Source organism: Paramormyrops kingsleyae, chromosome 20 (assembly GCF_048594095.1).
Source record: "Paramormyrops kingsleyae isolate MSU_618 chromosome 20, PKINGS_0.4, whole genome shotgun sequence".
Lineage (NCBI taxonomy): Eukaryota > Metazoa > Chordata > Actinopteri > Osteoglossiformes > Mormyridae > Paramormyrops > Paramormyrops kingsleyae.
This window is the reverse complement of record NC_132816.1, coordinates 19491020-19635198: the sequence shown is the minus strand read 5'-3', so window position 1 is coordinate 19635198 and position 144179 is coordinate 19491020. Positions and strand designations below refer to the sequence as shown.

General features: G+C 48.2%; 4 protein-coding genes across 7 annotated transcripts; 2 read left to right on the top strand and 2 right to left on the bottom strand.

Moving 5' to 3' along the window:
- Positions 1–6060: 6060 nt before the first annotated feature.
- Positions 6061–22178, bottom strand: LOC111848480 (golgin subfamily A member 7B). Of its 2 annotated transcripts, XM_023820526.2 has the most exons (6): positions 21910–22178; positions 14115–14240; positions 12384–12536; positions 9981–10082; positions 9324–9430; positions 6061–7757 (listed from the first exon to the last, which is right to left on the bottom strand). In XM_023820526.2, the coding sequence occupies exons 1-5, from the start codon at positions 21919–21921 to the stop codon at positions 9344–9346; spliced, it is 480 nt and encodes a 159-aa protein (XP_023676294.1). In that variant the 5' UTR covers positions 21922–22178; the 3' UTR covers positions 6061–7757; positions 9324–9343. The 2 variants fall into 2 exon arrangements, with proteins under 2 accessions (XP_023676294.1, XP_023676295.1); XM_023820527.2 differs by lacking the exons at positions 6061–7757; positions 14115–14240; positions 21910–22178 and adding an exon at positions 12642–12839 and having other exon boundaries at positions 9153–9430.
- A 23912-nt stretch (positions 22179–46090) lies between these two features.
- Positions 46091–59996, top strand: sfrp5 (secreted frizzled-related protein 5). Its single transcript, XM_023820265.2, has 3 exons — positions 46091–46927; positions 54591–54668; positions 58588–59996. The coding sequence occupies exons 1-3, from the start codon at positions 46366–46368 to the stop codon at positions 58914–58916; spliced, it is 969 nt and encodes a 322-aa protein (XP_023676033.1). The 5' UTR covers positions 46091–46365; the 3' UTR covers positions 58917–59996.
- A 7740-nt stretch (positions 59997–67736) lies between these two features.
- zfyve27 (zinc finger, FYVE domain containing 27) lies at positions 67737–85746 on the bottom strand. Of its 3 annotated transcripts, none has more exons than XM_072703467.1 (12): positions 85541–85743; positions 84303–84572; positions 83146–83216; positions 82021–82207; positions 80847–80942; positions 80184–80296; positions 78154–78275; positions 77015–77086; positions 75608–75752; positions 69945–69991; positions 69747–69828; positions 67737–69402 (listed from the first exon to the last, which is right to left on the bottom strand). In XM_072703467.1, exons 2-12 carry the CDS (start codon positions 84551–84553, stop codon positions 69335–69337), a joined length of 1254 nt encoding a protein of 417 aa, XP_072559568.1. In that variant the 5' UTR covers positions 84554–84572; positions 85541–85743; the 3' UTR covers positions 67737–69334. The 3 variants fall into 3 exon arrangements, with proteins under 3 accessions (XP_072559568.1, XP_072559569.1, XP_072559570.1); XM_072703468.1 differs by having other exon boundaries at positions 84303–84530; XM_072703469.1 differs by lacking the exons at positions 67737–69402; positions 69747–69828; positions 69945–69991 and adding an exon at positions 71584–73581 and having other exon boundaries at positions 85541–85746.
- Positions 85747–90080: 4334 nt separating this feature from the next.
- On the top strand, positions 90081–137606 carry LOC111848504 (zinc finger matrin-type protein 4). Its single transcript, XM_023820584.2, has 7 exons — positions 90081–90707; positions 103918–104022; positions 108129–108221; positions 114273–114432; positions 119229–119501; positions 127078–127174; positions 135758–137606. The coding sequence occupies exons 2-7, from the start codon at positions 103918–103920 to the stop codon at positions 135777–135779; spliced, it is 750 nt and encodes a 249-aa protein (XP_023676352.1). The 5' UTR covers positions 90081–90707; the 3' UTR covers positions 135780–137606.
- The last annotated feature ends 6573 nt before the right edge of the window (positions 137607–144179 follow it).

Here is a 144179-nt window from a genome sequence, read left to right as displayed (position 1 = left end):
AACGAGAAGGGCTGGGGGGGGCAGGTTGTAAATCACATCTCTTCTCTCTCTGGTGTTTTTATGGCCTCAGCTTAAAATCTGGTTATTTGTGATTTTTTTTTTTCTGTCTGAATGGGACGACCAGCTGTATGTCATCTGCAGAATGAACTGATGACTGAGATATACCTGTGTGAAATGAGAAAGTGAAATCTCGGGCTTTCGGTTTGGCTTATGAGCTGCCAAAGTAAAAAGAAAACTCTGACAGTTCTGCAAAACCTGCCAAGGAGTTGCAAAAAAATACTGCAAAAAAATGGAGAGGAAGTTAAGATATGCATGTGTGTGTATGTCTGTATATATTATAAACTGGAAAAACTTTAGCAAATATTGCGGAATGACAAAAACTCACCTACTGGGGTTGAATTATATTCTCACAAACAGTACATGTTGAAGGCAAGGGTGTTTTTTGAATAGTATGAAGACTGTCTTGAATATATGTATATTTTCTAAACATCCATTAATGATAAAAAGGATTTTGTGGTGAACGTCAATGGCATCTAGATCCACTTCCAATAAAATTCATGAGGATGAATAACACATATGCTCTGATATGAAAAAATAAGAAGACTGATGTGTAATGAGTGAATGTGATTGGACGTGCCACGCTGTGTGATGCTGGGAAATGACATTTTCTTTATGCCTTTAGTGATCCGCTCTGGCAAAATCCATCTGGCAAAGACGCCATCTTCCTGTTTCAGTGGGGCAGCCATTCAGCTGGATGCTAAATTAGCCTAGAATGCCTTGCTAAGATGCTATTCCTATATGTAAAAGTACTTATATTAAACAGTAAACAGAGTTCACTGTGACCCTTTGCTAAATCAGCAGTTGAGATGTGCCTGTGATCGGTAGGTTGTTAGTTCAAATCCGTAAGTCGGTGGAATGATGTCACCGTTGGGCCCCTGAGTGAGGCCCCTGACCCTCAGTCGCTCCAGGGACTGACTGACTCTACTTTCTCAATTGTATGTCGATTTGGCTCGTAGGGTCTGCTAAACAAGCTAATGTAAAGATGGGTGAATGATTAGCACTATAGGAAGATGAAATGGAGTGTGGTCCCTGCCCTGAGTTTCCTTATACTTCTGTGACAAAAATCCTGACTCTCGTGTAACACAGAGAAGCAGGAGCAGAAACTGGTGAGAGGCTGTGGTCTCAGGGTCCCATCTCTACGCGGCGTCCCTGACGGGTGTCACTCGGATCGACTAATGAGCGTATCTGTCATCACCTCGGCACCAGTGTCACGACGGGAGGACGGTCAGGCTGCGACGAGGTCTGGGAAACAGCGAGCGACATCGGCAGGTTCTTCTGTAACGTTTCTGCCCTCGTTAAAGATAAGCAGCTTTGATTTTTTTTTGCTCCACTGGGGAATCTGCTGAGGCGGAGATTAGATTCCCAGAAGAGACCACTGAGACAGCGGAGAAATGTCCTTACTTGTCCCTGGGAGTGACGTGTCCCTCTCACACGGCCCCCGCTGCCCGATCGCCGTCTTTGTTCACATTGGTGCAGATTCCCAGAGCTCAGCGGCACAGACAGTACCTGAAAGCGGGACGTAGAGGGAGCTCCAGAGTTACAGACCCCTAGACTGATATCATCTCCAACTGCAGGTGAGTTAAATAGGGCTGAAAAGCAGCATATGAGGAATTCTATGATGCATAGCGAGGTCCCATGTAATGAAAATAAAATCTGAGCAGAACTGCAAAGTCCTACCACTGCGAGGCACATTAGGAAATCCAGTCCAACCTTAAACATTTTTGGGGTTTTTTAGCATTTAATGGCTTTCGGAATTTTTGGAATTTTCATATTTTTACCAGCCTTTCATGCCAAGAGAGGAGAGACTTTTATTAGAATGGAGACTATGAGGCTGATCAATACTTTATTGAGTGGGGGGGCGGGGGGGGGGATGAAGAACCGATTCCTCGGCTTGAGTCCTTATTCACATTTGGGTTATGCTTTGAGCCACTAAGATATTTAGGATATTTTGGGAAATTTCAAATTTAATACCTTTGCGGTTCAGGACGGGATGATTATGACAGATAAGCCGCCATTGAAAACAAAATTATTTTTGGGTGCAAGTGTAGGAAAATTTAGCAACAGGACAAGCCTGAGTTCTGCAGGACTGGTAAACATCCATCCCTACAAAACAAGCCCATAAAAGTGCTAAAAAAAAAAACCCTCAAAACAAAAGTACACAACAGATTGGAATGAAAAATAGCATTGGACAGAGAGACCCAACGGCAAATGAAGCCCTTAGCTGTGAGTCACAGTTTGAGCATCGGACCAGAATGGCCACAGAGCCGCCTTCCGCGGAGACCTCCGGAACATCGTGGGTTGTGACACGCCAACAGCTGAGTGGTGCTTCCAACGCCTAGAAGCCAGGGGAAGAAAGTCAGGCGGCAGAAGGAAAGCAGAACTTCCAAAGGAACAGCAGAACTTACAGAGGCTGAAATAAACCAGTGAGCAGGCGAGTGAAGCGTGACTTCAAATGAGCTTCACTGCCTGGCTCTAGACTGAGGGGTGCAACAATATAAACTCCTGTGATGGATCTTCAGGAAGTTTCTCAACATTCTCTGGTAAAAAAAATAAACAAGCAAGCTTTGTTTTCCATAAGTACAGAGAGATTGGAATGCTTCTCTTCACTGACCCCATCTTACTCTCCATAGCTTGGGGGGGGGGGGGAGATCACATGCAGGGTCAGCCAACATGCCATACCCCTGCATCTCAAAGGCCCATAGACATATAATTGTTCGATCAAGGCTGGGGCTTGAACAGGCAACCTTCTGACCACATGCCTAGAGACTTAGCCCACAGAGCCACTCACCACCCATATATATGTACTGGTACAGAGACACAGGAGTGACCGTTCTGGGAAAGGATTTGCAGAAGCTATAACGACAGGGATTATGATGTCACAATCATGAAGAACTATGATGTCACAATCATGAAGAAGAACTAGAGCTGATAAATTTCATGTATTGGATTATCAGTTCTCAGTCTGATCTCACAACTCGGACTGTTAATGTCTCAGAATTGAAGATGCATGATGTTCTACCCTCCAAGGGAGGATATCTGATGGCCTGAAGATAAATACCATGGAAGATGAACTTCTGAACTTCTGCTAAACATTTATTTTAATTTAAAATCTCAAGGAACTAAGGCCTATGTAGCAGCTGTCACCTCTTGAAGGCAGCAGAGCATTCTTGTGGTCTCCAGACAACCTTCTGGAATCTTCTGTTGTCACCGGGGCAGCCTGTGTCCATTGGTATTGTGGCTTACCAGTGTTTACCCAGAAGCCTTGTTTACATTAAAGATCAGAGCTAAACAGCAACAGCAAAAAAATTGCATCAGCCACTCAGAGTCAAAACAGAAAAATGATGCTCGTCCAAAACTAATAAGCAAGGGATCTGAGAAATGATTTTAAAGGGGCTCCGAGACAAAGCAGAGCAAATAACTTCTGAGAGTTCGTGGTCTAAATGCGGCCAGACAAAGGGCAGAAGTGGGGAAGACGGCTTTTTGGTCATGAAATGTTTCAGTCTTTGGTGGTCTGGTGGCTGCAAGTCTTCTGAATTTTATGTGTGATAAAGAGCTGGAAAATGCTCAGAAATGCATCTGGAGTATTTTAACCGCTCACGATGTTCAAAGGTCTGTACCAGGAGCACACTGTTCTGTTGCTTTCCCCCCCCCCTAAATCCATACAAACTGCTTAGTGGAGATCATTGAATTTTTAAGAAGCATGAATGCTCAGCACGAGGGCCAATGGAAACCACATCTTGGTGGGTTTGTGTAATGGGTAATGAATGATGGGTGAGGAGGAACTTTGACATGCTGTTTAGAACTTCTTGTCCGGCTGTGGAGAGATGCGAGCTCATGGGAAAGTGGCTCGGTTACTCTAAATGGATGGTCTTCATGTCCACAGCGGCCCCCTTGACTTGAGGTTGCTGCGTTATTTTGATTGGTCCTCCAGGGATCCCCCCGCTCTTCCGGAGTGGTGGGAACGGCCTCGGGGTCCTGCCAAAAATTAGCGAAATATGCTGCATGTTTACGTGCCAGTCAATGGAAGCTCAAGCGAGCGTGAATCTTGTGCCGGGTGAGGTATAAACATAAAAAGAACTGAAACATAATTTAAAAATTAAAAAATATATAAAAGTTTATTTTACTTCTGCATTTCATTTTTTTAATGTTATATCCAGGACAAGATTATGCCCTTATATTTATTGTGCCGACGCTTCATGTCTCTCTTGGATTGTATGTGTGCGTTTGTGATTTATGCATTGATTAATGGTCATTATGCACATTCAGTTATACCCACAGTATAGGCACATAAAGACCCTTTGCTCTTTAATGCAATAATTATGATTTATTTACTTCTGTAAGGCAAATGGATATTTTGTGACCTTCTGTGTTGGCGAATGTGCTCCTCTGCTTTGATGTTTGTCTCCGGGAAGCCCAGCCAAGTCCCACAGGCTCATCAGCATGGAGATGTCCTCTCTGCTCTTTGGGGAGGAATAGCAGCTCATTCCCCTGGCACAGGGACTTTGGCGTGGGAGCGGTGCCACGGGGACGGTGCCACGGGCTCGGGGACGGCTCCGCTTTCTCTGAATTCCTCAGCGCCTTCCCAGTCGCTCTCTCCGATTGTGTCTGCGAGGTCTGGCTGTGAGCTGAATCCAATCCAGTCCCAAGGCGCCTCCTGCTGTGGTTACCATGGCGATGATCCCGCTGGTGGACTGCTGATGGCTGTGCTCCTCACGGATCCCCAGATCCATGAATCCACCTCACACCTCCCATCCTCTTCTGCTTCATTATATAGCCCAAGAACATGGTTCAGGGGGTTAGGACTCTATGCCTATGATTGGAAGGTCAACCGTTCTAATCCTAGGGTCGGCAGAGCGATTTCACCGCTGGGCCCTTGAGCAGGGACTGTAGCCCCTGATTGCCCCAAGGATCATCTGACCCTGCTTTCTCAGAAATGCACTTTGCTTCAGAATACAGCGTCTGCTGAATAAATCAATGTAATTTTTATCCTTTAGCTTTGATAGTGTATCCCTCAGGAACTGGTTCTTCTCCTGAAACCCTGAACTTGCCGCAGTCCTCCTCTGACCACTTGCCTGCCTTGTGACGCCGTTTTCGTTCCAGGTGCCCGACAGGCACAGTATTCATACTGGTTTTTGGAACTCGGTTTGCTCAGAGAGATGCTGAGTCTCCATCTGTCATGTGGCCTACTGGAATTTACCCAGAAGGTCAGTGGAAAACAAGGCAGCTCTGCCAATCAGAAAACAAACAATCTCGATGTGCAAATCAGCAGCTCAGTAGGAGACGCTGTTCTCTCACACATCCGGGGTTGTGGGGGCGAAGCCCTATCATGCTCCATGTGTGTGGAATGTGCGTATCCTGCCCGTGCTGTGTGGTTTTCTTCTCGCAGTCCAAAGACATGCCATCAGGCTAATTGGTGTCAATAAGTTACCGATAGTATATGATTATGTGTGTAAGTGTGAGTACTCTGCAAAACACTGGCACATCCAGAGTGCATGCCAGAACTGGGACTGTCTCCAGACCCACCCCATCACCCTGACCAGGACACATGGTTACAAGATGGATGGAAGATCTGCAAATAATGGCTTACATAGATTTTGTGGTTCTGCATACAAACCTTGGAAGCCTGAATAAAGTCTACTAAAGACCATTCTGGAAGACTTTTGTTACATTTTCAGTCAAGCACACAGTACTTTGTGCCTGAAGTAATTACAGCAGCTTTTGTAACTGGTTCACCCATCCATCCATTTTCTGCAACTGCTTGTATTATTTAGGGTTGTGGAGGGTCTAGAGCCTATGGGCACAAAGCAGGGAACAACAACCCATCACAGGGCACACTCACAGATGATTCGGTAGCTACAATTAGCTTCACACACATGGAACCCAAGCAGAGACTCAAACACAAGTCTCACCCGTTGGAAGCAACAGTGCTAACCGTTGCACCACCAAGCCACCCCAACTGGGTTAGGATAAATGGAAAAAACATACAGAAACTCAGATAGCTCATGTGAATGATAGCATTTATTGTTTCTTTTGGTGTCCATCATTTATCACAATCTTGCACTGGTAAGTATCCACCAGCAAATTTTGATTTATGAAAATCCACAGCATTAACTGCACTTGCGTAAACATGACCCAAAGCGTGTCATCCTGGACACGTCAATGTTGATGATGCTGGGCTTCTGCAGCAGGTGATGAACCACAAACTCTTTGGAGACCATAAAATCTCTGGTCGCTGTCAATAGGAAGACATTCCTGAAAACCCCTACAATTTCACGGGTCGCTACATCAACAAAAATAAACAATTGTATCAAAGGATACATATACAGGTATGTAAACTTGGTCCAAGTCAAAATAGTGTCCTTACTCCATCCACTCATTCAAGATCCAGTCCATAAATACCTCCCCCTTCTCATTGGCTCCTTGATACATAGTCCCTCCTCTCCCTGACTGCTTATTGGGCTCCTTACTCCATTCTTATTCATAGTCTAGTCCATAAATACCTCCCCCCTCTCATCGGCTCCTTGATACATAGTCCCGCCTCTCCCTGATTGCTCCTTACGCCATTCTCCTCGTTCATGGTCCAGGCCATAAATACCTCTCCCCTCTCATTGGCTCCTTGATACATAGTCCCACCTCTCTCCTATTGCTTATTGGTCCCTACCCTCCGCCCCCTTTCGAAGTCCACCTCCATTCCAAACACCACACTGAGTAGAAAACTGGTGACTAACCTCCCCAGCCATCTCATGCATAGACACCACAATGAAGATCACATTACTAAACCTCATGCTTGGTTACAAACTCTCCTGAAGATCTGCCTCATGTCTGCGTCAGGAATGGGTACATTCGCACGGCCAAAGTTCTGAGAAATCAAGATGTCCTACGTTTTACTGCCGGCCAAAATGGTCCTGTTGAAGAACAGTTTGAGGAACATTTGGCAAGTGGTTGATTGCTGTTGAAGCACGAGGCTCCATGACAACCAGATTCCATCGTCTTTGTGAGGACAGACCAAAGACAAGCTTCCTGGACTCATAATGATACACCAACCGCACTATGACTGCCACACAAACTATCCAGATAACCCCCCCCCCCCTTTCACACTGGTCACTAATAACTACCCCCCACCCCGACTGTCCTTTACTACCCAGGAGGTTCTATTGCTGTCCTGCAAATCCCCCCCAGATTCACCATCCACAAAATCCACCACCCCTTACACCCCAAAGTACCTGTATACTGTACATTAAATCACTAACAATCCCGCCCCCCACCCCACTCAACCATCCTCTGGGAGACAATTCACAGGTGTGGGGGGGTTATAATCCTGACAGATTAGGACTTTTTGTTTTTGTTCCCCCACGTCACACCCCCACGCAAACAGAAATGGCTCCATGCACTGTAAACTGTACATCAGGCTCGGCAGAGGTGAAGGGTCCATTTTTCAGCGCCAAGGTTGGGTATTTCCACAGGGGAGAAACATGAAGGCATCCGTTATGGCGGTGGGTGGGGCTAGGAAGGGTGTGGCACAGGAGCTACTTGAACGGTGTGCAGTGTGAGGCTAGGTGTGGGCGGGGCTGTGGGGGAGGAGCTAATGAACATGCCACTCCCACCGCGACCCCCGCCGTGAGCTACTTCTATAAATGTGCAAAGCTCAGAACAGTTGTTAAAAAATAGTTGTTGTTGTTGGGGTGCCGGGTGATGTGCTGAAAACGAAAAGGGGAGGAAAAATGAGAGGATAAATTAAAGGGGTAAATTATATAAACACAAATCATAATCATGTTACCCAGTGGGAAAACAAATCTGATTCACTAAAAGTGTTGCCACCTTCTCCGTCAGAAGCCAGCTGCCCTCCCGTCACACCCCCTCCAGCGTTATGTGCTATGCTGTGATATACCAAGGACCTCCAGTCAAAGAAAGATCTGGGAGGCAAAAAGCCAAGCGGGGGTTGGGTTGGGTGGGTGGGGGGGGGCAGGACAGGTACTGGAGAGAAGTTCGAACCCTCTGAGTCTCAAAATAAAGACTTAATGACGGTCGCGAGAGAACAAAACACAGAAGATCTGTGAATAATTCAAGAGATAAAAAACAATTGCATAATAATAATAATAATAATAATGACTGGTGATGATGAAAGCATATCGTAATGAGGAGAAATGGCCCTGGACTAAGAAAGCCAAGATGTGAGGATTATGGGATGATGAGCTGGAATAAGTGCCTGGAAGATAGAGGGATAGATGCTCAGTGTTGTACTTTTAAATTTCACCATGAGGTATTTGCACGGTGTCCCGCCTTCTGTACTGACAGGCAATCTGCAGGATCTCATTAAGAAAGACTGATGGATGTTAAGCCAGATCGTCATGTTTAAAGTGCAGCTGTAAGCACATTGCGTCTGAGATTGGAGCATCCAGCCTGGCATCATGAGATCTGCTCATTCCCATAGTGCACCGTGGCTCCCTCACTGCGGGCTCACATTTAAGATACCCAGGGTCTGGTACAGCAGACCATCAGCCTTATAAAGAGGTCCCAGGCTTGGGATGGGGCTGGGAATGGCAGGAACACCAGGCTGAGCTGATCGCTGCTGATCTTCTTGCATGATGCCTGTATCAGGTCACATACGTGGAGAAACGTGGGTCCTTCTCTGTTTTTTTACTATCTGACTTCTATCAATGGTCATATAAAGCTGTTTGACCAATACGATCTTTCACTCCCTGGAAATAATCATGTAAAGATGTGACCCTGCCCCCCCAGGTAGCGGTCAGGGTCAGGGCCAGGTAGTGGGGGTACCATGATAGTCCACTGACCACTGGTGTAGAATTACTGGGCCACCAAATGCCACGTATATTCTGTTTTGGACCATCTTAGGGCTACGCAACATATGTTAATTGCCAGAGGTGGAAAGTTCAGGTCCTGAAAGTACAAATCCAGACCGAGGTTTTGTTTCAACCAACCAGTTCAGTACTCTGTAAATGTGACTCATTATACTCAACTGGTTGGTTGAAACGAAACTTTGGTTTGATTTTGTACTTTCTGGACCTGAACTTTGCATCTCTGTAAATGGCGGATGAAAGACATGGCCGCAGAGACCGGGTTGGCGGGGATGGGGCGGGGGCGGGGGCGGGGGTGTGTGTGGTGTGTGTGTGCGTGCGTGTGAGCTCCTGGCTGCAGCGCGGTGCGGTGTGCTGCCCTCGGCGCTGGTCCCGGATCAGAATCGGGTGCTCTCATGTTTCAGCATGCGGATCTTGGGGAGCGCCTCCGCCCCCCGGTACCCGTACCCCTGGTGCTGCTCCGCCAGTCATCGGCCGCTGCTGCTGCTGCTGGTGGAGCTGCTGCCCGAGCTGGAGGCACTGGAGCCGCGGTCCTCGAAGACGGAGATCTCGATCTGGGCGCACAGAGGGGTCAAGGGTCAAACGCACCGGCAGAAGCGCAGAAGCGGGTAGTTCAGCATGTAAGACTAAAAATCCAGACCAGGATTTTGTTTCCACCAACCAGCTGAATACTCTGTGCCTGTGACTCTTTATACTCAACAGTTTGGTTGAAACAAAGTCTTGGTCTGGACTCTCTCTCTCTGGGCCTGAACTACCCACCTCAACATACCAGCAGACCAGTCTGGTTCAGCCTGTCCCTCCCCAAATTCCATACCCTGCAACCCCCACCTCCACAACGCAGATATCACCATCCCTACTGGCACGTCCACACCTCCCCAGACCCAAAAACGGCACTGGAAGAATCCGAATCCCTTCCTAAAGCCTTTACCTTTGCCGTTCAAGACACCTTATACCAAAAAACATATCAGCCAAAATACACCAGCAATACGTTCTAAAAAACATATATTAAAATATTTTATGATTAAACTGCAGTGTTCTGGTTCTCCTTCTCCTTTCGGAGAAGCCAGCAGAGGACACATCCCGGAAGTTTCTGGAAAAGGATACCACTCGCATGCCTCTCTCAATGGGGTCTGTGATCAGCAAGCCTCGGGGAGCGTAGATCTTCTCGTTCTGGTCCTGTATGTATTTGGAGATCTTCTTCAGCACCTGGAGGGGGGGGGGGGGGGTAGGGGGGCAGGTTGCAGAGATGGTTAGATGGACAGGAAGCAGAATACGGAACCCCCCTGACCAGTTGCTATCCTTTAGCCGAGGACCGTGGCTGAGGAGGAGTCTATCCTGCAAAGGCAGCACCAAAGAGGTCTTTGGCCTTTTCATGAACTAAAATCTACCTCCTCTCAGTCTCTAGCATAATTTCAAGTGAGAGCACGACAGAGCCACCATGTCACAGGACCACGCGCCGCTTTCGCCTCCGCGCTGTGCTGTGCAAGGCGACCTTTGACCTGACGATAATGACAAACAGCCCCTTCGTTGCCCTGCAGAGTGCCGTGTGATCCAGGGCTTCAGATCCGCTTCATTAGCTTTTGGCAGTGGTGTGCATACAGGCCATGGCTAATTAGAGGAGCGTTAACGATCTGGGAAACCGTGTTTTTGTTGTTTCTGTAAGGAAACCTCAGATCTGCTCAGCACAGGAGCAACGAGGAGTTGAGGGTCTGCACGACGAGACAACAGGCTGTGACATACTAAGTAAACGCCCCAGGGCTGAAATTAGCCTCATCTCGGACTTCATGCCATCTGCTGTCAGAATCAACAACCGTGATGTGACTGTGACCGTGATGTGACTGTGACCGTGATGTCACCTCGAGCAAAGGGTGGGAAGCGAGGCTAGGCGGGTGGTGCCATCGTGAAGGAACACGTCCCTGAGCTGGAGGAGGGAATCCCAGGAGGGGAACTGCTGTTAGACCACAGGGATGCAGCCAGCCAACGGACACATAAGCAGAACCCACAGAATACGTAGCTGCTTAAAGACAGTAAACAGTGAACGTGGTGTGTGTGCCGTGATGGGGATGAATAACAGAGAGGAAAGATGGATGAGGGGTGTGCGGGGGTAGCTGGAGCCTACAAGCTGGGACGGGGCACGTCTGATGGGGGCATAAAGGGCTTTAATATACGGAAATCTGACACATATACAGAGATTATTCTTCAAATCTTTTAAAATTCCTAGAAATTCCTAAAATTCTGGTGGTCGATAAGCTACATACCAGGTCGTTTTTGGTTCTGGTGCTAGTCATGGTATGAACATTTCCATGTTCAAAATTCCAGGAAATTAAAGGAACATCAACTAATGGATATATGATCCAGTATAACTTTATGTTACTTAATACTGTGGTAAATACCTCAACCCATAAATGATCAGGACCCTCACACTACTAAACCAAAGCCAGACCAATTCCAAAGACCAGTTCCAAAACTCAACAACAGAAGTACAGAGGAGGGTAAAAATCCCCAGCTGTTGGTCTTGCTCCACCCCAAATATCAATAATGCATCAGTTGCATCCTCACCAAACAAAACCAATCATATGATTCATTGCACCTCAAGTTCCTTCCTGGGAGGCAAGTTAGCAAGACTGGTCTTGCCAAGACCACAAGCATGACCTTTGCGTTCTTGGCGTTAAGAAACACTCAAGGGCTCTCGAGAAAGAGCGCAGGGCGTTGGGGGTGCTGTTCACATTCTCTGATGCTGTTTGGGGGTAATAAGCCTCAAACCCTAACATCAGCACTTTATATTTGGTCATCTATTTTTCCAGATGGATCCAGCTGGATATTATACTTAATATCAAATATTTATTACTTTAGAACTGAATAAAATATTTAATAATCCAAGCATCTCCAACAAGCGGTATGTATTATTAAACACATTCCATAATAACAGGAGAGAGGCTGCTTTGCAGAAGTACTGCAAGCTGGGTCAGCATACAGAGGTGGGTACTGTTCATTATGTGTGTCATCCCTCAGAAAACAGGCCAAGGACACACTGTTTCCCTGACCTCGTGATTCACTCATTTTCTGATTGGTTCTCTGAGCTGTCATTCCTTGTTCAACCAATTGACTCCTTGATCAAGAAATTCCTTGGTTCCCTGATCTGAGGATTTCTTGATTCCCCCAATGATTGCCTGATCTGGGGATCCCTTGGTCCCCTGAATGGCTCTCTAATTTAGGGATTCCTTAGTTGGCAGACTGGCTCACTGATTTAGCGATTTCTTGGTTGCCAGACAGGGTCTCTGATCTCAGAATACATTGGTTCCTTAATTGGCTCCCTGTGGATTTCTTGGTTTCCTGATTGGCTCCCTGTGGATTCCTTGGCTTCCTGATTGGCTTCCTGGGGATTCACATGTTCAAATTCAAGCGAGCTAACCCTCCTGCTTATTCCAATGGGGCCTGCTGTGGTACCACCGGCTGGGGAGGAGCTTGCGGGCCACGTTAGCATTAGCATTAGCTCACGCTGCTCACCTTCTCGTAGCGCGTCTCCATGCACAGGAAGATAACGTACGCCGTGGCGCAGGCCAGACAGCCCTCCAGGTACGACTGGCCGCCGATTTTCTCGGCCTCTGCGTAGTAATCGTTGAGCGTCTTCACCGTGATCTCAAAGAGGGCCCGCTCGATCTGCATGCATGCACAAGGACGACACGAGCACAATGTCCAGTTTCAGTAGGTCAGCCTATGTTTCTAGAACTTTCCCGGTGCACGTTTCCATACGACAGTACACACCTGACAGAGGGACATCTCACTAATGCCATCTCCTGTAACCCTGCACATCAGCGGTTCTCCTCCGGCTACCACAACTCCAGTCTTTTCATCATTTCCTGTCTTTTTTAGTCCCCGAGAAATAAAACGTGATTCTGAACAGATTCCGGACCCCCTCCCCCGTCATCTCTGCCGGGGTCTTACTTTATGCTGAAGCTGCCTGACGTCTGTTTCTCCTTCTGTTTCTCCCCCTCTCTTTCTCTCTTTTTGGCACTGTTATTCTCAGTTTTTTTTAATTAACAGGGGCGACTTTGCTTGCCAAACCCATCCTAAAAATATTCTTTTTTTCCCGCGACCCCCCCCCAACCCCACGGCACCCCTCTGTGGTTTATTAACACCTCGCCAGAGTTAATTAATGTGCACGACACTTTGAAATCGACTTTTTTCCCCTTTTCAGCTGAGTTGGCGTGTGGGGGGGGGTAGCTGCTTGTGGTGCCCACGGACTTGGAAAACGCGGGTTTTAACACACCCCCACCCATGGGGCCGCTTCCTAATGAGACTAATAAACAGCGGGGGCTGTAGCGGGGAGTACCGCCACCCCAGCGAGCCCTAAACGCCGTGGAAACGTGATACCCCCACAGGCATCTTCCTGCGAGGCTCTTAAACGGGTTACAGCTCAGCTGTAAATTTGTTAACCAAAAAGCCAAACCTCCCCCAGGATGGATATTAGTGCTCAGGCCTTTCCAGCCACTTTTAAACCAATTTCCATCTGTTTTATTCTGGTATATTTATATTTCTTAGCACCTTATAATAAATGTGAAGATCTCAGTTGAGTCTGTCTGTTGTGTTGATGCCCAGCAGGATTGTCTGTCTGTGTCTGTTTGTGTCTCTCTGTCTGTGGCTGTCTGTCTGTCTGTGGCTCTGAGGGTCTGACTGCATCTCTGTCTGTCTGTGTCTGTTTGTGTCTCTGTCTGTCCGTCTCTGGCTCTGAAGGTCTGACTGCATCTCTGTCTGTCTGTGTCTTTCTGTCTGTGGCTGTCTGTCCGTCTCTGGCTCTGAGGGTCTGACTGCATCTCTGTCTGTCTGTGTCTGTCTGTCTGTGTCTCTGTCTGTCCGTCTGTGGCTCTGAGGGTCTGACTGCATCTTTGTCTGTCTGTGTCTCTGTCTGTCCATCTGTGGCTCTCAGGGTCTGACTGCATCTCTGTCTGTCTGTGTCTCTGTCTGTCTGTGGCTCTGTCGGGCTGACTATGTCTCTGTCTGTCTGTCTGTCTGTCTGTATATATGTCTGTCTGTCTGTCGGACAGTCTGCATTTCTCTGTCTGTCCCACCTCCAATCCGAGACAAAGCAAAACTAGCTTGCTCTGTTGCACCCCCTCAGAAAATGTCGCCATAGGCTGCCGTCTATGTTGTCTAATGAGTTGACCGGCACTGGATGGATGTAGCGTGATGTTTGTGGGCGGGATTGTGGGCGGGGTTGGGGGGCAGGGGGATGCTCACCCGGCTATCCAGCTCTGCGGGAAACTTGGTCTGGAACTTGCAGATGGTCCCCTCTGAGTAATCCCTCTGAATGAAGACCTTGGTGGCCAGAGACGCACTGTGGTGCAGCTCCTGGAGGTTGTGGAACTTGGAGAGGCAGAGAAAAAATGGTCAGCATTCTTAAAAATGGACAAAAATCTCATTATTATTGTGTCTGTATGCTCAGTTCTTTTATTACAAATGACCTTTATAACATCGTGTTTTACTGAGGGCATTCAGGTTAAGTGCCAGGTTAAGCTGGACACCGTCTGGGGCTGACACTAAAACTCAGAGCGACGTCCTTAACCACAGCGCCACCTACTGCTCTACTTCATAATGAACTCAAAGTGCTCATGACAGTTTTCAAAGGACAAAAACAGGTGGCAATCTGAGGGAGTGCATTCCTGGCTTTATTAAACTGGGAATATGGACCAGACTCAGTGATTTGCAATCGTAGAATCTGCCAGAGCTGCAAGCTGTCACACGTAGCCTCGCATTTCAATCAGTCTGCACGTGTGTGCCTAATCTGAGGCATATTCAATGCCTGGAACTTGCGTCCATGACATCTGGGTGTTATAATTAATATATAATAATATAATTAATGCTAATTAGGGACTCGATTGAAAACGCGAAACTGCCCTTTTAGTATTGTTCAAATAAGAAACGGATGTCACAGATGCACAGGAGTTCACAGTCAGTCTCTGAATGACCTTCCCTGAAGTTTAGGAACACAGAGGAAGGTCTGCAAATACATTACTGATCAGAGAATGATCATAATCAGACTCTAATGCTGAAAACATTGTGTCCCCTATAAGTCCCCTGTACATCCACTGTAAGTCCCCTGTATGTCCACTGTAAGTCCCCTGTATATCCACTGTAAGTCCCCTGTATATCCACTGTAAGTCTCCTGTATGTCCACTGTAAGTCCCCTGTATGTCAACTGTAAGTCCCCTGTATGTCCACTGTAAGTCCCCTGTATATCCACTGTAAGTCCCCTGTAAGTTTACTGTATGTCCTCCCTGCGTCTTCAAGCTCTGATGTGTACAGGGGGTCTTTCCTTCCCAGAGACTAGCTGATTTCCATGAGCCGACGTCAAACGAATGACCTGCGAGCCCAAAGAGGAATGCAGGAATTGGGCCTGCTGATGCCACAATACTCTTACACAGTGCTTCCCTGTCCAGTACTTAGGACCCACAGACAGTCCATGTTTTTGCCGGGAGCTGGGAGGGTTCTGTGGGTTCCTGAGGACTGGATAGGGAAACATTGCCCTTAGGAGACCATAAACCCCTCGCAGCTCTCGCACTGACCTTTTACGCGCCATCTGTCCGCGGGGGTCTATGGCCCCTGAGTCGAGGGACACCCCACAGACATGAGGTCACCAACAGGTCTCCAAAACAAACATGTTTAAATTCAGCATCAATGCAGGATGCTATTTAAAAAAAAACTATTAGTTCCACTACATTTGACCCGGGCAAATTATACTGGGTGTTTTACTGAAAGGATCTGTCACTTTTTGCATGACTTTCTGCAAAGAGTTGACCATCCTCTATATAAATGGCCACATTAATTGTGTTTAATCATGTGTTCTAGAAAGGTCATGTGACCCCATGCACCCAGTCACCTGACCAGATTTATAAACATCAAAGGAAACATTTTCCAGCTGCATTCCTTACCTCTCCTCAAGCTGCTGTATTTGATTTCATCTGGCAGATCTGGACCAGAGAATTGGGTCTTGCCAGGCAGAGAGGGGTTGAGCTGTCAGACCCTACCGCGGACGGCATTTCCCGGCCAATTGCTGCTCTGCGCTTTCCAGGGAAGTGCTAGTTTCACCACCAAGACACGGTTTGGATAGAGTGCCGTTTGAGGGCACACCTGACATTCTCACGCCGGTGGCTTCTGGCGAACAACGGCCGCACTGTGCCGTGTGCGCGATTGTGTGCGTCTGCATGTGTGTGCGTCTGCTCGTTAGTAAAACCCTCCCTGGCCTGGTGCCCTTCCAGTTGTGCCCACTGGGCCTCACTGTGCCATTCTCACTTTCCCTGTGAGACTCGTGTTTCACACGCTCCATAGACTTTTGCGGCTCTTCGGTTAAAGAGTGGATTTCTAAAACTAACTAATGGTCCTTTTTTATCACCGTTTTAGGGCAAATGACCGATACAGCCGGCAGCTGCCAATGTTCTCGGGAACATGAATCTTTTGGAGTCCCCAATGCTTCCGCGATTGATTTAGCAGGTGTGCGTAAGTGTGAGCAGTCACGTTCCCTCATGTGTGAGACCGGGAGTGTGTGTTAGCTCACACTTTTCTTCAAACCGATGTCCAATTTCCCCCATTTATACCACTAGAGCGATTTGGAGCCCCTCATTAAATGTGTCTTTTACAGGGGGACTGGAACCAGCAACCTTCAGGATGAATCTGCATCTTTAAACACCAGATGAACACTCTGTGTTCATCAGTTTCACTCTCTGTTTTCCATTGTATTCAGGTTGAACTCTGCCCTGCCGAGATGTGACCTCTCTAGCGACTCCTTTGGGAGTGCCGGTGCTGTGGATAGACTTGCTGGGCAGAGTCCAGATGGCTGGGTTCATTTTGACTCCAGGGTCCCTCACGTTTAAACAGTTACTATCGTCGTCCTTCAAAAAAACTACCTCCAGCAGGCCCAAAAAAATTCCCCCCGAAATATTATCCCTGAAAATGACCATACTTCCACTCACCGGGAGTCACCTGACATCTTTCTATCTGCCGATTGGCCGCTTCTCAGCTACTTATGCAGTGTCGTTTGTTGTACTGCAGCGAAAAAACTGAGGTGGTGTCTGACAGCAAGTGCTGTGAAGTCACACTTTGTTAGATGCGATCACTAACAGACATGCGTTCATGGGACTGAAGCAAATCCCCGGCCATAAGTGACTAAAGGCTGCAAAGTGGTGCGTCATTTTTTCACCAACAGTCAAACTGCGAAAAGTTTTGCCATGTACCGCATCTAAAGAACCAAATAAAATCACCCCAGCGGATGATGTAAACTTGGTAGGTGTTCTCATTTATGCAAAGCTCTGTCAGAGGACTGATTGGCATTTCTCCTGTAGTAAATACCCTCTGACAAAAGAAGGGTGCTGTTTTCCTCAGACTGTAAGGCTTCACTTCCATTACAGCCCTGTTTTCCTCAGACTGTAAGGCTTCACTTCCATTACAGCCCTGTTTTCCTCAGACTGTAAGGCTTCACTTCCATTACAGCCCTGTTTTCCTCAGACTGTAAGGCTTCACTTCCATTACAGCCCTGTTTTCCTCAGACATTTCTTTGTTACTGATGCTTTGCTATCACAATGGCTGTAATTGTATTCTTTTATTAGTAAGGACGATTACGTGTGCAGGGGACACTGTCTTCCCCACAGAGACGTGTTCAGTGACTTTTTGTACTGTAAACAGAGGCGAGGGCACAAATTTAACGATGCGCACCAGCTTCTGACCATTAATCCTGCACTTTAATACCGGCGTCGACTGTTTGAGGTCCACGACAGCAGCACAAAGCATGACGTCATAATATGTCTCTCGGCTCATCAGTTGTTACCGAGCCAATGTCCAATCCTAAGGTTTTGGCCAGATGAGTCGCTGCATTCATGTTTTGATTCAAGGTGTGGAAAACGACCGCAATGTCTAATAACTAGTCACCCACAGGTTATCACAGTTTAACTAATCAACTGTAGATTATCAGTCAGTCACAGATGGTCGGAGTTTAATCAATCTGCAGTAAATGACAATAGATTACCCAATGAGACATTAATTATCCATTAAATTAGTCATTCATAGATAATCACAATTTCATTCAGGTTCATTGTCACCACTTAACTGGTCAGCTGTATATCGTTACAGTGTAACCAGCTGTCATGGGTTAAGGGGCCCGAAACTGCTGCTTTTCTGAGATCCAGTGGACAAAACTGGCAAAATTTGATGTGTGGGATTTTTATGTGTAATTCGAGAATCATAGTACATATGATAAACCCCATTAAAAATGGTGATAATCCCAAAGTCAAAGCTGACAAACAGGTTTCAGATCTTAAACAAAGTAGCTGTGAAACATGCCCAGTGCAAGCTGCCACCCAGTCCCCAGCCACGTCAGTCTCACCCCTGAAATGCCCTAGCCTCTTCCCTGAAGTGTCCCGGTCTCACCTCTGAAATGCCCTAGCCTCTTCCTTGAAATGCCCCCCAGTCTCACCCCTGAAATGCCCAAGCCTCTTCCCTGAAATGTCCCAGTCTCACCTCTGAAATGCCCTAGCCTCTTTCTTGAAATGCCCCAGTCTCACGCCTGAAATGCCCTAGCCTCTTCCCTGACGTGTCCCAGTCTCACCTCTGAAATGCCCTAGCCTCTTCCCTGAAATGTCCCAGTCTCACCTCTGAAATGCCCTAGCCTCTTCCCTGAAAGGTCCCAGTCTCACGCCTGAAATGCACTACAATCTTCCCTGAAATGTCCCAGTCTCACCTCTGAAATGCCCCAATCTTTCCCCTGAAATGCACCCATCTCTGGAGACCGTTACAACAACAAGCCTGTGAGACTTGGCACGCAACCAAGCTCCGCGGTGGGCATCGCGCCCTTCACAAGCTGTTCTACACGACGATGTTGAGCATTCGATACCCTCCCTCCCCCCCCCCCCGGGGAAATGCCGCCACTACCGTCAAAGCGCCCTACGTCCTCGAATTTCAGCGCTCCGTCCCAAGGACGCTGGCGCCGTCTGAGCCCAGTGTCCGCTAATGTCCCAGTGACCCCAAGGACGTGTTCTCATGCTGTGGAAAGACTCGGAGCAGGGCTCCTGAAGTGACTGATAGCTGCTTCTTCAGGAACAGCGTGTGAAATACCACTCGGAAGTGTTGACATCAAGCACATGATTAATAATCGATAGTGTTTGGATCCAGAATTCTTGGCACTCTGTGGGAGAGGGAAACCCCACATGGCTGGGTCTCCCAGCATCCCCTGCTTCATTCTGAGCTTGTTGTCAGAGCCCGTGGTGCTGGAAGCTTTGGGAATCTACACAGCGCGTCTCGATGGCCGGGCCTTACCTGTTACACAAGCATCACAGGAGAACAGTGGCACGCCCGTGAAAAATATAAGCCGAAATGGACACACTCAAATGTGTGGTACAACTGTTGCCGTGGAGCTGAATATAGAGGTTAGCTAATCTGACGGCTGATTGGTCGACGCTGAAAAGGGGCGGGCACCATGGGAAGCTGAGTAGCCTGATCATGAGCCACAAGTGACCTGGGTGTCTGTCTCCATTTTCAGGGACACTCTCGCCCCGCTACCATTACCCAGAAGGTTCGGGACGCCTGGGGCACAAATAAAAATCAGGCTAAGCTATTCGCCACATTAGCGCCTTCCAGAGGAATTTCTAGGTATTGAAAAGGTCGGGGGCTAAGTCAAGTTTACCTGGGGCTTTTCTGAAGGAAGGCTGGCATCAAGGCTAAAATACACAGGGCTATATGATCGGACCTAACGACGACCATGACGTCTTCTGGCAGGAATGCAGATCCTGGCAGCCATACAGATGGAAGGATACGGCCATCGGCTGTTTCACTTTAAGCTAACTTTCATCTTGCCGGAGGTCAGGTGGAAGAACTCTGAAGGGGATGCGAACTAGCCTCCACTTGGTGGAAAGCAGGGTCGATACCCCGGCCGTCTCAGTACAGGAAGTCAAAGTTTGGGTCCTGCCTCAGGCTGCCCTCAGCGTCACAGCTGCAAAATCACCTGATCATTGATGACATTTACACTGGAACTGAAGCTACATCACCGCTATCAGAAGATCAATAAATCAATCAGATTGCCATACACCTAAGCTATATGGTTCCTTCGTTTGACCGTAACAGTGACACGTGTGGGGATTGAAAGGACAAGCATAAGGAGACCTGGGTCTGTGATGAGGAGCGCATGCTTACAGACGCCCTCTCCCGCGTGCTATTTTTATAGCTATGCGGGGGACACGGTCCTACCAACGCTGAGCAAGCAGCGGGTCGGAACCACACGCGGTTGCTTTGGAGACGGAGCCTGACGCGCGGCGGATCTTCCGGTGGACGTGGACTGTGCCGTCATTCACAGCGATTCGGGACCTCTTACAGATCTTACAGATCTCTGCAGCAGAATGATCCTCAACACGGTGTTCTGTCCGTTTGTACCTGACATGCCGAAGTGAGCCAAAGGTCCCCTCTAGAATGGTAAAATCCCCCAGATCACTCACCTAATGACGAGAACAGTAATCCTCTGTGTGGGAAGATTTATAAAGTTTAGGATTCACATCTGTCTAAATTACTCCAAAACACAAAATAAAAATGTTTTACCTAGTAAAATCCTTGTGCATAGCCATCAGTGGTACTTTTGTAATGGTTTCTTTAATGCCCTTAACTTAGCGAAAGACCGGGCATATTTTGAATATTTTAATGCGGGAAGTGAGATTACATCATTTAAATATAGGCCTACTATACAGCTCCACATTTTAGCAAAATGAGGCAGTCATAAGTGAAGCATAACACGAGCTTGGAAAAAACTCGGAAGGTGGCGATCTGACTTAAAATAAAATGTTAAAAATGATGCGGCGAACAGCTCAAACAGCAGAGAGGACGTTAACACGGGCATCCGGCGATGCCCTTCCATCAATTCCCATTAAAGCGCTTCGGCTAACTGAAACCTCCAGTGCTTTCAGGCGAAGCCAAAGCACCCTCTAAATGGGAGATTTATTAAATTCAGATAGACAGGAATCCATTACCATCAATAAATGTTAAGAATATTAACACAAGACATTGCCGTTCACTCTATGGCGCTATTCACTTAAATAATGCATATACATAAGTTATGGATTTTACTTATTTGCTGTTTTTTTTTGTACAAATGCACAGGCTACTCTGTCCCAGCTGTGGACTAACAGTGTATATGCAAAAATGAAACGCTTGCATATGTATGAAGCAACTGTCCACGGTGCTGACGGACCGCACGCGTCACCCCCGGACCCAGTTCCAAAACCCGCACGCCGATAACCCCGCTAGATCCGGCAGACAGAGGTGTGACACCCCCAGCCAGGCAGCCACCCACCAAGATTACACTCCCGGAGTGGAGCCATATCCGGCTCAGCGCCCCAACAGGGTAAGCGCGCGCCACGCATCGCGCCCTGCATGCAACAGCAGCGCACGGTAAACAGGAAGCATGCAGCACGCTTTAAAGCCCCAAACGCAAAACGCCAGGACAAATGCCGCAGTCACAAAGCCTTATGAATACTTACACGGATTTAGTTTTCTAAATTCATAATACCTTGATCTTATGTAGTTTAAAACGTAAGCGAGGACAGCGTTTTGCTTCTTAATTAACTAATTTGCATGGCTCTCCCCATCCTTTTCGCGGACTGAATGATATAATTTAGGACCGATTTCGTTTCATGATCGTACCACAGTTTTTTTTTTTTTTTTTTTTTTTATAAATATTTTATGTGGTTCTGAATGTCCAGCGTGCACTTGTAGCGTTTGTAAGAACGACCTTCGTTCCCATTGTCAATCGACAAAAATAGCACCAGGGATCTCCTCTCTATCCGATTCCTTGAATAAAACCTGTGCTCTTTACCTTTACTTCTTGTGGTTAAATTTTCTATTCATCCGTACTCGAATGATCCGGCGTAATTTTCGACAAAGGAGAAGCGTGCCGGGCAAATCATGTCTATGAGCGATGCCTGTGCGGTGCGTTTCCTAAAATAAATAAAGGAGATAGCAGCCGAGGTATGCCGCTTCCATGAAGCGATCCGCTGATGCTTACCTCTGTCGCCATGTTGCCATCCGACAGTGCGGGATCTGTCCCGGTGCTGAAATCGCCTTTAGTGGGACAGCGCAGCAAAGCCTGGCGAGGGGGTGGGAGGGACGAGCTGCCGAGGGTGGAGGTGGAGGGTGGATGCAGCTGCCGTGGGCTTGGCCATCACGTCCGAGGGATATCACACCGGATCCGCCTGTCTGTGACGATGCATTGATGCTGAGCTCCCTGGCGAGGAATCAGCTTTCTGCCGACTTCCCGAGATACCGGGGGAAGTTAGCGAACTGTGTGCCAGAGGAATCTTAAAATAAACACTTATTTTAATTACTAATCCTCATTACAGTAATGATGATTCAACGTCATTTGTTAGGGACTTGTTGGAAAAACTAATTCGCGTGCACTTAAATATTCTATATTCACATGATTATTTTTAATTATTTTTTCTACTACATTAATGGAGCTCCGCTCGTGCGTTATAAATAGTATTGGATTTTATCAAAGTGGCTAAACATACAATAAATCATCGTGATAGGCCGTGGATTCAGTCCAATAGTTAAAAGACTATATATTCTATAATTTATTTATGCAATCAAGTCGTAGTAGGATGCGGCATCTGAGATCTGAGAGGTCTGTGCACACGAACGGCGCGTTAAACGCCCCGCCGCCGGAGACAGGATACGGCTTCCATCTCACGCCAGACCTGGGACCGTAACAGACCGAGGCGCCGGGATATACCGGCAGTATCCAACGGTGAAATTTGAGGGATTTATTCCAACACACATTGGGCTCGCGGTCGCCTCAGTCTCCCAGGATTTGGGGTTTGTATCTTGTCTCTGCTTTCTGTAATTTGCATGGTCTCCCTGTAATGAGCAAGCTTCCGACTGCATTAAACAGGGTAATTGTTGTCTCTTAATTACCCAAAGTGTATGTATGTGAGTGTGTGTTTGTGTGTGTGCCAGTACAGCTCAAAGCCCATCCTGATCAAGTGTCTCCAATGGCGCCCCCTGGCGGTGACGAAGTGAAACAGCCATGCTAAGTTTGCACCCCCTCACCTGTCGCCTAATGGGTTGACCGGTACTGGTGTGTGTCCCACTGTGGACAGCCATTGTGCCCTGGGTGTACCAGGCCGGATGGATTCCAGGCCACATCATGATGCTGTCCAGGACAGGTAGTTAGAAGTGGAATGGACCAGCCCAAGAGAAGGTCCAGCCAGTAAACCGAGCTTATGCTGTTTAAAAATGACCCTAAATGCTATAGGCTTATCCTGATTGTCCACAGATAAATAATATCACGTGCTACAAATGGACAAATTTCTTTAGAATTGGCTACGTGAATCTCTCCCTGACGGCCGTCTCACTGTGACTGTGAGCTGAATGGCCTCGAAGTGGCCATCAGCACGTGTGTTAGGTCACAAGGCGGGTTGGGGTTCGAGGCCAGGAGGCGAAGGGGTTTATCCGCAAGGCTGGCGAACAGCTGAGTGGATATTAATAGGAGGAGACGGGGGCAGCGAGGAGCCGGATGGAGTGCAAGATGGAGATGTAACCGTGTGTGTCTGCAAACTGTGAACAGGGCGAACAGCCGAGCACACAGACACACACACAGACACACACAGACACACACACACAGACACAGACAGACACACACACACACACACACACAGACACAGACAGACACAGACACACACATACACAGACAGACACACACAGACACACACAGACACAGACAGACACACACACACACACACACACACACATACACAGACACACAGACAGACACAGACACACAGACAGACACACACACACACATACACAGACACACAGACAGACACAGACACACAGACAGACACAGACACACACACAGACACACACACACACACACAGACACAGACAGACACACACAGACACACACACAGACACACACATACACAGACAGACACACATACACAGACAGACACAGACACACAGACAGACACACACACACACACACACACAGACACAGACAGACACACACACACACATACACAGACAGACACAGACACACAGACAGACACACAGACAGACACACACACAGACACACACATACACAGACAGACACACACACATACACAGACAGACACAGACACACAGACAGACACACACACACACACACACACAGACACAGACAGACACACACACACACATACACAGACAGACACAGACACACAGACAGACACACACACAGACACAGACAGACACAGACACACACAGACACAGACAGACACAGACACAGACACACACAGACACACACACAGACAGACAGACAGACACACATACACAGACACACACAGACACACACACAGACAGACAGACAGACGCACACACATACACACATACACACACACACACACACACACCGACAAGCACACAAAAACACTACTGTGGAGACTTTCTAATCATTGTTACATTAACACATTCACTGAATGATAACTATAAGCCAATAAATAAAAAAACAAATATAAAAACATGCATTTTGTAAGCAAAATCTCTTTCTATCTATTTTATACAACTGTTTCAAAGCATGTAGACAAACCTGTATGACCTCTTACACACAAACAAAGATCCCAGATGCGCTTGGATCAAAACAAGCGACAAGACTTTGACACACAGCTAAGTGTAGTTTTAATGACCAGCCCAGACTGACATTGTTCTGACAGTTGCGTGTGTCAGAAGGTCGCTGTGCAGCTCTGCTGGGCCGCTGTTCCCATCCTGTACTGGCCGCAGAACGTGTCTGGAGCGTGATTAACTGGATTATTGCGAGACGCAGTGGGACCTGCTTGTATGGGGTGCGCTTTGTGGAAAAAGGGCCCATCTTTCCAGCAAAGCATGGCGCAATATTTAATGCGAAACATAATGCAATCTGATGTCTGGTTTCAGCGCGAGGATTCGGTGTCGAAAATGTTTTAACACGGCCTCAGAAATGATGAAGACTGAAAGATGAAAAGTCATGTTTCTAACGGGGATTAATGTGAAGAATGTGGGTCCTAAAATTTGGTGATTTGCTGTGGACAACATCTTTGCGTCAAACTTCACTGACAGGAATGCAGGCGGTCAGTTATTGAAAACTCTATTCCAGTTATTTGCTCTGAAATCGACTGGAATTCATGCAAAGGGCTCCGACAGTTATGATAAAAATATAACTCACTGCGATGAATTGGATGAAGCCTTGATGAGTCCAAAGATGTAAATCAGGGTTTTCCTGAACACATATAATCTGGGATGATTTGGCAGCGGCGACTGAAGGTCTGGAGGCCGGATCCATAGATGCGACAGAAATTTGTCTGAATGCTGTGTCTGATGGACGCTGCTGATGGGGGTGGTTTGGCGTAACCGGGCTCCACCTCAAAGCTCTTTAAAAGTCCTCAGCTCAAATCAGGTTAAAGGCCGTCAGCTCTGGGCCTGATCAGTCAGAAACCAGAGTCTTTGCGGGAGACGGAACAGGGGATCAGACCCAGAAAGCGCTCCAAAGAACAATAGAGCGTCAGACGGCATCAATCATGCCTTATAAACGAAGGCACCGGAAGGCAATAAACAAAGATACTGAAAGGAATTTTTGTTTATATGAAAAGGTATTTTTCCCATAAACCTGAGCTGGATAAGCGATTAGAAAGAGAATGAAAGGATGTGTCTTAAGGCTGTGACCTCATAGGAACCCTTTCAGGTAGACGGTCTGTTAAGTAGCACATGCAATCTTTTGCCGGGAAGGGCTACGGAGCTACCAAGCAGGACAGAAACGTGGGGCGGGTCTGTGTGCACATGTTGGGGAGGGGGCCGCAGAGCGAAGCCTGTCCGGCCATCTGCTACCACAAACATCACCACAACACTGCTGAGTCAGTCACGTTCCTCTCCAGCCTGACAGGAAGTGAGAACTTCCAAAGGGGGGAAAATGAAATGTCAACCACAACGTCTTCATTTCTACCTGTCGAAAGGAGAAGAGAGAAGAAAAAAACTCCGAAATATAAACACAAACAGACCGACCCCGAGAACCTCAGAGTCGAAAACAAACTTTTCATTTGAGGGCTTTAAAAGAATGTTTAACTAATAGCTCCAGACTCATAACTAAAATCTATTTATTTATTGCACTTTCTGCCAAACTTGCACAATCTTCCCCCACCAATTAGGAGGGTGACTGTGTTTCGTTTTCATCTTAATGTCTTAATGCCCATGTCTATTGTGTATGTTGCTCATTCATTTTCATTAGCACTACCAAAGAGGATAACATTCCACTTTAGGGTATGACTCCATGCATCATGCATCTGAAGTTGACAGTAAAAGATACTTTGACAGCTGGCATTTGGCATAGCATTCCTGTGGGCATATCTGTGTGCCGCGGTCACCAGTGAAGGTCTGAGAACCACGGAACCGCAGAGGAGGACAGTGAAGGTCTGAGGACCACGGAACCGCGGAGGGGACAGTGAGGGTATGAGGACCACGGAACCGCAGAGGAGGACAGTGAAGTTCTGAGGACCACAGAACCGCGGAGGGGACAGTGAAGGTATGAGGAACACGGAACCGCGGAGGAGGAGGAGTGAGTGACAGACCAACATAGCTTGGGTCAGGGAACGAGCATCAGGCCACAGTGAAGACTTCCACATAAAAAACTGCCAGAAAAACACACAGTTCCTTGGCTTTTACTGTTTTATTACAGAGTTTGCTGAATGCAGTGCTATGATCATTATTATTATGACCAATTACACGGCTACAGGGCCTGAAAAGGCTTGTCAGCAAGCAGCGCTTATTTTTGTCCAGTGAACGAAGAAGGAGATTAAAAGGTTCTGCATTTTTCATGGGAGGCGCACGTTTGCATGATTAGCTCTCTCCTCCCCTGGGCAGGACTCTGCTTTTTTAATCACCAAGGCAAAATGTACCTCAAGCATGCACCCGACCCCCCCCCCCCCCCTCCCAAGTGCAAGACTCTGCGGGAATGCAACAAATGAGCGTTTCAAAGACGGCGCTAATAAATGCAGGGACCGCAGCGATGTCGCAATAAAGGGAATTAATGAGCGTTCCGAAGGAGGACTCGCTGAAAGGGTGACAGGCCAGGACCAAGGGCACCGGCCCGGGCTTCCACCCAAGGACGAGACAGCGCCACACACTCCGGCCTGAAGAGGCCGCTTCCCAGGGGCGTCACCATGAACATTTATCTGAGCCTGGAATGTTAGCTAACCCTCTCCATCAACCTCATGAAATACCTGGAACTTAAAAAATATGTAGGTTTAAGAATCATCAAATCTTCCAAATGCTTATCCAGCAGCCAATCTCAGGCAGCAAAGAGTGAAAAGGTAGGAGAGGACCCTGGAAAGGGTGCCAGTGGACTGCAAGTTCCTCACGAACTACTAAAATAAAAAATGAAAAACCCAAGAATGTAAATGCTAATATTAAATTCAGTTCAATTTATTTTACATAGTTCCTTTCAAAAGAGTGTGTGGCAATCCATTACTATATAATGTTTTCAAAATGGTGCACGGAACAGGGGGAAAGAAAAGAGAGGAAGACAGATTCCCAGAAGATAACATCAGCGCAACATCTGCTGAGGAGCCGCATGAAAGGGACTCGGCACCAGAGCTGAAGGATTTATTCACTGACATTAAAAAGCTACACTGACCCCAGTGGGTCCACAGAGCAGCATTGTCAGTGGATTATTCCTGACAACTAACCGAGTAAAATGTATTCTTCACAACAAAATACAGTCCTTTTCTCAGAAAGGTGCCACTTGCTACGTGAAATCTGTCCCACTCCAGATCCTCGGAAATCCCTTGAAAAGCCCCACAGTAGGATGCTGACCCACAAGGGCTAAAAATAGAACCAGGGACCCGAAAACCCAGGCAGGTGGGAGGGAGAGTTTTCCTGACGGGATGCCACTGGAACACTGGCGTCGTAATGTCCCAGTAAGGAGGTGTTCTGTACAGAGGCCATACAGTAGGTGTCTGACAGCGCAAACGAGACGTTTCGGTCCATTTGAGGGACCCAGAAGGCTGTGCGAGTCCTTTCACTCGCGGTTCAGGGTTTGGTGATGTAGCAGCTACAAGCTAATGATATTAGCAGCAGGAACGTCATGCAGAAGCCAGCGACTATCTTCAGAAATAGGAGAGTCCAGGTCCTGTCCTGAAGACGGGGCCATTGCCTGTCTGCTTGAGGTGATGTGGTCACCGGGTGTTAACACTCCACTCCCTCACGTGTGTGTCTGTCTGTACATGCATGTGCAGGGCTGGCCAGGGATTTTGAGCCACAACCACTGTGCACATCTGCCTCCTATCTCCCGTCGATGAGGTAAGGATGAGCCAAATTCAAAGCAGATGTTTGTTCTTCCTCTGCTCCCGGTCCACCAGCCTCCAGTGAGGTTTTGCTTGGGATCCAAGAAGCTGCAGAGAGTAGGGAACTGGCTACTCCTGCAGTGCAACAAATAAGATCACAGATATTCTGGATAGAGGAAGACCCACGGAGAACGAATGAATCTGTCGACAGGTATTTTTACAAACATGAGTAAAATGGTGGCAGACGAGATTGGCGTTATCCAGGCTGCATCTGATCTGATGCGGAATCTCTCCAGGTTTGGCGGTCAGCTCCTAAACCTGCCAAATTGCACCATGTGATATAGCAGGACGGATCTGCCATGTTTTCTTCATGGCCGACTTCACAACACACTCAGAGGAACGAATATCTCCTGTTACAGGAAGTACAGGTGCAACGTCTCCAGACACGTACTCTTCCAACCTCGATGATTAGCCTTCACATGTGGAAATGATGGAAAGACAGGAAAGAAGGAGAGGGAACAGATGAAGGAGAAACGAGAGCCCTTCCTGGTCTTTTGCAAAGGCTCCCGTCTCCAGAAACTGCCAAAGTGGGCCTTGCTTCACTGTGCAGAAACCTGTCATGGGCATAACCAGGCCAAGTATAAATGGAGAAGATCAGAGAGCGAACTCAGTCCCCGCAGGTCTGACCCGAGCTGGTGACAACGTTGCGTCCTCAGTTGCAGCCTCAGTAATCTGATCAGATTTCCATTCCTCCATCTGCCGACATCCAATGAATCCGATGAATCAGAAGATCTCATGCTTTATGCATACAGGCAATACACCTACACAGATGAAACTGTGGTACGTGGCACTGGAGATTCCGAAAATACTCTCCATTCACCGCCAAAACGATTGCAAGTGGCAAGACAGGCCAATTCCTTTTGCATGCTGATCAGGACAAAAGTATAATGAGTGGTGGTCACATGACACGCGGTGGTCACATGACACGCGGTGGTCACGATGACACAGACACTTGGTTTTATATCTGCACTGTTTATTTTTCTGCTAATCAAACTAATAAAAACTGCACATCTGTTTCATATTTAGCAAAGACAGCTCATTCTACCGCATAAAAAATGCCATTTTTTTAATATGTGTCTTCCCTTTCCAGGAAAAGCTTGTAAATGTACTTAAGCATTTTGGATGATTTTTTCTCGCTAAAAACTGAAACATGTGTCTTCCTACTGTCATAAAACTGCCATGTTAAAAACTAAAATATTTGCGAATGAAAATGAAACCGAATGTGCAGAAATAAGGCATACATTTACAATTTTCTCAGAAATAAACCAGCATTAGCATAGTACGTTAGCATAGCATGGGAGCATACACGATGGATGGATGGATGGATGGAGGGTTGGATTTGATGTCCTTTGAGATTCAGTTGCTATGAATGTACCATAAGGTACTAGGTGGGGGGTATAAGAGGGGCCATAATTCATATGGAGGGGCTGGCCTTATCATTAGCCAATGGTATGTCTTGAATTTGTGGGTGACATAAGAGGAGGGACTCCAGGGGCCAATCAGCTTCCAGCTGGGGCCAGTGTCCCTGTGGCCCAACCCCTGAATGCATCCCTGGACAAGCATCAAAGATTGCAGTGGCTGGAGTGAGTATGCAGCACGACCAAACTGAACAGAGGACAGGCAGGTTCACATCCTTACAGTCTATAGCATTATTTCCCAATCCGGTCCTTGGGGACCGACGACCGGTCCATGTTTTTGGTCCCTCCCAGCTCCCGACGTGGACTGGACTGGCAGGGAGAAAAAAAGTACACTGGGAGTGGGTCCCTGAGGAGCAGACTGGGAATCACTGGTCTATAGGCAGGACCCGGGAGTAAAAGCGGGTCTCCCATGTCTGGTACTAGAGAAGGAAGCTCTCAGCATCCAGCTGGTCTGCAAGTTAGACCGCGACATACTGGGAAACAATGAAAACTAACAGGACTCGTGATGCAAAAGAACGACGATGTCAAACATACCAGCCGGAGGCATCTCCAAGCAGATGAAATCACTCCTTTCCCTTTGAGCCCCATCTTGAGCTGGGTTGTGACGGCCTGCGACATTACAGCCCCCCCCGCACGCTTCCCTCCCACTGACAGTAAGAGGAAAGTACAGGAAGTGGGGCCTTTGTGGGATGGATCCCGTTCACTTACTCTTTTAATCACTGTATTTTCAGGGAGAGAGAAAAGGCACAGAAATCATGGTGGTTGGAGGTGGGGGGGGGGGGCAGGGGTCCATTTCAAGATAAATTTGTCTGTGTCATAAAAGTGGTTTGCAAAGCCCTGGCAAGGGGGGACATCGGAGGTCATCAATAGTGTGCAGAAAATTGCCAATAGTTTAAATGGCCTTAGCCTGTATGATGTGAATTATTACACTATGGGGCCTGCAGGATGTAATCATCCAGTACAGGGGTGGGGCAGCAGTCATCATTCAGCAAAGGGGGGGGGGGGGGGGTGAAGAATGTGAGCTATTAGATTAAAGGGGAGAGGCTGGCGGGACATGAAGGATTTAATTATGTCAGCAATTGGGTAAAGGGTATGGCAAATAGGATGAGGGTTACTTAATTAAAGCAGTGGGGATCTGAGCCATTAGGGTAACATGACAGGGTCGGCACTGGAGTTTCTTAAAAGAGAGTTACACATCTCACCTGTTTAGGGAGTAGGGTGGCTAACTGGACAGACCCCTCTGAGGAGAGCCAGAGCTGAAGCCCTCGCGTTTCTGACTCCAACTGCGATCCACTTCCTCCCGGAGTCCCCGAGCACGCATGGGGAGCAGAGCATCCCAGAACCACACAGAACGTCGCTCCCCCACCTTCCTGCGACTGACTCAAACCGACGTCCCTGATGTCAGACGCCGAAAAAGAGCCCGGCGTTACGTAACGCAGAAAGGCCGACATGCGACGGAGCGTGACGGGAGAAATGAAATGCAGCCGACGCAGGAAACACGAGCGACAAAAAAAAAAAGGGATTTTTTTTTTTGGCTGCGTGGATCATGTGATACCTTGGAGAGGCGCGGTGACGGGGGGCTCAGGAGGCATCGCGGCTCTACGGGTCGACAGCGAGAAGAGGGGCGGCGTGAAACAGATTTAGAAACAAAGGCTGCTGTACATTGAAAAGGCGACGCCGGTGCCGACGAGGGCGGTCGCAACTGAAACCAAACAAAACATGAGGCGATCCGGCCCATTCCACACCCTACTGGCTTTCATGTCGTGCCAGAAAAATCTCAATACCAAGCTAGACACCGCGCTCCCACAGCCTTGCCAAGAAAAAATAATATCAGGTGCAATTTTTTTCGTTACGTTCCCCAGCAACACATGAAAATAGCTAGACAAAGGCATAGTTACAGGCTCGAACGATGTAAAAATGAAGGCCATATATTAACAACCTCCCCCTCGCAGTTCAAGCCAGCCATCGTAAGTCGATCCGGCGTCCAGACCCCTCCCGTCAAAGTCAGGAGGGACAAGCGGCATGTTACTATTTGCGAAGGAAAACAAGGCAAAACAAAACGTACGATGCGAAAACGCAAACTCGATTTGATCGGGAGGCCGGCGAGCGCCAAAACCTCGGCTTGCATTTCAGGGGCGATTGCAAGGAATCGAACAATTTAATCAGCAGAAACTGGCTTACATTAAGCCCAGTGTTTGTACGCCTCCCGCTGGCAGGATTGCCAAATGTCCCACAGACTGCATCCCTCAGCACTGGAGTTCATTAATATCCATCAAAGCAGGAGGGTAAAGCTTTATAACGTCTCATTATTCATGTCCCTTCTGTTGCTGGATCCTCCACGCAACTCCCACAGTCGTCCAAGCAGCTGACTGGACTGTTCTGCGGCTGCTAAGCTAAATGTCAATTAAATTTCAATTAAATATCGCCTGTGCTAAATGTGTCAGGCTAGCACATGGCCTGTCGCTTGAAGAGGCCCAGTACATCTGTCCTCCCTAGTAGGTTTGTGTCCCAGTCTGGCCTCTGTGGTCCACCAATCAAGGGAACAGACATTCTTTTCGCTGGGTTCAGCCCACACTCAGGAAAACGACGACATTTAAGCCTAAGCGATCAAACTCTGAGCTTTTATTCAACATGCCAGAGTCGCAGTGCTGGTACTGAGACCTTATTGTAGTTAAAAGACCTACTTGGCCTTCAAAAGGAGAGAAGAAGGGCAGCGAAGGTTATGGCAGCGGGTTATTTGCAAGCGCATTTGCAGAACTAATTGGGACGTGTGTAGCTGGGACTCAGAGGAATTTCAAGCATGACCTTTCAACTCCGCCGCCATCTTGGTGAAGGAAACAGTGGCCACACATGGGTCAGCGTCAAACCTTCCGGGTGCGTGGAACCAGATGTGATTCAGCTGCCGGTACCGGCTGGGATTTTGTAAATGAAACATTCATTAGTGAGGCACCGAGAGGGATCATTCTACATAAGTGCACTCCTTGGCCTGTTAACCCCTGGACAGGCACTCAGGTCCGCTGGCACCTCCTACCCATAGCGGTTCCTCTCTGGCGAAGACCTGACCAAGCCCACTAGGAATGCCGGTATGTCACCAGCTCTTCCCCTCTGAACCATGCTTTCTGGAGGCGTCTGTTTGCAGCCAGTGACACAGGGACAGGCTGTTCCCGCAAAGGGGACAAGCCCAGGCGCAGGGAGCAGCCAAAACAATAACGTCCCGTCTGCTGCGCGTTAACTTGTCAGATGTTCTTCTCCTCCTCTTTCTTCTCCTACGTCTTTCGCTCCTGCCTTCTCTAATCCATCTCCCCCCCCCCCCCCGAGCCTTCAAAGATCTCTTGATCTTCAAACGTCTGTTTTCCATGCTGATGGATCTGGGCTTGTCGCACCCTGGCTCGGGCCATGCCGCAGTGGGCCAGCAGCGAGCAGGGTCATGACCGCCCAGGCTCGCTGGACAGGCTGATTCTCGATGGGTTAGGATGCTGCACCCGGAGTCGGAACGTCATGGCCTGCAGAGTGATGTCACCATTGGGCCCTTGAGCAGGGTCCTTAATCTCAATTACTCCAGGGACTGGGTGACCCTGCTTGCTCAATTCTGGAAAAACATGTCAGCGATGTACATGATTCTTAGTCCCACCCATCAATGTTGCGCTATCTGACCTTATCTGCCAGTGAAACTATCTTCATCGACCCGGAACCGTGAATCTAAACACCACAAGAAAAATACATGCTAGCAGTGAATATTCTGCTTCATACCCAGTTTTATTGATGCTTATGGTAACTCCAACTTACCAACTATTAACTGAAAGATGTTCAGATTTAGATATGAAACCTCCAGTCTTCCAATGCTGTGTAACAATAATCAGCACCGTAATCCCAGAGGTCTCCTCTAGAGGAACCACACCACACAGGAACATCTGAAACGCCCACAAATACTGCCTGACTGTATGAATCTCTGACTATTTGAATCTCATGTCACCGAAAGCAGGATCCAGTGCTTTCTGCAGCGGTGCTTAATTAGGTATTTAATGGAAGGCAACATGCAGGCCAAGTGCCCAGAAATCATTAACCGAGGTCTACGCCATGTGAACGCAGCCATGGCGTCGAAAGAAACCGCACGTCTTCACCGCGTGACAGAGTGAAGAGGGCTCATTATGTTTAATCGGCTCTAATGAGGAAGGGTAGCTGGGAACTAATGGATGAAGACTTACAGAGCGGCCGGTTTTACGAGGCCCCCGCTATCATGGGAAGCCCGGCGGCGCTTAAAATGTCGACCCCACCCGTCCCATCCAGGACAAACGGATGGTGAAAACCAAGCGTAACGGTCGACACACCCCAGAGCATGACAGCTGCCAGGATCTGCTCTTAGAAGTCAGTGAGCGGTGGCCCTGGGTCATACAGCTCTTCTTGGAGTTCCCAGGGACGCGTGGAACACTGTGGCTGATGTCTGATGTCTTCTCATTCCCCATAGAGATATGATCCCACATTTGCTGCCAGCATTTCTTCATCTCTGGGCACAGCCTCGTTGACGTGGCAATCAGGGGGGGGGCGATTAATGCAGTCAACCCTTGGCGATAGAGCAAGGGGTCTCAAAGTCTGGAGATTATTATTAATTCATCAAAGTTAATAAAATGCTGGTTTATTTAAAATTGTTGCAGACCTCTGACTTCGAACAATAATCTGATGCGGACCTTTGATCAAATAATTTGAGAGAGCCTGCATGTAGAGGGTATGCACATGATCTCACAGCAGGCAGAAATTACCGCGGTTACACCCTCTGAGTGGCAAAAAGGCTGAGCGGCAGCATCAGCGTTCAGCTTGGACACAAACACGTCTAGAATGGGAAAGAGCTGTCCTGCGATTGATTGTACAAATCAATATAACAAGAAATCAGAGGTATCTTTTTACAGACTGCTGAGAAAAAGAGAACCAAATGGATCGCTGCAATCCATAGAAACACCTGGAATCCAGGCTCAGAAACGCTGATTTGCCTTTGTCATTTCTGACCAAAGAAAGTACCACCAGGCGCCGAGGCTTCAGCCTGCCCTCAGGCTTTGCTGTGCGTGCTTCCCTGCTGTCTAAATCAGGCACATATAACTCAAATCAGTTTGAATTTCAAAGGTTTTATTGTCATTCCTACACATCAACACACTGTGCAACGTGAAGGAATGAAATATGTTTCCGTGCGTCTCAGTGCACAGGACACAGAAACTGACGGAGTAAAGAATAATAAAGATATTTTAAAATATGGTAAATTTCAAATACAAAGTTGCTGGAAATTGACTGAGCACAATAACATGTTAAATGATGACTGTACAAGGTACACATTTAAATGTCCGGAAACCCGATTCCTGGTCATGGTCTCCTGGTCCTTTGCTAGGTTTGCATCTCTGTCGAGTCCAGCTATTTTTAATATAAGTAGATAATCATGTTTTTTTGCAATTTCCCCGACTACAATAAGCCATTCTGCAGCATGTTGTGCCACTCGGTTCGTCTGAAGGGGGGCGTGTTCACGCAGGGTAGTGACATCAGAGTGTCACCCTCAATAGCCTAGGGCCCCGGCAAACATCAGAGCTCCGCCACACCTCAGGAAAAATGCAAAGGTTAAATCAGCAACATCCGAGTGTCCATGCTGATGTCCGCCCAGCAATTGATAACCCCCAGATAAGCTAATCCACCCCTGAGGGGTAATCCTAGAACGTCTGGCAGCCGCGATGGAACACCCAGGAACACGCCCACTATTATTTCCAAGGTTACTACTGCACTGGTGTCGCCGTGCCATTCACTACAACTGCTGAATGCATCCGGTTCATGCCATAAACCTGCCCGGTGTCACCCCTACACGTCCAAGACTATGGGCAGATGGATATGTTTGCCAGGCCCAGGAAGAGCCCTGCTGTTGTACTCTTACTCAAAGTCCTTATTTTGAACGCCAGTAAAAATATATAAATGTATAAATAAGTTAATTTAGGTGTCAGCCAAACAGCCAAATATAGCCGGTGCCTAGATACTCCTGTAATGCTAAATCAGGAAACGATTCCCTTCACGAGCCTGCGGATCCGGCAGGGCTGCCTGGAAGCAGACACGGATTTTGGGAGGATGTTATAGACTGGCTGAGCAGCGGGATGCCGGGCCGAGCTGCAAATTAGCGTCGTTCTCCAGTCCCGGGGGGATCGGGTGGAGGAAGCAGCCCGATTATCCATAAACCTGATTTCACCATCGCTGCACAAACACAGGAAGCAACACCGAACCTGCAGGATCTGCCATTTGCTGTCCGTCACCTGAAATGTAGGTCATCCCAGCTGCGTTTTTTAGCCGGAGAAGGTGGAGATTTGATAACTGATCTTTTCTACTGGCAAGAGTAATTAATGGAGGAGAGAAAGGAAGAGGTGTTTAAGGGAGAGCAGCCTGGAAGCGATGTACCTGTCAAGGAACGAGATAAGACACATAATGAGCCTTAATCACACCTAAGGAGGCAAAAAAAATCCCCTTCTGAGCACGTGTGAGGTAGAGCGGCACTAACTGTGATCGGTGCACAACAGCCCTGAATTAAACGCAGAGGCCGCTCGCGATGCGGACAGGGATCTGCCCGTGTTATGAGTGAAGCTCATGCCATAATTTGTACTGGAAGCATCTCAAGGTTGAGCAGTATGAATATGACACAAACCATTGCAGGAAAGTACAGCACTTCCTGAAAAATCAGTGATTTACATACAAACACATGGCTAATTCCAAGGAGGGCCAGTCTGGTTGGGGAAACGCGTCACAATTATATCGGAGCACTGGAGGACGTAACATTTCCGGCGGATCGGGTCACGGCCGCTTGGCGACTCCTCCCCCCCAAACCCAACAGCCAGAGAGGGGTGAGGTGGGGAGGAAGAGGAAGGTGGGGAGAGTGTGGTGGGGGCTCCCAGCTGTGCGTGCAGGGGCAGGCCGCTCAGAGACCCAAGCAGACGCGTAATCCTAGTCTCCATACACAAGCAGAGAGTTCGGGACCAAGCAACAAATATTGTTTTATTCGGTCATCCCATATGGAAGGTGTCCTGCCTTTAAAATGGATTTAATAAAATACCTCCCCCGCACCAATCACACTGTGCTGTGTGCTGTTAATGAGCACCTAACCAGTGGGTGGGCGGGGGCTCGTCCCAGAGGACTGCAAAGGCCTGGTTTTTCCTGTGTGTCCCTGTCTCTCCTAAACACGCAGCAGTGATTCCCAACCCGGTCCCCAGGGACCCCCAGACGGTCCAGTTTTGCTCCCCCCCCCGATCCCTGTGAGCCCCCGAGGACCAGAAACACTGATGTAGAAAAACAACAACGCTACCTGTTTCCAGGTGTGACCTGGTGCCCTATCTCCCCCCGACCCGCCTCCCTTCGCCACCCTGTGGTCCAACAGATGCTGCACCCACCCCTCACTCGAACCCCCGCAGGCCTGCCGACGTGCTGCACCCTGAAATGCGCGTCAGGAATACGGCGCTGTGGAAATCTGCATTTGCTTCCTTCATCTGACACCGTCATAAAGCTCAATTACCAGGGACCCTAAGAATCAGAATCTACCGTATACGATAACTACAGGCCTTTTGGTTATTAGACTTTTTGATAGAATATTATTTAATTAAACACAACAGAGATTGATGTTTGTCAAACTGGTAAATTCTCTTTACCTGTGGGGGAAATCTCATCTTTATAGGTTTTAGCCTCACGCTTGTCCTCATTTGGGAAGGCTGCCCCCTTGTGGCGCAGAGTGAAAATGATCAGTAAAAACTGAAACTGGTGAAAGACCATGAAAGACCAGCGGGTGCTCATATCTCGGGACTCTTTGCATTAGAAGCCCTCCAAGGGGGGATTCTGACTTTCATAGGCTGTGACGGAAACCGAGGAGGACGAGGCAGCATCGATTCAGCCAAGACACAGCTGGAAAAAAGGAACCCAAGCCGGTCAAGGATTTGAGCAGCTCACGCGTGCACGTCTACACGCTAAGGGCCGACATGCGTGTCTTTGGGATACAAGAGGAAATCGAAGCACCCAAAGGGACTCCGCAGGGGGCAGAGAACATGCTAACTCAACACAGCAAGAGTACGGGCCGGATTCGAACCCCAAACCCCAGAGGTGTAAGACAATAACACTACCCATCAAGTCACTGAGCCCAAAAAATTGTCATATAAAACCTAGAACTAATTCCACTCTACACTCACAAACAAGAGCTTTATTGTCTGGAAGCCGTTTCTTGGTGGTATGAAATCTGTGGGTCAGCAAACCCACCAAGGTGATGGGGCAGATGGTGAGGGTGGTGTGAACAATGGGTAGCGCCCTGTGCTGGTGCCCACAGCCATGGCGCACACACACCTATCACACGAGAAAAGTGTATATGGTGCCATTGGGTCAGGAGATGGACTGGTGAAACATTCAGGCCCCTTTACTTAATCAGGTGGGGGGGCTATAAACAGTAACCCCACCCCTGCATACTATGTGACAAGGAGCAGGCAAAAGCAGGTATAAAGAACACAAGCAGGATCATGCAAGGGAAAATGGAGTGTAGGAAAGGGGTCATGGTCTTCTACAGGTAACCTGGGAGTGTGTAAGCGTAGCTCTGTGGAGAGGTCCCCCCCCCCACACACACACACACCCTAGATCAGCACTTTATTAAATCTGTAAGTGAGAGGACAGCGGGCCAGACAAGCATTTACAGTCATGAGAGAAGTACACCCCCGCTTCAATTTCAAGAGCAGAGGGGGGAGGGCAGAGCGGTAAGTTGGAGCGACTCTCACAGTCCAGGGTCTGTGCCAATCCACAGAAAGACGGACCCAGGACTGTCCAGATACAGAAAACATAAAAATGAGCAGAAATAAAATCCCAAAACTCACATTTTTTTGCCCTTATTTTCCTCCCACTATTTCATGCCCACCCTGTCTGGCCCGTTTACTTCCTCCGGGCTCACTGGCGAATCTCACTGGTGCTCTGGCTGTGAAGGACTCTGGCGAGACTCAAGAGCTAACCAGATGGGTCACGAGGATTGGAATCCGCGGAGAGGTCCACGCTGGCCGGGAGACCTCCACCGAGAGAAAGGGACAAGGAGAATGCGGAGCTCCCCTAACTCTCCCCGCTCATTACCATCGAGCTGGCTTCCCAAACTAACAAATCGAAAGCTGCGGAAAGTTGGCTCAGTTTCTTACCCAAACAGGGCCTGCGGACACTCAGGCAAACAGAGAGAGAGCATCCAAACTGCACACCCAGACCCGGCTAAGGATTTCAAACCCGCAGCCCAGGAGGAGTCCGGAAGGTCCGCTACCCGCCGAGCCACTGTGCTACCGCCGTTTTTGGTGAGAGGTGACCAAAAACAACACTTGAGAGTGTCAGCGGCACCGATGGCCACGTGCGATCGACACAGCCGGAAAGGCCAATGTTTTCGATAGCGGTGGGAAAAATGGAGCCTCCGAAGACACTGTGATGGGTGGCCTCACTACTGCGGTGGGTGGGCTCATTGTCCGGCTTCAGTTGCTGCCCAGTTTAACCAGTCAATTGACAGTCAATCAAAATCCCACCAATCTTGGGTTCTGAAGCTACATTTTTTCTACCACAATCCAAGTAATTTTGGAGACCTTTGATGCAAACCAGTGCTCGATTTTGTTATTCCACTGGAAAGAAAAACCCAGTTAACAGCTATGAACCTTATCGCACTTCCAGAACCGTCTCATTCTCACCCATCTTCTGCTGACACTCCTCAGAAGTAACATTACTCTTGATGACAGTGAAGTAACATTACTCTTGATGACAGTGAAGTAACATTACTCTTGATGACAGTGAAGTAACAATACTCTTGATGACAGTGAAAGCCTCCACACTACACGTCATACTCAGATGGGCTTTGTCAACACTGCATGGTTTCCAAAAAAAAACAAAAACACCAACATTCAGTAGAAGGAATGAGGCCAGGTGTGCAATCGTGTGCACGGGTCCATCCACCCACACACATACACAAAGTTGGTCTTCCTATCTAAATGGGGACAGTCCATTCATTTTTATGGGAAAAGCCCTAATCCCAATCACGACACCATTAACCTCTACCCATCCCTAAACTTAACCGTAAGTAACTTTTGGCATTTTTACTTTTTTGATTGCATTCACAGATTTTTATAAAAATGAGGCTATCCAAATGGGGACCTCAAATTCCCCCAAAAGTAGGGGAATTTCAGGTTTTACTACACTTTGGGAATAATTTGGTCCCTAAATGTGATCTACTGTATGCAAACCCACACACACAGACACACACACACACACACAGATCACCATAATTCTACACCTGTGTAGTCACATATTACCCAAACTGCTAACTTTTGTGACTTTGAGGTGAAGCTCTGCACGGTTCTGGTTTGTCTTTACGCATATATCTTCACTTCACACTGCTGTATTCTTTTACTTAATTTTTCACCCTTCTTTGTCCAACAGAAGGGGGCTCCCAAGCTAAATGGCAGAGGGGGGGGATCATGTGGTCTAGGAACTCTGACATACCTCCCCGGCCATTAAAAACGGCTTAACCGGGAGCGGCGAAGCCTAGCTGGGCGTTCCCATCCCCCTCGGCAGCGACGCTTTCTCCTGCGGCCCCTTCGGAAAGCCGACTCCGGCAGACGCGGTCCAAGAGTGACCACACTGCCTGGGATCGCAGCTGACTCCTGCTGTGCATCTCCACAGCGTGACCCCTTGCCGGTGGTCCAAGACACAGCGCTGAGGATCGAAGGAGAGTCAGCATCGCTCTCTGTTTTGTTTCTCTATGCATTTTTGCATTTTGTTTTTCTGCCCAGTGCTCTGAGCAGCCAGGAGTGCTGGACCCTTACTGGGACCTGAAAGATCCAGTCCAGAATTACTGCGCAACTTGCAGCGCATTTAAAAAACGCGCACTGGTCGAACTAGCGCTGTGTAGAAAGGATGAGATCTGGATGATGAATCAGTGATTTGAAAAGTATTTTCTTTGCCGCCCTCATAAAATCACTTGTGCACTGCACCGACGCAAAAAGGAAACCATTCGACTCCTCCTGATGCAGAGTCTCTGACGTATAACCAAACACAACAATCAGATGATTACCCGGCGTTAGATATCACTCTCCGCGGCCAGACCAGCTTCTAAAGCCGGATTGGTTCCGCCTGAACTATGCTCGCCGCGCTTCGACTGGTATCCTGCGATCCGCGCCAGCCACTCGCGGAAAAACAAGCAAAAGCCCCGGGATGAGCCTTTGTTATGCCGGCTCTCTTGGCGCCGGTCCCTCCCCTAATAACCGGCTCTTTGTGCTCCCCGTGTCCCCCGTTCGCTGCGCGCCTGACACCCGAGCGGCAAAGCCAGTGTGCGAGGACAGCAAAGCGCTCGGAGACGCTTCTCCCCGCGGAGGGAAAACGGAGCGTCGCGCTCTATAAAAAGCCCCATTGTTACTGAAAATGCTGGACCTTTTTTCCCTCCATTCATTTACATGCTCCAAGAATAATTTCTAAAGCAGTCTTGGTTTGATTTGAATAATAAAAGTAAGTTTTCACATTAAAGTCATTCCTGGCATACTGATCAATTATTTCTCTATACTCTGTGTAGTTCATTAAAAACTTCTCGAATATAGGCCCAGGCATCTAGTCTCGGTTATCGGGGTTACAAAGCCTTTTTTGGTTAAATCAGTTTATTTTCTGTTAAAAAATAACGCCGTTATCTAGGAGTCCGCTCACCGTCGTGCCTAGTGCACGATGCTCCCTTAATTTGGCTCCGCAAACTTTGAGGCGGAAGGGGGGCGGGGGTGGTTCTAGGTAATTTTTTGCGGATTTATCTACGAATCGTCTGTTATTCAGTAAAAATTCCCGGCCGGGGACTGGGAGCTCCTTTAGTACATGTTGCTCACCCCCGTCTCCTCCGCTACTGCTTTGAGGTAGCCCATTAAAATCGATTCGCAGTAATTTTCCGTCGTACCCCTTCTCTGACGATAAGGTGAAATTAACGAGGAAAATACTGGAATGTATTATTTCATATTATCCCTAGAAATAGTACTATGCATGTAACCTGCTTAATGGCTTTGCATAAGGTTCCTAATTCATTTTAATACTTTTAAATGCTTGTGTTTTATAAGAGTAGTTGTATTATGTGCGATTAACGGCCTTGGTATTTTTCCACTTAGATTTTTCTTTTTTTGCACAGCGGCAGTTTGTCGCCAGATTGAATCGCATCCAAAGGTTGTTAAAAACAGATAAATTCCTCCGCGTGTTACGGAATGCGAAATGGTTTTCTTTATGGTATTCTAGTATAAACCGCCACGTATTTTCCCCAGCCAGAATTATTTATACCATGGCTGAATTTTTAGCATGTCGTCAGTAAACAAAACAAACAAATCATTTCCCAGAGCAGAACACGACACTAGACGGTTCAATAATCCCTGCCTTTCATTGTTTTGACATCTTGGTAAATGAATTCTCTGCCACAATGCATGCAGGATGAGGTGACAGCCTGGACCTCTTCTGCTGTGAAAGACTCTCCCAACGTTTCCATAGCAGTGAAACAGCATCCAGGAGATGTCAGACTTCCAATGGTTTCCTTGTGCAAATGTCCAAACCTCAAGCGAGAACGTGTACATCCCCGTGCATCCCCCCCCCACCCCACCCCACCCCCCCATTCTATCAGATTACATCGAACAGCACACATTTTGCAGACAAGTTGCTGCAGAGCCTCATACAGAAGATTCACAAATGGAGTCAAAGATCTGAAACCTTTGAAGATGCTGACTGAGTAATGCTCATGCACATCACAAGTCGCAGATATGCTTGAGGGAGCTGCTTAATTTTGGTTTTTGTGCAGTGATTACTGTACAAAGATTTCTATCCCGGGTATAGATGACAGCAGTTCTAAGGCAACATCGAGGTTGTGACCCCTCATGGGGGGGTTCGAAGGCTGAGGGGCGAGTTCATGGTGTAGCTGGGAGTGGTTACAGGTTTCAACCCTCTGGGCTGCAATTTGGGTCTGTTGTTGCTGGGCTGTCCTCAGGGCAAAAGCGTGGAGAGCCATACCAACAGCCACAATCAACTGAAGGTGGTCGGCACATTTAGGGAAGGGATATGGATGATGTAAGACAGGAAGGTGTCGTCTTATTCCCCTACCCTGCACCTGCTTTGTGTGCTAATGAAGAAGAAGGAGCAGTAGCGAGATGTGATGGAAGGTACCATCTACATGATGGGGGTGTCTTATTGGGTTGCCCATACCAAAACCCCAAAAAGCTGGAACAGAACAAATCCACAAGATTCCCTGTGATTCCTCTTCCCACATCTGAATGTGGTTGGGTCTGAGGAAACCTTGCTCAAGTGTGAGAACCTCGACACCAGGGTCCCCCAGATCCGGTCCTGGAGGGTCAGTCTGCAACATCGTTTACAGATTTCCATGCTGAAACACCTTATTCAGTTCACCAGCTAATTACACGGTTTAGTGGACGTGAGCCGGGAAACCTGGCCCTCCAGGACTGGATTTGGAGAACCTTGCCCTAGACCTTTATCCTTCAGGAGCTGAAATCTTATATGCTACAGAACATATTTTAATTAGCGCCTGATATACACTCGAGACACCAGATGTCACACACTGAACAAGTACTTTACTCTGTAATGGAAGTTAGAGCTGAAGAAAAACATAAACCAGCATCAAAACCTCAAGGCTTTGGGGGACCAGAGTTATGGGCCCAGGTCTTGTGTAAGACGGAAACACAGTCGTCTGTCATTAGTCAGCAACTATGAACTTACAGTCACTGCGGCGTATAAAATAAATAATATGAATGACATTTTGGAACTAAATGGGACAAATGTGGATCAGCATGTCCTCTTAACACCGTAACACAGCCTCCACTGCAAAGGACACAGTCACACCATTCAGAGCATCATCATGAGGAGAAATCTGATGAGAAATAAATAATTTCACTATTAAGATCTTCCAGCGTCTGTTCCCTTCCGTCGCTGTGACTCTGCCATTCCAATCACTTTAAACGGCACCAAATTAGTAGATGACAGCTGTAAGTTATTTAGTTATTGACCATCCAAGCGACGCAGGTCTGTGGGTGAAAGCTGACTCGTGATTCCTAGAGAATGTGCTGCTATATAAAGCTGGGTGTTTGTGCTGCACAGTCTGTCACTTCACATGAAGCGGAAAAATCTTTACATCGTCTGCAGTTTGTCTAGAAGCAGCTGTCTGGGGCCATTTTCAGAAAAAAGAAAACGTTTCCTATCCAAACTGTGTCAGAACACGTCGATCGTCTGTGGCTGGCTGATTATTTCAGGACTAATTAATGATTTTTCTGCAGGCAAAGGTCACAAAGGTTTCTGACTCAATAATGGCTAATTACAGGCTACCTGTTCATTGACTGATTCCTAATTCACTTTTTAACTTAAACCACTGTCCTGTAAACAGGTCCATCTGCCAATAACCCTTCTGGCTCAGCACTATGAGTCCAAAACAAGGCACAGTGCAATTTTCTTTCACAAATTCACAGATTAATGCGATGGAAGCCTGTGAGATCGAAGCGATGGGGTTTCACCGGACCAGCAGGTACCATCTCCTGTGGCATCCTACGGGGCGCTATGCCCAGCCTGCCTCTCACCACAGTCTCCGCTCGCCGACTCCAGGAGTCTCTGCCCCTGCTGCTCTGGAGAGCCGCTCATTCTGCCTGCCTGCCTCGTAGCTGAGCGCACTTTGATGGAAGGTATGTTGGACTCAGCTCCAGGGTCCCATCATTTTATACATTTCCCAAAATAGATGGTATTGTAATACTCGAGTTTCTTGAAAACCAGGGAGGATATGAGCTGTCTTAGAATCTATTTAATCATTTTAAAGAAATAGCAAAAATATTGCCGGAAAAAATGTTTCCATCTGCGATTCAGGTCTGCCTGTCTGGTGTACCACAAGGCCCGGATCTTGGCCCATCAATTTCCATTGTCTGTGGAGACAAGGCTTCCTCCTTTATCCTGACATACACACACGCAGGCACAGTAGGCTGTCAATTTCAGTACGGAAAGTATTAGAAAAGACTTTCTATTATTGAACTTACATGAAACAATAAACAAACATAATGCCAACGAGGTCAACATGCGGTTATTATTATTGTGGAGGTAGTAATGATCAATGTAATGATAATTATTATGAAGCTGAACAATGGCACCGAACAGAATGAAGTCAATAATGTGTCAATAACATGATTTTTCATTCCCTTTCAACCTCAATGGATTCTAAACCAGCTTCTCGTAACAAGAATTCACGCCTCACGTCTCTGCTCCCTTTAGATGTGGGTTTGAGCTCCTATACATAATCTGTCCTTTGTTTCTCACCTGCAGGAATGTCCTGCATACCTGCTCTCCTAGGTCTTCTTACCACAAATCACCTTTTTTTTTTGGTTAGTTAGTGGCTCTGCTTTTAGCTGCACAACACAAAGCAGTTGAATTCAGTGTCACCAGTTTTGTCAGAGTTTGGCGTAATCCTTCAATCACCCTTCATCCACGGCGTCTTTATGGAATAATTTCAAACATCCCAGAATAAAAAAACAGGCATAACAGTAAGACTGTGTCATTAATAAAAAGATGAGACACGTGGCGCTTATAAATCGTTCTGTTTGTGGCCGTTGGCTTTTTTAAATCCATGTCTGTTGTGACAACAGTCTGAAAAAGGTTTAGCGGTCGTGATTATGTGATTATGGCGGCGATTGATGGAGGGAATGTGGCTGAGGGGCTGAGTGCAGCCGCAGATTTATGAGGTACGGGGTGCGCGATGACACCGAGGAGCAGGACGAAGGACACGGCGCGGGGTCTTCCACTGCAGAGACCCCCGCCAAAGGGGTGGGGGCTGAGTGGGGGCCGGCGGGGCCCCTCTGTCCAACTGGGATTGACAGCGAGAGACAGAGGGAGATGGGGGTCTATTCACAGGCAGGAATTATCATTAGCATACCCCCCCCAGAGAGGCCAACGGGCGAGACCACCTGTAGCTGTGCTGGCTCTTGCTGTCGAGGAATGAAATAAGCTTCATTCACCATGTTTCCCCAACTGTGAGCCAGCGATGGTATGAGAGGATAATCTGTGTTTGCCTGTGTAGGTGCGTTCATGGAATACACACACACACACACACACACACACACACACACACACATATAAATATATATAGAGAGACAGTGTGGGAGGGAGGAAGACAGAATGTAACAGGAGAACAGAGTAAGTAAGGAGCAGCAAAATGCAGAACTCAAGAAGTGCTCATGACAAGGAGGAGGGGTTTATGGCGGGGGTTCTGAGGGGCGTGGCATGGGAGTGTCCAGCAGCACCGAGGCCCTGCCTCCGTGTGGCACGATTGGCTGAGCGCAGGCTCACAGCAGCCAGGGGAAAGCCTCACTGAGAGTAGGGGGTGGGGGGGGGGGGGGAGAGAGGCGGGATGGGCCGGCAGCCCACGAGGGGGCCGGAGGCCGGTGAGGGACCAGGCCGAGCGGCGGGTCTTAAACGAGAGGTGCACCTCGGAGAGGAGGAGAGCGGGCCAGCCTGGGATCCCACCTGAGCGCACTGCACAGTCGCAGGAAACCCCCCGGGGCGCCTGGCCGCACCGTCCCTCCCTCAGCTGACTCGCGGGGGGGCCCTCCACCACAGCATCCACACTGCCCCCCGGGGAAAGAGGATTATTTCCCTTTGCAGCTCCCAAAACTTTGCGGGATCCTCCGAAGAAGCGAGGAGCGGATGGCGAGACGCAGACGCCCCACGCCGCCCCCCGGCGCCGCCGCCCCTGCCCTCCTGGTCCTGGGGCTCCTTCTCCTGGCCCTCGGCTCCGCCTCTGCCGAGGAGTATGACTACTACAGCTGGCAGTCGGATAACTTCCACACGGGTGGCGCCGGCGGCGTGGCGGGCGGCGGACGCTTCTACGCGCGCCGGCCGCAGTGCGTGGACATTCCCGCCGACCTGCGCCTCTGCCACAGCGTGGGCTACAAGCGCATGCGGCTGCCCAACCTGCTGGAGCACGAGAGCATGCCCGAGGTGCGGCAGCAGGCCGGCAGCTGGGTGCCCCTGCTGGCCAAGCGCTGCCACGGCGACACGCAGGTCTTCCTGTGCTCGCTGTTCGCGCCCGTCTGCCTGGACCGGCCCATCTACCCATGCCGCTCGCTCTGCGAGGCCGTGCGCGACAGCTGCGCCCCCGTCATGGAGACCTACGGCTTCCCCTGGCCCGAGATGCTCCGCTGTGACAAGTTCCCCATCGATAACGACCTCTGCATCCCCATGCAGTTCAGCGCAACGCAAACACCAGGTACCCCCACTGCCCTCCCGCACACAGCTGCGACGCATGCAGCGAATGTCACATATATCAGGGACAAATGACTGATTTTAGTTAAGTAATTACTCAGTTATTACTGAGGTTTATCTCTCTTCTAACAAACCTAAAGTAGATATCATATGAACATTTAGGTATTTATATGCATGCATTAGGAGAAAAAGCTCATTTTAAATGTATGATTATGGCCTTATATATTTGTGTATCAGTTCATTTCTGTCAATTTTCCGACTGGTGGACAGAATTCTTGATTGATGCTTATGGGGAGGTCAGGCGCAGCATATGACTGCGTGTCACACACCCCCAGGGGAAGGTTGGGGTGTGCTAGTTAATGTTGCTGTTTCGCTGCATGAAGGAGAGAAGCGTTGATAGGCTGGCAATATATCTGGGACTCCATCGCAGGGCAGAGCCAAAGAGCTTGTGTGTATGTTTTTTGGTGGGCTTGTTTAGGAGGGAGTTGTTTGTTTTTGATGTACCGCAGACGTGCTGGTGGAAAGGACAGCCAGCTCCCTGATCCAGATACCTTATCATGACTAATGACTCACTGTGTCCAGAAATGCCCAGGATTCACTTCCAGGATGTTCAAAGGGTTAGAAAAACACACCAAAAAAAAAAAGAGCAAACTTTACATTACCTGACAGTTATTCGCTTTCTCTGCTGTTCAAGACAAAATTGAAATGCCATGTTTTCTGATTTATTTTTATTTGCTTTTTACATATGTAAAAGATTGCCAGTATTGCTAAAAGGAAATATTCAATTGAAAACAGAAACTCTGGAACAACCACAAGAGAAGAATTTATTTAGTATGTTATGGAAATTCTGAAATTTTTAATACATATTCTAGACAAATATTTTGTCCATCAGCAGAAATATTATTAGTTAAAACTTTTTAGAAGTTACTAGTGGTGTGAAAGCATTTGTACTACTGGAATAAGGAAGTGATGCTTCAACTGTTTTAAAAAGCTCGTATGAACGCAGGAAGCGCGGTGTCCCCAAGCAGATTGCGGCAGCCTGGTCTGCGGTCCGTTCGGGAAATTAGACCGGAGCTGAATTACTGCGGATTAACAGGCAGCCGGAGAAGGAGACGACGGGCAGCGTGTGAAAGGCGGTTTGACAGGAGAGAGTGGGCGGGGGGGGGGAAACTCATCGGTAAATGTTAGCTAAAATGCATTTATAATGTGTGTTACAGACGTGCGTCCTCACGTTGCATTGTGAATAAAAAATGAACTATGTGTGAAATCTGCGTATGAACTGGAAGTATGATGAAAATTTTGAAGCTATGAAAAATACATATGAAAGCTTCGAACAGGACACCGCGACCAATAAATCAGACTTTATTTAATAAAGTATATACATGCAACGAGATCTGTTTTTCTCATTTGAGGTAGGCTACAGCGCTGTTGCTGAGTTCAGGCTAAAACCTAAGTTTCTTTTCACTAAAAGTGATCAAAGCATCCAGAAATTAAGGAAATAACGTTGCCAGGTTTCATGTGGAAAAAAAATGCAACCGAGCAAAATAAGTAAGCCTGAATCCCCCCGTGAATCTCTTAATACTGGGAAAGTTATAGCTGTCATTAATAAAATTGTTATTCATTTCCTCGTGCCTTGATATTAAGTCTATATGGTATGAGGAGAGTTGCTTTGATAGTCAAGTAGCGAAGTGAAAAGCGGGCTCTTGTGAAATAGCTGATGGTGATAAGCTGGGGTCACCAGTCGCCGGCTGCCTTTGCTGGGGGGGCAGCAGGTGTGTGCGGCGGCCTGATCGCGCAGCTCCGGGGGGGGGGGGGTGGCAGAGGCCGAGCCTGGGATTCACCTTACGGTTCACATCTACGTCACGGCGAGTGGTTTTACCAAAAAAAAAACCGGTTTGGTTATTTTCACACAATAAAAAACCAGTCAACAGCGTTACAACATGCGCGCTGTATAATTTCACATTTACTGATTTGAGTGTCGTGCCGTTGAAAATATGCTCTCTTAAATCTGAAACTAAACTTACATTTTGAAGCAAATGAGGAACTGCTCGTTTGAACGTGGAATGTCAGACGTCGCCATAAACGGGATTTTAAGGCGGCTGAGAATGGACACTGGCTTTTCCCGTGACCTTTCTGGTTTAGCCTGTTGTCTGCTAGATAAGATAAAAGGCACATGGTTTCAGAAACGCAGGGAAGAACATAATTAAGGTCTTGTTGTGGTTTTTGTGAGTCAGGTGACCAGTTCCCAGATGCCCCTGCATGGCACATTGTGAACTATTAAAGCTTGACTGCAGCATCGTTTCTGGGTAACATACTCGCTTGCGGGGGCAGATCAGGCAGCCTGCTGCAGGGTGGGTGCATTGTTTCTGGAAAGGCAAAGAAAAATACGCATGTGATTTAAATCCGTATATATACAAGGCAGGGGTGCTGGGACCTGCTTTGAATGGGAAGCATGAATTATGGATAATCCCAGACCTAATTCAGAAGGTGCATAGGTGTGTGACCTCACACAAACCCCAAACACAAACACATACACACACACACACACATTTCTGACAGGCCTGCTCGATTGTATATTTACAGTCTGCTGAATGTGGTTTGATCGGAGGATCCGATCTGGGATTTACAGGCCAGCAGCGGCATGTTAAATTCGTCCGTCCGCTCTGTACATTTAAACAGATGTTGGGCTCCAGTTGACAAGCGTGTCCTGTGGGATTTCATCTGCCTGCAGTGATGTTTTATACCATGAACGTTACCTGAGGGTCCAAATGAATCATAAAATTATGACTCCTGCACATTAATATGCAGGACGTCAAGTCCTCGTGGAAATTTCTGTGTGTCCTGGTGGGGGAGGGGGGCACAGGCTGTGGGGAGGGTTGACAGACGGTGTCTGGATGACCGGTGGATCACATGGACTCTGACACAGCCCTGCCCCCCCCCCCCCCCATCATCCCTCCCAGAGCCCCTGTAATGGGTCAAACATCACGGCTCCCTGCTTGGTCCATCTGACATAGGTGCAGCTAAACTGCTTTGGACAACAACAGAAGCTTAAGAATGAACCTTCACACGTCCTCAAGCCTGAAGCTATTTACCAGCTTCAAAAGCCACCTTACAGACTTACTGGTTTTACTCCCAGTTGTGATGTTTCCACCACTCAATCCATGCATTTGCTGGAGGCCCCTATTGGCCACAAACGGTCACTACACCGGGGGGCGGGGGGGCCTGAAAGTGATTTTTTTTTTAAATGGGGCCCAAGAAACAGTAAATCTGTCCCTGGAATCTATACATTCTGTCTCAGGTTACCTGGTCATTACTAACTATTATCTACACAGAGCCCTGGTTTGGGGATCGGAAAGCTTCTCCTGGATCATCACGCTAAATTCACACTTAGACACACGAGCGCGCCTGCGTTTCATCACCTTTGCAGTCGGCGGGATTAATGAGTTGTGCTCCTCTGACCTGCAGCCAGGGCGTAATGCCACTCTGTGCGCGATGGCTGGTGGGGGGAAGGACGGTCTATTTTTTTTCTACCTCAGCACTAAAAAACACTCCGAAGACAGGTTCAACTTTTCCAGCAGCTGTTCCATGCTGAGAGTCAGGAGCTTCTGCACGAGCCTGTATTGGAGCTGGCTGAAGAGCTTCATATTCTCCACTGTTAGCCAAGTGTGTTTTTAAAATAAACACTAAGAGACAGACAGCAAAACACTGACAGAGAAAAGACTTTCAAATAAATGCAGAACGTTGAATAAAAAGTTTTAATTGTATTTATTGACTTATTTATAAAACGTTACGTAAACCATTTAAAAGGTGTTTTCTTCTTATTAAACCCCTCCGATTTCTTTAGCAGTAAGTGATAGCAGAAGTTAGCTCATAAATTTCCTGACCCAGACTTATTATCAGGGTTAATAAGTCAACAGCTCGGATGAAAAAAATGAAGCTCAGAGCATTTAAAGAACGCTCTCTTTCTTCGGCGACGTTGGCACGGCAACCGCTTGGAGGGAAGCCAGGGGGGGCAGCGCAGCCCTGGACAAACTGCACCGGGGTCCAAGTGAGACGTTGCGGCTCCAAGCGTACTGGCGTGCCTTTGGCGGGCGGGCGGGTTGACGGGCGGGGGTCTCTCTTGCCTTTGCCGGAGCTGCACGCCAATTGGTTGCTAAGTCACTGGCTGGCAGAGCATTAGGTGAGCATCAGTGAGCTTCCCATAGTGGTGGTGCGGCCAATGATGTGATGGGGGTGGGGTAGCCCCAGAAAAGCCTGGTTTTCACTGGCTCTGACCTTTGACCTCTTGTTATCTCCCGCCCACCACTGAGGTTAGGACAGAGGGAAGGTCATGGCTGCCTGTCGCTGTTTAATGTCGTTATTTGGGCTAGGTGGGGGGGGGGGACTCATGTGTGGTTTTACAAGCTTGTTAAAGACACACAAATTACACAAGAAGCAGCAGAAGTGACATATCAATAAAAGATGGTTTAAAAAGCAGATCAAACAGCTTACCGGAGTAAAATCTGAGTTTAACGACTACAGCTATGCTGCTGGAAGTGTAATGACACGGTAAAAATGGAGCAAACCTAGAAATGTCCCAGAAAATAAAAAATGCTCAACACAAAATGCTTGTTCCATGACATGAGTTGTGTGATTAATGTTATGTATCGATCTAAAACACACATATGGACCCTCTGTCATATCTCAGAAATGTAGTGACGTTGTTTCTAAATGATACAGAAGGTTGAGTTACAAATAGAGTATGGATATATTGAGTATGGATATATAGAGTATGGATATATAGAGTATGGATATTAAGAACGGTACATACCCTGAGTGCAGAGACCTGGATTGACAATGATGGTTTATAAGCTCTAAGATGGGCCTTAAAAACAAACTCGACATTCAACAAACAAACAAACAATCAAACAAACAAATGATGCTCGGACACCTGCAGGTGCTTCCCGGATTGTTGCTCGCAAACATGTTGAGGCGAAAAGCTCATTTGTATTCTCATTTTTCTCGGATTTTAAAAATCTGAGGTGGCGGTGGGACGTAACCGGTTCTCCGACCTCACAGAGATGTTCTGTGTCCACGTTGCCAAGGGCGGCTCTGATCAAACTGATTCAGTTACGGAACTTCCTTTATGATCCAAGAGGGGGAAAACTGGCCTGAGAACAGAGCTGATTGCTGGACCACATTAAAGGGTTTTAGCGGGCATTGTCACACCCACCAATCCCGTCAGATCACAGCTGTCGCGTCCGGACCTGGTCCTCGAACAACTTCCCCGGCTTTATTCCGGAGGCTGTTTTTATCGGAGCGCTTCATTGTGGCCGGATTCAGAGGACTACAACATGGCTTCCCGAGCTGACTCACCCAAGCGGTGGGTGTCTATGACTGCAGACGTACCCGCTTTTCTGTACAGTCACGTATGAGTCACGGAACAGCAGCGGAGATGTTCCGTGAATCATGAAAAATAAACAAGTGAGGAACCTGAAGAGATTGCCTGGATCTCACTGAGTGTGGTTTACGCGGGATCCCTCTCTCTGTCCACGGGCCTGAACGGCCTCCGTCTCGCTCTCTCCCTCTCTCGTGGCTCTGTCACACTCCATTACAGCTCAGAGTAACGTCTGTAGAAAGTAAAGTGTTCCTTTATCCTTCCCCCGGCGTTAATTTATGCTACCAGACAAATGCACGCAACCGCGAAGCACAAACCGAACACGCCAGGCCCCCACCGATGGTCGTGATGTCTCTGTCGAGCAGCTGTCGGTGGGCCGGGAACACGGGCTACGAACCAAAAAGCACACTGGCGCGCAGATCCACTCTCCGCCACTGCGGTGCGGTCGTCCTGGTCGTAGCTAATCCTTCCTGCATGCTAATGGCCGCTCTCCCTTCCAGCAGGGGAGGGCACAGTCTGCGCCCCCCAATCCCACCTACCCACAGTGGTCTCACCTGGTACTGGAGAAACACAGGTCGCGTGGAAATCCATAGGCGTCTTTAAATCCCTTTATATATACTGTATATGAAATCTTCTGGAAACACCTTTCTTTGTGGACTGGCAACCTATCCAGGGTGTACCCCTTGTGCCCTGTGATGCCTGGTATAGGCTCCAGGCCCATGAACCTAACCAGGATAAGTGTCTGGAAGATGGATGGATGGATGGATGGATGGATGGATATGTAAAACGTGTTAAAATCTCTCCCTATACATGTACTGTACGTAGAATCCCTTTGAAGCACTTTCTCTTGATGCATGCGAGAAATGACTCAAAGTGACAGATTTACTTTTTCATTAATGCTTTAATATGCACCACATTGTGGAAAACTGGAAAAATCCCACTCGCTGCACGCATTTTTTCCATGTGAATTACGCGATTGGTGGTGTTATAAACAAAATAAGGTAAAGGTCCAATTGGACCCAGAAAGTCTCCCCGGGGGCAGTCCAGCAACGGCCGCGGCCTCCGTGAAGATATTACATCAGGAGCAGACACCTACTGGGACTTAGTTCTGAGACCAGACACATTAGTATTCAGGACCAGACTTCATTTCATCACTTTAGGTGTTTTTTCTCTTTTGAGACAGACTTGTGTTTAACCCTTGGTGCCAACAGAGCTCATGCGGTGCTTTTTAAATAAATAAAACCCCACAAAAGTCACGCAAACATTCACGTCACACGAGGCACATGGACTTCGCAGATGCCTTTATCCAAAGCAGCCGACCATGGGATCTGAACCAGCAACCTTCCGTCCACAGGCACAGGCAACGTTTGGTGCACAAGGACCGGTTTACAGCGGAAAAACTTTCAAGGGCCCATAAAACCGCCAGGGATTCGGGGGCAGCCGCCGATCAGTTGGCAGTTTTATAAGTTTGCCATTTTCCTTTTATTTCATATGTGAACAGAATGTACAGATGCGAGAGGTCGTGAAATTTTTTTAAATATATAGTTTATTTTTGGAAATCAACCAAACTCTCCGAAACCCCCTAGCGTTCTGTGACCCGGTGGAATACCGGTACCGGTCTGTGGAACCAGGGTTGGGCACCTAGGTCCTTAAAGCACTGAATCATACACTGTAGTCTTTCATTAACAGGAACACATGCATGTTACCTCTTTCCAGTTTGGGTCGTAATTTTTTCTGCTGTTAACGCCTCTACGGCATTCGGACTGAAACATGGACCAGTGCAAATCCTCCAGGTTTCTACTGTTGGCTTTTCCTGGTGGAAATTCAACAACTTCAGCTTCCAAATCTGTTGACACCCACCAATAAGCACAGGACTCAGCACGAACTCTGGGACCCCCTTTGCCTTATTTCTCGGCCAGCAGGGGGCGACCTTAATCTAAGACACCTGCGCGGGAGGTGGACGGGCGGGTCGTCAGGGACAAATGCCATGGAGACAGGGTGGCAACGAGATCTGCTGACAGGGAAGAAGCACAGCATGGAAAATCTGTCACCATTTTACCTCCCTGTCGGGACCTGAATCTTACTAACTGTGGTGCCAGAATTTCCTGCTTAGGAGCAATATAAAATGTATTTCCACCTACGTATCATCAGGTTCCCCCAGAAGGACAATGTAGGTTCTGAAGCCATTATAACCTGTTGTTTAATGTGTTTAAGTCCCTAAATGACATGGGGCGTTGTCTGGTATAACACGACTGGTGACGTGCCCCTCCTTTCCATACTCTCTTCGCAGCCTCCAAAGCATGCCCGCCTTGTGACAACGAGATGAAAGCTGATGCCATCATGGAACACTTCTGTGCCAGTGATTTTGGTAAGCCGCCCCCCCATCCACCACCCCCCAAAATAAAAACCACAAGAAAAAAATTAAGGTTCACCTCATGCAACTAGCGACAGAGGTATAATCTCCTCAGTTCATGACTTTTTCCTCCTTATATGAATTTTGCCTGTTTGATCAGGTTGGGTATTTGACTATACCGATTCATGTCAAGCGTTGTACTACAAAACTCAACCCTAAAGCTTCTTGGGGTCACAAACCCATGTCCTGCTGGCTCAGTCTGCTGCTGGTTTTATTCCCCCTCAGTGTCTCTCAGACACAGTGTCCTTATAGGGGATGGATAACATTAGGTGTTCAGAAAAAGGCTGTTTGTGGTCACGTGACTGCTGTCAGTCTTATAGGAATAAGACAAAATGACCTGTCACCTGACGCCCAGAAAGAGGCCGTGTTCTGTCACTGGGCCCCCTGCTCCCGGACACAGCTTTACTTTTGAACCACTGTGCACCTATAGAATTCAGTGTTCTATTCACACTATTTAAGTCGGTGGATTTTTTAAATAGTTTATTGCTGTACTGGGAGTCAAATCCTCCTGGGAACTAAACTTGCAGATGTTCCATTTAAAGCACGACTCCTTAACCACTGCACCCCCTGCTGACTGCTCTGCATTTTGTACCAATACACAAACCTGTCTAGACCTTCCCTTGTTGAGACCTGAAAGCTTATACATGTAAAACCCCGAGTAAACGTCCGCAGTGACTCCCCCCCCCATCAGTTACTGATTGCTGAGAGCATTCCTGGCGAATCTTAAGAGCCCTCATTCATTAAAAGGCAGCTTTGAAATGACCCCCCCACCCCCACCCATAGGCCCCCAAACCGAACCCAAATCCAGATGCACAAGCACATGTGGCGTTTGAATTTCCACCTTCCCGGTCCTTTTGTGTCGTTATTTTATGACAAATTACTCGACTCGGGGAAGGCGTGCGGGGAGGGGGTGCGGGGAGGGGGTCGTGAACTTTATCACGATCCGGGGATGTAATTGCAGGAAAAAGAAGGAATGGAGTTGCGGGGCTGTATGTTTAAAGCGTGCATTGGATGCGAGTGAAAGTTTCCACCACACGATTCCGAAAAAGAAAAAAATGTACTTTGTTGAGTGCAACACAAAGATATGCGATGTTACCCAATCTGCGGGATTTGCCCTCCGCCGGGACCAGAGGACACGAATAGAAACAGCACATCAGTTGTTTTACTTGGCGAACGATAAATAATAAGTAAGAGGAGATTTAGAGATTTGTTCCAGTTAGCTGCTGTTGCTGTGTTATTATAACGAAACTCGTAATAAGTAACCCTGAAATGGTTAGATGTTTCAGGGCCAGATCAGCCCACAGGGGTCGTTCCTGTGTGACAGTGCAAGCATCAGAATTAATCATGGTTCACGAGGCTCGCAACAGTCGACAGACCATCAAGGCTAAAACCGGGGCATGCCCATGTTTTCTTAAAACTCGTACTTTATTTGGGTCTGTATTGATATAAGAATGGAGTTTGAAGTCGTCATTTTAAGTATCATGGGCTTAAAGTTGCTGTGCAGTTTGCCTGACCTGCGGTGCATTAATGCTCAGGACAGGATTCGACGCTAAACCGCAGCCTTTCAGCACTTGACCCAGCAGCTAGTAGACGCAGATTTGCTAGCAGGAAGGGAATAAGCACAGTGTGGTAGGAAACATTAACAAGTCACCAGTTTCCAAATGTGACGCATTCAGCTCAGAATATATATATATCTAAGTCTGTGTGTATTTTTATATTCTTTTGCACCTTTATATTAATTCCCGAAATGCTTCATCGACATCAGATCAGTGCTGTCATAGACTCGACATGGGATTGAACAGATTAGGGACAGCGGTGGAGTGGCAGGAGAGGTAATTAACGAGGTGTATTTGAGAGAGGGACCTTCTGAGGCGTGAACGCTGTACTCTTCAGTACTTCAGATATGGCACAGGTAGGCTGGTTTCCTCGAGGTTGCAGGTCACCGTGGAGGAAATGACTAAGCATTTGGACAAAACCGGTATGGCACACAGATGGCCTGCAGCGATGTGGAAGGATGCTCAACTGGAACAAAATTATAAGCACCTTTGTTGCCATACCGACCAAGATCTGGATTTGCAATTAGCTCTTTGTCTCCCAAGAGGGTAATTAGTATTCTGCTCTTCCTTTAGCAGTGTAGCTGCTGGACCCCCACCTGAGAATCCAGGGGGATTTTAGGGACTTTTCACCTCAGTTTGAAAGGATGCTTTTGAAAGGTATCCTCCGCCACGGAGAAGGGTATTTCCCAAAAGAAATGGTTCTCCAGACTCCAGCACAGTGTGGGTTACAGAGTCAGGAATGTGCCAAACAAAATGTGGATTGACCTGGATTGCAGACAGGGAATGCGGGCCAGCATCACCAGTCATGATCCCCAGTTCTCGGGTGGCCCTCAAAAACAGGGTGTTGTTAGCTTTGGGTGTTAGCTTTGGGTGTTAGCTTGGGGTTTTAGCTTTGGGTGTTGCTATCTGCGGGTGTCATTAGCATTGGGATTGTTAGCTTTGGGTGTTGTTAGCTTTGTGTGTTAGTTTCGAGAATTAGGTGTTATTTTTGGAGGTTATTAGCTTTGCGTGTTGTTCACAGCTCACATTTGCCACTGGTATTTAACTGTCAGCCTGTATAGCCTGTTTCTTACCCCACGTAGCCAAGTTTGCCTAAAGTGGCAGGATAAGTTGGTCTGAGATAAGTTGGTCTGAGATAAGGGGGCGCACAGGAGCTTTATTAACAAGAAGGAGAAGTGCTTGGTTCAACAAAAAGCCCATCTAGTAGTTCCTATCCCTTTCTCTCTCCCTCTCTCCCTTCCTCCCTCTCTTCCTCGCCGTTGAGTCCGACCTGAGATTCTTGAAAGCAGTGGCAGCTGGGTGACTTGAACAGTCACCAGACACGGGCTGCTGGCTTTTGTAATGGCATCACGTGGCACCATTTGAGCTGAAGGTGCGCAGCGAGCATGTGGAGGCAAGGAGAGGCAAGGCGGCATTTCTCCGATAACGGACAACAATCCATAGATTCAGAATTATATACTATGGTCACCTGTGTTATTCCTTGTAGAGTATGTGTGTGTGTGTGTGTGTGTGTGTGTATGTGTTGGGGGGGGGGGCCTGTGACATACCAAGACAAACAGCACGATGCCCCCTCCTTAACCCCCATTGTTCTATTGGCCTGAAAGCCTGAAGCTGTCAATGCACAGACATGTTGACTGCTGGGTTGCTGAGGACAAGATTTGTCCCAGGAGGCCGCGGGGGGGGGGGGGGGGGGGGGGGGTCAGCCTGCAGATTTGGCTTCTGTTGGGGTCTCTTTTGTTTAATTACTTTCCTCTTGTTCTGTTTGCGTTCTTCTTGCCTGATGTTTGGCGGGGCCTGCTGAAGCGATATCCGCTTTTCCGGAATATTCCAGAGTTAGTGCCGTGTGGGGTAACTGACTCACCTCTCGAGAGACACAAACTGCTCAGTCGGGACGGGGAGAAGCCCCACCCCCCCCACACTCTGTTTCCATGAGGCCCAGCTGGTGAGGGAACAAGAAGGACTTCTAGATGGGTCTAAAAAAGGACTTACTGATGCACACACGGCATGGGGGCTAGTGGCACCACATGATGCCAACCTGCCGTTGTACCCTTCAGCAAGGATGGTAGATTGGAGACATCTGAAGGTTGCCAGTATGAATCGTGAAGGCTGAGGGCAACATTAGAATCTGAAGAGCAGATTTCTGAACTGGATATTGACATAGATCTCATTGGTTTTCTGTTGGACCTTTCAGCGAGGTTAGCCGAACCGTTAAAATATCAGCTTTGTAATTAATGTAGTAGGGATATGAAATCCAAAATGAGGGGGTGGGTGGTTGACTGATGAACTAATGTAGCGTCCCCCCCCCCCCCCCCATTAAGCTCTGAAGATGAAGATAAAGGAGGTGAAGCGAGAGAAGGGCGACCGGAAGCTAGTGGCAGCGCAGAAGAAGAAGAAGGTGCTGAAGATGGGGGTCCTGCGCAAGCGGGACCTGAAGCGGCTGGTGCTGCACCTGAAGAACGGCGCCGACTGCCCGTGTGCGCAGCTGGACAGCCTGGCGGGCAGCTTCCTCATCATGGGTCGCCGTGCCGACCAGCAGCTGCTGCTCACCGCCATCCACAAGTGGGACAAGCGCAGCCGCGAGCTGCGCTTCGCCGTCAAGCACATGAAGTCACACCAGTGCCCCACCTACCACAGCGTCTTCCAGTGACGCGCCCCCCCCCCTGCAGGACACACAGGCACAGACACGCACACACACACGAATCCCGCCGAGAAACCCAGCATCTTTCATTTCGGATGCTCGGAAGGTGCTCCCAACAGAGGAGGAATTCACACCATCATTGTGAGCCCAGTGTGCCCATCCCACCGCCCGGGACTCTCTCTCATATAAACATAAATGTAGGCAATCTCGCATAATCATCAAACTAACATATCGTCGTTTACTCGTGTTTCAGTCCTCGGGGGCCCTAGGACAGTCCACATCTTTGTTCCTTCCGAGCTTCCAACACGCCTCTACCAGGCATTCTGTGTTATTGATTGTTTGGTTCAGGTGTGGGAACAGGGAGGGAGCAAAAATGTGGACCGTCTCGGGTACCCCGAGGACTGGACTGAGAAACACCGGTTTACTCAATACGTGTGACCTTACAGCAAAATGAGGCTTTAGGATGTGTTGTCGTGGGGGCCGACCTGTAAAGTATGGGTTGGTTTAAAGGTGGATTTGGGCAAAGGCTATTAAAACGGTGACAGAGTGACAAGAGAGGTTGCATCTGGGAAGATTGTTTCTAATGACAAAGAGAAATAAGTAACTGTTCTGTTGTTGTAATATATATATATATATATATACACACCCAAAGACGACAGACTGCTATGTTGAAAACCAGGTGAGGTTGATTAGGAGGTGCTGAAGTATTGTTCAGAAACCCTACAGCTGCAATGACTGTCGTTTAGTGCTGCACCTTCTGCTGGCCAGCGAAGGAACTGCAAGCCACTTTTGGCCTGGGACCAGAAGATACGGACTGTGGCCATCCAGTGCTTACTGAGATTATGTTCTTTTGTACACAGCCATTATCATTTCAGCTTCTGTTGTGTTTGTTTTTTTTTTTTAACTACCATTTGCTGTCTGTGAAATCAAAAGGGAAATTGACTAGATTAGCAACTGTTGCTGTAACAAAATGCTAATTCCCGCCTTTGTAATTGTTTTAAAAATCAGAAAACTTGTACTAAGAATCTGTTACCAACCTTTTACAATTGTAAAAAAATAATAAAATATACATGAGATTTTTATACAGAAGGACAGCTAGACTGCAAATGATTTAACATCTTTTTGTTTGTGATCAATATCCAATTCTGTCATTTTTCCCTGCTCTCTAACCATTACACATATGGCATCTAAAGAACTATCTTAAGATAAAACAAGTATGTTGATTTAATGAATTTTCCAAGCTGAACCCTTTTAAAATCCTAAATGACAGCTCAGTCCCAAAAACAGCTCCACACCCCACACAGCGAGCCTGTATAGGCAGTCGCCCGCACATTGGCTCTCACAAATGGACCACCCCTCCTGTCAGTATGGCTCACAGGCCTAGAACTAAGATGGCGCGTAACACAGGTGGATGGTCCATGTGTCAGGGATGAGCCATAGACCATCACCGCTAAAGCTACATGCTAAAGCTACACATGGGTGTCCTACGGTTTATAGTCCCCTGGAAACCCTGACCAACACTCTATAGTTCTGCCTGCTTACAGGCATCTTCCATATACAGTACAATGTCCAACAAAAGATCATGGGGAACATAATTATGGCTCCTTTGATTCAAGAAATAGCACATTCTCCATGTTGTCTTTGGTCTTGCAGTATCCTGTGTTAATCTTATGTAAATTCCGGCATTTTCCAGAGATATTTTAATGGGTTAAGGCTCTGGGTTTGACAGGGCCACGTCAAGGGTCTATAATCCTACAGCAACAAACCTGCCCCCCCATTTCCCGGCAATTAGTGGGTTGTCCCATGACTTCTGGGGGAGGGCGATGCATCTACAGCGCTGCCCATTAAAGTGGCCTCAATAAAGCGCCCGGCACTGGTGCCCACAGCGCCGGCTGTCCCGGTCTGTCCAGACGCTGGCCCCGGTCCGCTGGGCCGCCGTCAGCACCTCCTTAAAGGTCGCGCACGGCAGGTAATGAGGCCGTGACAACGGGCAAGGAGGGACGGAGAACAGAGGCTCTCTTTGTGCGGGATGGACGGCGGCTAGGCCGGCGGCGCCACAAGATGAGCCATAGAAAACGCACTCAAAAGGTCATTTAGATCCACTATCAGGCCCAGCGTGCCACGTGGGCCTCCAATGAGGCTGCAGCAGCAGGGAATGCTGTCAGACCGAAGGAGGACCTTCTCCCTGTCTCCTTATCACTTCGATTATTCAGCTCTGCCGTAAGAGCCGCAAAGGGCCCTTTGTTCCTCCTCGTTACTTATTCTGTCACACGTCGCCGGGCCCCATGATAAAAATCTACCTCTTCAGCTCATCCTCATGCAGGTGCAGCATCTGGTTCAGCTCTGAGTTGGTCCCCATAGTCTACATGTACCCACCTAGGGGCGCTGTTACAGATCTTTGGCCTCAAGGAGGTCCAATTATGTTCCACATTTTTTAGGGCCCCTGTCACTCAAAGGCCCTTTGAATCTCCCTAAGCCTGCACCTGAATCCCTGCCCCCACATCTTGCACTTGTGTGGCCACCTGTACATTCGCGCCTGCTTAGCGATGTTCCCAGTGCTCTCATTTGCACGAAAGGCCAGTTCTTCCTGTTTCCTTCTATGTTTTCATTGTCCACAGGTACTGGGTATGAAATTCTTCAGTTTAATTCATCTGTTACATTGCAGGCTATTCATTGTAGGCTAGGCAACTTCATACATTCTCAGGATATCCCTGCACGGGGCAACTTCGAAACATCATAAACAAGTATCCCTGGACGTAACCACAGTCTCATCTGAAGCCTTTCCAAAGCCAGTTTGTCGGCAGTTTCATTTCTGCCTGAGATACACTTTGAAATTGCTGCCGTCTTTCCAAGTTACGCACTGGTCTGGGAAAAGTGAGACGAAATAAGGTTTTCTTCTGGGTCTTTTTCCCCTTTTTTTCCCAATTCAGTGTGGTTTTCAGATAATGCACGTATGTCATCATCTGCCTCTCTCAGGGAGAGACGACTCCCCTCCCGCTAACTGAGACCTCAATTAGCAAAAGCTCTGGTTCCACTCAAATTTGGAGAGTGTGGGCTGACAAAATGGTATTCCTGGGTGGCCGCAGACATGAGAAGTACCATCTCTTAATTATAGTTGTGGTTTAATGTATAGTTTTCAGATAAAATCACCAATTTCCGAGTTGGATGGCAAATGGCCAGGGTCAGCCTGGATTTTCACCCCCTCCCTGAAGTTTTTATTTGTAGTTTAGAAGTGTCCGGTCACCTGGGCTCTTGGTGCAGTTGATTTACAATAATAAAGTGAAGGTCAAACTGAATGGTGTCCCCCAAAAGCTCAGGGGCATCAATCAGACCAAATTGCATTCGGCTGCATTCGGTACGACCCGCAAGTATCTGTTATGCACTCAAGTCCGACTTTAGAGTCTATTTCTCACAAAAACATGAACATAGTCATTTTTCTATATCTTCCACATCCTTCCCTGGTCCAGCTTCTGCTAACCCGAGATAGAATCTCCATGGCTTAAAGGTGTCACTTTGGTTGGGCTAATCAAGGGATGGTTCAGGTGTCTACCATGAGCACATTAACAGTCATTGTGGTCGCTTTAGTCTCCCAAGTTTGAGCAGAGGCCACGCCATGTTTCTTAACCCTTGTAAATGCTTCCTAGAGACCGCTTATACCAGTTTGCTTTCAGAAGACAGTGAAACAGAATCCTTTGTGGTTAGCCAGAGAAAGATATCAGTGGTGACACATGGAAGGGAGATGAAGCAAGTGTCAGTTTTGAAACATCTGCCCAAGTCTGACGTCATAGGAGCCTTTTCCGCTTTCCTGTGTGTGCCGGAGTCTAACTATGCCTGTCATAGCCAGGATTTAACTTGTTCCATGTTTTCCAAGCTGGCACAGTTTGTTCTCATGTCCCTGAGAGGGTTTTAATACATCATTAAAATGCGGTACAAAGGGAAAATCCGTAGCTCTTCCCCCCGTAAGACCTCCCATTCCGAGACTGAAAAGCTCCACGGAGCTGAAAAAGCAGCTCTGCTTCTGCAGGTCATTCGTTGTACTGCTGACTATTGCAGCCAATATCTTTACCACACTGTAGTACAAATTCTTCAATGTTTCACCAAGGCTGATGGTGAATGTAGAATCTTCTAGACTTCTCCATGAAGCCGTAGTTCTATGAAGGCCACTACCCGACCCTTGGGGACTCCTAGCCAGTCCATGTTTTTTGATCCCTCCCAGCTCCTAGCACACCAAAAATGTGGATTGTCTCAGGGTCCCCAAGGTCTGAGTTGAGAAACACTGAACTAGGAAGATGTAGGAGAGAGGGAGGGGTGGCCTGGACAGTCAGGTGCACAGGGGCCTGGTTTCCAAACTCGGCATTTTAAATGGCTGCTGGTATCCCATGATTGTAAAAGACCAATCAATCCAACTTCCCCCCTAAGAAGCCCTGTGTACCTGCTTTCTGACACTGAAGTTTGTGCATTTTCTCTACGTCACTGCAGGTCTCACTCTGAGTGTTAAAACGATTGACCAAAGATAACATCTGGGTAGAAACAACACAACCTGACTCTAAGAGGCATGAATAATTTCCTGACTGCAATCCAGAAGCTTCACAATGGTGAGCTTTAGGGGGAGATCCCCGGCAACGTGAACATTTGGGAATAATGTTTGGGTCCATTATTAAAACTGGGGCTGGTTGCCGAGACAAAGATCCCCAAATCTTTTTTTTGTCTATTTTTTTTTTACCAAAAATTAACTTTTAATATTAAAATTACTATATAGTATACATTTTGTCAAATATGAAATAACACCAATATTTATATGCTATGTGATTTTATGTGGTCCAAATCATCTTCAGTATTATTTATGTATCTTCAGCTCATGTGCTGGCAAAACTTATTCCCAGTTAACCGTTCATGGCCAATTCATCAGTAACCGAATCCACGAATCCTCAAATTCATGAATCTGGCATTTACCTGTGAAATCTCATCAGTGTCCAAACAACAAGAAATTAAAGTCTAACGTCAAAGTGCAAAGTGTCCCTCTGAACTGTGGCACCTAAATGGTGCATTAAAGTATTGATCCCAACCTGCTATCACCAGCTCCCTGGCAGGTGTGATGAGCTCCGTCAGAAGGGTCATCCAGCTCATTTCTCCAGCTCACCGGTTGGCAGGGTCCCCACTACAGGTCAAGGTCAATTAGCTGAGACATAAACGTTGACCCTGTCAGAGGAGCTTCTGCCATTTGGACAGCTGCGGTCATATCCCATGACCCCATAACCCTTGACCCCATAACACATGACCCCTTACCCATGACCCTCCAAAAGGTATTGAGGCACTGGTTTCTGACATCTCGGACCAACGAATTGTGTTGATCTTCAGACCCAGTTTTCTTGGTTTCTCCTGTTTAATGAAGGACCCAGGTTCCATTCTGAGGTGCTGGGGGGGGGGGTATTTTGTGAGCCATCCAGTGGGGTCGGGTGGGGGGTACACCCTTCAGGGCTTATAAAGCATCTCATTTGCTGCCAAAAGAAAAGCCTCGACAAAATGGAGATATTCTGTGTCATTGTTTGGGTGGGAATGGTGACCGCCCCCCCCAGGACTCTCTCAGCCTGGCCTCTCTCTGTCTGGGTTCCCATGTGGAGGACGCAGGGGTTGGGGGTAGCAGGGGGGTGCAAACACAAAACATCTTAAAGGGCGTATTTGGGAAATTAGTCTAATTTGCCGGTAGGGATTGGGGTCACTGAGGTTCCTCCCTCCCCCTAAATCCCAAAACCCAGCCCCCACAAAGTGCCCCTCGTCCTCTTGTCTTCATTGAGTTTTAATGAATGTAAAAAAAAAAAGAAGAAAATTTGAAGGCCTGCTGGCTGAACCCCGAACCCTCCTGCGGTGTCTCAGTCTTGCAGGAGGCCCACCCTCAAACTGGGGGCTCGCAGAGGCTGGGGCTGCTGGGACGGAAGGGGGGAGGGGGGGGACTATGACCGAGGGGATGGTGGATCAGCCTGAATGACACTAAGCAGATTGCGGCACTCAGGCGGGGGGGGGGGGGTGACCAGGCTGGCACCTTCCACTTAAGCTTCTTGCTGTCACTCAAGAGCCAGTTAGACAAAGAATTCCTAAATAGAACCTTCTGGAGTAAAAAATAATAACGATAAATACCCAGGAAGGTCAACACAAGTAACAGCGCCCACTTCCTACAAACAAAAAAATAAAACCCAAATGTGAGGCCAAAGTGGGGTTTCTGGTTGTTCCTCAGTCTGGAGCCCCAGGATTTGTCCACGGACAAGTTTTGATAAAAGAATTTCTTTGGTTCCCCTCTGTGATAAAATTATAGAGGATGGTGGAGCGAAGGTGGAGCAGACTGAGCACGGTCACGATTCATGTGGCGAAGCGTCTCGGGAGAAAACCTCAGGAGATCCTGCCGGGGAAGTAGGATGGATGGCGGCCATTTTTGTCCACCTCTACTGACCCAGAATGGAAAAACATGAATCGAACACGTGCGGCATTTCCATGACCGCTGAATTTCTTGATCACTTTACACGCTTTACCACCTAATCAGCTGTGTGGTGCATCCAGATCAGGGACCAAATCAGAGCCAAGTTGGCCACGGAAAACAGGAGTTTAATGACCTTAACCTCACTGGACTCACATCATATGACGGGTAAGTATTCTCATCTTCTGAGAGAGAAACATCCTGAGTCGGTAAATCGCTGGTCATTTTATGTATCATTCAGGACATATTTTTAAAGACAGTGTTCGTACACAGCAGATCTCCAGAGAACAGCTTAACTTGCATCCTTTGCCACACAAAATAAGCGTCTATATTATGGCGCTGGTCACGGTAGAGAGAAGCCATTTATCAAAAGCGGAAAGGCATACGAGAGTGCTGGTGTCCGTCCAGTCAGTGATTGAATATGGGCGTCCTCTATCCAGAGAGCTGCTGAAATATCAGTGTATCAGGATTTTTGGAATCACTCGAGCTCTTGGTTGCGGTCCTGTCCCCCTTTGCCCGTCGACTCAGAATGCTGGCAGACGCCTGCCGTGAAAATCCGCAAATTGCGTAAAATCGATGACTTCTGGCTGACTGTCTGCAGCCATGTTTCATTCTCTCCCTCTGTGGCGCTGGGTCACGTGCATCTCCATGTGGCCTCCCACAGCATGACATGCAGGTAATCTTCCCAAATCATTTTGTCACCTGGTGGCGGTGGGGGTGGGGGCTTGTACTGTGGGGCCTAGTGAATATCCGCTTCAGCATTTTTGTTTTTTTAATAATTCTTGGCTTTTTCTTGATTTCCAGCCCTCTTGCCTCATTCAGAGAGGAGCACTACAGCCTTTCTAGAAAATTCGACAGGTGGGATATCGATTTTCTAGGAACAAAAAACTGCGAATGTGGAGTTCTTGCACGCTGAAGCAGTACAGTAACTAAGTGCGAGTTGTAAATTCTTGTGTAATTGCTTGCTAGCTGTAAGGAGTCACCCTGAAAGTTAGTCTTTAAGCGTGTGTTTATGTTTTTCTGACGTACCCTCAATCCAGACCATAAACCAGCAACAGATGTTTGGCCGGGGAAGAGAAAGCAATTTGAAAGGAATAAAGAAAGGAAAATTAAGTTTCGACTAAATAAATAAAGTAGAAAATCGCTGAGGTTGCCCAGGCTGAGACTGCTGCACCGCTGGGGGGGGGGGGGGGATGGTGTTCAACTGTACGGCAGCGTGTCTCTGCCATGCGTGGGGCTGGAGGTGGGGGCCATCAGGCTGTTTTAAGACACTTTCCCGGGGTGTCTGAGCTCTGTGCGTAAATGCCTCATTGCCCCCATGACAGGAAGCTCCCTGCGGTTTGACACGTGTCGAACCTTCAGCATGAAGCGACCCCTCTACACCTTGCTGTCCTCTCACCGTAGGGAGTCACACTCTCCTTGACTTTTTCACCCCAAAATGATGTGAATTCCGGATGCCTTAAATTTAGGGTTCTTGTGGTTTTCTGCTGACACGCATAATGACCGTGCTCAGTCTGCCCCACCTTTACTCCAACATCCTCTACAATTTCATCACAGGGGAGAACCAAAGAAATTCTTTTATCAAAATCTGCCAGCTCTGCGCATAGGAAACAGGCCCTGTTACTGGCGTTGACCTTCCTGGTTATTTATCGTTATTGGTCGGCGTTGGAAGTTCAGCGCTCGAGGAACCCAAGAACGTTCCACCAACGATCAGATACGTCGACGGACAGATGAAGAACGCCAAATGCTGCTACAGGCTCTGAAGAAACCACTCAGGCGTGGAAAACATTACAGAATAAAAGAGAATGTAACTGACAGACGTATGTAATATACACCAGGATTACAGAACCGTTATTTTTAAAATCGTAATCACAGTATTTCAGGCAGTCTTAGTGAACCTATAGGCACTACCTTTATGGTTTGAGGGAAGACTGAGCAAATAATGCACACCCTGAGGGGCTGAGGCTCTCTGGGGCCTGCAGAGAATTATTATTCATTTATAGTGCTCCAGAATGTTCAGGCAGACGGGAGCTATGCACCGGGGGGCAGGAGGGAAAGCAGAGGGGGCCCCTTCGCGACAACGCGAGCGTCTTGCATGAGGGACAGGTTAATAAAGGCTGAGCATGCTCTGAGGTCAGCAGTCATTAGCCCTGATAAGATCACAGCCCCTGTGCCTGCAGTGACCGCTTCAATGTGGCTCTCTGGCACCCCCAAAATACTGTCAGGATGTGTTGGGAACTGCAGCCTGAGTAGCAATTGTTTTCTTTTGTGGGAATGACTTTTACTAAGCATTTTTTAAATCCAAATGTAATTTAACAAAACAAAAAATAAAAATACATATTAAAGATGCAAAGAATGAATTTATTTACACTGCAATTAGCATTTATTTTCAGGAATTTAAACATAACAGGTATGTCATCTGCCAGTCAAAATATACAGAAACAACTGAATTTACACACCCAGGATAATGCTATGAGTACAATATGGGTACAGTACAGTACGATGCAGGTTCAGTACAGTACGATGCAGGTACAGTACAGTACGATGCAGGTACAGTACAGTACGATGCAGGTTCAGTACGATGTGGATACAGTAAGAAAAATTCGCAAGTCTGCATAAGATCTTCAAACAGCAGGAACTAAAACCACATTAGACACTGATTGCTTTTTGTTGCTGAAATAAAGACAGTTTAATGAGAACATCTGGAATGCTATTCGGTAATCACTCAACACTTTTGAAAAAAAAGAAAAAAAGCAGCGTCTTAAAATCCTGCTCAAGTCTCAGTTCAAAAGCTACACGAGGGTCAACGTTGGCTAATTGTCTTAATTAGTAACAGAAGGCCTCGTGTCCTTATGGAATCTGACTCACGTAACATAATCAAGCGGCCTTTCAGGTCTGGAGGGACGGATGATGGGTACAAAGCTTTGATTATCTGGAAATACGGGACTGAAACATGTTCCGTTCAGAGTCCCATGAGGTCGGCTGAGAGTCACAGTAGGTATATACAGCTATATACGGCCATCTTCATCTCGCCTCCATTCATCAGAACCCAACCTGGCACCAACAACCAGCCAGCGGCTCGGCCAAAGGACACAGCCAGTAAGACAAGGCAAGAGGACCCAGAACACGAGGACCCGGAACCATCTCAGAACCGGCCCGCTTAGCGAAGCTTAACCAGCAAACTTTGCACGCAGGGATCCGGTCTGGGTGAACTCAGGCAGAGTTACCTCATCGTAACATCGTAACCGTAGCAACACACACAGCGACAATGATAACCCAGCCTGGAATTCTGGCGCGGTGCCTTTGCCCATGTCCAGGCAGGAAGGCCCAGGCATACGGAACACAGAGCTCCGTTCCCGTCCGCTGGAGAACCCTTCCGATGGGGTTCGCGATCAGGGCAGCAGCTTGTCACCACCACCAATGGCCGAGAGCCTGACCGACTCGGAGAACGCGGCTCAGCTGGACCCCCGGAACAGGCTCACACATCCACCTAGATATTTTTAAATCACCTTTGCTGTCATACTTCCATATTATGTTTTCATTCCACCCACCAACGCCAGCCCTGGTCCTGTCATCGGACACTGACGGTCACATGATAATGCTGGGGTCACATGGTTGGCGGGGGGGGGGGGGCAGAGCCGCACTCAGGGCTACAAAATGGGACAAGAGACGGCCAAACAGAAACTAAAGGAAAACAAACATGCTTGCTCCTGCATCCAAGGTCACACGAACTGTCACACTTCATGTGGATAAGGGGGGGGGGGGGGGGGCACATGCTAAACATGTGCATCTCCCCTCACAGGCAAATAAGTGTTCATGTTGCCAGCACTACAGTAAAGACCCCCCCCCCCCCTTTGATAGACTGCGGTGGGGGTAGGGCAGAAAAATAACAATAATAAAGAGAAGGAAGCGGATCCTGCAGCGTCCGCGTTCAGGGTCGTGGTAGCAGAGCGGTTACTCAGTCTTTGGTGAGGATGCTGTTACAGCTCCCGCAGACAAACACAGACTCTTTCAGGGCTTCTGGGGCTGAAGATGTGGAGGGGGGGGGGGGGGAGACAGGGTGGGGGGTTGGAATCAGAAGCTGGGCGATCACTTACAGCAGTGTTTCCCAACCCAGTCCTCGGGGAACCCCCGGACAGTCCACATTTTTGCTCCCTCCCAGCTCCCAGCCAATCAGGAACACCGAATACCTGGTACAGGTGCACTGGGAGCTGAGAGGAAGCAAAAACGTGGACTGGCCGGGGTTCCCCGAGGACTGGGTTGGGAAATACTGACTTAGAGGACACACTGAACCCCCACTTCCTCAGATAGTATAAACCAATTGTTTTTGCCAAACAGTAATGCCCCCTAGTGGATACCGCCAGCCTCACCTGTTGCGCCCATGGTGGACTTTAGGACTTTGAAGGAGCAGCAGCGAGAACAGAAGCTGTTTCCACAGCTGCTGCAGTTCCTCTGGAGAAGGACAGAGAGAGAGTGAGACCATGGCGGAGAACCACAGGAAGATGGACGGACACCCAAGGGGGCCTGCAAAGAAATATGGCTGCCAGAGAAGGATGTGCAAGACTCACCCTCTTCTTCAGCACGGAGAAAACTGCGTTGCAACTGGAACAGTTACCTGGGCAGGAGAAAGACATCCATCATTGTTAGGTTAGGACTGTGTTTCCTAACCCGGTCCTCGGGAACCTACAGATGGTCCACGTTTTTGCTCCCTCCCAGCTGCATACTGGAAGCAAAAATGTGGGCTGTCCAGCAGAGAGCTGGGATGGAGCAAAAACATGGACCATCTGTAGATCCAGGTTGGGAAACACTGCATCAGACGGCAGGGAGGCGACAGCGGTGACATCCCAGCCTTACGAGGCGCGTCCGGTTTGCGTGCTGAACGTTACCAAACCCCTGTCAGGAATCTGTCGAGCAACAGCGGGGTCAAATGCGGGCCAGTCTCCTCAAGGAAAGAGCAGAACTGCTCTGTTGCCAGCAGGTCAAGGTCACCACACGAATGCGATGCAGATTCTGGGCCTTGATTTACCGTCACCCTTGCAGGGTGGGCGTCTGGGGGGGCCCCCATTCCAATGGTTTTCCAAGACCACCCCCCTTCCCTTGCCAAAGCAAGCCACAGGTCTCTGAAATCCAGCACGGCGTTCCCCGGGATCCAGGTCTGTGACTCACAGAGCAAACTGGGTGGGGGATTCGGGAGAAAGTGGGTTTAGGAGGGGCTTCCACAGCGGGCCAACAGCACTCCGACCACAACCCTGCCCCTCCCCCCCCGTCGGTCCCCCCCCCCAAACCCCAGTGCTGATGGCCAACGCGGCACCAGCCCAAGCTACCTTCGGTGGGCCCGCCCTGCGCTCTGAACTCTAGCGAGAGGACAAATGCGACAATGAGAATGTCTCCCGCCGTGATTCTGGGTGGCTTCGGCAGTTACGATGAGGACAATAGACGCTAACTCTCAGGACGAGGGCCGATAAGCCAGATACGCCATACAGAGAGGGCCGATGATGCCAATCCACCTCTGCAGCTAAAAGGTCATGTGTTAAAATGTGGACACTGGCATAAAACACGTACCGGCTCCCTCCCAGCCCAGCGGGTGCCCAAACTGCTCTCCAGCATGTCAGTTTTTTTTGGTCTTACCACCTTTTTTTGAAACAATGAATCATCCCCGTGTCGCCCTGCTGACAGCCCCCCCCCCAGCCTCATTGGTCGGCTGCCTCAGACCCGTTGTGATTTTTTATTTTTTTGGTTCCAACCAGTGAGGAAAAGGTGAGATAATGGAGCGGGCAGCTGAGAGAGGACTTTATCACACTGACAGTCACACACACTTATTAACCCCGGGTGTGTGTACCTAGGATTGTGTGTGTGTGTGTGTGTGTGTGTGAGCATTGCTGGAGAGTTCGAGAATTCCATAAAAACACATTAAAAAGTACTTTGTGTTCTGGGGGTTTCTCCACCTAAACACACAATGTCACAACGAGACCTTCAGAGGGCCCTCTAATCAACTGAAAGCTGGCTGACATCTCAGAGAGGGCAAAGCTTAATGTGGACAGATAAGCCTGAGACACGGGGTCTGTCCATAAGGATAAGACGTGTCGTTTACAGATGGATAAAACGGGTACACAAAGAGTTAAATATTTGAAACAATGTGTGTAGAATGACTGACAATCGTGATGGTTCCAGAGTCAGCACCCCCCCCCCCCCCCCCCTTCCCGGTGGTACAGTAGATAAACGTTGGTTTGTTCAAGGCTCAGGGGACAGTGGGAATTACAGCTTGGCAGCTATGAAATCACTGGCTGCGACACAGCAACTAGTGGGGAAAAGGTGCTTGAGTGAAAAGAAATGTGATTCTGGCAAGAAGACTGGAGAAAGGTTCGAACCCAACAGCTGGACGCCTCGTTTAGAGATCACAAACGAGCAATAGAGTAAATGAGGCTGGGGAGAGATTCCCCCTAAGCAGACACTCGGAAGCGAGCAGGATTTGGGACGTGAGGGCCGGACTATTCCAGTATTCCCCGCAAAGAGGGCATGCTCTGTCAGTCTCTGCTTAATGCTGAAGTGGTTTTTCATACTCTGGTGCTTTACTAACCCTGGCAGGGGAATCTGCTGGATCGGACGGAGGTGTAATGAGTGCACAACATCATCGCCGTCTCAAAGGGCCCCGAGTCCTGAAACAGGCAGATGATTCGCCGGGGCCGCGATCCAAGCAAAGCGCCGGACGGAAAGCTTTTATTGAAAATGACGTCTAAGTCCCTGGCCGTGTTTACGGTAAAATGCGCGGCGGACGCCGGGAAGCTGGCCCTCCAGGAAGGGCTCTAACAGCAATGTCCATGGAATGTGCAGGAAAAAGGTGCTATTTGGAAATCACAGCTTTGCAAAAGATCACGGTTTGTCACTAAACGTGTAAAGGGGAGTACAGACCACTCAGCAGAGGAACAAAAATCGCTGGACTCCAGGTGTTGTCCGGTCACGATCGGACAACAAACCGTAGAGCAGAAACGCATGTTTTCAAGCGTGTTCTGAGCAAGAGCTCCAAGCGTGTTCTCAGTGCATTCTGAGCATGTTCTGAGAGTGTTCCAAGCGTGTTCTCAGTGCATTCTGAGCATGTTCTGAGTGTTCCAAGCGTGTTCTCAGTGCATTCTGAGCGTGTTCCAAGCGTGTTCTCAGTGCATTCTGAGCATGTTCTGAGTGTTCCAAGCGTGTTCACAGTGCATTCTGAGCATGTTCTGAGAGTGTTCCAAGCGTGTTCACAGTGCATTCTGAGTATGTTCTGAGTGTTCCAAGCGTGTTCTCAGTGCATTCTGAGAATGTTCTGAGTGTTCCAAGCATGTTCTCAGTGCATTCTGAGCATGTTCTGAAAGTGTTCCAAGCGTGTTCTCAGTGCATTCTGAGCATGTTCTGAGTGTTCCAAGCATGTTCTCAGTACATTCTGAGCATGTTCTGAGTGTTCCAAGCATGTTCTCAGTGCATTCTGAGCATGTTCTGAGAGTGTTCCAAGCATGTTCTCAGTGCATTCTGAGCATGTTCTGAGTGTTCCAAGCGTGTTCTCAGTGCATTCTGAGCATGTTCTGAGTGTTCCAAGCATGTTCTCAGTGCATTCTGAGCCTGTTCCGAGAGTGTTCCAAGCGTGTTCTCAGTGCATTCTGAGCATGCTCTGAGTGTTCCAAGCGTGTTCTCAGTGCATTCTGAGCATGTTCTGAGTGTTCCAAGCGTGTTCTCAGTGCATTCTGAGCATGTTCTGAGTGTTCCAAGCATGTTCTCAGTGCATTCTGAGCCTGTTCCGAGAGTGTTCCAAGCGTGTTCTCAGTGCATTCTGAGCATGCTCTGAGTGTTCCAAGCGTGTTCTCAGTGCATTCTGAGCATGTTCTGAGTGTTCCAAGCATGTTCTCAGTGCATTCTGAGCATGTTCTGAGAGTGTTCCAAGCGTGTTCACAGTGCATTCTGAGTATGTTCTGAGTATGTTCCAAGTGTGTTTTCAGTGTGTTCTGAGCAATTCTCAGGCATATTGACCAAATGAATCCCTAGTACATTCCTGTCTGTGAAGTTCTCGGGGGGTGAGGGTGCTTCCTGTCTGTCACCGTAACTGGGAGACCCCTTCCTTGGCAGTGCCAGCTGCACCCCCCCGGAGACAGCCTCTCCTGTTCCTGCCACAAGGGGGTGCTGATCCTGTTCATCCTGCCTGTGGGTTCACTCTGGAGTGGCTTGGGGGTGGGGGTGCTGATAACAGACAAAGAGACACTTCCTCATTACTTTATAGCCTGGTAGGTAGACGTCCTTTCGAAGGATTTGCTGTTCAGAAAGACACTGCCCTACTCGCCCCCCCCGAGTGACTAATGACCCGGTAGCCGTAACCACTGACCCAGTGACAGTTTAACCACCTTCCCTTAGATAAACACAGGTGTTATCCGGGTGGCCAGCCTGCTCTTTGGGGGCCTCTCTCTGCGGTCAAATCGCTCTCCTGGGGCGGGCCCGACGTCTCAGCGGCTTAATCAGTCTGTGATATCGATCACATGAGGGCTCTGAGCCCCCGGGATTCCTGGATCAGGAGGGCGGTCCGTCACGCCCTCAGACCCCTCCTGACTCCCAAGGTCAATGCTGCGACTCGCTGGCGGAGTCCATCTGTCCATCGGCACGCTTCCCCTCTACTATCCCTAGGAACTAGTTCATTTCATTATGCCCTGAAAAAAAGAGAGCCCCCTACTGGCACAGCCGGTGGAACTACACCCTCCCCAGAAACCTGAAGATACTCCCTAAGCAATCACTGGGTGCTGAGCCATACAGAGTGAGAGACTGCGACCCAATCCCTTCCAGACTTCCAGGCAGGTGTCACTAAACTCCACACAGCCAAGAGTACAGGAGGGCGGGTCGCACTGGTTCCCAGTGAGCTGATCTGGCCCAGACCCTACTGACTTATCTGATGCCGGTGAGACGTGCTGGCTGGACCCCACTTGCTTTGCCTGTAATCTGCTGCTGTGATCTTTGCCTGCCTGTGAGAGTATGTTTCCATGGGAACCCCAAACCCCAGAACTGCGGTTTTCTTGAAGATGCGTCAGACTGCGCCACTGCTCTCTGCACCGAGCCATCGTGAGCACGCCATCCTAACCGCTCACCCAAAAGTGGGGTTTCTGCCACCATGATGGCGCCCCCTGCAGGCCTCTGTTGGTACTACCCCAAAACGCCACACCCTACTTAAAAAAATGCAGGGACGAAACAAACATCTCAACATCTGAGCCACACCCTGAGCCCCAGATGTCCCTGTCACCATCTGAAGTCGGCTACAGTGCCAGCCTTAGCGATGATGTCACCGGGGTGGGCCGTATCCCCGTCCCGTCACTCTACATGGAGTTTCTATTTATCACAAATAGAGAGATAGTGTTTCACCACAGCCAGAGCCACAACATCAAACATGGCGTGTGCAAAAAAACTCAGAAGTAATCAATCCGTGGGGGGGGGGGTTCTTACTCTCTACTGGGAGAATCTGACAGCACGGTCCCCAACACCCAGAGGACGGCTGACACGTCTGACAGAAGACGTGCCAAACGCAAGGAAGGGAGAGGTGGAAATTGGCACAGGTGTTCCAGCAGTAAGGCTGGACCATATCAACACTACAACACTGACCTCTGCTGGCCACTGTGAGTCAGTGCAGTACCCGGCCAGAGACCAGCCCCTGTGTTGGTCTGCACGCGCGTTCCAGTTCATTTCGAATCAGTGAATGACACTTATATTTCTCTCCTTGTGCAAAGGACACCCTCCTATTTTCCTAAAGTCGCCCACCAGCGTCTATGGGTGTTGTGGCCTCATTACGGAGGATCGATGACATTCCACGGTGGTCTGTGTGACCAGCAGGGCGTGACCTGCTCGTCAGGGCGTCGTCTGAGGCCTGACCCAACCATGGCTACGGGCCATGCCGTTTCCCCGCATGACCTTGCCTTTCATGGCTTTCCAATAAGGGAGCGGCTGGGGTTTCAGGTTTGGAAGAAACTCCGGAGGGTTTGATTTGGCGCCGATCAGGAACGGCCCGAGTCGTTGAAAAAGACTCCAGCAAGGGTCAGGACTATAGCAATTTGAGCCATCTCAAGATAGCGTGTTCCACTTAATAACAAATGACTGCGGATCTGAACACTGGCAGCACAAGGCATTAGTCTCTGTGGGATTCAGCCTGACAATGCCAACATGCCTGGGGGGTGGGGCATGGGGGCGGGGCCAGTGTCAGTGGGCGGGGCCAGAGACTAAGCACACCTACCAGCATTGTTGGCGCCGCTGTTGAGCTTGCGCAGCCTCTCTGTCAGCTTGGACACCTTGCTGCGGATGGGCTCATTCCGGCTGAGGAGGCCGTTGTCCGACGTGGAGTCGTATTCCGGAGCCCCTGCAGGCACGTCGTCGTCCTCCTGTCATGGGGTGCGGGGTGGGTCAGCGGATGGAAGGATGACCCCAGCCCTTAACGGCAACCCCCCCCCCCCAAGTCAAACAGAAATACAGTGCCCCCTAGAGGACACTTACCGGTGGGGCCTCCTTGGACAGCAGAGTGGAACAAAGGCAGGCAGTTCATAAACAATGAATTACTGTACATCCTTAGTCAGCAATGCCCCACAATGTTACCAAGACAGCCTATCCAGACCACACAGCGGATAGGTTTAATTAACTCAGGATTCAGTAAACCACACAGGGAGGGGCTTAATGTGGTCGTCCATTATCGTCACAGGGAACTGCTATTATTCCGATAATCCAGCAAAACACCTCTTAAAACATCTTAAAAATTAACTGAAATGCACCAGTTAAACTGCATGTTTCTTGGGATTACAGATTTAATACTTAGACAAGCTTTAAATATCAATACCTACATACTTTATCAAAATTGACTTTTCACATCTGGCACGATTTAAATCGATGACATCTTTCTATGGAAGTGTTCCCTAATCCGGTCCTCGGGGACCCACAGTCAATCCACATTTTTGCTCCCTCCCAGCCAGACATTTTTGCTCCCTCCCAGCGAATCCAGGAGCTGGAAGGGAGCAAAAATGAGGACTGGGTTGGGGAACAATGCTATGGTATAAGAGCAGACTTAACCTTTTTCCATCACTAAAGCGAGAGGCCAGAGACGGGCGAATACAACAGCTACGTCTGCATCAGCGTGTCCCACAGCACGGCCTTCCTAATACCGCACCGTCTGCTTCCTCTCACGTGCAACTCCACACCCAATGTGAGCTACGTCTGCATCAGCGGGTCCCACAGCACGGCCTTCCTAATACCGCACCGTCTGCTTCCTCTCACGTGCAACTCCACACCCAATGTGTTATCGAGCATCAAACAGCAGCAACCAACATCCAACTTACCGCAAGGGAGGCCGGTGACTCCTTCGTGAGCAAGATGGTGAAGACAGAGAGGTTAAGGTAAGAGCAAAAATCTCTGGGCCTTAATCTACCCACGTGGCATGGAGACGCCAGCCCTGGAAGAGGGCCGGCCACAGAGAACCCGTCCACACCCTGCTAAGCACCCCCAATGGCCCTCAAAATACGATTCTGCAGCTAAAACCAAACCGCAGACGGCTTGGGAATTTGCTTCTTTATTAAAATGAGAGATTGCTCTCCTCCTGGCAAATGTGGTTCCACAAACTGACAATTCGAGTCAGAAGGGGGTAAGGGGACTTTACCTCTATGGCGTCTTTGAAGTCGTCATCAGGCTCCGCCTCCTCAGCCTCCTCGACGCTTCCTGGGGAGAAGTCCTGAGGAGCGGAGAGAGATGGGAGCTCACCTCACATGCTGGGTCCCTCTATGCGCAATTCCACACACAGCCACCAGGGGTCTCCCTCTCACGCACCCCCACCCCAAAGAAGCAGATTCACAGGTGGGGTGCTTAAGGGGGGGGGGGGGGGGGGCTAACCTCTGTCCAAGAGTCAGCTACCCCATAGGTTACTATGGTTACAGGGGAGTTTCCCTCTCCTCCCCCGCAGAAACTTGAACGGAACATTAGTTCCCAAAAAAACACTTTAAAAATGTATTACATGATTTTTTAATGCATTTTACCAGGCGTTTTAATGAGCTAATATTTCACAGTCCCCCAGCTTGAACCGCTCTGAGCTAATCGACTCTTCCTGCCAAGTGGCACTCGTGAGCCTGCAGGGGGCGCACCTGTGCCGCGAACTCGCCAAACCAAGGCGGTCATGTGACCGGCCGTGTCCGCCAGCGCCAGAGGAATGTTCCGGGCCCGATCGGAAGGTGGCGGTGGGGGGTTTCCGATCCCAGTGAAGAGATCTCCCGTTTCACACCATAAATCAGGGGGCAGAGGGAGCCAATTTAAACAGAAATGATTCATTGGGGGGGGGGCTGACGGATGCTGGAGGCTCCGGGGCCGAAGAAAAATGCCGCTGAAAGGTGAAAGAAAACACGAGGCAGGAGACGGCAGGCCGCCCCCAGGCCGCTCGCTCACTCCCCCTTCCTCTTGGCACATCCCATTGCACCAGCACCCCCTTCTGGGGTCCGCCGGCATTGCAATCCCTCCCCCACAGGACCGGAGCCTGAGCCACACTAACGCTTGGGGTGGAGGGGGGTTCCCTGCTTAGTTAGACGCGAAGTGACACGACTCAAAGCCCATTCGTAGATTCCCCCTAAATGGAGATCAGTAAGGATTCCAGGGGCCTTCATCCATTTTAAAACCATAACACCACCAGTAAGGATGCTAGCAGGGGGACATGCGCACGTAACACAGCCTCTTGGCATTAAGTTACAGACAGAGACATTTAGACAGTGAGGAATCAGCCCCACGGCGCCCCCTGCTGGTGCTGACGCTCACCTCCATGCTGTTGGGTGTCGGGGTGTGGTCCCCCAAGCCCGGCTGCTCCGGCTCGGGGCTCTCAGCCTCCTCGGCCGGCTTCAGGCAGCCCTGCTGCAGCAGGTCCCTCTTTTCCAGGATGACTGGGGGAGGGCAGGGGGTCAGATTTCATTAAATGATGACTGACAGTTACAGTTAGAATAGAATAACGATTCTGCCTTACTCTCCATGAGACACACAGACACATATAGAGATGAGAGCAAGCGTGGGGGTCCGCCAGTGTGCAGGACCCCTGGGGGGTTAAGGGCCTTAATCAGGGGCCCAACAGCGGCATCAATCTGCAGGCCCCGGGACTCAAACCAGCAACCTTCTGACGACAAGCACAGAATCCTACCCCGCTGAGCCATACAGCGCCCCCTGAGTCTGACATGATACTCTCCTGGTTCCCGATAGCCAGATTCATCCCTCATAGTCATGAGAGCTGCCAGAACCCAGCAATGCCCCAGTGAGTCACTCAGGTGCACAAGCGTGACAAAATAATAGTCCATAATGATTTCCTTAACGCCACCTGCAATAGCACAATAAGTAATAAGAAATGCAGGTACAGCAGATTTTAGCACTAAAGCAGCATCCTCTGTGTCTTTGGGGAGTTACTCTGAAAGCGGGCAGGGAGGAGACAGATGCCTCTAACTGCTTCATCGCACCGGCTGACGTCACAAGCTGCCGCTCTGCTCAGACGGCCTCCAATTCCCAGTCAGAAAACTCCACAATTACTCTGCGCTGTCGGGACACATCAGCAGGACAACTGCTGTGTGATCTATGTTAAAGGGAAAAAGGCAGAGTTACAGAAGACAGGTCTTCTGCTGGAGGGATATTTACGGCTCGGGAGAAACAAGGGGGGGGTGCGGGGGAACAGCCACAGTTGGAGCGGGGGCTGACCTCCACAGGATATGGCTCGCATCCCACTCGCCGCCCCCCGCACCCCGAATCGCCCCCCGGAGCCAAGAGCAGCGGGGATGCTGGGATTGCATCGATCTGCTGAGGCAGTACGCACAGGGAATGCAGCCATGAGTGCGTGGGAATGCGAGGACCCCGCAGGGCTGTCCACCGCGTGCCGGGTACCGGAGTCATTTTGTCAGGGGCCGGGGGGCCGCCTGCACAGTCAGTTCAAGAAGCAACCGGGACCTAAGGGCCACAGGGAGACCACTCTGCTGGTGCTATCAGCCACTGGCCCGGCCGCAGGGCGTCAGGCCGCAGGGGGTCAGGCCGCAGGGGGTCAGGCCGCAGGGGGTCAGGCCGCAGGGGGTCAGGCCGCAGGGGGTCAGGCTGCGCCCGGCCGGGGTCCCTTTGACCCTCAGTAATGATCGCCGTGTTGTAGTTTTGCAAATGACTTCAGCCTCGACTTGTGAAGCGTTTCAGCAAACCTCCACGAAAGCCTGAGTCGGTGGTGGGGGCCTGGTTACCACGCCAACATGACTGAGAAGCAATGCTTTCATTAATCATTTCGAGACCCTACAGATACACAGACCGGCTAATAAATACATAAAAAAAAAAAACAGACTCGTAAATCAGACAGGAAAAAAAGAAAAACTCTATACATCCCCCTAGTGGCCAAATAGGCAAAGTGAATAGCTGAGTTTTATCATGTAGTGCTGGACACGTTCCTAGTATCAAGGAGACTGAAGCCACAACTGGGACAGAATTAACTCCACGGGCATTTTCAGGTAAAATCTGTGCTGCTAGCTGGCAAAGGGGCCCGATCAGTAAATTATTCACACCTGTAAACGCCAAGGCATTTTCCTTTCTGTCCAACCTGAGACTTTAATTAATTAACAGGGATTTGTTCTGCATGTCTAGGGAGACATTGATAAATTCCTTACACCCTCTGGGGGTCTCGCAGTTCAGCTGTACACACCAATGCAAACATCAGTTATATAAATACAATTATGGATGAAAAATTACCCTAAAATCCTCCATCCCATGAGCGCTAGCTCGGCATCCACGCCAACCACCCGCGCGCAGAATGCCTCCATCCGACAAACATCACTCACCTCGCCGAAAGTCCCTGTTCCACAGGAAGAGGGCGCTGTTGACGACGACCAGCGTCCAGCCCGTGGGGGCGGTGTAGAGCAGGCAGAGCAGGACCAGCAGGCTGCCGTAGAACCTGCAGGGGGAGCAGCGCAGAAACTCAGGTAACTATCTAGTCACTCAGCAATTACAAAATGACACTTTGATGTCCGCAGTGACATCGTGTTTTCCACCAGTCAAGTCACGCATTTGAGGTTCGGGCCCTCTGTTGGCCACAAATAGTCACTGCACAAAATATTAAACAAGAGAAGCAGCATGTTTTGCCTTCCAGCTAACTAGCTATGATATTCTGAGTGCACTATCTAGCTGTTTAATTTGTTTTTGAAACATCTGAAGTGGGGGCCCAGAAACAAGCTCAGAATATCATTAAATGTTTATCACTACTGAGGTGCTTTTGGCTGAAAATCAATCATCTAAATTTCCATAATTTTTTATTGTTTCCAAGCAATAGGACTTAATAAGACTTTAACTGGTTGTTCATGGGACTTGAACCAACAACCTTCAGGTTTTCGAGTCACATAAGGTAAGTGTTTGAAATCGATTCGGAATCGGCACCCGGGTGCCTGAAAGGCGGTTACCCCGGTAACAGAGCCGCCCCCCACGGCAGTCGCAGGGGCAGTACTCACATGGACGAAGCGATGTGACTCTCCCAGTACAGCACCTTGTACACGGACTCGGCCGACAGGCATGTCTGCGTCAGGATGTCGTCCAGCTGCTTCAGCCTGCGTCGGCGATGGGGGACGGCATCAGGATCTGACCTTTGACCTGTGCTGGGCACCACACCCCCTACCTGCCCCTTAATCTCCTTAATCTCGCCGTCACGTGTAAAAGGGCTTGCGTGAACAGGAACCACGGACAGCAGCATGCAAATCACGCCTGTGTACTACGACTCCGTTACAGGGCAGGATGGAGACTAATGTCTGAGAATTTCACCCTGGAATCAACAAAGTTTTTATCTTTTATCTTATCCTATCTGATCCAATCTTATCTTATCCTCTCCTAATCTCGATGTTAGCCATGACAATAGCAGCTATGTCTCCTCAGGAAGTTACAAATTCCTACATATATCATTTCAAGTTTTGATTCTAAATGGCTCTGTCTGTAACAGCTAACAGCCTCCCTCCAAGGTCTAACAGCAGTGGCTGGTCGGATTTGCCCTGCAGCCAGCTGCTAACGTGCCGGGTTTCCTGCAGGCACCGCGCTCCTCCTGGCTCCTCCTCACGATGGGAAACCACCTCCCTCTCACTTTGCCAGCCATTTGTTTTTAAGTTCTCTAAGCCGATGTGAGTGTCTGTGTGTCTGTGTCTGTGTCTGAGTGTCTGTGTGTGTGTGTCTGTGTCTGTGTGTGTCTGAGTGTCTGTGGTCCTGAATCTGCCTCAGCACCGGACAGCCTTGCTGGGTGTTCATGTTTCTCTCTCTTCCCCCTGTTCATATCTCTCTCACTCCCTCTCATTCCCCCATTCCTCTCTTCCCCATTTGTCTCTCTCTCGCTCCCTCTCTCCCTCTCTCCCTCTCTCCCCCGTTCCTCTGTTCCCTTCTCTCCCTGTTAATTTCTTTCTCTCTCTCACTCCGCCTGTTCCCCTATCTTTCTCTCGATCCCTCACTCTTCTCCCATTCTTCTCTTTCCTTCTCTCTTGGCACCCTGACCATAAGCTGTTGCCTCCAGCCCTTCCCTGCTGCTCTAACAATGCCTGGGGGGTCCTCCTTCCCCGGTGGGCTGTCTCTCTCCAGGTTCACCGCACTCCTCAGACTCTACCTGACCCCCTCCCACCCCCCTGCCCCCCCTGCCCAGACACTCACAGCCCCTTGACCTCCAGCAGCGCCTCCTGCCGGCTCAGCCGCACGGTCTGCAGGTCGCGCCGCTGCACGGCATGATGCTGCTTCCGCCGCAGGGCCGTCTCGCTGGCCGAGCCCCGCCTGCACTCCCGGAAGTAGCCCAGAGCCGCGGGGGTGGAGATGCCCAGCAGGCAGAGGGAGAACCAGGCCACTGGGAAGGGAGACGGGGACACCTGGTCAGCCACACACTCAGCAGCTCTGAAGCAAAACCAGCAGACACTCTACCAGGCAGCAGACACTCTACCAGGCAGCAGACACTCTACCAGGCAGCAGACACTCTACCAGGCAGCAGACACTCTACCAGGCAGCAGACACTCTACCAGGCAGCAGACACTCTACCAGGCAGCAGACACTCTACCAGGCAGCAGATACTCTACCAGGCAGCAGATACTCTACCAGGCAGCAGACACTCTACCAGGCAGCAGACACTCTACCAGGCAGCAGACACTCTACCAGGCAGCAGATACTCTACCAGGCAGCAGATATTCTACCAGGCAGCAGATACTCTACCAGGCAGCAGACACTCTACCAGGCAGCAGACACTCTACCAGGCAGCAGACACTCTACCAGGCAGCAGACACTCTACCAGGCAGCAGACACTCTACCAGGCAGCAGACACTCTACCAGGCAGCAGACACTCTACCAGGCAGCAGATACTCTACCAGGCAGCAGACACTCTACCAGGCAGCAGATATTCTACCAGGCAGCAGACACTCTACCAGGCAGCAGACACTCTACCAGGCAGCAGATACTCTACCAGGCAGCAGATACTCTACCAGGCAGCAGATACTCTACCAGGCAGCAGACACTCTACCAGGCAGCAGATACTCTACCAGGCAGCAGATACTCTACCAGGCAGCAGATACTCTACCAGGCAGCAGATACTCTACCAGGCAGCAGATACTCTACCAGGCATGCTTAAAGGGGCTGCTAAGCATTACGAGAGAAATAGCTGCAAATCAGCAAAGCCACAAAACACAAGAACAACATCTATCTATCTGCCCATCCTTCCATCCATCCATCCTTCCCTGAGCTGCCCCTGGGGCATAGGGTTTGGCCCCATCCTCGCCTTGGGAAGAGCATCCTCACCTTCGTTGAGCGTCAGGAAGAGGACGTTGAGGACAACACAGCAGAAGAGAGAGCAGAGCGGCATCCTCCACCTGGGGGGGTCAACAAGGCAAGGGGGGGGGGGGTCAACAAGGCAAGGGGACTAAGGGTGTACTCACTCCAGGCAACCTGTACCATGCCCAAGCACATCTGACCCCCACAGTCCAGTTCTGTACCATGCCTGAGCTGCGACACAGTTAGCTGGACTCAGGCACGGTACGCATGTGGTGTGATCGCTAACTGTGGCCAAGCACGGAACACAGTCATGACATCAATGACGCAATTCGCACAGGCATGTGCACATGTACACTATACAAGAACTGCACCTGGATGGAACGGATTGGGTAGGTTGTACAGATTTACAGACATGGTGGCAAAGAGATCACTTTGGTCTATGGCAGAGGTGCAGTGTTTGCCGGAAATGTAGACTGATGACAGTATCCAGAAACAACTGGATGCAACTCACAAAGACTCTGAGATATTGGTAAAATACAGAATTACCTGTATATGTGCAGCACGATCAAGTGAAATTCACTGCGTTACAAACTTGACAAATCTACAAGAGGCCCATGTGTCATCGCACCCAAAACGACTCAAATAAGCCACAAAATAAGGACATTAATCATGAATTCCATTCTGTGTGCGATCCACGTTTTTGCTCCCTCCCAGCCAATCAGGAACACCGAATATATGGTATAGGTGGGCTGGGAGCTGACAGGAAGCAAAAACATGGACTGTCTGGGATTCCCCCAGGACTGGGTTGGGAAACACTGGTCTAACTGAAGGCAATCGGCCATCACTGCTAGCCACCATCAGAAACGTCGCAACAACTTAATAATGCTGGAAGAACCATAGAGATAAAGTTGGAGGTGGGACATCCTAGACCAACAGGAACTTTAGACATCAGTCAGGTCTTCAAGGAGGAATCACTGATGAGAGAACGACCCCCATCCGTAGCCACTGAATGTAAATTTTACCCATACAAGTTTTCTATCAGCAGTCAGGGACCACTGTGTCTTATCTGAGAAAAGACAACAGCCGCTATCAGAGAAGTACACCATCACCAGTGAGTGACCATCCACTGTTCCTCACTACTTTTCAGAAACACCAGGTGTATTTTCATGCTGACACACACTCACCCCAAGAGGAACTTCACCAGCTCCATGACGTCGTTCACTGGCTCCAGGAAGATCACCATGCGCTTGAAGGAGACGACCATGTTCAGGAGGTCGAAGGTCAGGGGCTTGGGGCTACTGAGGTCAGACACCTCGACGGTACCCGCATCCCTGGGAGAGAGCTGACTGGGGTCGACCCGATCTCCACCGTTCGACAGGCCCTCCGGAGATGCCGTGACTCCAGCCTGCATCCTGCCGAACGCCACGGGTACCATACAGGTTAGAGCAGCCCGTCTGGAGTGTGGGAGGAGAAAATGCTCTCACAAGGATTTTCATTGGACAGACCCCCACAGACAGCGCGACCTGATAGGTCAATCGGCTTAGTTCATCCATCCATGAATCTTCCATAACTGCTTATCCAGTACACCTTTGCTGTGAACTATAAGCCGATATCGAGAAGCGCAGGGCTAGAAAACCCTGGACGTCAATGAATGGCAGGACATATACAAGCACAAGGAAGCACACTGAGGGTGACTCAGCAGTGCCACCTAACGGCACGTTTCTGTACTGCTACAGAAACTGGAGGCACTGTGTCTGCCTGAAGAAAACTCAGGCAGACACAGGAGAAGATACATTATCCACCCAGTACACTGCCAGAACTCCCACCCGCGCCCCCAGAGGTGTGTGGCGAGCGTGCCGCCCACCAGCTCACCATGTCACCCCCTGCTTAGTTAAGGACTGTTTCCTTCATAGGTTACTCCAGTTCAGAGGAAAACTGACACCTTGAGGTGCACTATATGTAAAGTTTGTATCTCAGTTATCGAGTAAAACTGTGGAATAACAAATCAGGTACAATGTCTGATACTGATTTACCCACACGCAAGTCCGGTGTCTCACATCTTTAAAGGGGTACACAGCATTACATCAATGCTTGTCATGGTGATGATGATGACTATTACAGATAAACCCTTTTAGGACTTATATTACTGAGTGCCATAAATAAAAGAAGTATATCAGATCTAAGTGACTTTGGTGTGATATTTTTTCACTTGGCTTACAGTTTTACTGACCACGAATTTTGCTAAAATTAATAATACGTCAATCTATTGTCAGCTAGTCTGTGTTTCACAGCGTAACATTAAATCAATACCATATTATCGTCGTACAATATTTTAAAATACCATTTCATTTCATACTTATGCCCGGTCGGTGCAGAAATTTGATAAATCTAACGAAACAGTTTGCAATCTAGACATTCTTACCCGTGTGATTGTGCTGCGCACCTCTCCTAACTCAGAAAAATCATCCAAGCTCACCCAAGATTGCCAATCTACCCTTCTGGTCTGTATCACCCCAAGACTCGGGGTAAATAAAGCCGTTGTTTGTGTTTGTGTGCTTCTCAGCCAGGAAGCTGACCAGCTTCACACAGCGACTTCCGCAAGAAAAGAGGCAGAGAAGTCGATAGGAGAGCGCAACGATCGAGAACACAGGTAATCAGGGCGATGGCAGAGCGCATCGATTCCAGAGCCGTGATTTCACTGCATCAGAGGAACAATAACTTGAAAAACCCAGTAATGTGTGTTAAACACAGACAACGCAGTAGATCGCATATTCATAATGACATCTAAGAATAACCCCTTCCCTATTACCCGTGGCCATAAAAAAACGAATAGAAAAATGGAAACGAAGATCGCATTTTGATACACCGGCCACTAGATGTCCTCAAAGTCACAGAATAATAACCATCTTCCATGGAGCGTTTCCTACCATAAAGTGCCAGGTGTTTAAGCAGCACGGTTTTAGCGCATTGCACACAAAATGTTAATTAACCATATACGAATAACCTAACAACACGTTCAGTATACGTCTAGATAAATAGATCATATAAACTACCAAGTGGTATTCAGGCAGAACTTGATTTTCCAGAAGGAAGACATACATGAATTATATTGTCTGTACGAAAACTTAGGCGTAACACTAAGAAACCGAACAAAGGCTTCTTACACAGAAGGTCATGTATATATTTTAATGACATTTTAAACAGTTTTTTTAAATATAGTTTTACATATTTTGCCCACCCGGTTTTTCCTCGTAGAATGCGTTTTGATTTTTTTGTGTACAATTAAGGCGTCCGTGAAACTGTGGTCTAAGGTCTCAGGTTCCTATCCTGGGACAGTAACCAGAATTGCCTGGGGGAGATTTCCATTCTCATCCCGGATCTAATACATAAAAAGCAGCCTCTGAATAATGCATTATTAAAATGTTACGTATTAGAATAGTCACTTATTTTAAACGGACTTATTTTATAAAAGGTTATTGTTTTATAAAAATCGGACATTGTGAAAGGGAGAGCATTATTTGTACGCTGAATAGAACATCAACCGCCAGCAGTGTGATGAAGGGTTAGTTGGAAATGTGGATACATAAAGATACATAAAGGCTGAATATGACGGCACCAGGGAGCGTGTGGTTTCTAAAAGGTCTAATGAAATCCTCCAGAGCCCGAAGATCGGATTTATATCACGCGATTTATTTGCACATAAAAAGCGAGATATAAGTTAAAGTGAGTTGCCATGTTCACAGTTATGAAAATGAAGAGGATTTATATCGAGACTGATTTTCCGGTACTCTGTGGGTTCTTTTTTTTCAGAATAATTCATTTACCAAAAGGAATATGAATAGCGGCGATAAATCATGAGTGTCACACAGCTTAATGCTGTATACTGTTGGAGGGCGCGTGCCTCTTAAGCGACTTAGGGGCCATCCCTCGGTGCCGGGGGGGCGGTGGTGGTGGTGGTATATAAATCTCTGTCTAGGGTTGAGTGGTCTATTTCGTTACATTGTATGAGAAATTAAACATGAAGAAAGTCAGTAGTGCAGAATGTTTGTTGTAGCCTACATGCAATGCAGATTATGCAATATAATAATCTCGGGATGGGCAACTGAACCACTCTGTCTGTCTGCTACTGACACTGTTTTCTTTGTTGGGATTAAAATTTGTTGAGGATTAAATTGATCCCAACACGTCTCGCCTCACACTGCTTTGTACCCATAATCGGACCATATGATGCTCGAATATCGACAGTGTGAAGAACATGAACAAGCACAGTCAATGAACACGGGCAATGTGACTGATGTTTTGCAATATTACAATTACATTAGTGTTTAGGAAACAAATGCGAATGGTCATGCTTGTCAATTAGCACTAATGGACTGAAGAGGACCGCGCTATTCATCTTCATGAAAAGAGAACGAGGGAACAAACAATAGTTTTTTTCCTCAGAAAAGCCACTCGCAGGTAGTCATTCATTATTATTCACTTAAATTCGCACGCGGCATTTGAAAAGCGAAAGAATCGATGGCGCCTCAAAAAAAAAAAGAAAAAAAAAGAAAAAAGAAAACAGCTGAAAAGCGGATAACAGGGGTGAGCAGAATTGCGAAGGCAGACACATTGTGTTCCTGACGCGCTGTGCTGCCCCAAATGCAGACACAGCACGAAGCCTGTACCAGGCACTGAGGCTAACACATCCCGGAATGCACAGTCTTTTCCTCTCTCACTCGAGCGAGAAAGAACGAAAGAAAGAATGAATGAATGTTCTTGACAGAGCTCTGCAGTACTTTCCAGAGGCACTGGCCAAAAAAACCTCGCCTTATGGTCGTATTCCAGTGCATGACTCCAGCCCTGTAACTGACACAGCTGACACAAGCTTGTACGGGGTAGACATTAAGTGTGAGCAATGGACTTGGGTTAGGGCCTAATTCCGAAGTGTTACCTTAGTCCCGGAAGGTAAGAGATGGCCAGTCGCTTACCGGACAGTACCAGCGGCTCCAATTCATACAGACTAGCTCACAAACACACTTCTGCATTTGGCACAAGAAGAGTCTCCTATTTAATCTGAATACCAAACCTTAAAACTCCCTTTGAAAGAAATGGATCTGCTGTTGAACCACCTAAAATATACTTTGCGACTTGGAGGACTGCTTAACAGGGGCTGTCGAATAATACCACCACTAGCTGTGTTAATTAGGTCCAGTTTGACCTCATAGATCTGCAGCGTCACCAGCACCACCTGTTTGGTGTCGGAGGTCCACATTTTAGCCACCTGGACGCCATCCACCCCTGATTCTCTCACACTGAAGGGTGAGGCGAAGGTAGCGCGCCTACTCTGCCAATGTCTGCTCCAGGCACCTGACCCTCCAATGAATCATGGGACCTGGATAACATTCGAAGCATCTGTAGATGAGAAAGTTAACGGGAAGTTACATTTAATATATAAATAAATCAATCAAAATTTTTCCTTAATTAGAGGAGAGATACTGAAGGAGACAGGCTTTAAATGGTGCCACGAAATTCAGCTTTGCAAAGGCGTTATGAAGGACGTGTTTCGGTCCCAAAAGACATATTATTCCGGTTTTAAATATTGAATCATAAATCCCCCATAAGATAGAGAATAGATCTATAGGATGTCGGTGGGCGTTTTGATAGATCGGCCTCCTCTGTCTCTTCACATCGTAATTGTCTTGAGTAAGAAGTGTTTGGCTTCCACACTTAAGACAGCTGTCAAATCTATTAAAAGAAAACAATGACGCCTCATTGTAAAATCTAAATGTGCTTCATGGCGCTGGGGTGTAACCATTTGCATGAACAGAATTTAAATGATAAAGCGCCTCATTATAAAATGAACTCTAAGAAAGCAATACAAAAAGCTCATCTATAGACATGAGTGTCACTACGGGCAATGAACGGGCACGACTGCGCGATGTAGCCAAACTCCAGGCGTTTTTCTTCTAAAGCACAAAGAGTACAAACAGAAAGCAAAGAGAGTTGCGAAATCATCTCAGCAGGTCTCTCTCCGCAGCGTGTATGTTTGTTGGGCAGAAATGTGTCTCCATAGGACATCGTTTCGAAGCACCGTTTTGAATGTCCCGCAGCAGGCGTTGCGTCTGTGAAGGACATCTCAAGGAAACCAAGAGCTAAAAAGCCACATCCGACCTCCACAGCTTTGCCGCACTCCAGCAATTCAGCTCCAGTCTATATGGGCCTACAGTATTTTCGTGTTATACAGTAGGATCCTATCCGACGAGCATGTCATACGCCGATTATCAGAAACGATCGCTGGGTTCTGGGTTCTGCTTGATTGGGATTTCAATTTGCTTCCCTACCCCTACGCCGCGTTTCCCACCAGCGATTATGGCCTCTCGGGCTCCCGGTGGGTGACAGATTTTCGCGGAGCGTATTGATTTTAAAGGAATCAATCTTTAGCAACTAACGGTGCATTGGCTGTTTTTATCAGCAGGCTTGATGTGCGACGGCTTGGGGAACCCCGCAGAGGAGACCCCCCCCAAACAAATAAAAAACAATTAGATTATATCTTTAGGCATTTAGGCATCGGCACGGTGTTAATTTAAGTAGAACCACGAGGGGAAGTCACAGTTAATGTCATTTAGGTCAGAAAGTTACAGCGGTGGAGACAAGGTGGCAATCCCAACAAGGCTGTACCCCACTTCATACAACACATTGAGCGCCCCCTTCACCGCAGAAAGTCGCACCCATCATTTAAAATCCTTGCTGCCTTTACCACAGGAAAGCATTTCACAGTAATCGCCTTCATTCGCTTATTATTCTTAGACACCCCGCCAGCCGGATGTGGTATTGTAGGCAGGCTACTTGAAAATACCACGCTGGGAATGCATAATAAAATAAAATAAAATTGCAAAAATAGTCTTCCTTTAGAGACCACCTTACACACAGTGGGTAACAATTACCACAATAAATATATTTTATTACAGGCGGTTGGGGTAAAACAGATCACTTTGTAATTCAATCGCATCGTCATAGATTACTTTGTTCGGGAGGTTTTAAAAATGTACTAATTATTCTGTTGCACACACCGCATCATTGTGACTCAACAGACGCGTATGTGAACTGATCTGATCATCAAGCGCCTGGATTTACTGCGGCTGCCGGTGGTCCGGTAGTCTCCGTACATCCACAGAGCTTTATTTTTCTATTTATTTCTGTCGATCGCACCCCTCCCCCATCCCACGCTCACTCACTCTCCGTCACTCGCCCTCGCCGTTTCTGTTGTGGTACAGAAAAGCAGGAGAAGTACCGCCGTGGCAGCGCGATACGGGAGGAGACCGGAGCTGAAGTTGACACAGCCTTTGGAAATCCGCACCGGTGATGCACAGAAGACTGACACCGATAAAGAATCGGGCATTAACTGTATCTCATCTCTGGCAGCAGCAACCTGTGTTTGCGCTGTTGCTTTTTTAAAACGCCGCTCTTCGTTTTGGAGAATGCGACTACAGAGTCGCAACTTTTGTGGATACCCGCGAGATATCTGGAGCGTCGTTTGAAGATCAGACATTGGGATTCAAAAATAAAATAAAATAAATAAAGTGGGTTTTCCCGGGAAGCGCACGGAGGTGAGTTTGAAACAGCGGCTTTTGCACAAAAAAAAACAGGATGCGCCTCATAATGGGAATGCGCCGGTAACTGGTGCTGCAGTTGCTGGGGTTAAGATGCCGTTTTTAAGATGCCGTTTTAGTTCAGAATGTCTCGCACTCTTTGACCGAAGAAACTCTAGGTGTGTAGTAAAGAGCAAACGGGATTTCTGTTGTACCACGCCGCATCATTTCATTTCTGTGCTCGCGTGGGAGAGACGAAGGGCTCGTCAAGCTATGGAAATATTAAAAGGATGTCACGTAATGATCGAAACAATGTCACCTCGTCCGTCTGACTTACACCCAGGAGTATTGTGTATGCGTTTACTTTGTAACCGCATGATTTCATTGACAGTGATGAAAAGTTAAGTGAATTAATTTATTTAATGTCACGAGTTGTCTGGGTTGAATTTGAAAACAATCACTTAGGTTTTAGTACTTTTGGATACAAATTTGCTAAACAATTCCTCTTAAACAGTACATGCACGTAAAATATACCGCGCACTACAAAAATTAACTTAGGTTTAAAATGAAAAACACACGAACAAAACCTAAAACTAGAATCAAAACAAAACTTTAGTTTTCACATTATTTACCCCGTAACAATAGCTGTATTGCGAGTTTGCGAGTCTTTATGTATTCGTAAATTAATACCTATCTGTCTGAACGCTTAAGTTGGTTTTGTTTTGGTTTAATAAAAAGTATTGTGGTCTTAGACGAGTCGAGCTGAGAGAAAGCAGAGATTTCATTAATGCTGAAATGATATTCTTTGTAGGCGTCTAGATTGTGTTCTTAATGCACGTGTATGCTGAGGTTAATGAATCTGCAGTTCGCCTCGCGGTGCGTCTTATTACAAACTGCGTAAATGAACGATCGACGTCCCGTGGTGTGTCTGTGTCTGTGTGGGAGGGGTCATGTCGTCTTATCTGACAAATAAGCCTTTAATAGCGCTTTAGCAAACCATGTGGTCATGTTCAGAGTTGGTTTGTTTTCCCTTGGGGGGGCAATAACCTAAACTGGGAAATGACAAGCCCACTGGTCTTTATTCTTACCTCCTCCACTGAAGAGGGACCCTGATGCCTGCCCCTGCACACGGTTAAGGTCCTTGCTATACTGTACTGCACTGTACTATAGTGGGCAGTGGTGGCTTAATGGTTAGGGAAGTGCACCTCGTAATTGAAAGCTTGCAGGTTCAAATCCCTGACCAGCAAGGTACCACTGAGGTACCCTGAGTAAGTTACCGCCCCCAAGCACTGCTCCCCGGGCGCTGAATTAGCTGCCCCCTGCTATGTCACATATGGGTTAAATGCAGAGGACACATTTTGTTGTTGTGCACTGTGTGTTGTGGTATGTCATCAATGACAATTAATCACTAAATTATCTGTACTATTCTATAGTTATACTGTGATCTCCATCTCTGTTTCCCCTCCCCATATAATACCTCCACTCTGTCCTCCTATTGGCGTGCCACGTGGTTTGCCACCCCCCCCCCCAGGAATGAGCCTTACAGTCTCCTTCGTACCAGCTGGCTCCATGCCACGGGGGCCCCGAGGTGACCTTGCAGGTCGTTGGGTAAAGGCAGCACCGTCATCACTGTGACAGCTGTGAGGTCATGGTGTCACACTTACCCGCAGCGATCCACCCTGACTTCTGACCTGGGCGCATCAAATCTTCTTTGCAATGAACCGGGAGGGGGGGGGGGGGGGGGTAAAAATTACAGGACAAGCTACAGCTGCGTCACTGACGGACCAAAAACACAGAGACGCTTCGTTTTTCTCTCATCTTAGGAAGCGAGGCCAGACCGCCACTCTTCTCCTCGGTGTGACAATGCCAAACCAGAAGAACTATGGATCCCCACAGGGGACATAAGGCACCTGAGATACTGGGCTCACACACTCTGCCATATGCAGCCACTGAGGTGTCTGATGCTTCTCCTTGTGGCTGCATTTGTTTCACGGATAGCTTTGCACTCTGCCGAACAGCGCAAGGATGCTGAGGCCTGTCTCAAAAACATCACACTTACCTTACAAACAATGACGATGTCACCATTTGGGTGATGGATTTTAAAAAAAAGAAAAAACGGGAATCTTATCAGCAGTTCTTCTTAAAAAGGGAGCAGCAGCCGGTCTTACGAGGATCCCTGTTATTGTTTCTTTACTCCTGTTCACCTCCTATCTGTTTACACTCCTTCTTTCTCTTCTATTGCGAGATTTGCAGAAGGCACAAGGTCTGTTCCAGCTACGATTAGTGTTGCCTCCGCGAGCCGGTACGTGTGAAATCTTGAAAAGCCGCATCACGAAAGGTAACAGGCATAGCTGGCTTCAGATGAGGAGACTATCTTTACATCAGGTGTGTATTAGTCTATTAAAAATAAACAGAGGTTCCCCCTCCCCTTCTATGATTTGTACCATGAAAACCTGTGAAAGATAAACATTGCCTGGCCAAAACATGCTGCCCCCCCCCACCCCCGCACCTCCACCCTTCCAGCTGGCGTGAAAGGGTCTCAGCCGTCGTTGAAAAGAGCAGAGGCGGTAATGAGATTCGCGTGCGGTTTTTTAATCAGGCGGCTCTTCGGGCGCCTGGGGGAACGAGGGCACTCGCGGCTCACGGCCAGCCAAACGAATGGAGGCTTGCTGCTCTTCGCCGTTGCGTGACTCCTCCCTTTTTCGCAAGTTTCCGCGGGCTCCGCGCAGCCTCCTCCACCTCCTCCATCTCCGCTTCACGTTTCCCTCGAGCCGGCCTGGACGGTCTGCTCCCTGTAAGCGCCGGAACGCCTTTGGCGTGATGAGGAAGGCTGGGATTTCACAGTTTGAAAGTACATGAGGGCCTGGAATCGCGGCCCGCTGAGTACAACGGGAACCACGCAGCTCGCTGCAGACAATGATCCATCAGCACCCACACTGCTGCCTGATCAGGAGAACGCAGGTACCTTACAAACTGACCCTGGTATTGTGTCCTGAAATGAAGTTTTATTTGCCATTTATACCTAAGTACCTAAACAGGTACACAGGAATGTGTTAGTCTTTGCATATCCCATCATGCTCTCCTTCTTTACAAGACATACACACATATATGGAGAAGAGTGAAGCTTGTGGTTGGAGAGCAGAGTCAGGGTCATCCAGCACCCCAAAGTATTTTTCAGGGGGGCTCAAGGGCACAACCTGAGATGTGGCTACTTTGCCAAGCACGGGATTCAAACCAGCGACCTTCCAATCACAGCACAGAGGCCACACGCACTGTGGGGTGGAAGGTGGAGTGCTTTGGCCACACTGCCCATTCTCTTAATACTCATAGTCTCCTTCATACTCATTATGATTCGGTTAAAAAAAGAAACTCCAGCCATAAAATCAGTGCAAAACAACGAAAGGGGAACAGCCAGCATGGATCTGGTGGACACATGATCCATTTGGGCTCCTGTGACAACGTAACTCTTTGTGAAAAGTATTATAATACCTCAGATTCTGTCCGCAACGCTGTGAGCACAGAGTATAATGGGGATGCAGCCTATCAGAATTCCAGCAGGTGCATTATGGGTAACCAGCACCGATGTAAATGTGTTTATGTGAGGCAGGAGCTAACCGAGGCTTAATTGGCTAATGCTAACATTAGCTCAGCAAGCCGCGTGACCTTAGCGCTTCATTAGCTTCTTCCTCATTAAGACTCATTCTCCTGTAACCCAACATCTCCGCAGTCGCAGCACCGCGGTTTGCTTGGGCACTCTTGACATCCCCCCCCCCCCCCCAGACTAGGATGCGTCGCCGGCTTTGATGATGCCCGCTCCCTGTAATTCCATGCGCTAATTTAAGTCAGACACGTATTGTGCCACAATAACATTATAACGCCGTCGATCCGCTGGTATGTCACCAGTTCTGACTCTCCCTGTATCAGTGTACATCCTGCATCTTTATATTCCGGTTTAAACATTTCAGCAGCCGTAGAGCGAGCCAGCCTGTCAAAAGGATCGAAAACCCATAATGTGCTACATCGATGCGGAGGAAAGCAGATCGTGGGGGCAGAGCGTGATGTCAGCTGATACCGCCGGGGTGGCCCGGGGTCGCCTATTGATTTCTCATTCCCCTGCCCACCCCATACACGACGGCCCAGAAACTTCTCAACGCCAGGATCTGAGGCAGAGGCGGGTGCAATGGGAACGGCCCAAATGTTGAGGCCGGCCGAGGGTGGCACTGTTGACCACTTGCGTACTGATCTGTTACCTCCGTATCTATGTTTCTCCAGTCTTCATGAGTGGCAGATAATTAAGGAAAATGCCCAGAGCAAAAAAAAACAGGAAGTCATAACCACTGACCTTTGGATGGCCGGAGTTCAATGTAGCCGGTCCCAAGCCAGCACCTGATTGATTGATGAGCCTCAGAATGCCAGGTCATTTCCCCACTGCAGCTGCCTGGCCAATTTGAATCCTGGCATTCATCCAGACAGGTGCCCCCCCCCCCCGCCACTATGCACCCCACCCCTCCTCTCTCGGAAATTCAGAATGTATCACAGCAGGCTGAATCACAAGCTTCTCCGGGCACCGTGACGACTTGTCGGGGTGTTTTTTGGACATGTACCCAGCGTGTGTTGTTCCTCAGTCGTTTACATCAGAAACAAGAATGAACAACGAACAACGAGCGACTCCAGCAAGGTTTACGGGCCTTCCAGCTGCTGAAAGGACAGTTTGCAATGGTTATTTTTTGCTGATGCATTGTGGGTAACTCTCTGAATTTCTGTGCCTCATGGAATGGACAGGTGCACTAAAAATAGAAGAACAACATGTTAGTTTTATGCATAGCAACATTGTTAGCGAGGTTTTTCTGCATGTACAACGATGTATTGCAATGTTTTTCAGTATAACTACATTGTAATTAATACACTTCTGGGGCTGTGATTTTCACTTTTATCCCACATCAGTATGTGTGGAGACTGTATGTTCACCTAGTGTTCATCTGTACTGACTGTAGGTGCAATGAAAAGCTGTACTTACTCTTTCGTGGTCAAACATAGGCTTGTTTTTGCTCTCTTAGTGGGGACTTCCAACTGACTAATTTATAATGAATGATTTAGAACCATAACAGACGCAAAGCTGTAACTAAGAAAGCGTTTACGGTGGCATCCAGACACACACTGTGTTTGTGTTTACTCACGCTACTTTCCAACCAGGAAAAGTACCTACTGTGCAGCCTTTAACACTTATCAAAAGGCAAATGCAGTAATAATCTGTTAATTATCTGGAAAAGCTTTAATTACAAGCTTGGTTATGCACCTCAGGGAGAGTGTAAGAAGTTGACGTTTTATTAGGTTGTAGCGCGCCGCACATCGGGGACGCAGGTAGGTGGCTTTTCAGCACCTCGTTAGATCTAGCATTAGCGTATCGTTAGCTTTAGCATTCGCGTAGCGTCAGCTTTAGCGTTAGCCTTAGTTTGGCTCCGCGTGTGGCTCCGTGAGACTCTGTCCGTTACCCGGCGTCGCAGCAGAGCTCGTAGTGGGTTTGCCCGCGTCTCTTGTCTTTTCTTGGTTTCTGCTTCTCTTTAAATTTTCACTTTAGTTCAATAAGGGTTACTGGTATGACGGTTGACACGGTAACAGTATTAAAATAAAATAAAATAAAATAAAATAGATAATATGTTTATTATCATTATGGTCGGAGCAGCCAGGAGTTGCAATCATAAAGAATCGTGTAATACCCGTTGTTAGTCCCGTTGTGAGTTTATGGCATCAGTCGGTTGTCTTTGCCCTGTCACTTGCTCCATATCCGTCGCAGTTTAAATTCGATTCGATAATCCTGTATGACTTTATAACTGACGAGCACCAATTTACCAGCATAGAAACAAACTGCTTTTTATTGCAATTAATAAAGTGTGGAGCAGAATATAAAATACATTAATAATGACTGCAATAAAAACCAATCGAAACACTTTGATTTTACACATTGCCTTCCTCCGTCTCCATCTCCCACTCTCTCACTCCCACTCTCTCTCTCCTCTCCTACCGGACTCCGATCTGGTCACTACCGTGAGGGCGGTGTGCGCTGACACCTCCGCCTCTGGCTTGGTGAGCACACACACCCTGACACACACACATACAGACACTAACACACACACTGACCCACACATGTGCACACACACACACACACGCGCGCGCGCGCACACACACACACACTATGTCATCTTCATTAAACCTTTACTTTTCACTGCTCCTAAAACCCGCAACGCTAAATCGCCACGCTCCCAAACCCCGGTGCCAAGGGAGGGTGCCTTTAAATGGGACCCCCCCTCCCTAAAAAAAAAAAAAAAACCGATTTCTCCATGGGGGAAAATGCTAAATCCTCTTAGCTCTCCCAGGTTCCCAGACGAGTGGAGTCTCTCAGCAGCAATAATCTCCTGTCATAACTTTTTTTTTTACTCGTTCAGGCGCAGTTACTTATTTTTATACACTGAACAGCCTGCACATACTGACAAGAAAAAAAACAAATGAGCCTTTTTTGGAACGCCTTCCCCAACCAAACATTTTGGGTGGGTTGCTTTATCTTCTACCATTTGTTCAATGCAGTAGCTTCACACTCATTAAAATTCCCTAAATCTCACTGCAAAACAATTAATGGTGCAACTAATGACTGGAAGGAGGGTGGAAAATACCATGGCAAAGCCCAGGTCTCGCTTGTATTAATGCATATTTTTTAGGTAGCATCATTTGGAGATATACAGAATGACAAATGCAAATGCAAAAGCTGGATTAATAGGAAGAAGACAAACTAAAACTTGCCGAAAAAGAGGTACGGTCATTCACCCCCCAGCCCCGCCCGCACCCTCCGTCTTCTCAGGCTGACAGCGTGGCGCACAGACCCAGGCTGAATATGCCTGAATATGACGGGGTTTGGCATCTCCACCCAGGATAAGAGCTGCTTCCCCCTTTATCCCTTCAAAGGGACAGACTATGGTTAAGCTCCCCTCCCCCCCCTCTGGCTAGCAGGGTCTCTTCCAGTGAAACCCCTTCATCTTCTCACTGGTGATCCTGCTTCTAGTGGAAAATCCCAGTATTGCGGGCAGCGGGTCACATGGTGCTCCAGACTGCTGATTGCTGGGAGGAGGGGGGATGAGGCCCATATGGGTGGGATTATCTTTTGCCGTCAGTCACATTTTTTAAACTTTCTTGCCTCCCGTTGGTTAAAGTCTGGGTTTCAAAGCCTTTATCAAGCATCGTGTACTTGAATTCTGCTGCTAGAGGGTGGATTCTGTTGTACCTTTTGAACAAACAGTGCTCTATTTAACTATCCAACTATATAAATTGGTAAATGGATTTGGTTAAATGCAGCAGCTATTATCGTTGCATATGTCACTGTGATCAGGGGAGGGTGTAGTGACAGTTTGTGGCCAACAGAGGGCCCCTGATGTTTGGGGCCCCATGCAAATGTATGGTGTGAGTGGTGGTAAACATCACCACTGACTGTGATTCCCCTGCCCCTGACGACACACTTATATTGGGAGGTTTGTGGTGGCTCCTGTCTGAAGCTTCTCCTCTCAGAATAACTGTAATCATTTGCGCCAGAGACTTGGGACTGACGGGGCTCGCCCCCCCACACTAGCTCCTTCAGACACTCCTCGCACCCTCCCCGGCGCCCTGCCGACATTCCTCCTTTGCTGTGTCACGCCCTCTGCAGGCCAGCTGAGAGCTACTCCACAGAGAGGAGCGGAGCGATGTATTTATAAAACAGGAGACACCGTAGACCTTCTGGGATGTGTAAACACGGTATAAGTATGTGTTATAAGAGAGACAAATTTAAGAGGTCAGAAACAGAGTAAGGTCACATCCCAAGGGAAGACATTTCATTCTAGGGAGCTCTACTGTTTCCTGACCGCTACTTTTATCCAAAGTGGTGTATAATTTTGAGAAAGAGAGTCAGATAACCCCAGGAGCAATCAGAAGTGAAGGGCCATGGGCAAGATCCAACCATGACATCAGTCCAGTCACACTAGGATTTGAACCAACAACTTTCTGACCACAAGCACAGCATCCTAAGTCACTGAGCCCCACGCCGAAAGGGCAGCACTGTCCCTTCTTTTAATGTTAGTCAAGGTCAGCCGTGCAGGGTGTTGGGATGAATCTGGGGAAATGCAGAGATACCCTTAATATACTATGACAGGGTGCTCTGTGGGGTAACAGAATCTTCCAGTTGGGTACGTACCCCCTGCTCTCTCTCCTGACGTGTGGGCTTGTCCCAGAACTGCAGGATTTAAGAAGTGAGTCCTGAGGCACTGCGGTGCCCCCCCGTCTGGGCGAGCGCTTGCCACACGTGCCTGCCCATGAGCAGGGCTTCACGTGTCACGCGTTGGTGTGTATCCGTGCCTCAGCATAGGCGTCTGTCTGTTGTTTGTGGGGGCGTGTACGTGGGTATGGATGTCTGTATATGACCACATGCTTGTGGGATTTTTATACGTGTGTAGGAAGCAGCTGGCTTGGTGTTTAGAGACGGGAAGGTTAGTTAGAGATATGAGAATGAGACTTTGGGTGAAAGTCACGGCAGCTGAGCATGTTGGTGCCCGTAGATAGTTTGTGTGTGTGTGTGTGTGTGTGTCTGAGTGTGTGTGTGTGTGTGTGTGTGTGTCTGTGTGTGTGTGTGTCTGTGTGTGTGTGTGTCTGAGTGTGTGTGTGTCTGAGTGTGTGTGTGTGTGTCTGAGTGTGTGTGTGTGTGTGTGTGTGTGTCTGAGTGTGTGTGTGTCTGAGTGTGTGTGTGTGTCTGAGTATGTGTGTCTGAGTGTGTGTGTGTCTGAGTGTGTGTGTGTGTGTGTCTGAGTGTGTGTGTGTCTGAGTGTGTGTGTGTGTCTGAGTGTGTGTGTGTCTGAGTGTGTGTGTGTCTGAGTGTGTGTGTGTCTGAGTGTGTGTGTGTGGATTAGGGTTATATTACATTTTGGGGATCAAATGTCCCCCCACAATGTTATAAAAACCTGATTTTAAGTTGCGGGAACCATTTTTCAGGTCCCTACAAATACTTGTCATTGCAATCAAAAAACTAAAAATGCCAAAGGTCTCATATTTAGTGGTTACTTATGGTTAAGGTTAGGACTTGGTAGGGGTTAAGGTCGTCATGTTGGGTTTAGGGTTTTTCCCATAGAAATCAAAGGGGAGTCCTCACAAAGATATAATTACAAACCTGTGTGTGTGTGTGTGTGTGTGTGAGAGAGAGAGAGAGAGTGTGTGTGAGTGCGAAACCAGACTGCTAGACCAATGGATTTCAGCGAAGCAATACTCAACTTAAGAGCACAGACCTCTTAATCTTGAGACACAGGGCTCTGAATAGGACTTCTGCAAGTGCTGATATTCACTCTTTTAATCCTAGGTGGTTGTTTGTAAGAGATGAGGGCGGGGCTATGAGGCACCATCAGAAGCCGATTTCTCCCAGAATTCTGTGTGTCTGTGTGTATACACATTCCAGTGCAGTGTCTATCTGTAAAAGATTCTTTTGAAACACAAAGAGCACCTGCATGTATGTTTTGGAACATCAAGCAGGTGCCTGAGATGATATCAGGGCTAGTCCTGTTTTCCAGCTCACTATCCAAAGACTCTTGGGAATACTGGGCTCCACACAGGATGACAACATCCCTCCTCTCACTCTCTGGTCGGCATAATTGAGACCTGTTTTGCACACCACTGAGTGTCATGTACTGTGAGGGACAGGGTGACTTTCACTGACCCAGATGAGGGGGGCGGAGCCGTCAAGTCATCTCTACACCACCAAACGTCAATCCAGCCACACCTGGCACCCACCTCTGCGGGGTCTCCATAGCGACAGAATGGTGCGGGATTCCTTCAGCTCCATTGTTAGTTCTAGGTTCCAGTTCTGGATTCTTTCTACAGTTCTGGTTCTGAAGGGGAACAGGTTCCCACGCAGCTGTGATGGAGATTGATTGGCTCCGGGGGGGGGTACCCTGTGCCTCTCCTCGTTCGCTGTGTGGGTAACTTCGCATGTGACGGTCTCGCATCAGAGCCAGTCCAGATGCAGCAGGCGGTGTTTCCACACGGTGAGTCGCGAGTCTCCATGACAGATTCCGTCGTGGTGCAGACTCACCCAGAGCTCCTCTAACAGATGTCTGTTCGCCGGAATCCGAGCGAGTTTGGGTATCCGAAACCGTTGATATGTAAGTCGATTGTCAATACAGATAAAAAAACACACGAAGGTCTCCCAAAGTAGCAACTTACCAGGCTGTGCTGAATAATTCATGGTTTGCAAGAATGATGTTCAGAAGAACTGAAGAGAGGGCTGTAAGTTTTATATAACCAACTCCATGTGATAGTTCATGTAAAAGTTACAAGAAGTATTTATTTCTAGAACAAATTCCAACTCATGCATATAATGCATGTACATATTTTTTTCCTCAAATGGTTAAAGCTTTCTGATATTTTTTTCTTCCTACATCTTCTGTCCATTTTGGGACAGATAGATTTCATTGTGTCTTTCTACCACCTGTGATGTTACGGAATTTCTCATTCTCCCTGATTCTGGCTGGGGGGGGTCTTCCTTTGATGGAGGGTCCTCACCGCTCTTCACCTTAATACTGCCTCTCCCCCCACCCTTATCACTGTCAGGATATCTTCTCACCTTCCCAGAATGCACCACTCCCTAGCCGAATATTACTTCAGCTGCTGCATAAAATGAAAAATTACCACCCCCACCAAGACATTCCGATGAAGGTTTTTTTTTTCCCCTCGTCTATCTAGCACAATAAAGAGACAATAAATAGTTTTCTTTTCTGCGTCTAAGAATGGAAATGCAGTTGAGATATCACAGATGTGGTCACGGTAATAATGATGCTGGCAGTCTTGTAGCGTTCTTGTTGGGTAACTCTATGGGTTTAATTTTAAAAGAATGACATCCATCCATCTTCAGAGTTTCAGGGGGTCTGGAGCCTACAGGCACCAGGCAGGGAAGATTGGGCACCAGCCCATCACAGGACACTCACACACCGGTCACAAGTTTGGTATCTCCAATTAACCTCGGCATGGAGAGTCTCCATAATGACATGGGGAGAGCATGCAAACTCCACGTGGCGCCTTGGCTAAGATCTGAAGTCTGGTCTCTGAGGCGATGGCGCTCACCGCTGTGCCACTGCACCCTGCTGCTGCCCTAAAATTACATTTAAATCTATTTTTATTTTGAAGGTACTTTTGTCCAAAGTGATGTACAAGTGAGGCACATTGCAAAGATACAGCAGTCGAGGCATAAGGGCGGCTAGGCTGAGCTACCAATAAAAGCTCAGGTACACAGTTATTCCGTTTGTTTATAGGGTGAGGGCTGAAGAACCTGTGGCCTGTACAGTTCTGTGTTTGTGTGGTGCACCAGTCCTTATTAATCACGTGTTTCACACTCCATTGTGCCAGAAAACGGTCAAGGTGTGGCAACCTGTAAGCCACATTCCTTACCCACAGTTTGAAATCTGGCCACTAGGGGGAGCCTAGGGCTGCCCAGAGCCCCACCTGCGCAGAACCTGGTTTATTTTTAAATGTATACGTCCGTCCTTCTGAGAGGCCGTAAGTGCATCAGCAACACACTCTTCTGCTGAATAATGGATGATGGAGTTTGGAGATGACCATGAAGCGAGCTTTTTAATACCCCCATTTTCCAGTTAGCTCTGCATTTCCCAGTTCAGCCTCTTGTGTTTTCCAGTTAGCTTGCCAACATCCCCAGGTCCATCCCTGTGTTTGATCCCAGTTAGACCCCTGTTTTCCAGTTAGCTCGCTAACAACCCCAGTTTGACCCCTGTTTTCCAATTAGCTCACTTACGACGCCAGTTTGACCCCTGTTTTCCAGTTAGCCCACTAACGACCCCAGTTTGACCCCCGTTTTTCAGTTAGCCCAATAACAACCCCAGTTTGACCACTGTTTTTCAGTTAGCTCACTAACGACCCCAGTTTGACCCCCGTTTTTCAGTTAGCCCACTAACGACCCTAGTTTGACCCCCATTTTTCAGTTAGCTCACTAACGACCCCAGTTTGACCCCCGTATGTCAGTTAGCTCACTAACGTCCCGAGTTTGACCCCCGTATGTCAGTTAGCTCACTAACGACCCCAGTTTGACCCCTGTTTTTCAGTTAGCTCACTAACGACCCCAGTTTGACCCCCGTATGTCAGTTAGCTCACTAACGTCCCGAGTTTGACCCCCGTATGTCAGTTAGCTCACTAACGACCCTAGTTTGACCCCCGTTTTTCAGTTAGCTCACTAACGACCCCAGTTTGACCCCTGTTTTTCAGTTAGCTCACTAATGACCCCAGTTTGACCCCCGTTTTCCAGTTAGCTCGCTAACATCGCCAGTTTGACCCCCGTTTTCCAGTTAGCTCGCTAACGTCCCGAGTTCGACCCCCGTTTTCCAGTTAGCTCGCTAACGTCCCCAGTTCGACCCCTGTGTTTAGCCACTAGCTCGCTAACGTCCTCAGTTCGACCCCTGTGTTTAGCCGCTAGCTCGCTAACGTCCTCAGTTCGACCCCTGTGTTTAGCCGCTAGGTCGCTAACGTCCTCAGTTCGACCCCTGTGTTTAGCCGCTAGCTCGCTAACGTCCTCAGTTCGACCCCTGTGTTTAGCCGCTAGCTCGCTAACGTCCTCAGTTCGACCCCTGTGTTTAGCCGCTAGCTCGCTAACGTCCTCAGTTCGACCCCTGTGTTTAGCCGCTAGGTCGCTAACGTCCTCAGTTCGACCCCTGTGTTTAGCCGCTAGCTCGCTAACGTCCTCAGTTCGACCCCTGTGTTTAGCCGCTAGCTCGCTAACGTCCTCAGTTCGACCCCTGTGTTTAGCCGCTAGGTCGCTAACGTCCTCAGTTCGACCCCTGTGTTTAGCCGCTAGCTCGCTAACGTCCTCAGTTCGACCCCTGTGTTTAGCCGCTAGGTCGCTAACGTCCTCAGTTCGACCCCTGTGTTTAGCCGCTAGCTCGCTAACGTCCTCAGTTCGACCCCTGTGTTTAGCCGCTAGCTCGCTAAGATTCCCTTCACCCTGAATGTACCTGTCACTCCTTTTGTCACCCCGAGCAGGTGTCTGCATCCTGCAGCCCTCCGCAGTGACTCCTCACTGCTGGTAACACCTTGTCCTGCTTAAAGTCCCACTTGCTCAGCGCACAGGAGTGCTGCTCGAACAGAGTTGACGTTGATGTACGGGGGCAGTCGGGCTTCATGCTGACACCGTGTCCGTCGTGTCCCTTGTGCCCGCGTGCAGATGAAGTCGGCGGGGGTTGGAGAGGGTGGCCTGTTTACCGAAAGCTACTGCAACATCTGCAATGCCCAGCTGATCTCCGAGTCCCAGCGCATCGCGCACTACGAGGTGAGTCAGCCCAGCGTCCTCGCAACCCCACGAACACCGGCTTAATCACAAAAGCACTTAATCACAAAAACACAAGACATACTAATTAGAAGTGCTTCTCCCCTTAATATTTTCGGGTGTCGTTTCAGTCCAGCAGCCTTCTGATAATCAGTGCAGTTCCTTAATTACCATGCCACCTGCTGACTCACCTTGGTAAAGCATCAGTAACTCTCTTACGGTCTTTGGAAGGTAAATACAGGGGCTGTAGGGGACTGTACACGAGGCTGCGTCTGAATTCTGATATCAGAGACTAAAAATCACAGTTCCCCTCCCCCCCACCTGTGATGAGGGAGGTCCCTGGTAGGATGGATGGAGAGATGCTCTTAAAGTGTTAAAGGGGGGCGGGGGTTGGAGAGTACAGCCTGTGCCTCTGGCACTGAGATGGTCCTTGTACCCTCCACCCTGAGAGCAAAAGCTTCTGTTCCATTCCTCGAGTGGCTGAGGGAGATGGCGAGAGGAAAAGATGATGGAAATGGAAATTTCCGGACCTTTCCCTCACTGATTAAAGCCCCCCCCCCTCCTTGCCCCTGGGGTTTAAAACTACACTCTCAGTCCGTAGCTCATCAGAAAACCTCAAACTGCTTTTAGATGTCCGGACTTTTCTTTTTTAATGTACATTTATGAAATAGTGCCAGTCACTCCTGCCAAGCTGCCTGACAGCTCGTGAGAGACTAACTGAGACCCCCCCCCCCCCACTGCTTCACATCACCCGGGCTGCGGTACTCCTCCTGCGGTACTCCTCCTGCACAGCAAAGCGCGTGCGCTCCTACAAAGCGCGGTTTGTCTGCCGTAGACTCCTTCCGTAACACGGCTCGTTCGTTCTCTTTTTCGGGACGCAAAGGCACCCGTTATTTTCTGATCCCTGTCTCCCTCTCTCCCCGAGGCCCGGAGAGGACACGGGGCTTCTCATCAGCGCACACACTCATTCACAAATGCCCTACTCCCTTTGCTGCCCCCTGTTTGTGTGAATGCTACATTACATAAGCTAATGGTACATACGCGTATATAATATAAACTGGCTGTGTATTTTTAGCAGACAGTGCAATTGAAGATGATTCCTGCCCCCGCAGCTTGCAGGCTTCTTCGCACGGCGGGAACAGCAGGAATCAAAGGGCTGTGCAGTGGCAGCCGACATGCCCAGAACAGCATTGTCAGTGGTTAGAGGTCAGGGGTCAAGGGTCAGTCTTACAGTTCAATGACGTCACTATGCTGAAAAGGTATTTTTTCATTATGCAGATGCTCAGCATGCACTTTTATGCAGAGCAATGCGGTTTCTGTTGACACGGTTGAGTACACAGCAGAAAGTGAAAAACGCGAGGCCCCTATCTTTTTTTTCCCCCCATTCCCAGTGCAACAATGCATTTTGGGTAATTTTGAATCGGAAACTTTAGCAAAGCGCATGACGCAATGGTCCCCTTGCCGTCAGTGATATTCCGCTGGGGGCGCCGCGCTACGTGCAACCGTCTCAGGACGTTAAATAAATAAGACGGTGTCTTTCCTGTGAGAGCACGTCACTCTGACGAGGACAGCCAGATACAGCTCTTTCACAGAGACAGAAATGCCCCGAGATGGGATAGACAGGGTGTCACCGTGTCATTTTCTGGCCCTCAGTGTGAAAACAAGGCTTGTACACCTTAGATCCACAGAAATCTGAGCAAACCTGACTTCTTTATAACAGTCTGTTAATTATTTATTCCTCTTCACTGCATCAGTATGTTCTTCCTGTATGTATATACTGCACACCATCTACCATGCAAAATGTATGCACACTGGCTTCTAAATAGTATTTTTATACATAGCCTTTAATTTATCATCTGTTTTGCCTTTGTTTACAGCCCCCCCCCTAACTTCAATACATCCATCCATTTCATCCTGTTCATCTTATTCAGGGTCATGGGGGGCGGAGCCTATTCCGGAAGCTACAGGCACAAAGCAGGGAACAATCCAGGATGGGATGCCAACCCAGCGCAGGGCACAATTACACACCATTCACTCTCACGCATGCACACCCATGGGCACTTTGGTAACTCCAATTAGCCTCGGCATGTTTTTGGACTGTGGGGGGAAACCGGAGAACCTGGAGGAAACCCCACGATGACACGGGGAGGACATGCCAGGGCAGAGATTCGAACACCTGCTCTCCAGAAAGTGATGCAATCATGCTGTCCGCTGTCCCACCATAATTCAATTAAATTTGATTGAACCTTTATTTATAAATAGGGGGAAGCCAGATTTACGTTGCGAGTTGCAGCAGTATCATTGTGCATGTGACAAATGAAATCTTGAATCTCGATCCGTAACCACGCATGTGCCTAATTAACTGTAGCCATTCCCGGGCCCAGGGGACCTCAGCGTAATCACGTCTCGTTAGTGGCCAGTTCTGGAATCCTCCAGGGGCGTCACCCACGCCTGTCGCCGAGGCCGGGCCGGACACTGAGGCCAGCTGGCAGAAACGGGGACGGACTTTCCGCGTTTAAAGTGGAGACGAGGGCTTCTCCCCGGCGCCGAGGCCAGCAGCGCCCGGAGCGGAACGCCTCCAGCAGCGACGGCACGTGAATTATTTTGACACCGTCCCAACGTGGGAACGAGGGCCAGACTGTGTAATTACTCAGTGCTGACACGCTCTCGAAAATAATGGAGGTGCTTTTAAACCTCGCTTAGGAAAATATACACGCAGGCCTATTAAGAGGATTATAAAGAATTTACAAAGGGATGCGTTTTCTGAGGTAAAAAGTGTTTGTTTCATATCCCCTGTGTATCTCTGTAGCCCCTGCTTGCTCGACGGGAGTCTCCTCTATGTCCGCCCATAGATCTCATTTTAACCATTGACTCCCAGTCCGTAGCTACTCAGAACTTTTTCTTGGGTTTTGTGTCGATCGCTAGCGCGTGCTTCAGTTATTAATCGATTGGCTGTTTCATTTCACTTTGCATAGCTAATTGGGCGTGACAGACATGAGGATGGAGCCGTTGTTTAGCAAGTGTTGGCATTCGGAATTATGTTTTTTCAGTCTTGAAGCAGGCTCGGTCTAAACTAGCAAGTCATTAGCCAGCTTCCTAACAAACGGCACCTAATCACTGGTCCCACAGTCACTGCTGCCTCAGCTAATGAATGCCAGCTGTCTGTGATTAAGATCATTACCCTGTTAGGGATAAATAGGGCCCACTGGGCAGAATCAAGGAGGTGGCAACTTTAGTATTTGTTTTTTTGTTTTTTGGTGCAGTGCAGTGCAGTGCAGTGCATGATTTTAGCTGCTTGGATTGTGTCTCTTGTTTGATTTTTGCACCGTGACCCTGGTTTTGTGTCTGTAATAAAAAGTTTGAATAAAATCTTCAGATTTTTGGCAGCTTGGTTATCCCATTTCTCTCTCTTCTAGCTGAACGGCAGACGTTTATCCAGCATTTGCTACACAGACACAGTCACACACACAGACACACACAGACACACACAGACACACACACACAGACACAGTCACACACACACAGACACACACAGACACAGACACAGTCACACACACAGACACACACAGACACACACACACACACACAGACACACACAGACACACACAGACAGTACCTCCAGGTGGAATTGCTGCACCAGGAAACAGGGAGTGTAGCTCATTCCATTAACTTCTTCTTTCTGATCTGTGGGCACACCAGTCTCTTCTCCACTTTGGCGTGACCTCCCCCCCCATCCCTGCTGAAAAGTAAACCTGTCATTGGCTGAGCGTACGTCCCACAGCGGAGCCTCACGCAGCACTGTTGTCGTGTGAAGTGACGCAGGTGACGTTAACGAGCGCGGGCGCCTTGCCGTGTGTCACACGGGTGTCGGGTTGCTAGTGGGCCTCTTCCTCGGTCTGGCAGCAGATCGCAGGCTTCCTGACAGGAGATGCACCCTCAACCGCCCCCACCACACACTGCTGTTAGTCGTACAGCATCTCTGGGTGCTGAGTTTAGCTGTTGCTGCAAAAACAGGGGTGAGGTTCTGTTTGCGGGAGTCAAACTGACGAGGTTCCGGAAACCCTCCACTGGCTTCTAAACCTCCTTCTTCTCTCCCCTCCCCGACCCAGAGCAAGAAGCATGCCAACAAGGTACGTCTCTTCTACATGCTGCACCCTGAGGACGGGGGGCCCCCCTCCAAGAGACTGAGGCCAGACAACCCGGTATGTACCCCCTGTCCCACAGCACACTATCAGGGGCACTCCTGTTGGACCTTCCAACAAGATGCGTAAACCCATCTTCTCTTAATTGGTGTAGCTGGCATTTAAAACTGGGTATTTAGCAAAGAAATCAGGGCAGGTGACTTTCCGTCTCCACTTTATTCCTCTTTTAGGTGTGCGGCTCACATTCACCATCACACGTTACATTCGCACGTAACATTTTTCAACGGCACAGCCCCCGAATCCCGAGATATTACTGAAATCATCACATGCCATGGCATAGCCGGAATATGGCGACCGTAGATGCGGAAGCCGGACCCAGCGGCACTGCGCATCCCGCCCTTCCAGATGGTTCCTGCTTTTAAGGGGATTGTCGCGGCTCGTGGAAGCGTAGACTGCGCCCACGGTGGGAACGTGCTGGCGGCCGGCCTTTCCCATAATGCACTTCTCTGGCCCGGCATGCTGTGTGCCCGTATGCTGCTGGGAAGGGAAGACAAACTCGGTGCCGCCGCCACCGTCTCTCATCTTTTTATCTTCCCACTGCCTGATCCTTTGCCTTAAAAATGCAGAAAACAGCCTGATAAAAGCAAAACTTTGGCCCATTTTTCACACACCCGCCCCATCCAATAGCCCCCCACCCCAATCTCTCTGTAGTCAATGATAATTACCGTAAGTGGAATTAACGAGCCCCGCGTAAGATCCAGGCGGCTGCAGTGTGTAACTGCAGTGTGTAACTGCAGCCCTGGCTTGCACTAGTTAGCTCGTTAGAAACTTGGCAGGGGGGCGAGAGGGATGCATTCATGAGGGTGCCAGTCAGTATTCTGGGGGCTGTTTTTTTTTTTAAATTGGTTTCCTTCGCCTGGTCCCAGGACTGTCCCACCCAAGTTGTCTGTTTGTTGAAGACAACGGGTCTGACTCTGAAGGGGTAGAGAAAGATCTCCCCTGGCAGCCATCTTGAGAGCACCCCCCCCCCCAACTTTCCCTCTGGGTACTGGTGAATCAGCTCAGTTTAAACTCCCCCATGTTAGATGCGCTGTTCTATTCTTCATTGAAATACTTGGGTCAAACCTGCTAAGTTAGCCCAAGATGGCCACCCATAACATGTAAAGGATTGACTGCCCCCCCCCCGCCCCCCCACATAAACAGTGTCATGAGAAAGCATACCCTAACTGTATCACATCACTGCATCACACCCATTACAAAGTGTCCAGAAAAAAGCTTATTAAACGGCCAGATTCGCAGGATGATTCTCTTCATTTTCAGAAAAATAGCCCCAGTGTGACGCCGCCTGCGTCCCATAATTGACTTTTTTTTATACTGTTCCTGTTTACTGCTACACCCCCAGCCCCCCCCCCCCCCCCTCCCTGCGGGTGGCAGCACACTATTGGAGCCCAGCGTGGGTAGAGAGGGCCATCGTGCATTTAATTAAAATCACCAACACATCGTTAAGAGCTAGAGATCACAACAATCCAGTGCAGCTGCAGATTCAAAAGATTCACAGTTATTATATTATTGTTATTTTTGTCGTTACGATTACACTGCTGTCCTTCTGCCTCCTCACTATAGCATCCACACGTCTCCACGGTAATGGACACGCGGTGGGGGGGGGGATTCAGACATGACTCTGATTTTTAAGATTCTGAAAACGTACCTTTTTAAAATCCTTTTATCCCTTGTGTTTAGGGTGCATTTTAATTGAAGGTCCTCTAGGGGGAAACACATGCATCTACCCTCTGCCTCCAACGCGAGTTGGTGGGTAATTAGAGTATAATTAAGCAGAGTCATTTTCATATTCCCTCATCACCCCCCTGTGGGAATAAACACCCCCCCACCCACTTGCTGCAGCCCAAAAGACCCCCGTATTTATTAATGTATTGGTCACGGAGGCACGTGGACTGTGGATTGAAATGTTCTCAAGGTGATCCGATGGTGAATCAATCCATCTTACGTGACTGTATACTGAGTGCAGGGTTATGACGTGGCTGGGGGGCCGCAGACAGGACACACATATACACACACACACAAACACACAGAGATTTGTTATTATATCTTTGTGGGGACTCACCCTTCATTTATATTGGGAAAACTCTAATCCCAACCTTAACCCCTACCCAGCCCTAACCTTAACCATAAGTAACCAAACAAAATATGAGACTTTCGGCATTTTTACATTTTTGATTGCATTCAGAGATCTTTGTGGGGACCTGAAAAATGCTTCCTACAATGTCAAAAAACAGGTTTTTATTCAGTTGTGGGGGACATTTGGTCCCCCATAATGTAATATAACCTAATCCACACACACACAGACACACACATAAAGGAGCTGTAAACGCCACACACAGCAGTGTAAATGCAGGCTGAATGCACCCTAAACTCACAAACACATAGCAGAAGCCTAGAGGCGCCAGGTCAAACCGCTGACTGCTGAGCCGTCATAATGCCTGTTATATGTGTCATAATCTACACAGCCATCATCTAACCACTTATCTAATAGTGGGGGGCAGTGTACCCCACCCAGGCCAGGGTCCCAGGCACATGCACACACTCATCACAGGTGTAGGATTAGGACAGTTGTGTTTTATTCGTCCCTATGGGGGAAGTGGCTACCACTAAAATTAGTGTGATTTTTGACAGGGTGGCTCAAAATTGCACTTAATCACCCCTAGGGGGCAGCGTTCAAATCCCCAACCAATCTCCTACTAATGACTGATGCATGCGATATGAACACAGCTTAAGGCATCCGATTATTATGGCGCATGGGTGTGCAGTAGAGCGGCCTGCAGGCTCTCAGGGTGACGGCGGGACTGATACATTCCTGGTCACGGTGTTGGAAGTTTCTGGGTTTAGGTTTTGGAGCGCTGAGCGGTTGGTGACGCTCGGCCGTAACGCAGCAGTGCAAACACCGGGGGGCGCCCTTATGGGATTGGATGGTCACATGCTGCTATGTGAAGCATTTTTAGCGTTCCTCCTAGACTGAGCTCAGTTCTGTCGGCCTCCGACGGAGCGGAAGGGAGCAGATGGGAGCTGGAGAGATGCTAGTGGAGGGGAAGGAGAGCAGAGAGGAATGTGGAGGGTGGGGGGGGTGGTATTTTTTTTATTGTTTCTGTGTGGGAGGTGGGGTGGGGCTACTCGAAGCGACTCTGCTGATGTCAGTATGTGCGTAGCAAGAGACGACACTGCCTCCGGTTAGGGGGGTGGGTGCCGGGTGGGGGGCCAAGCAGCCCGAAAATTAGAAGCAGTGTGGGGCCCTTCATGGCAGGTGTCCGAAAACATCACCTGACAGTGTCCCACGCTTTTAACTCCATTGATTCACCCCTGGGGACTCCTCTGACAGCTGACTCAGAAGGGAAACACAGAAGAAAATGACATCGATGGAATTACCTCTGATTATATAACTCTAAAGCGCCCTGATCTGTAGTGATGGCCAAATGAAGCTTCATGAACCATTTGCTGTATTTTTTGGCCCCACTAGATGGTGCTCTTGGCTTGCTTTGGGGCATGCCTTGAGTCCTTTTTTGAACAGACGCTACCATCTATTGGGGCCATAAAATACAGCAAGTGGATCATGAAGCTTCCTCTGGCCATCACTATAGATCGGGGTTATTCAAATCACGGTCCTCGAGGTCCGAGGTTTTCCAGCCTTCCTTTACCTGTCAGTCAGGTGTGAAGCCTCTGACCAATCAGAATCAGTAAGTATTAAACAACTACCTGGGAGAACTGAAAACAAAGCCTGGATTTGGAATCAAGGTCCAGAGTTGAAGAACCCTGGTCTAAACCGTCCCTTCTCTACTGATTGTTGTGTCAGGCTGAGACTGAGAGGTGCGGATCGTTTATGGTTTCCTGGGGTGATTTCCAAAATGTGACACAACACCGCACCATAGTTTGTGTATTGAGGGAGTGTCTGAAAGCACGGAACCCAACATATTTAAACCTGCTGTTAAAAAAAAACATGCATGTGGTGTTTAATTGACACGGAATCGGAGGTTATGGCTAAACGAAAATAATCAAGCAAACAGCTAATTAGAAAGAGCTAAAAGTGCCCGTCTTTATGCTTTATGCTGTCTACACCAACAGAGAGTGGGAACACAAACATGTAAAAATAAACATAAACATTCAATTGTATACAACAGGCAGAAATGGGCCGTGCGCGAGATCCACACCACACTGCAGTACAGCGCTCCATGTGTGTGTGTCTCTGGAGGGGGGGTGCGTATCAGAGATGTATTTTTGTGTAATTTGCAGCCTTTTTTTCTTGAATGTGTGAAATTGTGGCTGGGCTGTAGACTGTATTGCAGGGAAGGTATTATCACCTATGGAAACTCCACCGCCAGGTTTCTGGTAGCAGATGATGGCAAACGTGTCTCAGGCTGCCTCTGTAGCTATACTGAGCTAGAGAAACCGCATGCTAGCTGGAAGGACATCTGCACAGTCGGTGCGTACCCTGTTGAGCAGCGTTTCTCAACCCGGTCCTCAGGGACCCAGAGATGATCCATATTTTTGCTCCCTCCCAGCTCCCTGCCAGACAGTTCGCATTTTGGCTTCCTACTGGTAGCTGGGAGGGAGCAAAAACATGGACTGACCCTGAGGACCGGATTGGGAAACGCTGCCCAGGGGTATGATCTCCTTTGAAGTTTGAAAAGTCATGATGTTAAACGTGCTGCCGTGCTCTGCCAAAAGCCAGCCCCGGACACGTGACTTCCGTGATACACGCGTGGGACACTCTTGAGGACCGGACCATGCATCAGGGACAGGGGGTGGATGTATGTCTGGTTCTCGAATTGTTCTAAGGATTTGCTGAATGGCACCCGGTTCTGAAAGGTAACCCCCCCCCCCCCTCCCCCGCCCGCCACAATCGTTTACGGCATTTGGCCCTGAACCAAAATCGATAAATATGTGCTCAACTGTCCAAAGCGGAAACTTCCTTAGCTATGCAAACAGAAGTGCCACTTGAACTAATTAATTAACTCACTAATTGACTGTTTATACCCACATAATTATATGTTGGCCTGTGGCAGCCATTAGGGATTTGCGAAAGGACCGGTCCACGCTGTGCAGTCTGGTTTCGAATCCAGCCCCGCTTCTTGCTCCTGGGCCGTCAGAGCCTGTCATTCTCATTCAACATGGCTTCGTTCTTCTTCTGCAGCTTTGCTTCCTCGTAGTTAAGGGCGATGGCAGGCAGGGCCTCAGTGTCTCTGTGGACCTTGGATACCATTGGCTCCCCTGGCTGTCAATCAAGGCAGATATCGAGGATGGTAGGCGGAGCCCAGGCCCCAGGGCAGGAAGACTGTGTCGATCCCACCCGCCCTTCCCTCAAAGACAGACTTCATTCGATTTGGCTATGGGGAGGGGGGGGGGGCACCTTCCTGCTCAGTGTTTCGGACAAAAGCCAAAGCACTCCCCCAAATGTCATTACGAAACACGTGCATAAAATATAGATGCGGAGGATGGAGCTGCTCTGTCACTGTCGGTCCAGCCCGGTTGGCTCTCATCCACAGCAGGTTCTTCCTGTCTTCCAGAAAATCGGGTATGTCCATCTGGACCAAGCCTGGAAGTGAAGATGTATAAATGACCGTAATCACTTTGGGATTAAAGATCAGACATTGGTAATAAATGCCTCAGCGTGAAATGCCAGTCACCTGTAAGGTTCACATGGTGACACACGTTTAGTCAGCGGGAAATTTGCAGAACCAGATGAAGAACTTTCATCTTGGATATAAAAGTCCTTCTATTGGGATTTCAGATCATAAATAATACAACAGTTGTCCCTGATTATCCTTCGCTAGTGGAAATATATGGGAATGTTGTTTTCATGTTGTGCTGAGCAGAGAATTAATGGCACTCCAGAGGTGGATAGTTCAGGTCCAGAAAGTACAAATCCAGACCAAGGTTTTGTTTCAACCAACCGGTTGAGCGGAAATAGTCACAGACACAGAGTACTCAGCTGGTTGGTTGAAATGAAATCTTGGTCTGGATTTTTACTTTCCGCACTGAAACTATCCACCTCTGCAGCACTCCATTCATATGTTCTCTCTCCCTCCCCCTACGACCCCCCAGGACAGCGCTGAGACAGAAGTTGACCGGAATAAATGTTGCACTCTCTGCAACATGTTCTTTACGTCGGCCATAGTGGCACAGTCCCACTATCAGGGCAAGACACACGCCAAGAGGGTCCGCCTAGTGCTGGGGGAGCCCCCCAACGTGCCCCCTCCCACAGGTATGTGCCAACCCCGCCCCCACGCACAAGGCTCCGTTTCCCATCCACGATTTAGGCCCATATTTCCAGGGATTTAAATTAAGGTTAAGGATTCTGTCCAAGACTGTCTGACCCGATTTACAAACCCACCCTGGCAATTTGAATTTCATTACTTCTTAATTAATACATTAAAATACTTGTGCACTTATTTTCTGCTACTGAACACCTTGGGTCGTCTTGCCATGCTAGTGTGCATGCATAGTTTACTCCTCAGCTCTGAATCTGTGAACAAACTCTCATTATTGGTTTCGGAGAGCTGACCCCAAAACTGCACCAGCATCACCTGCTGAGCACAAGGTCCTGGAGGAGTCGCTGAGAGATGGGCAGTATGAATAATACTCTGTGATGTTTCCATGGAAACTCCAGTGGCGATTACTTAATAGGCATTAGCATTTATGCAAGTGTCTCAGTCAGGAATGACCCAGTCTGTTGTGTGGAAGAGACCCTTGAGGGCTTCTGGCCCCCTATTGGTAGGGGCTGATAAATCAGGATTGTGGCTGTAGATCGGGGGTGGGCAATGTTATTCTCAAAGGGCCAGTGCGTATGCAGGATTCTGGGATAACCTGTAGGTCAGCCGTTCAAACCTAGGTGTCAGGACTCTTCAGCCAATCAGTCCTCTAATTAATAATATAATTATGGAGTTGCAGCGAAAACCCACATAAACTGCGGCCCTTTTTGGATACGATTACCCACTCCTGCTGTAGACAATGGTACATGGAAGCTGGGGAGGGTGACATTGCCCCAGAGAAGTGCATGCATACATACGCGCATCAAAACCGTTAGACTTCAGTGAGCCAAACTGACTCTGGGCTACAAACACCACAGGACAAATTTTTGCTAAGAAGCTGCTTTGTATATCAGCTGGCTCACCTTGTCGTGGCTTTCAAAATGCAGTAGAACCTGTGATTTAGTCACAAAGCGTAGGATGTATGACTGACACGCCCAATTTGAACGCAGACCTCAATTCATTGGTTCCTCTCGCTGGAGTCCTTTGTTTGTCACGTGAGGATTTCCTTACCAAGGCAGCCTAGTGTGCTACAGGCACGTCAGATCAATCCAGACTAGACCTGCCGTGAATCGGGATCTGGTGGATGTTACTGTGCAGCAATAGTAAAAACCGGGACAGCAGGGGATGTGATTCGCTGCCATTTCAGATTCGCAAAGGAAGCATTTATGTGTTTTTGCGGAGGGAGCAATCTGCTGTGTGGGCCTTCAAATCCGCAGAGACTGTCAGCTAGAGAGACCCCCCCCCTCACTCCGGAGAGACCGTCAGTGAGAGAGACCCCCAAACTCCCGAGAGACCATCAGCGAGAACCCCCCCCCCCCTCCCCCACCGCTGTCACCTTGCATTTTCTCTTTTCAGGTCCTAAATTGTGGTTCTAGCGCCGATTCAACAAATCAGCCGTTTCCCCCGGATCGTTCAGTTTTACTCCAGACAAAAGCGCCGGCTAAAGAAATCGAAATCAGCACAATGTTTGAGCCGCAGGTTCAAACCATAAATGTCAGATTTGGGTTCATTTCATTTGTTGCCTTGCTGAGCCCGGTGACATTACTCACGCCGTGTGGGAAATCAAAAACCTTTCACTGTAGCGTCTGCCCACTCTGCTCTTGATAGCTGAGGCATTTGAGGGGAACAGACACCATGGAGGGGGGGGGCCGCCTTCCGGTGGAGCTCACCGGCAATGCGGGCAAGGGCACCACAGGCTCGGCTCTTCTGACAGCTCCTCTGCTTAAAAGATCCAAATTAACCTCAGCAGCCCAGAAGAGGCAGAATCTGCACGATCGGCTCTGAAGAACCCGGCTTATTGGCCCACAGAAGCCGCTCCTTCCAGCTGAGCAGACATAACCGTGATTTACATCGATATTAAATATTGATTAAGTATTGATTAAGAAATGATTACTATAATTAATCAGGAATCTCAATGTGTTGCTCACATGTGCCCCAGAAGGGGAGTAAATCCCAAATAAGTCAGTTTTCCCAGTTAACAAAACACTGCTAGATTCCTCAAACAGGTAGGGTAATGGTTACCTGGGTAGCTATTATATCCTTTGCATGAATGTGTGTCTGAATGGTGAGTGTGTCTCTGCTATGCCCGCCCCCCCCCCCCCCGCGACCCTGCGTAGGATAACCGGGTATGGAAAATGGGTGGATGAGAGTCACATCATAACGACGTGTAGAATCTGTATGAGAAAAATGAAGCCAATTGCGTTGGCAGAGGTCAAAACCACTGGGTTGTTTTGGAGTGAGGGCGGAGTCGCAGGATCTCCGAGATCCTGCTACATACTAAGGGAGAATTCTCTCCATTCACACCATGGCTTCCTTATCACTGTAACAAAGGAGTGATTCTTCCGCTTCCGAAAGACTGTCATGCATATAATTTGCCAAAATCTTTCCGCCATCATCATCTTCGGCATCATAATTCCGCTAATTCCATTGACATCCCCCTAAGGTGCTAACCTAACTAACGGCACATGCTAGAAACACGAGTTTCCTGGTGAAAACAGCAGCGGTGTCCTGGTTTTTAATCGTGCACGACACGCGAACCCCCCCAGCCATCTGGCAAACCATTAAGCGCGTGAGGGGCAAGAGACTTCGGGCAGGGCTGGACTCCTCTGGCTGCCCCCCGGCGAGAGCTGCAGTGACACCGGCCACAATGAGTGAGCCCTGGATTGAGGAGGCCGATAGCCTAATTAAGCGGAAACATCCTTAACTTCCCGCTAATGAGGAGCTTATCGAGGAGGCGAAACGGCTCCCCTGCTTGTAAGACCCATATTAACCGCAGCACAGATTACACAGCCTCATTATCGCCCCATTGCCTCCAGCACCCGCACATCCACTCAGGGGCAGCACAGGGTGTTAGGCAAGGGCCAGCCAGTAGGAGGCGCCAAGCCAACAAACACACATAGAGTGAATTCGCCTGAACGGCGCCATCGAGTGTAACGGCACCATCGAGTGGACCGGCTACGTCTTCATGGAGCTTACAAGCTGAAGCTCCGCCTCACACAAGCTACCCCAATCTGATCAACCCTCAAGGTTTCACTCAATTTGTGGTCCCTTGCCCTTAGTGGTCTGAAAGGTGAACCCAGCTCGTCCATCTTAAACGTCGGGTCAGATCATCGACAGGTGGCCCGGACGCCTTCCGAGTTAATGATCGATGCATTAAGCCCTTTCTCTGACTGACTTTATCTCAGGCCCGGTTAGACCTGGGTTTGTAGTGTGTTTTTATTTTTCTTTAAGTGACCCGAGTTAGGAAATAGCTACATGTTCATGAAGTGAATCACAGATGATTGTTGGAGCTTGATGAAGAGAGCGGGTGTTGGGTTCAGGGGCTGAGTTAGGAGTTGAAACAAGGATGGGGGCATTTCTTTGAGGGAAGGTGGAGATCATTTGTAAATGGGGGCCATGTTATGTCACCCCCCCCCCCACCAGGATACCCTTGACATTATGCTGGACAAAATCATGTGGTTTACCTCCATACCTCTGTCTGACCCCCCCCCCCTCTCTCTATGCCTGTGAAGCTGTATAAAAACACTGCACTAAAATGCTCTCCCTGCAGTTGCTTCATATTATTCCCCATTTAATCAGGCTACTGGGATGGAGCTGGTTCCTCCTCTACTAGGGTCCCCCTCCCCCACACACACACCGCACACACCCTGCCTGCCAATCTCCGTCTTCCTACCCTGCCGATACACATTAACAAACGGCGTCCCTCTCTGTCTCGGAGGACTCCGCTCACCTTGCCATTATCAGTTTTTCTTCCCTTCCTACTCAGCATACCTCAGAGGCTGCGTGTTTCGTCTCCCATTTTGCCTCCTGGCCTTTTCAATGAATTAAAACCCCATAATGCTAATTGCTGTTTCATCTGCGACGTCGTCATTAACGCTAACTGCCTGTGACCAGCACACAGCGGGTTTATCGTATCGCTCATTAGGAGTTTGGGGCATCCATTGAGTCATAAATGGTATATAAAGGAACTGAATGGAACTGAAAATATAGGATATATATTATCAGGCAGGGAAAGGAGTAAATGGTATTGCATCGTTAGTGGAAGGGTTCCCTCTGGCATCTGTTTTAGGCATGTCTGTGATGTCTTTGCAAAAGTGTAAAAAAAAATGTTGGGTGATGAGTCTGGACAGGTTCTCTGGGTGACTGCGGTACGTTAACAAGAGACTGTGAGGAGGTTCGTCATGGTAACGATGTGCTGCACCAAGGGAGTGATGTCATAAGCGCTATCTAGGCACACCAGGCGTGATGGGGGGGGGGGGGGAATGAGAAAGTTGCTATTTTTGTCACTCTGGTGAGCAGCTGGTTACTTTTTTGGAGTGACAGGTCTGTAGAAAAAGTGTTTGCGTGCGTTAAAAGTGACACATCTGCTACCGTCACAACTGTCCTGAGGTTCCCTGCACCTTTCCTTGAACCCTCTGCGTTATTTGGTGGGTTCTACCTGTAAACTCTTTGGGGCCAGTTACCAAGGCAACAGGCTTACCTAAATGCAGAAGGGTCGTCATCCTGGACAGAACATTGCAGAACCTTCCATTAAATCCAAGAGGGAAAATAGTCTCCAGTGTCTCTATGGCCTCCTGCTGAACCTCCTTAGATGAAGCTCTCGGGTTATTTTTACACTCGCCGTTTCTCCCTGGGTAACATTTGCTGTGAAACATAAATTTGCCCTTCTGTGTTCAGTGGGAATTAATTACATGTTGCATTAAGCGCGAAGCTCATCGTTTTGACACTGGGTTTCCTGTGTGGCACACAGACTCCGCCCCCAGCACGCCGCACGCCGTCGACCTGCCTCTACAGCTGCCGCTGCCGCTGCCCCCCCCTCCCCCGCCCCCCCCGCCGCTGCCTCCCATGTGGCTGCCGCTGGCCAACGGCGAGGCGGGCAAGTTCTGCTGCCTGTGCGGCGCCTGGTTCAACAACCCGCTGATGGCGCGGCAGCACTACGAGGGCAAGAAGCACAAGAGGAACGCGGCGCGGGCGCGGCTGCTGGAGCAGCTGGCTGGCTGCCTGGACGCCACGGAAACCGCAGGTCAGTCGGGCGGCTTGGAACAGGCCGCGTCCTTGACGATGGCAGCCGGAGCTTGGCCGTTCCAGTGGAACCAGTGTATACCTGTCGCCCTAGCTGCAGTATTCTGGGAGATCCTCCTAGGATGCTCTGTCTCACGTCAGCAGCTGCCGCGTGCGTTTGGCGCTCGATTGACACCTCCAAAAAAAAAACACCTGCAGCAAACCTGCAAGACAGTGTCTGACTGTGTGTGTGTCTGGATGTGTCTGTGTGTGTATCTGTTAGGCTGTGTGTTTGTCTGTGCGTGTGTCTGTGTTTGAGTGTGTCTGTGAGTGTGTGTGTTTGTCTGTGCGTGTCTCTGTGAGTCTGTGTGTTTGTCTGTGTGCCTCAGTGCCAAACAGATGTATGTGTGTGCGTGTGTGTGTGTGTTTATGTGTGTGTATCTGTGAGGCTGTATGTTTGTCTGTGCGTGTGTCTGTGTTTGAGTGTGTCTGTGAGTGTGTGTGTTTGTCTGTGCGTGTGTCTGTGTTTGAGTGTGTCTGTGAGTCTGTGTGTTTGTCTGTGTGCCTCAGTGCCAAACAGATGTATGTGTGTGCGTGTGTGTGTGTGTTTATGTGTGTGTATCTGTGAGGCTGTATGTTTGTCTGTGCGTGTGTCTGTGTTTGAGTGTGTCTGTGAGTGTGTGTGTTTGTCTGTGCGTGTGTCTGTGTTTGAGTGTGTCTGTGAGTCTGTGTGTTTGTCTGTGTGCCTCAGTGCCAAACAGATGTATGTGTGTGTGTTTATGTGTGTGTATCTGTTAGGCTGTGTGTGTGTGTGTGTGTGTGTTTGAGTGTGTCTGTGAGTGTGTGTGTTTGTCTGTGCGTGTGTCTGTGTTTGAGTGTGTCTGTGAGTCTGTGTGTTTGTCTGTGTGTCTCAGTGCCAAACAGATATGCGTGTGTGTGTGTGTGTGTGTGAGGGTTCAGCCACACTGTCCCCATTCCATACCCCTGTTGGCTGTTACTGCCCAGTGCAAAAAGTGCCATCAGTTGAAGCTCAGAGAGGCACTGAGGTCCGCTTCTGGCACCGCAAACCCAACCTGACCTCAAACTCCATGCAGGCTGGCTGCATTCCACAGGGACCATGGCAAGGTGGGGGGGGGGGGGGGGGGGGGGCGCTGTGCTCGTCATCCTGTTTTTTTCCGTCATCAATGACACACGAAAGACCACAGACAGTGGTTGGCTTCCTGGAGGTTGGCTTCCTGGAGGTTGGCTTCCTGGAGGGACGTCCTTGCGAATTCCTCTATCGATCAGCAGACGCCATCATCTCCAGAAAGTCTCACTTCACAGTTTAGCTTAAGGCTTCAGCAAAAAATCCCATCTGGGGCACAGGATTCTGGAATGTAGGGGGGGGGCTGCTTAGGATGAGGGTCTTATCAGGGTGCATGGATAGAAGGTTGATAGATTCTGGGGGGGTTTGGAGATGGGCCTGGATTATAAAGGTGACACATAAACTTGACAGATACCCTCCCCCCCACACACACCCACTGCCCCTCCCTCATTTCCTTGACTCTTCTGCATATCACCCGTAAACCGTGTCAGAAAACCTGCCTTTGAAAAGCTTGCCTGGGGAATCCAGATAAGCCAGCGCCGATTCCGCTGGGAAAAGCATGTTCCGGATCCTCCATCCGTGAAGGTCATTCCGGTCTGTAAAGACCGCGATGAATGGGGGGGGGGGGGGGATCAGGCCATGGCACGGTCACCTGTAAAAGGACCCCGCTAAGTGGGCATGACCACTGAATTGCCTCGATAAAACTGTAAATATTTTATTCTCCCTCAAACCCCCGACGTTAGCGTTTATAGCCTAAAAGTAGCAGATTCGCAGAATGAGTCATTGTGGGATTAAAGGAGCTTTAGTTAATAGGAGACCAGAAACCCTTTTCGCACCCGTATAGAGTGCCTTTGTTCGGCTGTGTGACTGTAATATATGAAGTTGAAAATGATACACTCTGCTGATTCACCTGACTTCATTTACCTGCCTTAATTATCGAAGAACACCGGGTTATAATGAAGTGTTTGAAGACCCGTCTAAGCGGAGATCAGCATTAATTGCTTTGGGAATGTCATTTGCTTTGCTCGCATCTCGTTACACTCGGAGTCCGTGCTGCGTTTCGCTCCCTCGCCTACGAGTCTGTGTTCTGTGACTGCAGGCCCTGGCAGGCGGCGACTTCGCCGTGACACGGGACCGCTGTGACGCTGACGCTGATTTGTTTTTTCTTCTTCTATCCGTCCCGACTTCAAGATTCTCCTGGCTGTCGTTTCTGAGAGGGAAACGGGGCGAGACAGACGCGGAGGCGCGCTGGCTTTTTACGGAGACACGACATGTCATCTGTCATGCAGATGGGCCTAAGGGGCTCTTTGGGGAACCTGGGAAAAAGCTTCCTAAAAATGGACCCTGGTTATACCCCTGGACGGTGGCCCCAACCTTCTTTGGGTCCCTAAACAATATTTAATTACCCTAGCTGACATTTTTCATCTTCCTTCCCGTTCTTACAGGCTGATCGGATGGGGCGCCCCCTGGTGGCCGCTGGACCTCTGGTCAAACACGGTTTCTTCTTCCTATCCGATCCAGTAGCATACAGGGCCTACAGATTAGGATGATGCACCATTGTGCTGTACAGGAGGTCCATCAGATAAGCACAAATGGGAAATGTAGACTCATTGAGTCCCATTTGCACTGTCCCGTCAGAAGTAGTGGACATCTCAGGGCCTGAAGGGAGTTGCGTGTACATGATGCATAAAGACAGTGGATGTCCAGCACAGAGTCCCGACCTCAGTCTGACAAAACATCATCTGTAGGATTCTGAATGCACTATGACAGGGAGAAGAAGAGTTTGCTGTGAACCCTAGGGGAGGTGCTGAGCTCGACGCCACCTGCATTCCGGCAGAAGTTAGCAGAAGGTTCGACTTTGCTCACTGAAAGGCATCCAGGACACAGGAGAGCCAACTCCCAATACAGACTAAATAAAGACACTTTTCACTCATAGATATGCATGCCCCATTCATCAGACAGGATCATGTATAAAGTTACTCTATACGTTTTCATTCATTTACATTTATTTTATTTAGCCAGCGTTTTTGTCCTAAGCGACTAAGATAGCTATGACAAACATACGGCTGTTGAGGAGGTGACTAGACATAAGTGTAGCAGTGAAAGCCCATGTATGAACATCTACCAAACGAAGCAAGAACCTAATAAAACTATAATTCAAATATGCAGAAGTGGGACATGAAGAACATTCCGGAAATGTGAGATGGTATAGACTAGTGGAAGTGTCTCTGGGATAGATGGAGCTTCAGGCATTTCTTTGAGGTGGGTGGGGGGGGGGGGTATCTTATGACCAAATGTGTTTCAGAAGCTCATTCTACCGTCATGGGGAGTAAACAACTTAAGACTCTCTGTTCCGTGTCATTTGCTCTGTAGATACGCTGCTGATGTTCATCACATTACATCAGTCATCAAAGACTACGTGACCGTATGAGATTTTTTAAGTATTTAGCCGTTTGAGATTTTCATCTTCACCTTTAACAGAGCTGAAGCTGGTGATGCGTGTGAAAGGAAAAGACATTTTACACTTTTCAGATCTCAGGGTGTCCCAATTTGTTGGCCGCTTTTGGGTCGTCTCACTCTGGAAGGCTGTTTTTCACGCCGGGGTTTATGTCTGAGCAAAGCTGACCTCGTTATTCTTATAAATTATTCACCCTGCAAGGGCCTCATCTTGGCACAATTTGGGGTGCGGTTTGGTATTCACGGTCTCCCTGCAGCTTGACCACCACTCTCAGAGGTAAATTTGTACAGCCGCTGTCAGTTTATTAACGTGACTTAAATGTGCGAAGAGCTGGAATTGCTGTCACCCTGAAATATTCACTGTCCCTGTGTCCTTATTTGATATTCCCTTTCTTGGCGGCCATAATTAAACTTCCCCAAGTCAGAATCCTTTGGAGAATATATGTGGTAACGAAAATCCAATTAGGATGTGAACGGCATGGGGAGAAAACGTGCTGTCATTACTTACCACTACCACTAGGGGGGAAAGAAGTGCTCTGTTTCGGCAATGGGCCCTTGCTCTATGCGTTCTTCCTTGTTGGTAATCGCAGAGAGGGATGATAGCATCATCGCTAATGTCTCTCGCATTGCGTAAGATGCTGTGCTCTACGCCTGCCAAGTTCCCACCGGTTTTCTGTGGCGCATCCAGGCTTCGTAATGACGAAGCGTCACTCGCTTGTTAGAAACACAGCCTCTCTGTCAGGGGAGAGGGAGGCTTAATTCTGAACACTGTTTAGCTGACATTTTATTAGTTTCTCTGCCGTATTGAGGGAGTCTCTGGAATGTTCTTCCTGCAAGCATCCTGCGGCTAATTCACTTCCTTTTGGAATCCGTAGGCTAAGGCACATCTGACATCCTTGCAAGCCAAGTTATTTTAACTGCCTGCCCTCCCCAAAGCTAACAGTTCTTCCTTGGGATCTCTGATTTGACGGTCCCCATCTCTCCGGGTCAGCTTGCATCCGCAGTATGAGAAGGGGCTAAATTAGCCAAATCAAATAAACACATTTGGTCTGGTTGAGCGAAACCGTTGCCGTACACCGTGACTGTCCGCAGAGCTCGCTGCCGGTGCCCCTGCCCCCCCCCATCGTCGTGTTTTAATTAACATGGGATCACAGGCGAGTATGGAGCCCTGGCAGATGGGTTTCTTAGCGACACTCCACGGTTGGCGAGGGACGCCGGTAATGCTGGAAGGTCCGTTGAAAGCCCCCTACCGCCCCCCTCCCCCGGTTTTATTAAGACAAACGACGTGAATCACAGCAAGGCTTTGGTGGGCGGGAGGCTGGCATCGGCCCGGGCCTTGGGCTCCGCAGCAGATTCTGGCTTAGCCAGTCACTCTACCATGCTGCTCTTTGCCTAGGGGGGACATTAGGGGACGAGTGACTGAAATCAGAAAATCCAACTTTAAATTAAATCTCTAATCAGTTAATTTGGCATAAGATGGCATATTCTGGACCAACCTGACATTTCAGGCCTAAAATTTCACTCTTGGGTCCTTCAGATGTGGCTGAGGCCGTCGTGCCGGAACTTGTGTGCGGTCCTTAGGTGAGTGGGTTTCACAACTTTGAATGGATTCGACATTACAGGTGGGCCGTTGATGATGTGGATGAAAACTTACAGTGCTTTTCCACTGCCACCAAGAACTGAGCTGCACCCGAGCCATACCCATGTCGTACCCGAGCCGTATCTGTGCAGCAGCCGCGCCGTACCCGAGTCGCACCTGCACCGTATCCACGTCATACCCATGTCGTACCCGAGCCGTATCTGTGCAGCAGCCGCGCCGTACCCGAGTCGCACCTGCACCGTATCCACGTCATACCCATGTCGTACCCGAGCCGTATCTGTGCAGCAGCCGCGCCGTACCCGAGTCGCACCTGCACCGTATCCACGTCATACCCATGTCGTACCCGAGCCGTATCTGTGCAGCAGCCGCGCCGTACCCGAGTCGCACCTGCACCGTATCCACGTCATACCCATACCGTACCCGTGCCGTATCTGTGCTGACATGACCCTGCTTACTATCAGGGCCAAAATCGTGACCAAGCCGACTGCTTGTGTCACCACCACCTGATTGGTTGAAATGCCGGTGTTCTGCATTGATATATATGGATTATCTGAAGGAAAAAGGCCATATGTTATATATAGTTCATTATTAGTATTATCACACATCACAAAGTGCTCCCGATAACTCAGAACATAAAAATTCCTACTTAAGACATTACTATAGATGGCAGCTAAGTACAATGAATTTGTGATGCAAAATCACGAATGCTAATTCCGCTAGGATTTGATGCTAACATAAGAGTGATTCTCACAGACATGCTAGCAGAAATCAGCACACAATAAATCATGATGTACACCATGTGACTGGAAAATAAGCATCTCTTGGGTTTTACATCGCTGTCTTTCTCCAAATCCCGCCTTTACGGAGCCGCCCCTTCTGCAGTGGAAGCGAACTGGAACTGCGCTGTAACTAGCGTTTCTTCGCGGTACTACTCGGGTACAGTTCAGTTCCTGTTTGCCAGTGGAAAAGCGGCGTAGACGGCTGGCTTTTATTCATTCTTTCATAGGCCTCAAATCTGAGGCCTGGCTAGATGGACACATGAGTCGATTCCTTGTCTACCTGACGTCTCTCACAAGTGCTGGAGATACATTCCACACGCCCCCGGATATACTGTCAGGCATCAGCCGACCCTCTCTCCTCCTGGTCAGTTTCTTCTCATTTACTGCCTCAGACTTAGTTACTTAACAACAAAAAGCATTTAATCAGCAGGTGGTTTAACTGCAACAGTTCTTTTCAGTTTGAATGAACTCAATCTCATACACTGCATTTCCGAGCGCAGTTACCTCAAAGAGCTTAACATTTTAACAGGAACATTACAGAGTGAAAAAAAAAACAGTTAAAATATACGTTGAAAATAGCTGGAAGGCGACTGAGAATTGGGAACAAAGACAAGTAGTTAGTCGTAGGATAAAAAAAATCCTTGGGGGTCCAAATGGCTGTGAATCAGCCCCCCTTGCTATGGAAATTTTGCTAAACACTAGGCAGAAATAGGTGTGTATGTGTTCGAGGTCAGGAGTGGACCTCTGAGAGTCTGTTCGGCCATCTGTCGGGGCAGCCATGTTGAGCCGGTATCTGTGGTGCGGGTCAGGGCTGTGAGGCCACTCCAGGAACTGCAGTGAATGTCCATCTCCGTACTCAGCAGGGTAGCATGCTGTCGTGCAGGATGCCAGGTAAGCAGATCCCCACCCCTGCGTTTCCTCACGTGCAGAAGCGTAAACCGTCGATGGCAGCAGCGGCACGAGCTGATGAAGAGGCTCCGCCCGCATCTCGCTCCCCCCACCCAGCCACCCCCCCCTCCTTGCGCGTCCCCGTCCGTTCTGGTCTATTTCGGGCCTCTGCGTTTCAGGCGCCACCTGCGAGCGCTTTAATTAGCTCACATCTGCTTCCTCTCCATCAGCGGCGCGGCTAATAGATGCTGCCTGGCTCTCGCTGGCTTCGCCGTGGCCTGAAAGCGGCCTTCTGCTGAGGCCCCCAAATAGACAATCTCATTACCCCCCCGTGGTCACGTTCCCTAGTGCCGGAATCTCTCATTTCCTTATGTGTTAATTACCTCCTTTCGACAAAGATGGCTGTATTCAGAAGCACGCTTTCCCACGCCAAAATGAGCTATTATGGGTAAAAAACTTGCAAATGTACAGTTACAGCATTTTTTCCGTAAATACACATGAAACAAATTTAAGGGTGACATGGGAAAATAAATAAGATGTTTTTTTAACCTGATTTTGTTCCCAGGGTTTCTGAAGTAAACAAGTTTAAAATGAAAAAGCCCCCATGATATTCAAAAACATGAAGCAATATTCAAACAAACAATATTAGAATTTATGCAACCATCTGTTTGTATTTTCCAGTAATGCACAGTTTGTTGCAGGTGTATTATCACGGCACAAAGTTTCTTGAAATGGAAAAACTGCACCTTAAAGAGATGAGATTTTTTTTTTTTTTACGTCTTCCAAACAGGTTTGCGTAGCAGCTATTCCTGCAACGTGTGCAACGTGATCCTGAACTCCATCGAGCAGTACCACGCACACCTCCGGGGCTCCAAGCACCAGAATAAGTGAGTGGCCCTGCTAACGAAGCTAACAGAGACTTGCTTTTGTCCCTTAATGAGTGTGCCTACTAATGCTAATGTAGCAAAATGCTAATTCAAAGTTGTGTTATTGCTTTAATCGCTAGTTCTGAGAATGATATGTACTTTAGCATGTATCCCCAGTATGTTGGATTGCCATGTTCAAGTTGAAGAAATACTGGATGCCAAACCCTGGGTCTCAGACATTAAATTTTGCCGAGCGGGGGAAGACAAATCGCATGCAATATTGGTTCAAAACAGTGCAGCTTTTTATTTTTCAATATGGCGGCTTACTTAACTAACATTAAGACAGATTGGCAATATCCCACTTAATAGTGTTAATGGAACAAAGACGGGCATATTTTAGGCCATACTGGCTTCAATCAGGGTGTCTATGACCTCATTCTTGTGGGGTAAAAGTCAACCTCCCTCATGCACCTTCCGTTGACAGTTCACAGGGCTATATTTGCCAGTTTGAAATGCAAAATTGATTAACGTCAGTACTGCGTGTTCGCATCACCATCCTGTTGAAACTGTCTTCATGAAAAGGACAAGACCTTAAAACGGTTATTGCATACATTGTTGTATACAATGCATACATCACTGTTCCCATAAACCACACTGTCAGCCTTTCAGTCAGAAGGAAACAGACCGCCGTATATAAACCTGCAAAAAATTAACTACATAAACAGGGATGTGAAATATGTCATAGGTGTATTTTGGTATAAGCTTTGATAGATTATCGAATGCATTATCTTAGATCTACCAGAGAAGCATTTCACAGATCTGTAATAGCGCATATTAATGTCAGTGGGCCATTCTAGTTCGCTGGCTTGCAGAACCTAGTCTTCTACACTCTGCCGGTTGATCTCAGTCACAGAGCCGTGCTCAGCAGAGGAGAAAATGTGGAGGAAGAGGAGTTATGGGCAACAGGCGTGTTTTTCATCATGTGTGGCATGAGGCAGAGGGGCTCAATCAGTGCTCTGAATCAAGCACAGGTCTCACCTGCTCCTGCTGTGCCCCCCCCCCCACCGTTGAGTGGAGGGGAGACGCCCGATGTATTCATTACTTAGCTGCGATGGCGTCCTGTCTCCCGGACGCACCCCGTTTCCTGCCCTGCCAGGCTCTTTATTAAAGCAGGATGGAACCACGTCAGGGTCGGGCCGCGGAGACAAATTGGAATTCCGGCAACATGACGGCCAGCCTGACATTCTCGACGCGTGGCAACTGCGCGCCGAAGCCGACCTCCCATCTACCAGATGGTCTTCAAACGTACACCCAAGAAGATACTTCTGCTTTTGGGTCCTGTAACCCCGCCTACCATCCACTGTCGCTATTTATTTTACCCTCTTTCAAACCACAAACCCGTGGAAGGTTATTTGTGATTTTTCGACGGCTGGTTATATTGTGGCGGCTTCAGGTGTCGGGGAAACCGATGGTCCCGCTGTGCTTGATTGGGGGGCATTCAGGACACGACTACTGGCCATCTAAGCTAAGTGAGCATTAGCCTATGGCTAATATGGACTCATGTTGAGGGGTCAGTCGCCATTTGACTCATTCGCGGGAATTTCAATCGTGCGTCTGTTTGAGCCGGTGGTCCACAGTAGGTGGCTTAATATACTATTATGGGCTGGATCTCCACCACAGAAAACAACAGCACAATATTTATGTGTTTAAAGATGCCCTATTACAAATTAATTCATTAAAAACAACAGGCACACGCCAACAAAGCGCTCCTGCATACTCATCCCTCGTCCCGAGTTGCCCAGCAACTCATAGCCTTAGAAGGGAAGGGAGGAGAGCGCCGTGTCGGACAGATGCTATCGCGCAGCGTGGAGGTGAGCGCGGCGTGGCCGTCCGCCGATAGCACGTGCCAGTCCTCAGAGTGTCATGGGCGGCCATTATCCTAATCTCTCCCGGCAATGCTCACATGGAATAGTTGCACTGGGAGATAAGGATGGAGGGAAAATTGGCCTGTAATGATAAGAAAGGGATCATTATTAAATGCATATTAGTGGAAACAGCCCCAGGGCATCAATTTGGGTGTTTTTCATCTTAAATGAGGCGTTTTTAAGTCTTCTAAGCAAGTGAAGAATATTACAGATATGTATTGCAAAACAAACGATGGAGAGACACTTGGGTTTGGGTGGGGGGGGGGGGGTTCCTACTGGGAAGATGGGAGCATATTTTTACAGAGGGCGGGTAACGATGCTTCTTGTGCCTAATGATGTTTCAAACGATCAGAACAGCTGTATCCTCCACGCAGATCAACGCTAAAAATCTGCATCTAAGCAAGTTTTGCTGGAAGTGTGTTGCAAAGGCCGCTATTAATGGATGTTTACCAAATAAAAAAAAAAAATCATATTCCTGCACCATTGGTTTTAAAACGGTGGCTTTAATGACGTGGTGGGGGGGGGGGGGGGGGGGGGCTTCACCTCCCTTTGTTTGTGTGCAAACTTTAATCGGCGTGGATGATTACAAATACTTCAAGGGGCTTTATCTCGCACTGGTAGGAATCCACAGAGTGACACTGTGCTCTATAAAAAGCAATACAATCTTTGTATTTATTTTTGACAGGAAGTAATTTTAGCTCATTCAGATTTCGGGGTGCCTGAGTAAAAAATGTCAAGGGTGGAGAGAGACGGCTCGCTTTGATTAAGTCTGGGTATGAGCCGCCCCCTCGGACAGCTGTCACCTCTCCCCCGTGTTGTCGTCTGCCTCTGGTTGTTGCTTTTTCTTAGCTTTATTAAGCAAGGTTGCGTAAAAAAAAAAATTCAGCCCCTAAATTGCCTGTGTGGTTGACTCACCCCGTGTTGTGGAATGTGAGTCTCGTTGCCACGGCGTCGCAGCCTGGCCTACAGGAGACCCCCTGGGTGCTGCGTGTCACAGCACAAAGGCAGCTTAGCTGTGACCGATCCGATGGCCAACCCGTCACCTGCCCCCTCCCAGCCACTTCCACAGACCTTTTCATCCCTCCCCATCCCCTTCGGACTTCCCAGGCAGGTTCAACTAACAACCTAACTAGTTAGGACAATAGCATTTATAGTCCAGGCCTGTCTTCACGCTCAGCCTTACTGCTGGTAGTGTGTCCCGGCCTTTGTCCATTTCCTAGCTTGAGCCACAGAGGAGAGAGGGGCGTGACCCGGGATTCTTCCCCCTCCCCACGGGAGTCCGTTGGCCCGCTTGGTTTCTGCGGGATGTGGTGAGAATGGAAAATCACGCAGCCGCCTTTGTCTCCCCTGCCAGCTCCCCTTGCCCTTCTCTGGCGTAAACGTCGCAGCTACGTCGTGTATCTATCAACGAGTCGCACAAAGTGATGCATGGAATAACTCATCTGTCCCTCTGCTCTTAGAACTGCCCTTACTTCCGAGCCTGCAAGCCGACACACGCATACAGACACCTACTTAAAAGTCCCAGCCGAAAGCCTGCCAACAAACTTTGATTTTGTGAATTTTGTCTTTGCGATATGATGAGTCCAGCCCACTCCCCTCTGTCACAAGCATCAAAGACGAGCCTCTTGATCCATTGCATTGACGTCACTGGCCCTTATCTCCTAGCTGCCCTCAGAAGATTAGGTACCTCTTATCTTTTACTGGGAGTAGTCATGCTGGGCCAGTAGATCATTTTAGGATGAGATGGGGCAGGGGCAGGTTTTGGGAGGATGATGTGGGGGTGGGGGGTGCGAGTGGTCCAGCTTTCACCTCTAGGACTTTTTTCCTTGTAAACTCAAAGGGAAGTTTATGGTGTGTTCGGCCATAACCGATTGGATAAGGAAGTGATTCCGCAGCAAAGAAGAGGCGACAGAGAGAAAGAATAATGGGGGCAGGGGGGCGGAGGGACCCAGGATTCAGGATATTAGAAAGTCAGTGTTATATCGTCAACCGAACTGACGTTACATACTAAAATATTCAAAGGAAATGGACCATTTTTTGCAAATGGAGTACATCCTATTATCATGCACAATCAACCTAAATATTAATATATATTAATAAGTATAATATGTTTCTTTATTAATTCATCTTGTGCGGTTTGCACAGCAGCTAATTTAGTATTAGCGATGACCATGGGTGAGCAAATTGGCTATGGATTCCCCATCTCCGCATCCCGAGAACGTAAGGGACATATGCCATTAAACACTCATTTCTGTTTCCATCAGTCAAGTGGTAGTGGGGTTTGGGGGGGCTGCTTTTGTCCATTCATCTGAATGACCTCACTGTGCGTGTCAGTGTGTGTTTGGGGCCATGTAGTAGTTGTGGTTGAGTTGGACTCCTCAAGGTTGAGGCGGAAACCCCAGAATGAGACACCAGCTGTCCATGCTAACTGCCCCCGAGTTTCCCCAGGGCTGGGGGAGCAAAAGGCTAAAGAGGCTGTGGCAGACAGCATGTTCAGGTATCGCAGTGTCCCTGCTCTTCTTGGAGCAGGATCTGTTCCATTAATCTATCACTGGTCTTCTCATCTCCCGAAAACGAATTATGCTGCTTGTCTGGCAGAATAAGCTACAAAAACTACAAAAGCGAACGACCAAGAAACTCCCACCAGCATCGAGCTGTCAGCCTCGCAAGTACTAACATTAAAGTTTCATTTGCAGTGTGACTTTCTGTTCCATCTTACACTGCGGTTTGCCTTGGCAGTGAGCGGTAGCACGCAAGTGATCCGCTTCACCGTCATCTCAAGCTCTCACTTCTCCTATGGTTTTTTCCCCCATGATAAAAGCATCAGATGCACTTCCCCCGGTCTCTGGACGGTCTTTATATGGGGCAAAAAAATACCCCTGTTTGCAGGAGGGGCACCTTAAAAGCTTTGGTAGAAGGAGAAAGGGCTTGAGAGATTGTAGTGATGGAGCATAGCGAGGCAGGAGGTCCCATTGGCTGTAGGGATTTAGTGGCCGTGCATGTTCAGGCAGTGAGGAAGCTGGCTTTGGAGATGTTTTACACACCACAAGCAGTACTGTCATTCAGACAGACGGGAGAAGAATGGATCACAGCACCTCCCCATCCATCAGTGTTCCTCCCCTCAGAAATACCTGGTTGAGCATCAATGAGATTCACCAACAAAGCTAGAGGCTGCAACCATTCTAGTCGCCCAATTTATGTCATGCCCTGCTCGGCCGATCCTCCCGTGTGCCACGCCCCCTTGTTACCTCGTGTGGAATCCCTGTGTTCTCAGCTGTGTCTAGTTGTTGTTAATCAATTCTATGTATTTAGTGCTTCCGAGTCTGTCTTTGACGTTCGTGCTTGCGTTTGTGTCCTGTGTTTTGGTGATTTCCCCGAATAAACCCCCGTTTACCCGAATTCGCGTTTTTCTGTGCTGCTTCCCCGGACGCAATCCGTAACAACTAATCCGACCGAGTCTTGCTGCTCTTTGTCGTATCTTCCTCGCATCGTCCTCTTTAATCCAGGGCCACATCATCTATTCAATCGCCGTGCACCTGAAATCCCCAATTTGTCCCCATAATGTAATATTCCCACAACCCACGCACACACAGACACAAACATGCACACACATAAATTTACAAACAGTTGTGGGGCCGCTACGTGAAATCCTTTGTCCCCCTGGGAGGTGGACGATTGCTCGGTTGCCATGGCGCCCTAATCAGATACCCTCACATGTACCATTGACTGAATCCCTCCCATCAGCCAAAATCACTGCTTCTTAACAGTGGCTGTAATTTAATATAACTATGGCTGAAAGTATTCTTCTTCCTAGATTGAAAATGTGATTTAAAAAAAATCATTTTGGCACTCATTTTTCCCTCAAACATTTTTGCTGAATATTTCTTCACTTATTATTTGCGTTTGTGACCTTCCTGATCACTTTAACCAGTGTGGTCATTCTCTTCTGACCCTCTCTCATTAACAAGGTGACATATTTACTGCTTATTGGACGTTTTCAGTTTATCGCACCATTCTCTGTAAAACTCTACACACCAGTGTGTGAAAATCTCAGAGAGGGAAGCTGTTTCTCAGGAGCTGGGATCCCCATATCTGGCACCAACGATCATGCTGCGTTTAATCAGAGATCACACGTCTTAGTGATTGTAATGCTTAGCCAGCCAGGAGCTGGGCATCCCGACCCTGCCGGTGTGCTATATCGCTGCAGCCACGTGATTGGCTGTTTGGAGGAGCAGGCTGTTTGCGTTGACTAGCAAGGTGTGCCTAATAAAGTGGCCACTGGGTGTCTTATTGTTTTATGTTGATCACGAGTGCAAGTTTTATGAGAAAGATTTTATATCAGACTCGTATAATAGATAAATATCACAGAAGAATATAGAAAAATGATTTTCTACCAAACCAAGGAGGTCATGTTGCCCCTTAAAAAACGTATTAGACCTGACATTTTCTTTGAATGGATGGGAGTCAGAATTTTTAATTTTCATGTTTCGACAGGCTAAATGGGTACTAGGCCAGCAGAGTATGAATTTTATGTACCTTGCTGTGACAGTTTGGCCTGCCAGGACAAATCCTCCCCCACCCCCCATTTCAGGAGTCTGAACTTTCTGGAATAGGAGTATATTCTTGGCAGCACCCCGAACTTCATCTTAGTGATGTTCGGGCCACATTGTCTGGTGCCTGGGGGTTGCCAAGGCGACGGGGATTGTGCCTACTGTCTGTGTGCTCTGTCTGGGGCACCCCGGTGCACATTCCCCCCCGTGTTTCACCTTCAGAGACGCAAGGAGGGATCCACAGGGCGTAACATTATTTTTCATTAAACTGTGGAGATACTGTTATGATTCTAGAACCCAAGTGTTTCCCCTGGCTCGAGGCTAAGCTTGTGATGATGTCATTTAAGCACTCCCCACCATGACAACACTTTAGAACGAGGAGAGCTGTAATCAGCCAGTGTGACATGGCCTGTATTGGGCTCAGGGGGATGTGGACTTTAATGTTGATAGGCAGGTGCAGATTTGTGTGTGCCAACCACTCCATCCCGCTGTAGTCTTTCTTCATTAAAATAGAAAACCATGGCGATTCGGGGTGACAGCGCTGTAAATCTGGAGGAGAGGATGTTTCATTACCCATTTCCTGAAGGTGAGTTGATAAGCCGCGTGTTTTTTTTTCATTAAATGTTGAGCAATGGTGTCTCGGGGTGGATGAGTTTGAGACGTTCCGTTTGGCTTTAATGGTGGCGCCCTGAAACGCGTCTGTTTGCGCGGTTTGCCGGTCTGACCTCCCACATCTTTGCTGGTTTTAGAGGCCCAGGTGATGCCACATCCTGTCCAGACAAAGCGATAATCAGCACTCTACTGTAGTTGTCCCGGAAATTTTTCAAACGACTAGCTTAAATCCATCTGTTGACTTTTGGGATCATGAAAACCGGAGGGTCTTGGAAGGGGAAGAGGGGAACCAACAGTGGGAAAACCAAGAATCGCTCGGGGACTTTAGAGAGTCTCTCCACTGGCTAGATCTGTGTTTACTTTTTCAAAGGCCCAGGAGCCGAAAATTGCACTTCTCAGGGGTAAACAGGGTCTATTTCTAGGGTACTCTTTCTCCTACTTATCTCTGTTCTAATTAATTTATTAAACTAGTGCTGAAAAGTCTAGCCGTGGAATAAATATTTCACAGACTAATTGAGAATGTATTACTTTCACAACTAATTAGACAAAGCGAGTCCATCTTCAGCATTAAAATGATTACTTTTTAAAAGCCATTTCAGCTGTGGAAAAAGACAGGAAACAATGCTAAAAATTAAATGACATTAAATGAGATGTTATATAGGAATGATGATTGAACCTTCTTGTTTATTCGAAGTGCAGGTCTTAGTAATATAAAAGGATAATTAAGGGCTGCATTTAACAGACACCCAACACACTTCTATAGGCAAATGTTGTGCTTTCTGTACCAATGAATAACGTTAATGTGGGGACCCCCTAGACACAAATTTACTATAATTAAACACGTTCCGACAACCCTTTTGGTGGTGGTCAGCGGTAGGTTTGCAGTTTTTGGAGCACCACTCAAAAAAGCCAATTTGGCACACCCTCATGTAATGATTCCTTGTGGCCACCAGGGGGCCTCCGATCCTTGGGAGCCCCACACAAATGCATATTTAGAGTGGTGGTAAACCTCACCCATTGCCCATTCATTGGTTTTCCCCTTTGACTCTCCCTCCTTTGCGCTACCCCTTCTATCTTTCCTCATCTCTCCATTGAGATAGGGGGCCAGATGCTCAAACTATGGCCGCCGCCAGTCAAGTTCACCCACAGCTTCTTACTTGGCCCATTTAATCACAAAAAAAAAAGTTTTAGAAAAAGCAATTTACCACTCTTGCTTTGTAGTGCCGTGCAGAAGCATGCGCAGTTCGTTAAGGGTTTCCCCTTCGGCAGTGAGAGGTAATGATTAAGAAAACTGGGCTCAGTCCCAGATGCCGTCTGGTGTCTTTCCCTCTCAGCTGGGACCCTGCTGTTGTCCCCTTGAGCTGGGAGCTTAACCTGAACTGTTTCAATAAGCACCCAGCTGCAGTAATAGAACAACTTTCCCGTAGTCTTGGAATAGCGCAATAGAGCACCAGGAGGAAGAGACATTCGGTTCAGGGAGTGTGAGAAGCAACCTTGTTCCCTTCCTCTCTTTTCAGCTTGAAGCAGCATCAAAAGTGAGGATCCATCATCTCATCAAGGGATGTCCCCCCCCCCCCCCCCAAAGGAAATAGCACAGATCCCTGGGCCGGGGGACCTGCTGGACTTGTATGGACACACACTTCCTTTATGATGTCATAGTCGAGGCTCACGCCCCTGGACTTCATCCCAAGGGTTTGATCCCTCGCAATCAAAACCACGACCAGCCAACAACACGGACAGCAAAACATGGACTTGTGTGCTAGAGATACAGGTGACCGCTTATAAGCCTCTAGAGTCAATGATTACATATATACTAGCTGAACTTGGGGATAAGATCAACAGTGATAACTGATGATAGCTACGCTTAGTAGGGGAAGACTGCAAACTTTGACCTGAAAAGTGCCGGTCCCCAAAAAGAAAGATGTTACACTCTGGGTGGTTGGCCAACCTTCACATCGCCCATGATCTCAGCAGTCCAGTTGACTGTGGTCGGAATGCTGGCCTGGAATCCTGGACACCTAGAGTCACATGATCATGTAACAGATCATGTGACACTTTGCTGGTTTACTGAACTACTAGGAGAAATAATTGAATTGATGTACTCATTCTGATATGTTAGAGATTTTTTAGAAAAAAAAAAACAAATGATGTCATGCATAGTATGTACTTTAAACTTAATTTTGTGCAGGGATGCATCACATAGGTGAAAAGATATATATATATAGATATATATAGATATATATATATAATAAGAGATTATGTTGATATCTACTATTCTGCACCACATTGTTTCAGGATTGTATGAGTTGCACTGCATTAAATTCCACTGTAAAAGAATTTATAGGTTTATGTCTGATTGACAGTAAAATGGGACACCCATGGTGCACAAGAGTCCTTTCGTTCTGGAGAAAATCAGTCTGTTATTTTGTTATATAATAGCTTTTGGGTTTCCAAGAAATGATGAGTGACAAGTGTTCAGTTGGCTCTCAGGAAGTGCCTGATTGGTCAATTACAAGTACGCACTCAGCCAGAAGAACACATGAGATCGATCCCATGGATTCTTTTGTTTGTATTTTGTGAGAACAAGAGATGAATCCAGAAAGCAGTGTGTCATTGCTATGGTGTTTGTTTTTGTGTTGCGAAGACACAAAGTCCATCCAAAGATTGTTCAATAGCAGCACCATATGGTACCAGAACCTAAAACACAGTTTCCTGATTTATGCAAGAAGAACCAGATCAGAAAAAAAAGATCCGGCATTGAGGGGCACAAAAGTCCATGCACATTTCTTTCCTGCTTCGGTCATCATTTTTACTCGCTCTTTCGTCCAAACTGGGACCAGTATCTGAGGATCTATGAATCAGAGACCTTTTGGCATTGAAAGTGTGAGCATTTGTGCTGACAAAGACCATGTCCCTTCTCTCCTGGAAGAATTGTACCGGGGGAGAGAGAAAGGTCTTGGTAAAGTGAATTCCCTTCACAAGAAATATTCCCAGACTGTAACATGGGCTGGTTAAACCTCCTATCGCACCTATCTGCAGTATGGCTGTGGGTAGCACAATAACCATTCAGGCCTGTAAAGAAGGGTCAGTTTACCTTAATTAAAGGAATCAACATCAGTCACTTCCAGTTCTAATCTATACTATATGCAATATACACTATTTCAAAATTCGAGGCGAGTTTTGTCACGTACTAACACTGAGTTGTTTTTTAAACGGTCGATTTTTCAAATTTCCAGCTTTGTGTTTTGCCTGACTGAGTCTTCGAGTCGTTGTTTATCCATACATGAGATGCATATTATTTATAAACCGTCTCTTGTTAAAAAAAAAAAAAAGTGTTTTTTATAATCAATAAACTGTGTCCTTGAAGGGCTTACGTGGGAGAGTATTTTGTTAAATAGCATTGTGTCTTTAGATGGAAAACATTCTCTGTGTTTGTGACAGCCAGTAATTTGTCGTTTTCTAACCTTTGTCTCCAATCGTTCCATCTTTCACCTCTATCGTCTCGTTATGGTGCTTTGACATTAACAGATTGTTAACATTAGGCTTTCTCTTTACTTTTAATAAACCTGCTATTGGCAAAAAGAAAAATCTGTCACGCCCTGACAGATGCCGGGGGAAGCACCACAGCTTTAGAGGAAGACGCATTCTTGATAGACGAATGAAAGTGAAAGAGAGAGCCCAGAACACTTCTCTCTCCTCAAGGGAGACTGTAATCTATCTGTGTCGCTGAAAGATACCTAAGGATTATTCTGCATCTCACAAATGGACCAGGGAATCTGTGAGGTACAAAAACTTTATAAAGTCCATCCATCCATTCATCCATAAATCCATCTATTCTATAACTGCTCTTGTACCAGATAGTAGGGAGCTGGTTCAGGGCATCACAGGGCAAAGGGTCGTCCATCAAAAAGTGTACAGACACACACAGACAAAGACACACAGACACACACACAGACACACACTTATGTATCCTCATCTTTGTGGGGGCCGTCCATTCATTTCTATGGGAAAAACCCTAAACCCAACAATGACAACCGTAACCCCTACCCAGCCCTAACCTCAACCATAAGTGACCAAACAAAATGCATGACTTTTTTCGTTTTTTGATTGCAGTCACATATTCTTATAAAATTGAGGATATCCTTGTGGAAACCAAAAAAATCCCCACGAAATAACAAAAGTTTTTATCACCTTGTAGGGACATTTGGTCCCCACAAAGTAATATATACATAACCCCCTCCACACACACACACACACATACGCACAGTACATATATTCATGTCCTTATTGGGGCTCTGACCCTTATCCTGTGGGATGTGTCCTGCTATTGTCATTACAGATGTGGCCAAGAGACAGTTGGTTTTGCAGCCGCCCTTTAATAAAGAATCCCATCAAGAATCGAATCAAAGATATTTTGTGAAACAGCTTTTCAGTGCATGCTCTGTGTCCCTCATCCGATTAAGTTTATTAATCTCGCAAATCCCTCCTCTTGTTTTCCGGTTTCCTCTGCAACGACACCATATACTTGTGAAATCGTAACATTTTCAGTGTTTGGAATGAAATATTAGAAGTGTGTGTCGCTTTCGCTCCGCTTCCTTGGTTTGTGCCCCTTCCTTTGCCCGTGCCTCCTGCCAACTGGCTCGTGAAGGAGGCAGAAGGACAGGCGTGCCATGATTCATCCATCAGGTGGCTCACGCGCCGTCGTCTCGAAGGTCCCGAGATGCCCCGTGGTCTCCATGGTGACGGGCACATGTAAACACAAGGCGGAGGGCAACCCAGTATGAACCGTTTCTGGCAGCTAACGGTGCACAGCTGAGGAAACCACCACCTCCAGACCAAGATTTTGTTTCAACCAACCAGTTAACTGTAAAGAGTCACAGTCACAGACGGTTGAAACAAAATCTTGGTCTGGACTTTTACTCTCTGGACCTGAACTCCCCGCCTCTGCATGCCGTATATGTTTTCAAAGCAATATGACCGCATCACGATTGTTCGGTTTTTAAATGTTAGGACACCACTGGGATTGTACCATTGCGCTCTTGGCAATTTTGAAATTAAACATAGATCTGTATCACTGACCTTTTGATGTAGCATGTTCACAAAAAAAGCATGCAGATCTGATGGTGTCACAAAACAATCAATGAGTTTGATTAAACTGGTTTTACTGCAGTAAAGTCAAGCAAGACACAGACTCACGCACCTTCAACGGGATCATCTCACTTTGGGCAGCAGACCACAGGAGACAGACACATACCCATGCAGGACACATGCAAACACAGGGCAGACAGCTTCTGGATCATTCTTGCTAGCTAACCTTGCCCTGTGAGGAAACCTTCTTTAACATTTAGTACCAATTGCCTGTGAATTTAGTTTGTCTGAAAAAGCAAACTGGTCTCTCAGAGCTGGTCTCTCTTGGAGTGAGTATCTCAATGGAGAGAATCTCCGGAGGCATATTCTGCTCTATTGCCGTTTTAGAAAAGATGAGGCTGGTTTCTCATAAAGCAGAATATTTTCATCACAAACCACTTAATGAATGTCTGCTTTCATATTTTCTTCAGATCATGCGTAGCCCAGCGATAATTTCTTACATTTTTCATGTTTCTACATTTTACATCGTCGCCGCTGTCTCTGTCATCCTCTCCTGACTGAAACACAGCTGTCTAGACAGTCTGTACCCTTGGTAGGAATCCTCAGAAAAAAACCTTTGCTTTTTAATGCTGCTTAAATATCTGATCTGATTTTTTTCTTCCAACAGTGGATCTGGAAATTGCATCGGCATATGCCTATGGATTAATGATATCAATTATTAGGCTGCAGAACATCATGAACCCTTTCCAGATTTTGTTGCATTATCTAAACAGATGGTCAGTTTAGTTTATTAAAATGTTTGAAATAAATGGAATGCATGCATGAGTATATTTAACCAGCCTCAAAGTGTGTTTTTGGAAAAATATGACCACGTCACACTTGGTTTTTAGATGTTTAAACACCATTGGGATTGTACCATTGCGCTTCTGGCTGTGTTTTAGATTAAACATAGATCATCACTAACCGTGCTCACAAAAAAGCATGCAGATTTGACGCTGTCACAAAAGAATCAATGAATTTGATTTAAACTGGTTTTATTGCTCCAAGATCAAGCAAGCGCCGTCCCAGCCAAGGTGCCAGGCTTCCTGAAGTCTACTGGGCAAAAGACCACAGGAAACCAGAGTCCTCCAGGACTCAGGGCTGCTGATTGGATGTGAGGTGTGTGGGAAAACGACTTGAGTGTAGATGATTGGTGGAGTCAAAGGACGTGAACCTGCTGGTCAGTATATATTACGCCACAGACTTGCAGATTCAGTTACAGTCCTAAGGACCACCGCCTTCATCTTGGAATAAAATAAGAGCATGAGTGTCAGAGCTCCTTTATTCTTCAGGTACAGGATTGAATTTGTCTTGTGAATGTACCAAAGAAAAAGTCCTTGAGAATTTATATAGCCTCCCTGATGTATTTTAGACAATCAATGTGCCGTTTACACAATCAGTCAGCTACTCTGTACTTTTTCGGCATTAAGAGCATCCCTTCAAACTTTCTATGAACCCGCTCCTGTGGTATGCAGCCCAGGTGGCAATATTGATCCAAATCTGTGTCACCTTCAAGGCTGTGGTTATGCTGTTGTCATCAATAAGGCCTGAAGGGGGAGCCCCAGAGCAGATTTTGCTGGATATTCCATTAGAAATGTTGTGACTTTTAACAGAGAATCAAAGGGAAAAGTGGTGGAAGTCAGAAAAGCTTTGGAGGTTTGTGATCTTTTTATTTATTTATGTATTTATTGCCTGCAGCTCAAAGTAAAGGAAAATGGAGGAAAACCTGATTTCTTTAGTGAAGTTATAACAAAATGCGGGCATCTGTGATTAAAAAAATAAACAATGAAATAGATAGGCTGGATTGCCGCATTTCAGAGAAGCCATCAGGCTTGTCCAGGTTGCCATGGAGAAATAATGATGTGGCGCTTAAGCTGGACTGGTCTTTTTCAAATTTATAACTCGGTAACAACCCAGTAACTTTGTGACATACAGGGGTCATGATAACCAATGGCCTGTCAGGCATCAGACCCAAACTCCACCCCTTCACTCCCACTCCACCAATGGGTGCCAAAGCAGAAGCTGGCACACCCAGCAGCAGTGACTGGCTGGGGGATGGGTCACATGATCAACCCCATGCCCTCATTGGTCCCGCTGACGTAATGAGGATGGAGGCCAGGTGAATTGAGGGTGAGATATTTGTGGCACAGACTGATATTTGACCTCCAAAAGGGACACTGTCTGCTGAACTGATTATCACTTTTTCACTCTATGCCATACTGAAGGCTTTTGTGTGACTCTGTGGGTTAGAAGTGCATGCTTGTGTCTGCATGGTTGCCAGTTGAATCCTGCAGCCAACGGAGTGATCATATCAATGCTGAGCCCTTGAACAAGGTCCTTAACCACAAAAACTGCTGCTGGCTGCTAGAAAAATGGCTGACCGAGTGCTTTGACCCCAAGCTTTGCTCTCAAAGGACAGCTTGATGGCATATGTGAAAACCAAAGAATTAATATGTGCTTCTACGAATTGCAAATAAAGTTTAATATTATTCCTAAAGTTTACTGGCAACCCATACTTATGAATGGACTGCCATGAATTATATTAAAATTTCATATTAAATACAATGGTTCATGTTAATAAACAGACACGCTACTTTGTGAGGCTCATGAAGACATTGAGTGGCTTCAGTGGTACAGTACTGTACTGTATGTAGTAGTTTTATTATTATTATTATTATTATTATTATTATTATTATGTACTGCATTCATATTATTCAGACCTACTTACAAATTCAACTTAGAGACAGACTTAGGGAATGGTATTAAAGTTTGGGGTTTCTGACTTGTAACAGGCTTAGGACTAAACAGGGGGGGGAACTGGATGCCCAGCAACACCTGCTGGCCAAAGGAGGAAGGACACGGGAGAAGGGATCAGGGGTCACTGACCCTGACACACGAGGCCCCTAAGGGAGATGGGGGAGAGGCTTGTTGGTGCGGAGAAGCTGGAAACACGTTGAGTTTTCCTTGATCGAAGTTTGGCACAGATGCCATGCTGGCATTAGCTAGTGTTCATTTTTGTGCCGCCTTCTACTTCAGCTCTGTTCTTCAGGAGGACGTGTCTATGCAGCCGGTTATCTAGGGAACCAGATCTGCTCTAGCTACAATCTTCAAAAGAGTGCGTCTTAAAAGGGCCTCAAACACGCATTGACAAAGTGCTTTTTGGACCTGACTCTTTTTCTTTTTTCAATTTGCTGCACCTGCCTCGACTAGATTAATCTGAAGAACAAAGGATCTCCGGTGAGTGGCTGCATCTTCAGCACATCGGCCTCCCAGCCTGCGAGACGAAGAGCTCTGTGACGTGACCTTTTCCACTGTCACCTGCACTCTTTGGAGGACTTCCTTCGCTATCCCCCCCCCACCCCCCCAATACCACAGCCGTGATGGAACCAAACCCTGTGGAGTCCTGTATGGTGAGATAAGATAAGATGAGTCACTGCTATCAAAGTCAACAGTTGCTGCTAGTTAAGTCAACAGTCACTGCTAGCTAAGTCAACAGTCACTACTAATTAAGTCAACAGTCACTGCTAGCTAAGTCAGCAGTCACTACTAATTAAGTCAACAGTCACTGCTAGCTAAGTCAACAGTCACTGCTAGCCAAGTCAGCAGTCACTACTAATTAAGTCAACAGTCACTGCTAGCTAAGTCAGCAGTCACTACTAATTAAGTCAACAGTCACTGCTAGCTAAGTCAACAGTCACTGCTAGCCAAGTCAACAGTCACTGCTAGCCAAGTCAGCAGTCACTACTAATTAAGTCAACAGTCACTGCTAGCTAAGTCAGCAGTCACTACTAATTAAGTCAACAGTCACTGCTAGCTAAGTCAACAGTCACTGCTAGCTAAGTCAACAGTAACTGCTAGCCAAGTCAGCAGTCACTACTAATTAAGTCAACAGTCACTGCTAGCTAAGTCAATATTCACTGTTAACAAAGTCAGCAGTCACTACTAGCTAAGTCAACAGTCACTGCTAACTAAGCCAACAGTCACTGCTAGCTAAGTCAATAGTTACTGCTAGCCAAGTCAGCAGTCACTACTAATTAAGTCAACAGTCACTGCTAGCTAAGTCAACAGTCACTACTAATTAAGTCAACAGTCACTGCTAGCTAAGTCAACAGTCACTGCTAGCCAAGTCAGCAGTCACTACTAATTAAGTCAACAGTCACTGCGAGCTAAGTCAACAGTCACTGCTAGCCAAGTCAGCAGTCACTACTAATTAAGTCAACAGTCACTGCTAGCTAAGTCAACAGTCACTGCTAGCCAAGTCAGCAGTCACTACTAATTAAGTCAACAGTCACTGCTAGCTAAGTCAACAGTCACTGCTAGCCAAGTCAGCAGTCACTACTAATTAAGTCAACAGTCACTGCTAGCTAAGTCAATATTCACTGTTAGCAAAGTCAGCAGTCACTACTGGCTAAGTCAACAGTCACTGCTAACTAAGCCAACAGTCACTGCTAGCTAAGTCAACAGTCACTGCTAGCTAAGTCAATAGTTACTGCTAACTAAGCCAACAGTCACTGCTAGCTAAGTCAACAGTCACTGCTAGCTAAGTCAATAGTTACTGCAAGCTAAGTCAACCCATCTCTCTCGATTCGAGTCTCCCTACCACGCTACCTGCATGACTGCCGCTCAGGGGAACTGCCAAATCGGCCATCTCCGGCTCTCGGGGAAGTTATTCTTGTGTGAGAATGCCCCCCCCCTCTCTCTTTCTCTGTCTGTCTTTCTCTTGCTCTTGTGTCATCAGGTAACTCCTGGTGGGAAATTGCAGGTGTATGTACTTAAAAAAAGACTCACACTGTACCACCGTGCACTGCGGTT

Bases quoted from the DNA above. Each gene is read 5' to 3' on its own strand.
- sfrp5 (XM_023820265.2), top strand. From the start codon at position 46,366: ATGGCGAGACGCAGACGCCCCACGCCGCCCCCCGGCGCCGCCGCCCCT. The intron at 46,928-54,590 runs GTACCCCCACTG...CTCTCTTCGCAG, and splicing joins CAGCGCAACGCAAACACCAG to CCTCCAAAGCATGCCCGCCT. The intron at 54,669-58,587 runs GTAAGCCGCCCC...CCCCCCATTAAG, and splicing joins CTTCTGTGCCAGTGATTTTG to CTCTGAAGATGAAGATAAAG.
- LOC111848504 (XM_023820584.2), top strand. From the start codon at position 103,918: ATGAAGTCGGCGGGGGTTGGAGAGGGTGGCCTGTTTACCGAAAGCTAC. The intron at 104,023-108,128 runs GTGAGTCAGCCC...TCCCCGACCCAG, and splicing joins AGCGCATCGCGCACTACGAG to AGCAAGAAGCATGCCAACAA. The intron at 114,433-119,228 runs GTATGTGCCAAC...TGTGGCACACAG, and splicing joins CAACGTGCCCCCTCCCACAG to ACTCCGCCCCCAGCACGCCG.
- zfyve27 (XM_072703467.1), bottom strand. From the start codon at position 84,553: ATGGTACCCGTGGCGTTCGGCAGGATGCAGGCTGGAGTCACGGCATCT. The intron at 82,208-83,145 runs GTGAGGATGCTC...CTCCCTTCCCAG, and splicing joins CTTCCTGACGCTCAACGAAG to TGGCCTGGTTCTCCCTCTGC. The intron at 75,753-77,014 runs GTAAAGTCCCCT...ACCCCATGACAG, and splicing joins ACTTCAAAGACGCCATAGAG to GAGGACGACGACGTGCCTGC.
- LOC111848480 (XM_023820526.2), bottom strand. The intron at 12,537-14,114 runs GTGAGCATCCCC...GCATGCATGCAG, and splicing joins CCGCAGAGCTGGATAGCCGG to ATCGAGCGGGCCCTCTTTGA. The intron at 10,083-12,383 runs GTGAGCAGCGTG...CCCCCCCTCCAG, and splicing joins TGGAGACGCGCTACGAGAAG to GTGCTGAAGAAGATCTCCAA.